Here is a 107,500-nt window from a genome sequence, read left to right on the forward strand (position 1 = left end):
ATAGATAGATAGATAGATAGATAGATAGATAGATAGATAGATAGGTAGATAGATAGATAGATAGATAGATAGATAGATAGATAGATAGATAGATAGATAGATAGATAGATAGATAGATAGATAGATAGATAGATAGATAAGATAGATAGATAGATAGATAGATAGATAGATAGATAGATAGATAGATAGATAGATAGATAGATATAGATAGATAGATAGATAGATAGATAGATAGATATAGATAGATAGATAGATAGATAGATAGATAGATAGATAGATAAGATAGATAGATAGATAGATAGATAGATAGATAGATAGATAGATAGATAGATAGATAGATAGATAGATATAGATAGATAGATAGATAGATAGATAGATAGATAGATAGATAGATAGATAGATAGATAGATAGATAGATAGATAGATAGATAGATAGATAGATAGATAGATAGATAGATAGATAGATAGATAGATAGAAGTAGATAGATAGATAAGATAGATATGAGATAGATAGATATGAGATAGATAGATATGAGATAGATAGATAGATAGATATGAGATAGATAGATAGATAGATAGATAGATAGATAGATAGATAGATAGATAGATAGATAGATAGATAGATAGATAGATAGATAGATAGATAGATAGATAGATAGATAGATAGATAGATAGATAGATAGATATGAGATAGATAGATAGATATGAGATAGATAGATAGATATGAGATAGATAGATAGATATGAGATAGATAGATAGATAGATAGATAGATAGATAGATAGATAGATAGATAGATAGATAGATAGATAGATATAGATAGATAGATAGATAGATAGATAGATAGATAGATAGATAGATAGATTTTAATCTACAAAAGTATCTACAGTCATTAAATACAAAACAATTGTCTACATTCACCCCATCACTACTTCACACAATTTTTACCATGGTGTCCATCTACACACTCTTGTCTTGCAGAATACCAAAGTTTGGCGCTCAAACACGTTCTGAGAAATCAATCGTTGCCTTGATTAAGGTATTTTATAAATATGCAGGTAAAGGTGGTGACCCGTCTGCCTGGAAACGCAGGAGCTCAGACAACTTTTAAGAAAAGAGATGCCAACGCTGCACCCTGTAAGTTTATTCATGGATCTCATATACATAACTAACCTTCCTCGGAGCTTGTAACAATCATGAGCATTTCAAGGTCCGTAGGACTCAATTCAATTTAATCTGTTATGACCTCACCAGAATATTATTACAAAAACTGATCTATAATATAAGTCTACATTGCTTGTAATAATTGTGTGGTTAGTTCTACTATACTTTGCTTTAGCATAGGACATTTTTTTGTCCAAATTAGTTATCAACATTTGCGTAAAAACATTTGATATATTGCTCCAAATTGTCTTCGTGGCCCTATCCTTGAGACCCTTGGTACTAAACCAATCACAGGTTGGCAATGTAATTTGTTCAGTTACTGTTGAAGAGTATTAAAGAGGCCGCCATATTGGACAATGCTGTAAAATTGTCTCTTGGGTTATGGCAATAGAGGGAGGTCCCAAGTGGGCTATCTCCTTCTATTGACTAAAAAAGCTCTAAAGGGCCAATAGGAGGGTGTTTTCTGAAATCAGATGACCCTAGGAAATAGGCAACTAATTGTCATAGAGCCTGAGGTATAGGACGGAGGGGTTGACGCTGAGCTTGGGAATATATAGTTTTCCATGGTTTGATTGGGTAGTTTTCCGTAAAAAAAACTTGCTGCCAGGACTCATAGAAAAAGCCTGTGAGTCCTGCTTCCCCCGCCCACACACAGTGATTGACAGCTGTGATAGTATACAAGCTCATACAGGAAGTGCTGTCAATCACAGTGAGTGGGGCGGGGGAAGCAGGACTCACAGGCTTTTTCTATGAGTCCTGGCAGTATTCAAACAAGTTTTACATTGAAATACTGAATCAAATCACAGAAAACTATATATCCCGGAGCTCAGCGTCTCCCTCTCTATCCTATGCCTGTCCCCACACATTTACTTTAAGACATTGCAAATATTTGATCTGTTTCACATTCCAGAAATTGTCTAGTGTCCAGTATTTAGATAAAAAATGCTCACATCTATCTAGTTAATAGCGCAATCATTTATCTATAGTATTATTAATCTTTTGCTCCCTTGTATTATTTATTACAGACATACAGAGGCTGTTGTATTAATCTGCTCCAGAATAAACCTAATTTATTTTTTTTATAAAATAAATGACCAGTAGCTGGGAAACACGTGAATTTAATCAATTATTGACAAATTCTATAATCCTGAAAATTCCTGATGATTATTCTATAAGGTTGCCAAACAATAATAATGCAACCAATATTATCTCATCTGGATCATTTGTAAACAATTCAAATTTTATAATAAATTGTATTCAGAAATGTTTACGGTCTGAATGTGATTATATGCTGTAAAAAATAATAAATAAATTAAAAAAACACAAAACAAAATAAATAAAATATCTAAAGAATTTACTGAAAACAATAAACTTATATATATAAAAGTAATCACACCAAAACACAATAGATATAACTATAGTGATATTTTTATACATGGTATATATTATTGGTAGTTATAGTAGTGGCATATAGGTATATAAAATTATACAGCTATATACAATGCCCTGCAAAAGTATTCAGCCCCCTCAAAAAGTTTAAGAACTTGTCTGGATTACCAAAGACTTTTAAACAGATTTTTTTAGTCTGTGTTTTATTCCAATATAGTTTGCTTTTAAGTAAGTTTTGGAACAGTTTTTTTTTCCTAATAGAATTACAATTTTAAAAATGACTAAATTTACTTTCAGAGCATACTCGTTTGCAATTGAATATACTAGCTGGAACAATCTGTGGAATTTCTAATCCAAACTAATCTTTTTATGGAGTTGAATACTTTGAAAGGGACTATATATATTAACACTTTATCACAACAGGGGTTGTCAGGGGATCCTCCAGGTGGACCCAGGTTCTGACACAATAATTGCCCCCAAAGGTTCAGCAGTGACGTTGTAGTCAATCACTTGCCACTAGGGTCTATTTCTTATAGGATTATTCACAATTAACCTATGAGACCTTTTTGATGACGTGTCCTGTGTGTGCCAAGATAAGAATAAGGGCTTGTCCACACGTAGCGGAATTGCTGCGTTTTTTCCGAAATTTTCTGCAGCAATTCCGTTACGTGTGGGCGAGCCCTAAAGATTCTGTATGGATGGAGGGGTGGGCACTAAGAGTCATTTCCTCTGGTGGGCACAAGGAACCCCCAGCCTGACACTGTATAATATACACTGATATTATAATTCCTCTTTATTATGACTTTTTGTTTTATCACATTTGACTCCTCATTCCTTGCAGTGTTTAGAAGGTAACAACAACTTCAAAGAAATCCTCAACAACTTGGAAGGCAAAGGCAAAGGTACGGTCGACTTCAAGGAGTTCATGGCGTTTGTGGCAAACTTTGCTGTAGCGGTTGAGTTTTCCGTCTTAAACGAGCCGGAGATGGATGACGATTGACGAAGATGCGTCCATAATTTGCTTTTTCTTCATTGTATTTAATACAACAATGTTCATTGACTGACTCCATTAAACGTCCTTATAATCTTATGGTTATCGAGACCTTCTTGTCCATATTTTTGAGATTTTTTTTTTTTTTGTGGCAGGAGTTCATTTACCAGTATTAACCCTGTTAGGTCTCAACAGCTATGTGTTCCAATACAACATGTACTATGTGCAAATAGAGCCCCCCATATATAAGGCAGCCGTGTATACAGGTCTCTCTCCTTCCACTAAGTAAAGCAGACTCTTCCAAAAAGGAAGGCTATGTTTACATTTGCGTTTCGGAATTCCATCCGGGTTCCATCAGGTTCTGTCTCTTTTGACGGCAAGAATGGCGCTTTTTGCAGCACTTTATTTGCTGTCAAAATAACCGAACACACCAGACCCGATTAAAAGTCATTGAGGGCAATCAGGCGCCGTTCAGATCCATTGTACAATGGATAACGGCACACAGCTATTATGAACCAAAACCACAGCACAAATGTGAATAGAGCCCTAGCATATTTTATCAGTATTGCATCCAGACAATCATTCACTTGTATGATTCCCCCAGTTATCACCTCCCATACCACAACACGAGGTAGGATTTTATTATTTTTCTACTTATGATTTATAACCCCTTACAAGCTGATCATACACATGACATCGTTTTTGGCCAACAGTTTCTCCCCCACTTCCAGGGGTATAGCTATAGGGGGGTCAGAGGTAGCATTTGGACCCGGCCCTGGTGCCTGAGTGGGCTCAAAGGCCCCTCTGATACATAAGAAGAGACCAGTCTTATAAATGGCACATGGCAGGCGTGGGTGCCCTGTTAAAGTTTTGCATTGGATTGCATCCCAGTAGCTTCTAGTTTTGTTTTTTTTCAATTAGAAAAATAGAATAAAGCCATTGCTAGCATTTCTGAAACTCAACATGCCCAATTCTTCCTTCTTCCAACGTCTGCCATCATTGGCAGTCGGAACACATGAAAGTGTTGGACGATCCGGCCTGAAATTGATGGGATCTCTATCAAATGTGTACGGCCAGTTTTAGTCTGCCAGGCGACCAGCTTTGTTTCTTAAAATGTTTGTAGGTTGCAATCACACTACAACCCCCATTCCTCTCTAGTATGGTTACATGGGCTACCAGCAGTACCAGTATAAGGTACTGGTTCCAGCTGGTGGTCGTCATGTTCCTAACCTTTGGAAACTCCCTAAAACATATAATTCATACAAATTAGGAGCAGATCTCACTCTGAAGGACTCACCCTGCCCGTGCATTATATGGACGTCACAGTGTAGAGCTTTACTTATCCTGCAGTCTTGCTGCAAAGGAAATAAACCATTCCCCAGGTGCTAAACGCTGATCATTAGGGGTCCAAACAGAGGGCTCCCACAGAGATCCACACATTGTAATAGGACCAGTCATATCAAAGAGGTTTGATCAAATCAGACAACTCAGCATTGGCTAAGTTTGGAGCCACTGTGTCTAAGAAAAGAATTTTAACACAACTTTCTCCTCTTTGGCACTGGAAGTGGATATGCGGGTATTAAGTTGCATCCCAAGCCCTTCTCCAATCTAAGGAACAAACTCTTTCAAAGATAACTAACTACAATAGGTTTGATCCAGTGTCCCTTGAACCCAGTGGTCTCCAACCTGCGGCTCTCTAGCTGTCATAAAACTATAACTCCCAGTCTGTGTGTGGAAGAGCATTCTGGGAGTTGTATTTTTGGAACAGCTGGAGAGCCAAAGGTTGGAGACAACTTTTTTTAACCAATTCTTTGGAAAAACAAGCCCTAACTTGCAATCTCCGGCCCTGCAATAATTGACCCTTGTTCAGTTGAAATCAAGACACGATTGCTGGACTGCAGATATAAACAGTGCTATGCCTGATACTACAAAACTGCAAAAATATTCTCCTCTGAAGCAAAATGGATCTTATGGGTCTTCTATAAAGCTGACGCTGAGTGAAAATCTTGTTCTTCATCTGAAATATGCATCAATAACCATGCAAATCCACTTTAAGGTTGACACCATGGGCCCTCGGCACAATATAATTTCTGTATTCATACTATTATGTGATATTATGCTTAATCTGATTTGCGTCATCTGACAAGTCTGCCTTATAATGGTGTCTGCATATTTGGGAGAGACAGAGATTTAGGTTTGGATTTTAATTAGAAAAGACCCCAAGCATGATCTTAGCAGAAGCATGCACTGTTTATGTAGGACAAGAGTGGTAATCCCAGAAATCTGCACACACACTCCGTACATCTATATTGCAAAGCTAAAAACCCTTTAGAACTTGTACCATCAGCAATTATCAGTCGGCTGACCACAAAATAAACGAAAATGTTGTAATATACATATTTTACCAATTCAATTCCCAAGCCAAGATCTCGGTGTATATCTATGGACACTTAGGTTAAATGTGTCCACCCTTACCTTTGCTTGAATTTGATTAAGGACTCCAATTTATCATGAAACAAATTCAATACAACATCGTGACTTGCTATCAAAACTCTTGACAGGCAGCAATATACACCACAACCACTGGGTGGCCACACACAGACACATATAGCATAGACATCTCGTAAAAGAGTATCAAAAAATCATGTTAAGTTTTTTTTTAAAGATGGTCATCTCACGGCACACAGGATATGTTAAGATAAGAGGAAAGGTAAGGAAGGACACATGGTTGAATCCATGTTTGATGTATAGACTTCACCCTAGCTACTAAGGCCATATATAACAGTTTCCTACTAAAAGTTCATGAGGTAACATCAATCTATGTCAGGTTTCATTTTTATTTTACTATCTTTCCACAGTGTGTAGCCTCTGCAGTCTCCAGGTGCGTAGTTCTGTATCCAGACTGTAAATGAAGCAGCTCTCTCTCCCCTCTGACAGCTGGAAGTCCCAGCACAATCTTCAGAACAAAATATCTGCTGCATTAAATCCAGCCAATCAGCTTTACGTAACAAATCCCTTGACGTTCTGTTTGTAAAGATGAGGAAACTGTGTTCCTAATCATCACCTTTCACTTGGACAATAGTTTTCAACTGGCAAACACCTCTATGATAAAAGGGGAGTTGAGGTTTGGAGTGATAGAGGTCACAAAAAGTTAATGTATTCTTATTGGCTGATTCATCATAATCCACATAATTTGATGATTATTTTTCCATTTGCTGTTTGCAATTTTTTGGCGGCTAGGTTAGCGCAAACTGTGTACAAAAAAAGAATGTCCCCTTTAACAAAACAGCGTTCTCATAAATTAGGATGTAGAGAGACATTCAGCTTTGTGCTGTGAGCAGATGAATTACGAGGAATCTAATTTTTTCCAGAATTATGGGGCCTTCAGATTCATACGGAGCATTGTATTTGTAAATTTGATGTCACAGAAAAATGTTCCCAGGAAACGATTACATTCATTGTATTATTTAATGGCATAATAAAAGGCGAGCAGATGATTTGCAAAGTAATTACTATGACTTGACTTATGTGGCCTTAGAAATAACTCATGATGTTTCGAGCAAAAGTTAAATGGTGCTCCATTTATACCAGAATTAGCGCTGCTGAGAAGAGACAAAGACAATGAATCAAGTGATCAAGAATATATTAAAGAGCTATTTCAAGAGGCCCCATAGACTATAGCCATGGGTGCAGCATTATTTTCTGAAGATAATCACATTTTATTTATAACATAAATATCTATACCTAAGGGTAACATGCCTCCTCTGTTTCTTATAGAGGAAAAAGGGACGCCAATTGTCAGTGCAATACTCGCATAACGCCATATCATGCCCACATATTGCCGAACTATACCCAGATAGCAACAATTTAAAAATAGGGCCTTACTTTGCCCACAAAGTGCCAAATAGTGCCAGCATAGTGACAAACAGCACACACATAATACATAAAAATCGAGCTGCAGTATAGTGGCCACATAGGGGCATATTTACTATTGGTGTTGTGCCAGAATTCTGACCTAAGTTGCACTTTTTTTTTGGCACAAATCATTTTAGACAAATTCATCAATGAAATGCACCACGAAGAACAGATGTTTGCGACTCGTCTGACAAGTGGGCATGGCTTGGCGGAAAGGGGCATGGCTTAAATGGGTTTTCCCATAATCATTATTTATCACCGATCCTGCGATCATTCCTTTATCTCACCTACCTCTAGTGCTGGGAACCTCCAGCAATAGTTATACATACATATGTGTGAATAACATGCTCTTTTTATAGGCTGCACTTTTAGGGTATGTTCACACGGCTTATTTACGGACGTAATTCGCGCGTTTTCCGCCTCGATTAACGTCCGAAAATGCGGCTCGATAGCGTCGGCAAACATCTGCCCATTCATTTGAATGGGTCCTACGATGTTCTGTTCCGACGGTCATTTTTTTACGCCCCGCTGTCAAAAGGCGGGGCGTAAATAGACGCCCGCATCAAAGAAGTGCCTGTCACTTCTTCAGACGTTAAATGGAGCCGTTTTCCATTGACTCCATGGAAAAACAGCTCCATTTACATCCGTAATTGACGCAGCGAAAAAGCGCCTCAACATGCCGTGACGGCTGAAATTACGGAGCTGTTTTCTCCTGAAAACAGCCCCGTAATTTCAGCCGTAACGGACGCTGCCGTGTGAACATACCCTTACAAGCCCCCAATAATAGAATTAGAGTTTTTTTGAACATGAACTTTAGTCCTATTCTATAAAAATGCAAAACCAGAAATAAATGAATACTGTGATAATGGAAAGTTACCCTTTAAGTAATTGCCGTTTCATAAAACCTTTGATATTTCATAGGGACACCTCAGAAGTTTTGATCAGTGGAGTCCAGTTCTTGAAACCCCCACCGATCGCTGAAACAAAGGGGCAGAAGCGCACAGCCGAGAACTGTGCCCCTTCAGCTGTGTTTGGATCACTTCAGATTTTCTTGGAGAGTCTGAGTTAACTAAATAGGGCCTGATAGACTTCTATGAGCCCGTCTTCAGCTAACCTCACCTATCCGAGGAGAGTCGAAGTGATCCCATCAGAACTCAAAGGTCACACTGCTCGACTGAGTGCTTCTGCCCCTTTGTTTCAGTGATCAGTGGGGTCTCAGCAAAACTTCTGACATGACACTATAACTTGTGAAAAGTTATAGGCAATTACTCTTTATTACACTGAGTATCTATAGCAAACTGGCTGCATATCAAGAAAATGTCTTAAAATTATTAAAGGGATTGTACAGGATTATAAAAACATTGCTGCTTTTTTCCAAAAACAGCTCCTCACCTGTCCATGGGCTCTGTCTGCTACTGCAGATCCGCTCCATTAAAGTGGATTGAGCCGAGGTGCAATACCATACGCAACCTATGGACAGGTGTGGCGCTGTTTTGGAAAATAGCAGCCATGTTCTTCTAATTTTGTACAATTACCCTTTAATAAAAGCTTCTTGGAGCTGCTTAGAAGAGTCATAAGAACTGTACAGAAATGGTCATCAATTTGCATCATTTTTATGGACTGTACTCTGGAGATGAGATCTCTACGACTGCTCGGTGTAATAGCGACACTTGTATTTTATGTCTATACAGGCCGTCTGGAGTGTTTTACAGCGCACGACAGAAGCATTTGGAAACAAACGATTACTTTGTATTATAAAGCCATTTGAAGAAGAAGACTTCAATAGTTTAAAATTAATGAAGCTTGGAGGACTCCAGCAATGTCGGAAATATTCATTGCTTCTCCAATATAATGGCCCCTGCGGATAATGTTGTTGATGTAAAATATGAGTGTGAAAGATATAGTGTGAAATGTATAATTGTTCCTGTTGCTTATATAGCACCAACGTATTTTGCAGCGCTGTACAGAAATTATAATTACTCACATCAGTCCCTGTCCACAATGGGACTTACAGTCTAATTTCTTCAATCCCCTAAAGGAAGCAAATTAAACTATCTGTATGTACTTGGGTTGTCGGAGGAATCCGGAGAACCCAGAGGACACCCACACAAATACGGGGAGAACATACAAACTCCATGCAGATGTTGTTCTTGGTTGGATTCTGTAGTGATCGCCAGGTGCCATTGACTTCTAGTGGGGTCCATCTGGGCTGACTGACTGAATATATCCAACCCCCCAATAATCAGTAGCACTGTAGGGGCAGACAATTTTGTCAGGATCAGACGATAACCTAATGTTTATGGGGCCTCCTGACTATTCTTGGCAGCAGTTGTAGAAGGAAGCAAGAATCGGGCATGTTGGATTTTAACATGCCGATCCTTTGTTCTGATGAGAGTCTTGTCTGATTATTGTCCAGAATAGTGCCACTCTTTTCTATGGGTTGTGTCTGGTATTGCAGCTTAGTCCCATTCAAGTGAATGGAGCTGAGCTGCAATACCAGACATAGCCTATAAATAAGAGTGGCGCTGTTTCTGAAAAAAAAACTGACATTTCCCCTACATTAAATTCCAAAGATGGTTAGCGGTTATTTATCAAAGAAAAAGTATTGTGAAGAAGGTGGATAGATTATTGGCTTCTTCTAGAGTTTGTGAATTATTTACTTCAGTACATCCATGTCCCTGGTGTAAGGAGAGTGGAGGGATCTTATCTCAAACACAAATATATCTTATGACACAAAAAAAAAATGAAAAGGCAGCCCGGAAGTGTAAAGTATTTCCTAAAGTGAAAAAAACACTACAATATTAGGGCGGGTTCACACATAGCGGAATTTCACTTAAATTCCGCTGCGGACACTCCGCAGCGTTAATCCGCAGCGGAGCCGTTTCTCCATTGACTTTCACTTTAATTTAGCAGTGTTCGTTTACACGATGCGTACAATTCCGCTGCGGAGCATAGGCTGCGGAGCGGAATTTGGTGTCCGCAGCATGCTCTGTCTGTTGCGGAGCAGTGGCGGACTGGTTGCGGACTCATGGCGGAATTTCTCCATTGACTTCAATGGAGAGTCAAAATTCCGCAATGAAGTCCGCAGATCTTATGTGTGCTGCGGAGCGTATTGTTTTTACTACCATGACATTTCTTCATTCTGGCTGGACCTATGTATTTCTAGGTCTACAGCCAGACTGAGGAAGTCAATGGGGCTCCCGTAATGACGGGAGCGTTGCTAGGAGACGTCTGTAAATAGTCACTGTCCAGGGTGCTGAAAGAGTTACGCGATCGGCAGTAACTGTTTCTGCACCCGGGACAGTGACTACCGATCACAATATACATGTATCTGTAAAAAAACATATAAGTTCATACTTACCGAGAACTCCCTGCGTCTGTCTCCAGTCCGGCCTCCCAGGATGACGTTTCAGTGTAAGTGACGGCTGCAGCCAATCACAGGCCAAGCACAGGCTGCAGCGGTCACATGGACTGGAGCGTCATCCAGGGAGGTCGGGCCGGATGCCGAAAGAGGGACGCGTCACCAAGACAACGGGCGGTAAGTATGAATTTCTTTGACTTTCACTAGGGAAAGTGCTGTCCCTTCTCTCTATCCTGCACTGAATAGGGAGAAGAGAAGCACTTTTCCTGCAGTCCGCAGCGGCCAGTCCGCATCAATTTTCTGCACATTTTGTGCAGATCCGCTGCAGAATCTGCAACGCAGATTCTGTGCGGCATTGATGCGGACAGTTGCGGAGGAATTCCGCCATGTGTGGTCATGCCCTTAAAGAAGTAAAAATCTGATGGAGTGATAGTAAACGCTCTGCAATCCCATGCTGATTGTAATGCCAAAATAAATATATGAAATATTCTACAAATTTATAGATTGGGTTCACTTGGATTATGTGGCTGTAGAGGTCAGGGACAATGCTAGACTTTCGCCCTGGGCAAGGATTCAGTTTGTTGGCGCTGCCCCAAGATGTTATACATACAAATCCCTGTATGCTGACAAGTATGCATGAATTTGTAGTGGCATAATAATCAGCCTGTCCTGGCATAACTAAACTTTTAAACAACTTTTGACATCTCATAGTGATATGTCAGAAGTTTTGATCATTGGAAATCAGAGCACTGAGACCCCCACGATCACTAAAACAAAGCTGCAGAAGAATTCGGATAAGCGCTGTGCCGCTTAGTTTCTGATCAGCTTTCCTCGGAAAGCCGAGCGAACGGTGTACGGGCTCAATAGAAAGTCTATGGATCACAAACAAACTGGCACAGCACTCATCCAAGCTCTTCTGCCACATCGTTTTAGCAATCGGTGGGGGTCTCAGTGTTCGGATCCCCACAGATCAAAACTTAAAGTTACCCTTTAAATCTTGCTTCTGGTGCCAGTGACGTGGCCCTCAAATTCACACCTAGGGCACATGCCCTGCCAGCACTGCCTTGTACAAGTCTTAGTTGCAAACCCTTAAAGCCTTAAAGGGAACCTATCATCTTGAACATGCAGTGCAATCTGTGGTCAGCTTGTTATAGAGCAGGGGGAGCTCAGCAGGTTTATAAATAATAGTTTCTGAAGAAATTCAGTATAACTTGTAATTTATTCATTTAAACCTCTGCTCATTCTGGGCTTAGGAGTCATGTGGGCGGTGCTACTCAGTGATTGGCAGCCTTGCCTGTATAAGTGTCAATACAGAGAGAGCTGTCAATCAGTGATTAAGACCGCCCACTGGACTCCTAAGCTCAGAATGAGCAGAGGTTTAAATTAATATATTACAAGTTATACTGAATCTTTAGGCACACAATTATATATGAAACAGCTCCCCTGCTTATTTATTAATGATATAGAGGATGGGATTAATAGCACTATTTCTATTTTTGCAGATGACACCAAGCTATGCAATATAGTTCAGACTATGGAAGATGTTTGTGAATTGCAGGCAGATTTAAACAAACTAAGTGTTTGGGCGTCCACTTGGCAGATGAAGTTTAATGTAGATAAATGTAAAGTTATGCATCTGGGTACGAAAAACCTGCATGCATCATATGTCCTAGGGGGAGCTACACTGGGGGAGTCACTTGATGAGAAGGATCTGGGTGTACTTGTAAATCATAAACTCAATAACAGCATGCAGTGTCAATCAGCTGCTTCAAAGGCCAGCAAAATATTGTCGTGTATCAAAAGAGGCATGGACTCGCGGGACAGGGATGTAATATTACCACTTTACAAAGCATTAGTGAGGCCTCATCTAGAATATGCAGTCCAGTTCTGGGCTCCAGTTCATAGAAAGGATGCCCTGGAGTTGGAAAAAATACAAAGAAGAGCAACGAAGCTAATAAGGGGCATGGAGAATCTAAGTTATGAGGAAAGATTAAAAGAACTAAACCTATTTAGCCTTGAAAAGAGACGACTAAGGGGGGACATGATTAATTTATATAAATATATGAATGGCACATACAAAAAATATGGTGAAATCCTGTTCCATGTAAAACCCCCTCAAAAAAGAAGGGGGCACTCCCTCCGTCTGGAGAAAAAAAGGTTCAACCTGCAGAGGCGACAAGCCTTCTTTACTGTGAGAACTGTGAATCTATGGAATAGTCACCGCAGGAGCCGTCACAGCAGGCACAGGAGATGGCTTTAAAAAAGGCTTAGATAATTTCCTAGAACAAAATAATATTAACTGCTATGTGTAGAAATTTTTTACTTCCCCTTTCCCATCCCTTGGTTGAACTTGATGGACATGTGTCTTTTTTCAACCGTACAAACTATGTAACTATATATCATGCTGCCCGCAGATTGCACTGCATGTTCAACATGACAAGTTTCATTTAATACTTTAGGTCATTCATAGAACAATATAGATGGTCAACACAAGATGGGTGCAAGTTCACCTAGTCCAAGGCATTGTGATTGATCTACACCGCGGTATAGTTCTTTGTATGACTAGGCATGCAATCTGTCCACAAAAAGACCAAAGACAAGATGTGTCGGGCCAAACTGCTACTACAAGAGATCAAAATCATTCTTCTCGACAAGATAAGATTAATGTTGTCACTGGGCAATAGCAAGATGTGGTTGGACCTGATTGCTAGTTCAGTAGATCCAGTTACATTTCTCAATGAATGGAATCACCAGTAGGGTCCGTGGCCAAGATCAAAATGTAGTTGAACCACATCACTTTAGAGGTCTAACACAATCTTCTTGACTGACGGCACGACCGTAGTGGTCAATAGAAAGCCAAGATGCAGAGTTCAACGTGATTATGATCATGTCAGAAAACTGTAAAACTACCAAGAGTCATTGTTGGCCCAATTAGTTGCGATCTATCTGAAAAGAAGCATTTGTATTCTTAGAAATTGAACTTGGGTACCATCTATCATGAGAGTGGCGCAATTATTTCTGGTTTCCCAGGCAGTAATGTGGACAGGAGTGGAGTGAATAGGAGATAATGAATGTTGAAGGTTTATTTCATATTTATTAGACTTTGGCTTTCCTAGGATAAGTGTCAGGATGCCGTACCAATGAGCATGAGCAGAGCCGTAGCTAGGCTTTCCTTTAAAGATCCAGTTCATTGCCCTAGTCCTGTCTCTAAATACCCTGGCCAATGCCCTAGCCCTGTTTCTAAATACCCTGGCCAAGGCAGAGTGGCTTGTTGGCACCACCCGTGGCACCCAAGGATATGGACTCACACCCCACCCTCCACCCCTTGGTGATGCCCCTGTAGATAAGGGCTATACTATATTCACAATGTACCGATTGAAGTGAATGGGTAGATTTCAATCCTATGAATATTATTTTAGATAACAAAACAGCTGCCAAGTTACAATCTTTTCTTTCATACGACAAGTCCGTCTTATTACTTTTCTGTTTATTTAATTTCACAATTACTTTGTACAATGAAATTATATAAAGAACATTGCAGAAAATCACATAACAGAGTGGAATCATTTTTCATTAGTCGTTAAGTACAACACATAATCTTCACACTGAAGTTTACTATTCAGGACATGTTCTCCCTCATGTATTCTTGATAGCAGGAGCAATGGGAGGATTAGGAGTTAGGGTTTCAGATACAGTGGAGATATCGGAAAGTTTTATGTTCTCCTCGTTGGTTTGCATGGACTTCCATCTTCTAGCCCCTGACTTGCTGTTATATTCATACGTGTTCCCTGTCACTGACAACAGAGAATAGATTGTCATAGAACTAAGGCAACGATGAAAAGGAACTTTTTAAAGGACACTACTAGGGACTTATCTCCACTCCTACGCTGAACCAAAGATGGGAATTTACCCTTAGTTGACAGTGAAATGTCAGGAAAACATCAGTGGTCCTTGAGCTGGCCTTTTCTACGAAGTAGTGAGCCCCAGGAACAGAAATCTCAGAGCAGTTTTAGGGATCCATCAAGCACTACAGATGTTGGAAGTCCAAGCCCAAGGACTCACCGCTGATGTTATCTTCTGAACTTTCAATACCACTACAATGCATGTCCTCAAAAAGACTTATCGACCACCAGCGGTGTTATAGTCTGATGTATCCATGTTGTATGTCAAAATATTAAAAAAATTGACAATCTTTCATTAAATTAAAGGGGTTGTCCAGAATCAGAAAATATGGCTCCTATCTTCCAAAAACTGCACCACACCTGTCTACAGGTTGTGTGTGGTATTGCAGCTCAGCACCAGATACAACTCATGGACATGTGAGGCCTCAGTGGTCGCGTGCTATAGTCCTGGCATCATGGCTCCCATTGCTGACTGGTGCCAGGAATACAACATTTAACAGCTAAAGCTTTTGATTGGTTGCAGCGGTCACATGCTGGCCAGTTGTAAACAAAGACCGGAAGACCCGCCATCGGTGATAAATCACCGGGGGAAAGGAGAGTTTTGTACGGATTCTTTCTTTGTTTTATAATATTTGCAGCTGTTTATAAGAAATGTTTACAAGTTGGAAACCCCTTTTAACTACCATGATGCTATATATCAAATTACATGTAACAGTAAGAGCACAATTCACCTGGATCCACAGCCTCCCCATCAAAGACTGTTTCAAAGGTAGTTGTTTCCTAAAAGTAACAAGAAAAAGAAAGAAGACACAAGTTAATAAATACAATGATGAGTACACAATATGAGAATATAAGGTTCTGAGGATAGGAAGTGTCAAAGCCCCCATGTACCAATTTGGTCCCCCACTAGTAATAGCGCAGTCTGCAGAGAAATGTTAATCTGTTGAGTAAGAACAATATTTAAAGTGCCACTGCCAATGAGATAGTGACATACGAAAGATGTCCATGAAGGGTTAAAACAGTGGTTGCAGACCAGGTAAATGTTAAGCAGGACTGGTCTTCATCTTGGTCTTATGTAATACAAACTCTGTTATCTATTGTTGCCTTCTTATAAGAGTAAAGGCCCTATTACACCGGGAGACACCGTTGATCTGCGCTCGTTTGCTCCTATCACAAGGAGCTATGGATGGGGACGGGCGGTCGTTATTATCATGTCGGCAGCGTGTCTCCATGTTTACACAGGGAGATGTGCTGCCGACAACGATAATACTTTACTTTTTCAAAACGATACGACCAGCAGATCAACGAGCGTTTGCTTGTTCATCTGCTGATCGCTGCCCTGTTTACACAGGCTAATTATCGGCAACGAGCGTTCTTTGAACGATCGTTTGCCCGATATTTGCCCAGCGTAAAACCCCCTTAAGGGTCCTCTAACACGGCTCAACATGGGCCGTGTTAACGAGCGCTTATCAGCAAGACAACTTGTTGATCGGCGCACAATTGCTCCTATCACAAGGAGCTATGATCAGTAATGTATTGGGTCAAGCGATCATTACTATGATCGCTCGTCCCCATACATTTCTATTATGTCGGCAGCACGTCTCCCTGTTTACACCGGGAGATGTGCTGCCAACAACTATAATGGTTCTTGCAAAATTAACAATAAAATTAGCTGATGAACGAGCATTTGCTCGTTCATCGGCTGATCGTTGCCCTGTTTACACAGGGCATTGATCAGAAACGAGCATTCATATGAACACTTGTTTGCCCGATAATTGGCCTGAGTAAAAGGGCCTTAAATGAGTAGATGACAACAACAACCATACCAAGTAATTAAAGCCACCTATAACAATGTCACCTTTAGGGTATGTTCACACGGCAGCCTCCGTTACGCCTGAAATTACGGAGCTGTTTTCAGGAGAAAACAGCTCCGGAATTTCAGCCGTAATAGCATGTGCAGGCGCTTTTCGCTGCGTCCATTACGGACGTAATTGGAGCTGTTTTTCCATGGAGTCAATGGAAAACGGCTCCAATTACATCTCAAGAAGTGACAGGTACTTCTTTGACGCGGGCGTCTTTTTTACGCGCCATCTTTTGACAGCGTCGGCACAGTACATCGTAAAGCCCATTCAAATGAATGGGCAGATGTTTGCTGCCGCTTTGGAGCCATATTTTCGGACGTAATTCGGGGCTAAAACGCCCGAATTACGTCCGTAAATAGGGTGTATGAACCCAGCCTTAAAGTATTTCACCTCCTGTATTACTAATGCTATTCAAGCCAATCCTCCAATCGTAAAAACAAAAAAAGATATACACTCACAAGTCTATAGGAGCTTGGAAGAGCTCACGCACTGCCTAAGAACATACGTGCCTCTATGTCAACAGTTTGTAATGTGTGATGAAATAGCTGTGTTACCTTTACATGTGTGACTGTGCCAAATATATATATATGCCGAATAATAAAACCACAAAGGTATAAAATATGACAACTTACTGTTATAACTTCCACCTTCTCTTTTTTCGTTCCTAATTATTGTAAGAAAGAGAGAGAAAAGAAATCTTAAAATAGACTAGAAGATGTTCAATACATAAAACTGAATCATAGAGGGACAGCCACTTACCTTCTCTGTAAGTCTTGACTCTGTCAGGGTTAAACATAGAAAAGTTGCTTGTTACTCCAGTTACTGATTCACGCAGAACGCACATGAATAATCCTCTTACCTCTTTTTGTAAACTTTGTTTCTTGCCTTTTGGCACAGGTTCTTTATGTTGCCATATTTCCATATGAGATGACATGCCCATGCCAGAAGAGCAGCTAGGAACAAAGCCATGAGGGTCAAAATAAAGGGCACATACCAGGCAGAGGGGTCATATGTATTGACATCCTTGTTTACTATTGTTAGCCCTTTTCTTTTCTGTACATAAAAAAAGGCAAAGATCTAAGTAGTGTCCCATATCTGTCCAAACAATAAAACTTACACATGCTCATGAATGTTCCTTTTCTATTAGTCTACACAGTATTTAAATTTTTAGAGCAGCAGTTTGTGCTTCAGAGCTGATCTTCCTACTTCTTGGATACAGGAAGTTACAGAAATAGTCAGCATTTAGGGCACTGAGTCGTCTAGTCACCCAGTAACCCACCTGCATACAAACATCGAGATAGATTCTACCCTGATTTTACAGCCCCCTATCCCCCTTTGCTTTCTATTTCGGTCAATTGTTACTCCCACTGAAACACTTCCATTAGCCAACTCCAACTCCCCCATAGACATGCACGCTCGGGTCAGCCAATGCGAAGAGGGGGATAAACTACTGCCAGACATCTGTGGCAGCGCTTATCTCCGGAGGGAACAAAGGACAGGTATGTGGAAATCCAACTTAAGGATTCTTCTTTCCCCAATGACAGTCGTGACAGTAGAGGTCCCCCATACACATTAGATTGTCTTTTATCCAAGGTATATGGCCAGCGTTAAATTAAACAAGTAACTAGGGGTCTCCTATGACACTTACATAGAAGTCAGTGGTGGGTGGAGCTGGCGTATTTGTTCGGACCACACTTAACGTTATCATTGTAGTCCCCGTTCTTGGCTGTTGAACACGACCAGTCTTTACATTGTCATCAATTATGTGGACCACTAGGTTGTATCTCTGCTGCCTGTCTGCGCCATTGTCAAAATCAAAAGGCGTTTTCACAATAAGTTTAGGATTGTGAGAGCCGTGGGTGGGATCAAAAGAAAAGTGATTATTAATGTTTCCTGGGGAAAAAAACGGAATAAGTAATATTAAGATATTGCCCATTCTTGCTGAATAATTTGTTTTATTTTCCAGAATAACAGATCTATACAGGCTTTTCAGTGGTAAATAAATCCCAGTTATTAGGTATTTACAGAAAGTGTCATTAATTTTACAAAAGGCATTTATACAAGATGTGGATTTCAGAGGTCAGAAAGGTTGTAATTAAATATTAGCATGAAAAAATCTGTCATAGCCCGGATTTCCTTCATCAGGGCAAAGTTCCTGCTTACTGCCCCAGCCTTCAATATTGCGATGTTCTTACATGCACATAAAAAAGTTTTTTCTCCTTTAATTTTTATTTTTTTTAAATTGAAAGGGAGTCTGGACTTGCAGATCTTGGGGCACCGCTGATTTCCAGAATTGAAGGATTCTATAGAGAGCTGAAACCCCTTTGGTACTTCTCAGAGATTTCTGTTACTGGTTTTCCGACAACCTGCTAAGCAAAAATCATTGATATGAATGCTCCTTTGCTTAGAGTGTTTTGTCAGATTTCTAGTAACAGAAATATCTTATCAATACCAAAGTGGTTTAAGATCCATTTTGTTCTGAAAATCATTAGTGTCTTGTGATCAAATACTTCACATCTATGACATATCAGGTTTTCCCCATCAAGTGTTCTTTGAAGGGATTAGAAAAAACATGATGGCTTTGTTTTGAAAAAACAGCACCACACCTGTCCATGATTAGTATCTAGTATTGTAGTTCCGTTCTATTAAAGTAAATAGGGCTGAACTGCAATACCACATATAACCTGTGGTCAAGTGTGGCGCTATTTTTTAAAAAGAGAAGCTATGTTTTTTCAATTCTGTACAACCATTTAAGTTAGCAGATTTTAAGACGGTATAAGTACCAGGGTAGTAGGCATAATAGCTGTTATGGGGCCAAACAGCGGAGGCCTTTTTGTACTATTCAAGAACTTTATAGGTGAGGACTGTGATCACTGAGAATCTGGAAAAGGGAAGGAATCTTGATAATATAGCATGGGAAGAAGTAATACAAAACTAATGGGAACAAATGCAGCATCTGTAACAGGCCCCCCCCCCCCCCACCTTCTAAGCGCCCTTTATAATACTGGTGACTTGTTATGTGGCCATAATAGTCATAGCTTGGACCTCACTTGCTGCGGATGTTGGTTATAAAAAGCGAGGGGCCCATTCCAAGTCTAGCTATGGGGCCCTATGTTATTGTGCATTAAATCAGAGCAGTTTTCTTTTAGCACCATAGACTATACTAGACTAGATTATTGCGATGACCATGATGTTTAGTGTGTTGTGGTTGTGTACGAACAGCTTTACATATATGTGGGCGTTTCTTGACTTTTGAGGCAGCCATGGATGACAGTGAAATTACAATCACATGTAGGGAATTGTGCACTTTGTTTTCACCTGAAGCAATTTCAAATCGCATGTCTGTGTTTTCGGAGTCTCTGTCTTTGCAGTTGAGCCTGAAGTTGTTGATGTTGATCCCTGCGGTGATGTTGTCATAGATGATGGCGGTGTACCGGGATGGTCTACACACAGGGGCCTCGTCATTCTCTTCTATTATATTAATGGTGACCTTGCAGAAACAGCAAATGGATAAAACAATGAAAATATTCATAAGAACATCAGTTACACACGGGGTTTCTGCCTTAAATCACTGCAGCTGTTTCTTATTTATTTTTGTTTCTGGGAAAGCTCGGTGACAACCAAAATAGCTACCATTTTTGTTTCCGCAGGACTTGTTACCAAGTTTTCGCACGTTCCTGCATGACAAATTGCCTAGCTACTCATTAACACATCCTTACCTTACAAATCACTGCATAATTAGGGGGATTGGCCAATCAGGAGTCTGGAAAGCTTAGTGTCAGCTGGGAGCTGTAAAGGTAGCCATATTGGTTATTACCCGATCACCCAGGAGGTGGTAACCCAAGAACTGAAATTTACTAATTAATATTACTATTTAAATAATGTATTAAATTGAATTGCCACCATCGAACATCATTCATTCCGATGCCCATTAGTAACCTAAAGGGTAACTACACTTTCACAAACTTTTGATACGTCATAGAGAAATATGTTGGCGCTATATAAATAAAGATTATTATTAAATATGAAAAGTATTGATCAATCAGGGTCCGGGTGTTGAGATACCGTAATTACTGAAACAAAAAGGCAGAAGTGCTCAGCCGAGCTCTCTCGGGTGTGATGATCTCTCCTCCTTAGCTAAAAACTGGCTCATAGATGTTCTATGTGAACCCGTCATCAGCCTAAGGCCCTGTTCACATCACGTTTGTGATGCCTATTCAGCATCTAGAGTTCCCGACGTACATGCAAAACATTATATTTCATTAGTCCAACGGAGGTCCAAAGAGTGTCCTTTTGGCCTCCGTTCGTTCACCACTTTATTTTCAAGAGTGGAATAGCATAGTAGACTATGCTATACCATCCTGCCGGACTCCGCAGAAATACATATCTTGCACTGTATAGGTTTTTTTTTAACACGGTTGTCCTATGGGTGACATATGCCACTGTATAGCATACTTCACAGAATCTGTTTAACAAATACGTCCTGTGGCTTTTCTAATAGCCTTTTTTGGCGTATCCGTTAAAGGGATACTGTTATAGTCTATGGGTGACAGATCCGTTAAATGGATGCCTTATAGTGGTATCTGTCACCCATACCCATAGACTATGATGAAATCGACATGAACTCTTATGACCCCAGTTCACAACGTATCCGTTTAACAAACACCATTATAGTCTTTGGGGATGTCACTGTTAAGCATCCGTCACAGCCTATGTTTAATGTATACGTCAGGAGCTTTTTCTCAATGTATACACTAAATGTAGGCATAAGATGTAATGTGAACAACAAGGAGAGCCGATCACAGCCCAAGGTGCAGAGAGCTGGCTGAGCATGATGGTGGGGGTCTCAGCACCAGGAGCTCCACAGATCAAAACTTTTGATATGTCTCCATGACACTTTTTGCCAACTGGGCGTTGTGAAGAGAAGTGTATGTCGCTGACTAATCAGTGACTAATCAGCGTCATATACTTCTCATTGTTCCAGCCCAGCTTCTTTCACTGCACAATCACACTGGGCTGAAACAATGAGAAGTGTATGACGCTGATTGGTCACTGTTTGGTCAGCGACATACACTTCTCTTCACAACGCCCAGTTGGTAAAAAGTAAAAACACGCCCAGTTGTCTATTAAGAAACTAATTAGCATAAAGCTAAAATTGTTCATAACTTTGTCAAAAATGATCATTTTTCAAAATAAAAATCACTGTTATCTACATTACAGCGCCGATCAGATTATGTACGAGATAGGGCACTTATAATTTGGTGACAGAGCCTCTTTAATGCATACATTTCATACATTTAACTCAATGATAAAGGAGTATGCAGTAAACTCCTAAGCTCCCCCTAGTGGTGGCTGCAGGCCGACAGAATTTTATCATTTAAATCTAAGTCTATGCAGGAGACTATGAGTTCTTTATTCGAAAAACAGAGATCTGATCGCTATTAAGATGTATCAAGAAATTAATCAGCACAATATTTTGGACCTAATAATTACGTGTTAAAAAGTGGACATTTACATTAAACTTTTTGTAAAATTTTTCTACCGAAGGACACATGTTATTTACTATTCAGCCAAATGGAAAAAAAGGAGACTATGTGCACAGTTTGCTCTGTTTGGGCTTTTCGTCCAGTGGATATCCTGAGTGACAAGTAATCACATTTGCAGCTCTGCACCATTAAATATGGCTCCTACACATGCAACATCCTCCGTGCCTACAGAATGATTCATGAGGCAGCGCTCGGTGCTGAACTAACAGATGAAAAATAACTTACTGCCAAGACGGGAGATCTATAAATCGAAATTCAAACTGCAATTACTACCCGGGAGCCATCGTCATAGCAACAGCAGGAAAATATCGCATTAGTGGTGAGAGTAACGTATAATAACAAATGCTGGTAGTAGCGATGTATTATGTAACATGGGGTTACTGAGAAATTCTAAACCTCTATATAATGAAGTCTCTGGCCGTGTATCTGATTTGCCTAATGTGTAGGACATATAACTATGGTCTCCAACTATTGACCCTCTGCTATGAAAATGCTGAACATGGTGCTCTGATTTAAATGTAATTTTATATTTATATTATTGAACTGCATAAATAGCAATAATGTATAATTAAAATGTAGAGTAAACTGACACTTAAGCATTAATAGCAAACCGTAATGTTGATTTCCTTTTCAAAATTAAAGCGCCTGCCCACCTGGGATAATCCCTTCTTGTGAGAAGACTCTTCCATAGATAAAGTGATCACATGATGTCTCAATACTGGAACCCCAGCGATCAGCTGTAATCTGTAGGGGGCCCTGGTAACAAGTGGTCAATATCTCTGCAGCACCACCGCAGGGGAAAGTAAGAATTACAATGTGTCCATTGAAATCAATGGGCTGTGCACAAACATATTGGGTCCTCCAGACCAAGAGACCCTCTTTGTAGCCTCTCTCTACTTTGGCTAATAGATGAGGGTCCTTAAAGTGAACCCTCCCCTCTATTAACTCTAAATTCTCTTTTAAGGTATTTGAAAATGTTTTTTCTAAACCAGACAACCCCTTTAGGAGAACTATGTCTGAAATATATGTCATTAGGCATTAGTGCAGCATTTCTTCTGTACAAAGCACCAGTACTAATCATAACTGCAGTATATTTCTCAAAATTTGTGTGCCACTTTTTCCCTCTAGTCGCTAGCCCCTTTATGTTCTTATATGGTTCCTATTGACCTGAATAAGAAATGTTGTGAATTAAACTATAGCTCAGACTCGACCAATAAAATAAATGGTTAACCATTACCTATTGAATTTACATGCAGCATTACTGAGCAGGGTAAATGTTGCTTCATTTTAGATTTTAACGAAAAGAGCAAGTAAACTTCAAAGGGGTTATCTGGAACTTTTCACAATCAGGAGCAGGGCAGGGGATGGCATAACATAATAAAGTAGCAAATACTCACCCCTTGAAGTGACCGCCGCTACAGCGATGAGGTCCAATTCTCTGCTGGTCACATGCCATTCATCGGTCACGTGGCGCTGAAGCCAATCTCTGGAATCAGCTGTCACGTATGGCACCAGTGGCACATGACCGATAAACAGTACGCAATGAAGATTCCAGGAATGGAATGTCGGAGAACGGGACTTCATCGCTGGAGAAGGGGGTGCACTTAAGGAGGTTAGTAATCCCCTGCTCTGTTTCTTATTGTGAAGACTCCCGGATAAGACGCTTTTCAACCATTTGATTGTCAGTGTTGCGTTCGTGTGTAGTTAGGTGTAGTTTTGGCAATTTTGTCACAATTTTGTCCCAACCAACTTAAATCACCCACAGGAAGGTTACATGATCGTTCAAACGCCATTTTTTATTGATTTTACAGCCAAGAGATTATTTTTTTTAGCATTTCTTTAGCGATCGATCACTGAAAAACGGACTGCACATAAATGTCATCCGTGTGCTGTCTGTTTTTTTCACGCACCCCTAGCCTTCAATAGGCAAGTCTGGTCCGCAAAAACGGACCAAAATAGGGCGTTTTGTGAGTTTCTCACAATGGACACTGTTTAAATAAGGCTTTATCACTGGTTACAGATTGTAACAACAGCCATATTGTAGCAACTATGCACTTAACATTCTGTCAAATAGTCACCCAGGACTCACAGAAAACAACAGCCCCTGCTCTTTCCCACTATTTCTGTCTTCTCTCTATTGCTCATCTTGTTAGGTTTGCCATCTGACTCAATACAAAGCCAGGTGAGTGCCATCTTGTGAATGCGGATATCGGTTCACAAGTTCATATATCAACCACACAAACACATTACTTACTGTTACAAGAGCAATTCGAGGAGTGACAGGGTCACAGTCCGTGGCCTCAATAACCAGCGTGTATGTCTCTTTAACTTCAAAATCCAGCTGAGTCACAAGTTGTATGATTCCGGATGTCGGGCTTATCCAAAATCTATTAATAACGTCAGTGTTGCCTTCTCGTATATTATAAGTTATGCAGTTTGGGAGATCTTTGTCTGTAGCGGTCACCTGACCCACTATGGTGCCGGCTGTGAAAAGCAGAATAGCATTGACTTAGTTTATAAGATATCTCAATCATGTACAGCAACACTATGACAATATATTTTCAGTTTACTAATTTATGCAACATTCTGATGCGCCAGGGGCCACACTAAAACTTGCAATGCCCACCCACGAGGGTCACACTAAAAAAAGTTAATGGAATGATATGTGCACACAGCGTTTTTTGCCAAGCAGAAAAAATCTGCCTCAAAATTCTTTCCAGATACTTGAGACTTATTTAGAAATGCAAGCGTATCTTTACTCTCTTTTTACACTTTTTTTAAGCAATTTTTTTTTTATTTAGCAAATGCAAAAATTGCGTTTTGGTCAAAAGCCATGTAAAAAAAAAACGCTCCAAATGGATAGCGCCTTTTCTTTAAGCCTCCAATTGATTTAAATGGAGGTTCAGAGGTGGTAACCACTCCGAGATAGGGCATGATCCTTTTTTTTCCGCGAGTGGTCAAAATCCAATCTAGAAAAAAAACGCCTCTACCTCCCATTGAAATCAATGTAGGGAGATTTGGGGTGTTTTTTGCCTCTGATTCCGACATGCCATGGAAACAGGGCCTAAATGTTATAGGAGCAATGAAGTTGTGTATGATTAAGATTTTTATTGAAATGTGACTATTTGTGTGTTGTTGTTTTGCTGCACAAAGTTGTTTTTCGATGACATATTGAGTCGCAAATAATGTATTACTATGACCAGGACCATCATATGACTTATTATATATACATCAGGAGCCTTATTTAACAGAAAAACTGGCAATGCCCATGGCAACCAATCACAGAGCAGCTTTCATTTTTCCACAGAGGTTTAAGGAATAAAAGCTGAGCTCTGATTGGCCCAATAGGAATCACAGTCAATGGGGCAGATTTACTATTCAAGTTGAGCCAGAATTCTGCCGCACATTTATTAACTGCTTTAAACACTTTTTTTCAAACACTGGACAAGCGGACATGGCTTAGCAAAAATGGGGCAAGATCTATCACAAAAGGGCGTGGCTTAAAATGCAGCTCTGTGGGCCAAAAATGCGACAAAATTTTGGTGCAAAAAAAAGGCGCAATCTATGTCAACCAATAGGTGGTATAAGGAAAATAAAAAAGTATCATGTCTAGCAAATTTATCATACACCGTGCACCACTTCAATAAATTTGACGCATGTTCTGACTGCCTGGTCTAAGTTTACGCTGTCTAAAACTTAAACGCTATTACTAAATCTGCCCCGCTGTATAAAATTTAATTAAATGCAGATTTACTACTTACCTTCAGATGTTTCCCGCACAGTAAAGGTGTAAGTCGTAGAATCAAATTGTGGATCGAAATTGTTGACTGGAGTCACAGACACGATTATAGTTGCAGTCACTGAAAGAAAGAAGAATTATTTTATATATTGAGAAGGATACACAACATGTCAACTCACCAGGTACTGAGAGCCACCCATTTATTATCCTCCTATACCTGGTCACCCAATCAAGTATAGCTTCAACTGACCGTGGCCAGGCCAGAAGTAGAGAGGAGGAAGTGCGGCTCAGCGCCACAGTTGATTGGTGCGGATTGCTGAGTTGGCAGGGGAAGTGACCAAGAGGCATCCAGAGGGAAGTCGGCTTGTCATGGCATAGGATAGATAGATAGATAGATAGATAGACAGGGCGTAGCTAAAGGCTCATGGGCCCCGACGCAAGGATTCTTCTTGGGCCACCCCCTCCCCAAACTTCTCAGTTGCATCGCTGGGTCTCCTAAGTGACCCAAAGATACAGCACTAGCAGACAGGGGCGTCGCTAAGGTCTTCAAACGTCAGGGTAAATAGCCCCCAACACATATATGTCGTGTCCCCCCCCCCCCCCCCCGCCGAAAAAATGTGTGTGCGTGTATGTATATGTGGGTGTTTATATATTATATATATGTATATATATATATATATATGTATATATATATATATATATATATATAGGAGTGGCTCAGCAGACAGTATCACACATGATAGGATTAGATACAGTGGCTTAGCAGACAGTATCACACATGATAGGATTAGATACAGTGGCTTAGCAGACAGTATCACACATGATAGGATTAGATATAGGGCCCAGCTCGCTGACATTGCAGCTCCAGTGCTGGACCCAAGAAAGGTAAGTATAATAATTGTTTTGCTTTTTTATGTGTTAATAATTATTTTTGTGTGTTTGTGTTTTTTTACAGGTTCGGTTGTTGGACAACTTTGGATTTGAGGACTACTTCGATGACGGTTGTGTGTGGCATTTTTATTTCAATAAAATATTTTTCCTATGTCTTTGTATTTATCTAAACTCTATTACTACCTCCTTAGTAATGGCCGCTGGCTGATTGGCAACGTCCATTACTAAGGTGAGGCTTAATGTTAGACACGAAGAGGCTAACACTAACCCCCATTATTACCCACCACCACCTGGGGTGCCGGAAAGAGCCGGGTACGATCCAGTACCCCACCATCTGTAGTGATTGATGGGCACTGGGGCGGCCGCAGGCTGGTATAACTAGGTTGGGAAAGGCCAAAAACAGTGGCCCTTCCCATCCTGGTAATGCTAGGCTGCTGCTGCTGCTATGTTGTATCTGGCTGGTCTGGTTATAAAAATGGGGGAACCCCACATCGTTCTTTCCAATTATTATTATTATTATTTTTTTAAATGACGTGGGGTCCCCCCATTTTTCATAACCAACCAGAAACAGCACCGCAGCAGCAGCCTGGTATTACCAGGATGTGAAGGCCACTGTGTTTGGCCTTTCCCAGCCTAATAATACCAGCCTGTGCCCGTCCCAGTGCCCGACCATCACTACAGATGGTCGGGTACTGGATCGTACCCGGCTCTTCCCGACACCCCTAGTAATGGACGCTGTCAATCAGCCAGCAGCTATTAATAAGGCAGAAGTAATAAAGTTTAAAAAAGATACAAGGACATAGAATTTTAAATGAATTAGACCTAAAAAAAAGATTAGCAGACTTTCTGGTCTATTGGATGCCAGGTTAAAGGAATTTCATATATATATATATATATATATCCAAAAAGAAAGTTCAGCAGCACTCCAAAGATCAAGGTAAAAAAGTGAAATTTATTGAGCCAACATGGCAATGCAACGTTTCCGTCCCACCTTGGGACCTTTCTCAAGCATAGTGATACATACAGGTTCAGTGATTTATATAGTGTGTATACAATCAGTGTCATCAATCTCATTAGAATAATGAGGTTGATATATACATCTCAAAATAACGTGATACAACAAAGAAAGAGTATCGAAACAACATCAATCGATACAAATAGTGAAAACAATACGTTGATGTTAAAAACAACATAAAACATACATTTCTCATGCAAGAAAATATAACATTCTTTAAATCGCAATATTCACCAGCTGGGTGAGATTCAGAGACTGCACGACCACTTGACCAATCAGAACGCAGGTATTGTTGTAAGGCGTATAACACTTGTCATTCACAGCCAGTATCTGTCCAGCTCCACTACGCATGCGTCGGATCAGTCCGGACCGGATATGACGTCTCGCTATAGTAACTAGGATACCGATCGTTGGTAAACAAAAGTACTCATAATATTCAATAATATGTGGTCGATCCGTATAACCCAGAAATGACACATTGCTTCAAGAATTTAAACATATCGATCCTCCGAAAAGGCCATTACATACAGTACAGATAGAAAATATGAATTAACTAAAAAAATCCATTGCTCATCTTGTCTTTACACAGCACCAACAGGGTAAATATACCCAAATATTAAACCTGCATGGGAATAGGCTATTTACCGCACATCATGATTACGGTGACAGAAACTCATTCATAGTGATATATAAATCAACAGGTAGAATCCACACGAGGAAGACGGGATCCCGACCACATTCCGTGGGCGGCGGTCTCCGTCAATCAGGTTCGTGGAAAGAAACGCACACAACTTCGTGTACGCGGTCCCAACCATATCTCCTATAACCCGTGTAACGGACTCACTATATTTAAAATAATAAACATAAATATAAAAAGGAGGGAAAAGATGTGCCGTAAATATCACCCAGCCATGGGAAAGAAAGAAACTAATGAAAAATCAAATATGCTGAGAAACAGACACATTGAGCAAGAGAACATTTCAACCACCTTTCCATCGCAGGTATCGCTAATATTGGTTATCGTAATATCAATAAAGTTGATCTGAAGTGGTCCTGCAGTCCCATATTTATCTATAATAGAAAAATAATTATTAAAAATATGTCAAAAATTTTTTTTTATGTATCACACATTTTTAAGGAGGAGAACATCACCAGAAGTCAAGACACAACAGGAGGTAACGGTCTCAGGAAGCAACTCTGGCTACATTAAATTCAACGTTAAGACCATTAGGTCGCAAGGTATTCAATTGGAAAATCCATTGAAGTTCACATTTATGAAGTGCCCTATGTCGATCACCACCCTTATAGGATACAGGGATATGGTCAAGGATCATAAATTTAAGATCTTTTTCAGTATGGCCATGATCAGTAAAATGTTTTGCAACAGGTAAGTCACATTTCTTTTTTCTTATTGAGTACCGATGGTTATTCAACCTTGTTTTAAAATCACATGTAGTTTCCCCTACATACAATAAATGGCAGGGGCACCAAAGTACATAAATGACCCAGTCTGTATCACAAGTTACATGATGTTTAATCTTAAATAACTTATGTGTCACAGGATGATCAAAAGTATTACCCCTCTGCATAAGATTGCAATTGATGCATCTATGGCATGGGAAATTACCTGGTCTTAAAGCCTTTAATAACGCTTGTGTCCCTTTTAACTGTTGTTCACCAACTCTGGTTCTAACAAGATTGTCCCGTAGATTCTTAGATCTACGGTAAGACATTAAAGGTGGATTGTTTAGCTCACAAATATGGTTATAGCTATTTTTGATAATAGGCCAATGTCTATTCAAAATGCTGGATATACTGCCACTCAACACATTATATGTAGATATAAATGGTAATCTTTTGCTTTTAATGTGTTTATACGGTTTAGTCAATGTTTCCCTCGGAATACTCTTAATCTTCATTTTATGAGTATGTAATAAATGTTTAGGGTATCCCCTTTGTACAAAATTAGCGATCATGAGGTCTAGGGACGTATCTAAATCATTCGGATCATCTACAATCCGTTTTGCTCTCATCATCTGACTCAATGGCAGAGACCGTATCATGTTCTTAGGGTGACAGCTCTCAAACTGTAAAAGGGTATTACGATCTGTATTTTTCGTATATAGCCTAGTAGTTAGGACATTATCCCTCAGGATTACATTGACATCCAAAAACTGTACCATTTCATTAGAATAGGTCATAGTGAATTGGATATTTTGATCAATCTGATTCAGAAACTGGTGAAAAGACTCCAAGTTTGCTACAGTATCCGTCCAGATGAGGAAGACATCGTCTATGTATCTCCACCACCCCAGTACATGAGTGAAGTGGTGGGACACATAGACGCATGTCTCCTCCATCATGTCCATGAAAATATTAGCGTAGGTAGGGGCCATATTGGACCCCATCGCCGTCCCCTTCAATTGGATGTAAAATTTGTCATTGAACATGAAGTAATTATTAGTCAAAATAATTCCACGAACCTGATTGACGGAGACCGCCGCCCACGGAATGTGGTCGGGATCCCGTCTTCCTCGTGTGGATTCTACCTGTTGATTTATATATCACTATGAATGAGTTTCTGTCACCGTAATCATGATGTGCGGTAAATAGCCTATTCCCATGCAGGTTTAATATTTGGGTATATTTACCCTGTTGGTGCTGTGTAAAGACAAGATGAGCAATGGATTTTTTTAGTTAATTCATATTTTCTATCTGTACTGTATGTAATGGCCTTTTCGGAGGATCGATATGTTTAAATTCTTGAAGCAATGTGTCATTTCTGGGTTATACGGATCGACCACATATTATTGAATATTATGAGTACTTTTGTTTACCAACGATCGGTATCCTAGTTACTATAGCGAGACGTCATATCCGGTCCGGACTGATCCGACGCATGCGTAGTGGAGCTGGACAGATACTGGCTGTGAATGACAAGTGTTATACGCCTTACAACAATACCTGCGTTCTGATTGGTCAAGTGGTCGTGCAGTCTCTGAATCTCACCCAGCTGGTGAATATTGCGATTTAAAGAATGTTATATTTTCTTGCATGAGAAATGTATGTTTTATGTTGTTTTTAACATCAACGTATTGTTTTCACTATTTGTATCGATTGATGTTGTTTCGATACTCTTTCTTTGTTGTATCACGTTATTTTGAGATGTATATATCAACCTCATTATTCTAATGAGATTGATGACACTGATTGTATACACACTATATAAATCACTGAACCTGTATGTATCACTATGCTTGAGAAAGGTCCCAAGGTGGGACGGAAACGTTGCATTGCCATGTTGGCTCAATAAATTTCACTTTTTTACCTTGATCTTTGGAGTGCTGCTGAACTTTCTTTTTGGATATACGTATGGTCTTTGGATCGGGACTATCAGCTGGCACCCTGCATTACTGGAACCTATATACTGAATTAGAGTGCTGCCGTTTTTTCTACTGGTGTATATATATATATATATATATATATATATATATATATATATGTATTTATATCATATTTACCAGTGTGTGATGTGTCTGGCGAGTCAGATACTGATATCATCATCTCATAGGTGGTGACTGGATCTGTGTCATACACCAGATTATTGTTTACCTAGTAATACAATGAAAAATAAAGAGTAACTCAAAGCCTTATATAGAGGGAGGGCAATTATATACAAGACATAAAAATAGATTGTTACAGTCCAGGGCGTGTTTACACATCCACATCTGCGTTCCGTCTTTCATCCGCTAGGATCCAATATTGTTTTTAGGGTTAAAAAATATACATATTGAACAAAGACTGTAAGAGCATGGGCAAATCAGTGATCATATAAACAGGGCAACGATCAGCCGATGAACGAGCAAAACTTAGTTCATCGGCTGATTGTATCGTTTACGCAGCATTAAAAATTATCGTTGTCGGCAGCACATCTCTCTGTGTAAACAGGGAAATGCGCTGCCAAATGATGGAAATGTATGGGGACGAGCGATTGTAGTAGCGAGCGCTCGTCCCCATACAAAGCTCCTTGTGAAAGGAGCAAACGAGCGCCGATTAACGAGCCGTCTCGTTGATTGTCGCTCGTTTTCACGGCCCATATCGTGCCAAGTAATTGGACCTTTAGAGTCTTGTTTTTACTTTTAGACATTTCCATTTTTACTTTAGTGCTAATGATTCCTGACAAATAAAACATCTATACCCAACATTTTAAAAGGGACAGTATCGTCAGAAAGGGACATATCTTTTAAATATTGTCTTGGAAAAAACTATATATTGTTTAAATTTTTTCCATTGTTTCTTTTTTTTATTTTTGTCATGTCTTTCTATGTAAAAATAACTTATGAAATGTTGTGTTGTTTTTCACATGTGTTGACATCTAGTGGCCAAAAAAAAGGTAGTGTGCATGTTAGTTTAAGCTAGTGGCTTATATCCTGCAGAAACAAAGCATAGGGCATATTGAGATACCTGTGGAGTGGAAGAGTCAGTTAACCCCATACACATTATATCATTGTCCGATCCAGCCAGAATCAGCGGGTTCGGACGAGTTTCATCTAATGTGTATATGTTAAGGGGCAGGGATATCTGAGGAAGAATAGTGATATCACTGCTCATGTCCACTTCCAGAGACTTTATTAACTTTAATGTAAAGCATTCCTCTCCTGCAGTATATGATATGATATGATTGAATTGAAGAAAAAAACTTAATTAACTATGCAAAAATAATTCTTGCAGATAGAGTCGCTTTAAAGGGGTTCTGCGCTATGGACAATCCCTACTTGTTAGAAGGGTACCTTGACAATAAACTGATTTCAAAGTGTGTCCCCTGTCGGAGAACCTCCAGCGATCAGTTGTAATCTGTAGGCAAACCTGGTAGTAAGTGTTCACTTTCCCTGCAGCACCACCACAGGAGAAATTAAGCATTACACCATCTCCATTAATATCAATGGGTTGTCAGTGTAATGTAGGACAGGATGTTCTTTATATCCACTCTCTACCATGGCAAAGAGGATCCTGGACAGGGACCCCCTCCATTCACTCGGAATAGGTATATAAAAATGAATTTTCTAAAGTGGACAACCCCTTTAAGGTAAATTAAGATTCCACGTTGCAGTTACATTTATCTCATGCTTATATATAGAGTACAAGACCGAACATCAACTTGGTAGACTCTTTGGTACAAAGTGGCAAATGTTGCACCTTAAATTAACTTGTTTTTACAATATGAAGGAATTACTGTGAGATGGAAACTTAAAAGTACACTGTTATTTTATACAAATCAACCATAGGTTATGAAAGAGGCAGGGGCATTGCTATAGAGCGTGCAGTTGTACCCAAAGACCCCTTTACCACAAACGACACCGGTATTATAAATGGCACATGGTAGGTGGAGGGCCTGTTATCCACCATAGATTATAAAACAGGTCGAAGACTAAAAAAAAGACTCACTTGTATAACAGGTGAATTGGTTCCCGTCTGCTGGAATAATTTACCCACACCCAGTGGACCAGTATGTGGTTTATATATCAGAGGATTTGGAGGGATATCTGGATCATGACAGTTCAGGGTTGCGACGATGGTGTCCTTTATAATGGGCTCTGGTTCTACAAACCTAAATGAAAAAAATAGTCCAATGATAAACCCTGGAATTTCCTGCAGGCATCATGTAAAAGTATACAAGGACGGTGTTATAAAGCGGCAGAAAGCCCAACAGATATAATAGGTGACAACACCCGGTGTATCATACTCTGACTCTGGAATGAGATAGATAAGATAGATAAGATAAACATGAGATAGATTCAAAATTCACTGCATACATTACCAAAGCAGAACATAGTGGTTTATTACATGGGTCGTTACCATATACCAGTCCAGAATGAATTAGAATATCATCAAAAAGTTAATTTATTTCAGTAATTCAATTCAAAAAGTGTCTCTCATATATTCTATAGATTCATCACACACAGAGTGATCTATTTCCAGCATTTTTTTATTTTAATGTTGATGATTATGGTAACAGTTAATGAAAACCCAAAGTTTAGTCTCTCAGAAAATTAGAATATTATACAAGCCCAATTTCAAAAATGATTTTTAATACCGAAATCTTGGCCTACTGAAAAACATGTACAGTATATGCCCTCAATACTTGGTCGGGGCTCCTTTTGCATGAATTACTGCAATGCGGCGCGGCATGGGGGCGATCAGCCTGTGGCACTGATGAGGTGTTATCAATGCGGCGTGGCATGGGGGCGACCAGCCTGTGGCACTGCTGAGGTGTTATCAATGCGGCGTGGCATGGAGGTGATCAGCCTGTGGCACTGCTAAGGTGTTATCAATGCGGCGTGGCATGGAGGCGATCAGCCTGTGGCACTGCTGAGGTGTTATCAATGCGGCGTGGCATGGAGGCGATCAGCCTGTGGCACTGCTAAGGTGTTATCAATGCGGCGTGGCATGGAGGCGATCAGCCTGTGGCACTGCTGAGGTGTTATCAATGCGGCGTTGCATGGAGGCGATCAGCCTGTGGCACTGCTGAGGTGTTATTAATGCGGCGCGGCAGGGGGGGCGATCAGCCTGTGGCATTGCTGAGGTGTTATGGAAGCCCAGGTTGCTTTGATATCGGCCTTCAGCTCTTCTGCATTGTTGGGTCTGGTGTCTCTCATCTTCCTCTTGACAATACCCTATAGATTCTCTATGGGATTTATGTCAGGCAAGTTTGCTGGCCAATCAGGCGCAGTGATACTGTGGTTATTAAACCAGGTATTGGTACTTTTGGCAGTGTGGGCAGGTGCCAAGTCCTGCTGGAAAATGAAATCCGCATCTCCATAAAGCTGTCAGCAGAGGGAAGCATGAAGTGCTGGGAAATGTCCTGGAAGACGCTGCGCTGACTCTGGACTTGATATAACACAGTGGACCAACACCAGCAGATGACACGGCCCCAAACCATCACTGACTGTGGAAACTTCCCACTGGACCGCAAGAAACTTGGATTGATGCCTCTCCACTCTTCCTCCAGACTCTGGGACTTTCATTTCCAAATGAAATGCAAAATTTACTTTTATCTGAAAACAGGAGTTTGGACCACTGAGCAACAGACCAGTCCTTTTAACCCCTTGGTGCACCAGGATGCACCGGTACGTCCTGGTGCGGGGGGGGGGGGTGATGTCCATATGCTGCGAGTGTTGCCTGTGTTTTACAACTGACACCCAGGACTAACAGCCAGGAGCAGCGATCGCACTGTTCTTGGCTGTTTAACCCCTCAAATGATGCAGTCATTCGCGACCGCAGCATCTGAGGCTTTGAAAAGAGGGGTGTGGCCCCCTCTGACAGCTCATCGCCTACCCCCCCCCCACATTGAGATCGGGGGTGACGATGGTTGTTATGGCAACCCAGGGGCCTAATGAATGTAGGGCTTAATAGATGCCTGTAAAAATGTTTATAAAGTTTATAAAGTTTTTAGTAGTGCAAAAAAAAAGTTAAAATAAAAAGTAAAAAAAAACAAACCCTTTCCCATTTTTCCTCTAAAGTAATGTAAAAAATAAAAAAAGTAAACAAAATTGGTATTGCTGCGTCCATAAAAGTCTGAACTATTACAATATAGTGTTATTTAATGCGCACGGTGAATGCAGTAAAAAATAAAAATTGTAAACTGCCAAAATCTCAGTTTTTTTGGTCACATTAGCTATAAAAAAAAAATATTTCAAAGTGATCAAAAAGTCATATGTACCAACAAATGGTGCCAATAAAAACTACAGCTCGCCCTGCAAAAAATAAGCCCTCACACCGCTCAATGCACTGAAAAATGTAAAATGTATGACTCTCAGAATGTGGTGAAACAAAACAATTTTTTTTTAACAAAAATTTTTTTGCTTTTTTTAAAGTAGTAAAATATAAAAAAATCTATATAAATTTGATATCACCGTAATTGTATTGAGCCACAGAATAAAGTTAAGTTGTTGTTTTTACCAGACGGTGAAAGACGTAAAAACGGAACCCAAACAACAATAATGGAGGAATCAAAGTTTTTCCCAATTTCAGCCCGCAAATTTAAAAAAATCAGCTTCCGAGCACATTATATGGTACTTCAAATGATACAATAGAAACTACAACTCCTCCCGCAAAATTTAAGGCCTCACACCACTCTATTGACGGAAAAATAAAGACGTTATGGCTCTTGGAAGGCGGGAAGTGAAAAACGAAAAAAAATAAAAAAAAAATGGCTGTCTCCTTAAGGGGTTAAAGGCTTAGGAAACCTTTGCAGGTGTTTTGCGTTTATCAGCTGTGATTAGAGTGTCACACCATGAGTCTACAATATTCAAATTTTACCTAATATTCAAATTTTCTGAGAGCCGAAATTTTGGGTTTTCATGAACCATGACCATAATCTTCAACATTAAAAGAAAACAATGCTGGAGATAGATCACTCTGTGTGTAATGAATCTATAGAATATATGAGTTTCACTTTTTGAATTAAATTAATGAAATAAATTTACTTTTTGATGATATTCTAATTCATTGAGAAGGACTAGTATATATGTTTATCTTTACATGACAGAACACTTACCTGTACATATAGGAATTACAGAATGGGGGGTTGTCATTAATTGGAAGAATATTTGCAGTCACTAAGATTGAGGCGCACTTATTGTCTCTGTCACACACTTTCACAGTGTAGGACTGCGCACCAACAAACCCAGCCGCCTCGCTGTCCATCCTGGACATGATGACCACCGTTCCTGTTTCTATCAAAGAGAAAGAATTATAAATGTCATATATTGCCCTCAGTGACGGAAAAAGTGTACCGTGGGCCCTGGGCTGTTGACACAACTCGGGCCCCCTCCTTCCCTCTTACAATGCAATCCCGCCAACCCCCTTTCCCAGTGCAAGACGCCTAAACAACGCTTTTCTTCTTTGAACTTTTGTTAAATCTTTAAAACAACAATGCTGGTAATAATTTTTTTTAAATGTAAAACTTGTAGTATATGAACTTAGATGTCATCGATTACAGGTGGATTCTACGTGTCAGAGCCACGCAGGACCCGCTGTCACTGAACCCGTCAGTGCCGCTGACATGACGGATACAGGTTTCAGCGCTAGATACCGCTGCTCTGTATACAGAATACAAAGCAGCTGTATCTCAAATCATTTTTTATAAAATGTAATTAAAAATTTGCACTAATCACCCTGATACGCTGTTTTATTTAAAAAAAAACACGTTTTCAAAGGTGCATGTAGCCTTTAAATGTATGTTCACACGGCCTATTTTCAGACGTAATTCGGGCGTTTTACGCCTCGAATTACACCTGAAAAAACGCCCCTAAACGCCTACAAACATCTGCCTATTGCTTTCAATGAGAATTACGATGTTCTGTTCCCACAGCTTTTATTTTACGCGTCGCTGTTAAAATGTCGGCTTGTCAAAAGAAGTGCAGGACACTTCTTTGGACGTTTTTGGAGGCGTTTTTCATTGACTCCATTGAAAAACAGCTCCAAAAACAGCCATAAAAAACGTTGCGAAAAACGCGAGTTGTTTAAAAAACGTCTGAAAATCAGGAGCTCCGTATTTTCAGACGTTTCTGGTCACTGCGTGTGAACATACCCTTACACATCAAATGAAAAAAACAAAAAATTGGGACACCTCCCTTTAAAGGGTAACTAAACTTTTAAAAAACTTTTAGCATGTCACAGTAAAACGTCAGAAGTTTTGATCAGTGGGGATCCAAGCACTGAGACCCCCACCAATCGCTAAAACAAAAAGCTGATAAGAAACAAAGCAGCACAGCAATTACCTGAGTGCTTCTACCACTTCATCTTAGCGATCGGTGGCGGTAAGACAGTGCTCGCGCCCCGACCAATCAAAACCTCTGACATTTCCCTATGACATGTCAAAAGTTTTTTAAAAGTTTAGTTACACTTTAAGCAGTCAGACACCAATCCCCTTACAATAAAATAACTACTGAGGGCTGTATGGGGTGTCTAAACATCTGACCAACAGCTCTGCGGGGGAAAATATCCCCCCATAGAGCCCTCATCAGTCAGTCAGACATTCTGACCTCCCCTTGCAGTATAAAAACTACTGACAGCTCTATGGCAGGGATTATACTTCAAGGGGGGTCTAACCAGCTAAGGCCCTGTTCACACGGCGTATTGTGCGTGGTGGGTCCTGCAATAAAATCCGCCGCGGGACTATTCCTGCCTTTGGCAGGAAGATTACTCCTCCCATTGACTTCAATGGGAGTTCAGGCGGAATCCGCCCGAAGATCGAGTAGGACGCTTCTTTTTCCCGCTAGCTGAAAAAATCATCTAGCGGGATAAAGAAGTGTCCCATTGAAATTAATTAGAGGCTGAATTTTGCAGCGTAATCCGCTGCAGATTCTTCTGCAAATTTCCTCAGTGTGAACATACCCTTACCGACTGCAGAGGGCTCTATGAAGGGGGGAATAATCCACCCTATGGAGCCCTCAGTAGTTATTATACTGCAAGGGGGGGGGGGGAGTTTGAGCATCTTGACTGCCGAGGGCTCTATCAGGAGAATTTATTATCCCCACCATAGTGCCCCCTGCAGTCAGTTGGATGGTTAGACTCCCCCCCCCTCTTGCTGTATAATCCTCCCCTAGCGTCGGCCGATCATTTTAATGTTGGTTGGGGCAGGAGGATGAAAGAGCAGTACCACGGCTCACTAACCTCAACGCCCTGCTCTTCGCATTAGACCTCGGTTTCTGAAGGGAGAGCACTCCTGTTCCCCTCTGGTGGCGCGTGCAGCTTCAGAGAGGAGTGTTCTACCACTATCAGACGTGCCTATCGTGCCGCACATCTACTAGTCTATCTATGTAGCACAATCCTGGCCCAGCCCACCCCTGCAATGGCTTACCCTGCCCCACCCCCATCTCCTCATCATTAGCGGCCGCCAGCAGCGCTAGAGCGATGTATATTTCTTTCCGTAGTTTTTAAAATTATGTGCAGTTCGGGTGGCCAAAAATCCCCTGGGAGCCTTGGACCCCGGGCAGCCGCCTAAACCGCCCATATGATGATCCGCCACTGATTACCCTGTGTTATCAGCTACTGTGGGTATAAAATGCACCTCATATTCATAGCATTATAAAATATCTCCCACTAACAATATGGGGCAGATTTCCCCAAAATTAAGCATTTTAGGCTTTTGTTGTAGGTTTTGTTCCTGTGTATAAACTGCCATTATATAAATGATGATCCATTTCTCCTGCAGACATGTGGTATTACATGGCGCCCATTCAAATGAATGGCCGATCATGTAGGCCGTGTCAGCCAGAGCGGGAGACACTCTTTGCAGCAGTTCTTCACTCTGGTCAATAGAGGGTGCCTTGAGTAGGGGACCCCCTCATCTCTACTATAGTATCTATATGCCTTACTAGGCCATATGAACAGGGATTATCTTAATGTGACAACCCTTTAAACTCTTTTAACCCTCTGCTTTTGTAAGGTGAAGTTCTGTCCAATATAACTGCATAATTTAAGTGTCTTAAATTAAATGTTTTAAAAAAAAAACATTTGTTAAAGTTAAAGGGGTTGTCCAGGATTAGAAAAAAAAAGAATCAGGTTTTTTTTTCCAGGAACAGCGCTACTCATGTTCATGGACTGTGTCTGGTATTGCAGCTCAGCATCAGTCACTTAAATTGTGCTGAGCTGCAATACCAGACATAGACTATTGATAAGAGTGGCGCTGTTTGTAGTGGGGGAAAAAAGTAGAATCTTTTTTACTAATGTCCTACAACCTCTTGTCATTTTGCAACCACTCTAAAAGTTATCTTAGATCTTTTTTAAAAATTATTCACGTTTTCATGAGCTTGAACACATTAATTAATCAGATATCACCTTTGCTAATAGAAAAATAAGGATTTCCAGGGTCCAGAAGAAAAGTGAGGTCATTCATCTGGTCGGCGTCAGTGCCTGTGCAGGTATTGACCGTCTCTCCAATAGGAAGCTCCTCATTTAGTTTGGTCGTCACTGTGTTCCCAGAGGTCTGTGTCTTTGTGGTTGTCCCATTCGTTGTGATACTATAGAAGCTATTCAAGGACAATATTCACAATTTTATTCTTCATCACTGATCTACTGGTGATTTTAGCGATAATGTCTATAAAGAACATACACATTTAAAGAGGTCCTGCCTCTAGGTCATATAAATTGAACTGGTTTACTGACCTGAACATCACTGTCTCCCTGATTCCAGGACATTTTTCTTCTTTTTCCTGAACACCCCCCCCCCCCCCTGTTCCAGAGATATGGGCCACTGTTGTGTTGGCTCCCTATAGGTTAATTTGCCGTAGTTAGCCAACAGGGCGTGAACTACCCTCAAGCTGCCTCGCACTGATTGGTCAGCAGCAGAGGGGCAGGGAAGTTAGCTCCACCCTGTTGGCTAACTACAGCAAATTAGCATGGGGGAGCCAACACAACAGTGGCCATATCACTGGAATTGGGATGTCCAGGAAAAAAAATAGACAGTGCTGGAATCAGGGAGACAGCGCTATTTAGGTCAGTTAACCAGTTCAACTTATATGTCCTAGTGACAGGTCACCTTTAAACACTACAATAAATACTTACACACATGTCAAAGAAGGGTCGTTGTCATTCACATTTGTGATGTGGACTATTATTTTTGCAGACTTTGAAAGAGAACCGTCAGTTATGGTAACCGTTATAGTATAGCTGCATTGGAATATAATAATACAAAGAATTACACACACGACAGAATAAACTACAAAGACTCACAATGTGGTCAAATCAAGGCACATCTAGCAGTATTTTACCTGTACAATCAGGACTAGTTCACAAAGGGGTTGTTGTCAGGCAGAAAAAAAATCTGCCTCAAAATTCAGTCAAGATTTTTTTGGGGTCAGTTCACACAGAGTTTTTAGGCGCTGATTTTGATGCGGAAACCGCATTGGAATCAGCACCAAAAAAACTTTCAAAATCGCCCCTCATTGATTTCAATGGGGGGCAGAGGTGTTATTCTTTCCTGGGTGACTTTTGGCCGCTCACGGGAAAAAAAAGTGCCATATTCTTTCTTTTCATGTTTTCCGCCTCTGACCTCCCATTGAAATCAAAGCAAAGCAGAAAAAAGCCACGGCACTCTTTACTGAGTGTTTTTTGCAGCGTTTCAAATGGCGTTTGCATTAGATTCAATGGCCATGGGCAAAGAACGCAGAAAAAAAAAACCGTTAAAACAACATTGGCAGTTCACAATCTGCCTCAAAATTCCTTCAGATTTTTTCTGCTTACAAAACCATTTGTGTGAACTGACTCTTAGGCAGATATTTAAATGCAAGCGGTTTTTGACGCTTTTTCTAAAATGTTTTTGATGCATTTTTTTAAGCGTTTTTTTTTTATTAACCAAATGCAAAAACCTTGTCAAAAACACCTCTCATTGACTTCAAAGGAGGTTTGAGGGCGGGAACTGGTCTAAGATAGGGCATGATACTTTTATTTTCCACATAGCGGTCAAAGGCCACCCAGGAAAAGGAATGCCTCTGCCTCCCATTGAAATCAGTAGAGTGAGACTTGGTGCATTTGTTGGCGCTGATTCTGACATAGTTTCTACGCCAAACTCAGCACCAAAAACCTATGTATTAATTAGGCCTTACAGACATGTCTAGAAGCATGCCCCATTGACAGAAGCATAGCTATAGGGCGTGCAGAGGTAGCAGTTGCACCGGTCCCTGGTGCCATAGGGGACCCAAATGCCCCGGTCCCACACAAGAAGATATATGTATTATAAATGGCACATTGTAGATGAGAGGCCCTGGTACAGATTTGTCATTGGGCTCCAGAAGCATCAATTTACACTTCTGTGTAACTATTCCACTGAAATTTTACTGAGATAATATTATTATATGGGTTGCTCCCTTTGTAATTCCAGAAAGAAATGGCATTTACGGCAGCCTGTAATTTGTACATGGACCATATGCAGAGGCTGTCTCAATATTAGAGACATCCTAATACAGCAACTCCCGAATAAAATAATAAAATAATATAATAGTATGTAATGTGGCTCCAAACTTAAAAGGGTTATCTCATCCAGATAACCCCTTTGTACAATGAAGCCAGATGAGCCGATTGTTGCGGGTCCAGCTTCTGAAGCTCCCGGCGATCCGTTGTGGTTGGCCATATATTCTCCCTGCAGCAGCCACTACAGGGGAAACATAATATTACATTCAAATTAATAGCTGACCTTGTAATAGGTGGCCAGGTCGAATCCGCGAAGACAGGAGATGCTCTTTGTTATTCGCTCTCTACTCTGGCTAATAAAGTGGGTTCAGAGTAGCGTGACCCCCCTTTATAATGACCATATGCTCTAATATTCCATGTGGAAATGAGTTGTCTAATTGAGACAACCCCATTACGCGTGGCTTTAACAATCCTCCTGGCATTATACAATTTTTACGTTAGGGTTAGAGAAACTGGTCTTCCTATGACATGCCTGACCACCAAAGGCCCGGCTCCATAGGGCTCATATATTGGGGATCTTATATGACAATAAATACTGACGAAAACAATGGTGTTGCCAACATCAACAATAATATCTTTATCCTGTGTAACATTGGAAACCAGTGATACAAAGTGGTTTGTATAGTAACTCATTGGTCATTGATTATCTTATTGAATGGCTAGCCTGGTTTAGAAAATAAGAGTCACACTTAACCAGAGTGGCAACAAAGACTGTCTCTGTCTCTGGAGGACCCAACTCATCCATGTACTACACAGATAGCCCATTGATTTAAATAAGTACAGTGTAATGCTACAGTTTCCCTGCGGTGGCGCTGCAGAGAAATTCAATAATTGCTGACAGGTTCTTCCAGAGATTACAAACGATCTCTGGAGGTTCCTTTACAACCGATCACTGGAGGATCAACCTGTGATCAATCGATCATCGGGGCACCCTTCTAACAAAAAAGGATTGTCAATAGTAGGAAAACCCTTTTTCAGTTCACCACAATGATTTAGAGTATGTGTAGATTGGCAAAAGAAATGTTACACAACACTTACCTTTTTGTATTGCTTTCATAATCAAACAATTCAGTGGTTATGATGGTCCCTGTGTTGTCAATCTGAAATCCTGAATTACCAGGAGTTATTATGACAGAGTACTGGGAACAGAGTAATAAGAAAAATTAAAACTTTATACTCTGTGTATAAAATAGTCTAAATAGTAAATAGTAATAGTAAAATAGCGGTCCAGGCATTTTATAATCTACTGTATAATCCATATTATAAGGCGGTTTTTCATATTGCTTGGACCCCCCACCAATCTTCAAAATGAAGGAGCAACATCGTTAGTGAAGCACTTGGCTCCCTCACAGTTTTTCCCTGCACAGCGGAGCTCCCATCCCCCCACTCTGCAGGGATAAAAAAAAATTCAGTACCTTCTTCCAGGGATCACAGGGGTCCCAGCATTCAGACCCCAATCAGTCATAACGTTATGGCATAATATGATATGCCAAAATATTATACGATGGTAATACCCATGGGCGTAACTATATAGACTGCAGAAATAGTGGTCGCAACCAGGTCTTGGAGCATGAGGGAGGCCAAAAGGTCCCTCTGCCCTATATGCGGAGACCAATACTATAAATAATACATCATGGTTGGGTGGGCCAGGAGCTTCAAATTATCTTTCTTGAATTATCCCTTTAAATAAACATTTTATTTTAAGTGAATACATAACATTGTTACACAGATATAGGTTAGAGATAATACCCTGACCAATATCTGGTTGGCTAAAAAGGGTTGTCCACTTTGGACAATATTTTTTTAGTAGAAGGGCCTTCTGATGACAAGTTGATTACAGGGACACCCAGCGATCAGCTGCAATCTGCATGGAAACTGGGCGGCAAGTGTTCAATTTCCCTGCAGTGCCACAACAGGACAAATGAAGCATTACATGTTGCCTATTAAAGTCAATACAGTGCATGTGATGCACCGACGTGTTGGGTCCTCCAGAGAGAGAGATCCTCTTTGTATCCACTCCCTGCTCGGTCTAATTGATGGGGCCCCTAAATGACAGACCACCCTCAATAAACTCAGAAATCCCTAAAAGTGTGTTTGAAATTGATTTGTCCAAACCAGACAACCCCTTTAAATAAATATTTTTGAATCCCATTGTCTGCATCAAACCGATTCAATACAACTGAGCCTAGAACTGCCTGCAGTTTGGTGGACATAAATAATTACTGTTATTGCTCATGATATATCACAATATGAACAATGAATTACTCACAATAAGAATTATGTTTACCTAATGGCTTTGCATTAATACGCAATTAAGTCACAAAGTGCCCGTGGATGGGTGACGTAGCCGCGGGTCCCTTAGTAACACACTAACACATGCTAAACCAAGATGTCCTAAGGATAACAAAGGGAATGAATAGGAAAGTCGCTAAGAGAGTGGACTGTGCCAACTACTGCCCTGTACAATGGCTCTTCAAAGAGATTAGTATTCAGTATGACAACACACGAGTGGTCACATTGTGCAGTATCCAGGCATCCAGGGACCACAACACATGCTACCAGTCTTTTCAGACCATGTGTATATATCTTAGTGCCTCCGGTGTGCTAAGATATATTAAAAATCTGTTCTTATGTATTGTATACTTTCCTACTCTCTTGGTTTGTCCAGAGTCCCCCAAAACAGGAGAGATCCCCCGCACTCCCAGCAGGGCAGGCAAGTCTCCCTGACAGCCGCCGCAAGTAGGAGCCTAGTGCATAAGTATTCATATTATTCTCATTTACTTTAACCCTTTAGTGGCCAGCCTATTTTGGGCCTATGTGGGGACCGAAAATTATTAGCAGTGTACTCACGGCAGTATGTAAGTAGACTCGCTAATATACATTCCGGTCCCCCGTCGCGCTGATTAGCCTTTAAAAAGAATCTATTATCTTTTCTGATATATCTGTTTTATTAAATACCTGCATTCCTCAAAAGGTAACACCTTTTCTTAGCAGTCTGCATTGCGCAGTTCCTATGATCCTCCTCCTGGAAATGTGTAAATAAATTGACCATCGGGTGTTTCAATAGGGAGTGTCCCTACAAATTCTGATACTGTCTAATCAATGCTGAAATTGTCAGACTGTGTATGGACTCGCCCTATTGACAAGGGGAATGATAACACCCAGTTGTCAATATATTTATACATTTCTAGGAGGAATAACAGAGGAAATATCATAAGAATTCCTTCTTCATCAAGGTTTGATTAAAAAAAAATTATCAACAAATGGTCAAAATCAAGTATTATAAGCTTTACAATTATCACCTGCAGAACATCTTTATCTGGGTCCTTGGCCGCCACTTTGTAAATGATTGTGGAAACAGGAGTATTTTCAGGTATATAAACCTCTGCCTCTGTTGGGGTGAAATTGCTGTATTAAATAATATCAGTTGGATTAAAAGTTAAAAGGATTTTCCATAGACCATTAATATGTGATTGGTGGGGGTCCGACACCCGCCAGTCAGCCCAACTAATTGTTTACACAGGCACAATGGCTCATCTGCTCATCTGTATGGCTGGTACTGCAGCTTAGTGTAAATCCCTCTAAACCCCTTTAAATCTAAAAAAAAAACCTATGGACAACTATGTTATCTATTGAAAAGAAAGAGGCGGCAATGCATAGGATACATATTATGTGTATACGGAGAATTAAAGGGAACCCGGCAGCAGATTTATTCTGCCCTAAACGGGGGAAGCATGATATAGCACTGCGACTTATAATAATGGCCGGGCTTAGGAAAAAATGTCTGCTGGGCGGCTCCCCTCAGGGTTCCCCCCGCCCTTGAGTATAGATTGACAGGTCTGTCTCTATATACAGAATAAAACATAGTTTTATGTAATCAGGGCACCTTTCGCTATATCATGCTGCTCGCCGTTAGGGCGGCATGGATCTGCTGACAGGTTCCATTTAGCATTCATTAAAGCCACACCCCAGAGACGCCTACCCAACCCCAAAGTTTACCTTCCCTCTTCCTTACCAATCCAGAGAGATCCATGGGGTTCTCTCGTATGCCGGTCCTGTAGCGGCACTCAGGTCCTGTGCAGTGGTTGACATGCCCAGGAATCTATACAGGAAATATCTCCCTGCAATGGGCGCCTCCATTTTGGGCAAAAGTAGGCGTATCAATTTAAAGTTTAGATTCGTTTTAACACAATTTTTTATTTTAAATATATTTCAAAAAGCTCACCCAGAGCTGTATTTATAATTCTGCAAGATTCTGATCTCATTTAATCACTGCGTCTTCATTTTCTGCATAAGGGTATGTTCACACGAGGGCGTCCGTTACGGCTGAAATTACGGGGATGTTTCAGCCTGAAAACATCCCCGTAATTTCAGCCGTAACGGCATGTGCAGGCGTTTGAACGCCGCGTCCATTACGGACGTAATTGGCGCTGCTATTCATTGGAGTCAATGAATAACGGCTCCAATTACGGCCAAAGAAGTGACAGGTCACTTCTTTGACGCGGGCGTCTATTTACGCGCCGTCATTTGACAGCGGCGCGTAAATATACGCCTCGTGTGAACAGACAAACGTCAGCCCATTGCTTTCAATGGGCAGATGTTTGTCAGCGCTATTGAGGCGCTATTTTCGGACGTAATTCGGGGCAAAAACGCCCGAATTACGTCCGTAAATAGGCCGTGTGAACATACCCTAAAGCTTACTCCTGAATGGCATTCTGGTAGTTTAGTCTTAACACTAGTCATTGCACTAAAGCAGCTGAACTAAGATGTTCAAGGATTCCTATTGGAAAACCTGTCAGTTGAATCCAATAGAAGTCTTTTAGCACTTTTTGTCTGAGAGGAGAGGAAACACAGCAAGAATCTTCATTAATAGAGCTGCGCAGTCCCCTATTATCCCAGTTCCAACTGTTCATTTATTGTGAGCTCTGTTTAAATGGGTTGTCCAGGATAAGAAAAAAAAGGGGTCTGCTTTTTTCCAGAAACAGCGCCACTCTTGTCCATTGGCTGCGTCTGGTATTGCAGTTCATCCCCATTTAGGTAAATGGGGTTGAGCCCTTAGACACATCCCTTGAAAAAAAGTTGTGCTGTTTCTAGGGAAACGGCAAACCCCTTTATCTAATACTGAAAAAACACTTTAACTGCTTAACCTTAACTTCTTAACTTTTTTATATATTTTAGCTGCTTAACCTCTGTTAACCTCTGAACACCATTTTGTTTAATCTAAATAGCTCCAAAATATTGTGTTCATATTGTAATATAGTTGTGAAGCTCCATTGGAGTTGATACAGAGTTCCAAAACCTCTGCATAGACATAGACTTAAATAATGAAATTCTTGCTGTCTGCATTCACCACTAGGGGGAGATTAGAAGCTTACTGCATATTGTTTATATATTAAAGGGGTTGTCCACAACTGGACAACTGATGACCTTTCCACTGGATAAGTCATCAGTATACGAGCGGTGGGGGTCCGACACCAGGACCCTGCACCGATCAGCTGCTCCGGCTGCCTCCGGGCACCGGACGTTCATGTCAGAAGCATATGGCACCGGTCAAGTGAATAGGAGCAGGGCTGCAGTTCGGCATCACGGCCGCTATGCAATTTACGGAACCGACTGCTTTCGGCTCCGTACATTACATACAGTGCAATGACATCCGGTGCCCGCAGGCAGCCGGAACAGCTGATCGGTGCGGGGTCCGGGTGTTGGACCCCACAGATCATATACTGATGACCCATCCGGTGGATAGGTCATCAGTTGTCCGGTAGTGGAAACCCCCTTTAAACTCTATAATAAAACAGTACGAAGTAAGCTGCTAAGCTCCCTCTAGTGGTGGACGCAGGCAGCATGAATTTTATCATTGTACTTTGTGTCTACATTGGGGATTTGGAGCTCTGTATCAGAAATTGAGCTCCCACCGGTTTAAAGATATATTAAGAAATTAATGAGCACAGAGTTTAGGTCTTTTCTGTTAATAGATGGACATTTACTATAAGACAGTTTGGTTGCCAGTTACCAGCCTTGATCCTATTTTACCAGGCATTTGACGGGTTTGCACAACTATATCTCATCCCATGTATTAGGCATGACGTACCTTTTTCTGCCAGAGTTCCAGTAAATACTGGGGGTTTGTTGACTTTGGAAATCTCAATGACAATAGATTGAGTGGCTGTTGTCCCTTTGCTGTCTTCAACAAGGATTTGAAGGGTGTACAGAGGGACGGCTTCAAAGTCCAACTTGGGTGTGTTGGTTGTTATTAACTAGACAGAAGAAATAACTATAAATAGAAATAATGAAATAATGTACTATAAGAAGCTTCACAGGCGTCAGTCATCATTTAGAATTACAGTGGAGACAATGGAAGACAGAGAAAGAAGGTCTTTTCCCAGTCATGTCTTCTTCCAGCCTTGCAATTGACAAGATCTATCTATCTATCTATCTATCTATCTATCTATCTATCTATCTATCTATCTATCTATCTATCTATCTATCTATCTATCTATCTATCTATCTATCTATCTATCTCTCTCAGGATTGAAGCTAAAGGGATGCAGAAGTAGCTGTCAATACCCGGGCCCTGGTGCCTAAGGCAATCCGAAGGCCCCTCTGCTATATAAGAAGACACCAGTATTGTAAATGGTACATGGTCGGTGGCAGACCTATTACATCTTTCGTATCTATCTATCTATCTATCTATCTATCTATCTATCTATCTATCTATCTATCTATCTATCTATCTATCTATCTATCTATCTATCTATCTATCTATCTATCTATCTATCTATCTATCTATCTATCCATCTATCTATCTATCTATATATTATATCTATTAATTATCTATCTATCTATCTATCTATCTATCTATCTATCTATCTATCTATCTATCTATCTATCTATCTATCTATCTATCTATCTATCTATCTATCTATCTATCTATCTATCCATCTATCCATCTATCCATCTATCTATCTATGTTAGGGATCTGCCAGGTACTACGTCTAGGTATACTCCTGGGATTAATCAATCCACACCTGAGGCCAGACCTGTTCGACTGACACCATCTCCCACCAACCAGGGTGGCAGGCTCAGGAGTGGGAGAGCCTATCGCGGCCTGGTCTTTCGGAGTTAGCTCCGCCCCCTGTCCTTTATTACCTGCCCTGTTCTCTCCCTCAGTGCTTGTAATTCTTTTGGATTCCTGGCCCCACTGCTGCTTGCTCCAGCCTGCTTCTGCCGTGCTTCTGCCTTGCTGCAGTTCTGCTTGACCTGCCTTGCTTTGCCCCTGGCTTGCTTCTGTCTCCTTGCCCGCTTGGGTGTACTCACTTCGTCCTGGTCCTGACTGTCCGTTCGCCGCTCCGTTTCCTCGTGGCGTTCCGTGGCTACTGCCCCTTCCCTTGCATGTTCCCTGTTTGTTTTCCTGTGCACTTAGATAGCGTAGGGACCGCCGCCCAGTTGTACCTCGTCGCCTAGGGCGGGTCGTTGCAAGTAGGCAGGGACAGGGCGGTGGGTAGATTAGGGCTCACTTTCCCTTCACCTCCTTCCGGCCATTACATAATTACAAGCCCTTACCTAGTCTACCATTTCTCCTACGCTGACGCTATCATGGACCCCCTTGAGACCCTGGCCCAGCAGATGCAGGGCCTCTCCCTACAGGTCCAGGCCCTGGCCCAAAGGGTCAATCAGGGTGACGCTGCTTTAGTAGTACCCCTCACCTCACCTCTAGAACCCGACCTCAAGTTACCTGACCGGTTCTCAGGGGACCGTAAGACGTTTCTCTCCTTCCGGGAGAGTTGCAGACTGTATTTCCGCCTAAAGCCCCACTCCTCAGGTTCCGAGAACCAGCGGGTGGGTATCATCATATCCCGACTCCAGGAAGGGCCCCAAGAGTGGGCCTTCTCCTTGGCTCCTGACGCCCCTGAACTTTCCTCTGTTGATCGTTTTTTCTCTGCCCTCGGACTCATTTATGACGAGACTGACAGGACTGCCTTAGCCGAGAGTCAGCTGGTGACCTTACGTCAGGGTAGGAGACCGGTTGAGGAATACTGTTCTGATTTTAGGAAGTGGTGCGTAGCTTCTCAGTGGAACGATCCGGCCCTAAGGTGCCAGTTTAGGTTAGGATTATCTGATGCCCTGAAGGATCTGCTGGTTAGCTACCCCTCGTCTGACTCCCTTGACCAGGTTATGGCCCTAGCAGTACGACTTGACCGACGTCTCAGGGAACGTCAGCTAGAACGCTTCAGTGTGCTCCCCTCTGACTTTTCTGCGATCCCCCCCGAGGTCCCGTCTCCTCGCCCCTCCACGGAGGACTCGGAGGTACCTATGCAACTCGGGGCCTCCATGTCCCCTCGACAACGTAGGGAGTTTCGCAGAATGAATGGTCTCTGCTTCTACTGTGGGGACGACAAGCATCTACTGAACACCTGTCCCAGGCGCAAGAATAAGAAGCCGGAAAACTTCCGCGCCTAAGTGATCATCGGGGAGGTCACTTGGGCGCACAGGTATTTCCCGTTAATGTGAAACGCAATAAAATTTTGCTTCCCTTTCAGGTCTCGTTTGCTGGCCGGGCTGCCACGGGCAGTGCTTTCGTGGATTCTGGCTCATCTGCTAATATCATGTCTGTGGAATTTGCTATGTCTCTAAAGATGCCTTGTATTGATTTACCTTATCCTATCCCTGTAGTAGGAATCGACTCAACTCCCCTTGCTAATGGTTATTTTACTCAGCATACCCCTGTTTTTGAACTCCTTGTTGGCTCCATGCATTTGGAGCAGTGCTCTGTACTGGTGATGCAGGGATTATCGTCTGATCTGGTTTTAGGCCTTCCCTGGTTGCAGTTGCATAATCCCACGTTTGATTGGAATACTGGGGATCTTACCAAATGGGGTAATGAATGTCTTATGTCATGTCTTTCTGTTAACTCTATTTCTCCCCGGGAGGAGGTAAACACGCTTCCTGAGTTTGTTCAGGACTTCGCCGATGTGTTTTCTAAGGAGGCCTCCGAGGTGTTGCCCCCCCATAGAGATTACGATTGCGCTATCGATTTGGTGCCTGGTGCCAAGCTTCCTAAGGGTAGGATATTTAATCTTTCATGTCCTGAACGTGAAGCTATGAGGGTGTATATCCAAGAATGCCTGGCCAAGGGTTTCATTCGCCCCTCGACTTCTCCTGTAGGTGCTGGCTTCTTCTTCGTGGGGAAGAAGGATGGTGGTCTTAGGCCGTGCATTGATTATCGTAACCTGAATAAGGTCACCGTAAGGAACCAGTACCCACTTCCTTTGATTCCGGATCTTTTTAATCAGGTTCAGGGAGCCCAATGGTTTTCTAAGTTCGATCTACGGGGGGCATATAACCTTATCCGCATCAAAGAGGGGGATGAGTGGAAAACTGCGTTCAACACACCCGAGGGTCATTTCGAATACCTGGTCATGCCCTTTGGGTTGTGTAATGCTCCTGCTGTCTTCCAGAATTTTATTAATGAAATCCTGAGAGAGTACCTGAGGGTATTTCTTGTAGTGTACCTTGATGACATACTGGTGTTTTCCAGGGACTGGTCCTCCCACGTGGAGCATGTCAGGAAGGTGCTCCAGGTCCTTCGGGAGAATAATCTGTTTGCTAAGACTGAAAAATGTGTCTTTGGGGTACAGGAGATACCATTTTTAGGGCAAATCCTCACTCCTCATGAATTCCGCATGGACCCTGCCAAGGTTCAGGCTGTGGCGGAATGGGTCCAACCTGCCTCCCTTAAAGCGTTACAGTGTTTTTTAGGGTTCGCCAACTATTACAGGAGATTTATTGCCAACTTCTCGGTCGTCGCTAAGCCTCTTACGGACCTTACCCGCAAGGGTGCTGATGTCCTCCATTGGCCCCCTGAGGCCGTCCAGGCCTTTGAGACCCTCAAGAAGTGCTTTATCTCGGCCCCCGTGCTGATTCAGCCCAACCAAGAGGAGCCATTTATTGTGGAGGTTGACGCTTCCGAGGTGGGAGTGGGGGCCGTCTTGTCCCAGGGTACCAGCTCACTCACCCATCTCCGCCCCTGTGCTTACTTCTCTAGGAAGTTTTCGCCCACGGAGAGTAACTATGATATTGGCAACCGCGAACTTCTAGCCATTAAATGGGCTTTTGAGGAGTGGCGGCACTTCCTGGAGGGGGCCAGACACCAGGTAACGGTCCTTACGGATCACAAGAATCTGGTTTTCCTAGAATCGGCCCGGAGGCTTAATCCTAGACAAGCTCGGTGGGCACTATTCTTTACCAGATTTAATTTCTTGGTTACCTATAGGGCTGGGTCCAAGAATATTAAGGCTGATGCTCTGTCACGTAGTTTCATGGCCAATCCTCCTTCTGAGAAGGATCCTGCTTGTATTTTACCCCCTGGTATAATCGTCTCTGCCACGGATTCTGATTTAGCTTCTGATATCGCGGCTGATCAGGGTGCAGCTCCCGGGAACGTCCCTGGGGACAAACTGTTTGTTCCCCTGCAATACCGGCTGAGGGTACTCAGGGAAAACCATGACTCCGCTCTATCTGGTCATCCTGGCATCTTGGGCACCAAACACCTCATTACCAGAAACTATTGGTGGCCTGGGTTGCCTAAAGACGTTAGGGCTTACGTCGCCGCTTGTGAGGTTTGCGCTAGGTCCAAAACCCCTAGGTCCCGACCTGCGGGCCTACTACGTTCCTTGCCCATTCCCCAGAGACCTTGGACCCATATCTCCATGGATTTTATCACCGATTTGCCTCCATCTCAGGGCAAGTCGGTGGTGTGGGTGGTAGTCGACCGCTTCAGCAAGATGTGCCACTTTGTGCCCCTTAAGAAGCTACCTAACGCCAAGACGTTAGCTTCTTTGTTTGTGAAACACATCCTGCGTCTCCATGGGGCCCCAGTCAATATCGTTTCTGACAGAGGGGTACAATTTGTTTCCTTATTTTGGAGAGCTTTTTGTAAAAAGTTGGAGATTGATCTGTCCTTCTCCTCCGCCTTCCATCCCGAAACTAATGGCCAAACGGAAAGGACCAACCAATCCCTGGAACAATATCTAAGGTGTTTCATCTCTGACTGTCAATTCGATTGGGTCTCATTCCTTCCCCTTGCTGAATTTTCCTTGAATAACCGGGTCAGTAACTCGTCAGGGGTCTCCCCGTTTTTCTGTAATTTCGGGTTTAACCCAAGATTCTCCTCCGTCTCCCCTGGTTGTTCCAATAATCCTGAGGTAGAGGATGTTCATCGGGAACTGTGCACTGTCTGGGCCCAGGTTCAGAAGAACCTAGAGGCGTCCCAGAGCGCACAAAAGATTCAGGCGGATAGTAGACGTTCTGCTAACCCCCTGGTTTGTCGTCGGGGATTTGGTCTGGTTGTCGTCCAGGAACTTGCGCCTTAAGGTCCCGTCCAGGAAGTTTGCTCCCCGATTTATTGGACCTTATAAGATCATTGAAGTCCTCAACCCTGTATCCTTCCGCCTGGAGCTGCCCCCATCCTTTCGCATACATGACGTCTTCCATGCCTCCCTCCTTAAACGCTGCTCCCCGTCCTGGTCCCCCTCGAGGATACCTCCTGTTCCCGTTCTCACCCCTGAGGGGGTGGAATTCGAGGTGGCCAAGATTATGGACAGTAGGATGGTCCAGGGCTCCCTCCAGTACCTGGTCCATTGGAGAGGATACGGGCCGGAGGAGAGGACTTGGGTACCTGCCCGTGATGTTCACGCTGGGGTATTGATCAGGAGGTTCCACCTTCTCTTCCCCACTAAACCGGGTCCCCTTAGTAAGGGTCCGGTGGCCCCTCATAAAAGGGGGAGTACTGTTAGGGATCTGCCAGGTACTTCATCTAGGTATACTCCTGGGATTAATCAATCCACACCTGAGGCCAGACCTGTTCGACTGACACCATCTCCCACCAACCAGGGTGGCAGGCTCAGGAGTGGGAGAGCCTATCGCGGCCTGGTCTGTCGGAGTTAGCTCCGCCCCCTGTCCTTTATTACCTGCCCTGTTCTCTCCCTCAGTGCTTGTAATTCTTTTGGATTCCTGGCCCCACTGCTGCTTTCTCCAGCCTGCTTCTGCCGTGCTTCTGCCTTGCTGCAGTTCTGCTTGACCTGCCTTGCTTTGCCCCTGGCTTGCTTCTGTCTCCTTGCCCGCTTGGGTGTACTCACTTCGTCCTGGTCCTGACTGTCCGTTCGCCGCTCCGTTTCCTCGTGGCGTTCCGTGGCTACTGCCCCTTCCCTTGCATGTTCCCTGTTTGTTTTCCTGTGCACTTAGATAGCGTAGGGACCGCCGCCCAGTTGTACCTCGTCGCCTAGGGCGGGTCGTTGCAAGTAGGCAGGGACAGGGCGGTGGGTAGATTAGGGCTCACTTTCCCTTCACCTCCTTCCGGCCATTACAATCTATCTATCTATCTATCTATCTATCTATCTCATATCTATTTATTTATCTATCTATCTATCTATCTATCTATCTATCTAATATCTATCTATCTATCTATCTATCTATCTATCTATCTATCTATCTATCTATCTATCTATCTAATATCTATCTATCTATCTATCTATCTATCTATCTATCTATCATCTATCTATCTATCTATCTATCTATCTATCTATCTATAGCAATCAATCTAATAATACTAATTATTTATTTATTTTATTATTATTTTTGTATTATTATTATTATTATTATTGTTATTATTATAGTTTTCAAATCCATTAAATTTTTAATCACAAACATGAAATATTTCCTGAAATGTAATTTTGTTTAGCAAGAATTTATTACACTCTCAGTATAAATACTGTTTACACAAAGTCTCAGTAATGTGATATTTGTGCCATTTACAAAGGAACAGATTGCCCCCAAATCCCTTAGATCTGCAACCTGTTCATCATCTTTTCCTGAATTATGGTAATTGTTAGCATAGCAAAATCAACGTGGGAAATAAACTCAAGTTAAGCGGAATCTAGATAGAAAAATGATCCGATGCCTCTGTACAAACTGCGATGGTAAAAAACGAAACTTCATAAAGTAATTCAGTGTTCAGTGTTCAGCGGCAATAACAATTCTGATTCTTAAAGGAATTTCTCACCAAATATTCACCTTTAAATTAAGTCATCTATAAAATGCTGCAATAAGGCTAAACTAACATGTTAGATTGCACCCAGAATAAAGTGGGAGAATAGGAATAGGTACGGAAAGTAAGTGAGTCCTCCCAATATCGGTGACTGGCTGGCGGCATCACCAATTATCAACCATTATTACAGCTGCCACAGGGTCCTAAAGTGCAAATTGGTGTAGTTATGTATTAATATGGAAGCAGGGAATTTATTTCTGCATAAATATTCAGAATTTAGCTTTACACAGTGTGGGAAAACCAGGTGACAAGCCTACCGTAGAGACAGGGAACTGCTATGCACCCATTGTCGGAGGAGCCTCACACTGATTTGCTTCCCCTGCTTGCTCTAAAACTGTCATAGGAGATAACTGCAGCCGCCACTAGGGGGAGCTCACGGCAAGCAGATTTAGGCTGTGTTCACACATGCTTAAAAGCACACAGCGTATCTGCCCTGGTCGCTATAGGGAAGTCCGGCCGAAAAATTGCACCAAATTGTGGTGCAGTTTTTCGGCTGGAATATCCGCTACGAAAATCCCGCAGTGAAAAAAAATAAAATAGATATACTTACCATGGCAACGCATCCCTCCAACGTCCTGACGTTCACCAGACCTGGGATGACGTTTCATCTCATGTGACCACTGCATCCTGTGATTGGCTGCAGTGGTCACATGGGATGAAACGTCATCCCAGGAGTCCGGCCTAGACAAAGAAGCACAGACTTCTGGGTAAGCTTTTTTTTTTTTCCTGAGCTGCGATTTTTGCAGCGGAATCGCAGCTTTTCCACCATAAAAATCGCAACATGCGGGTTTGAAAAATGCACCACAGGTCAATTTCTGAGAGGTCCTTCCGCTTATCATTTACGCAGCGTGCGGATGAGATTTGTTCAAAATCCACTCTGCTGCTACTGTATTATGTTGCGGATTTTCCGCAACAAAATCCATTGAAGAAAATCTGCAGCATTTACGCTACGTGTGAACTTACCCTTATTGTTCTATACTAGGTTTTAATTCGTTAACAGTTATCTCCACCTAGTGGTGGCCAAAATTAACTCATTTATCAAGTCCGAAAAACAGGGCTCCTTTACACAGCTATATAACAAAAATAATTAGTGCAGAATTTTGGTCCTAAAAATGTAATTGTGGATAATAACGTTAATACAGGGGTTGTACATTTGGTAGAACTCTCAGTGAGTGGGGCCCATTCTCAGATTTCAATTATGATTTTTCTCTTTAAAAATTTGGGGAAAATACTCTTTAAAGCGATTCCATAGAATAATTTTTTTTTATACTGTATTAATTCTACATTCTTGCACAGACCAACATAAAAAAAACAATCTTGAATTATAATATGATGGACAACTACTACATATAATGCTAATTTCTTTGTGTTATGTACAATATTTGTATCTTGTGTATTCTTATATTTTTCGTACCTCCCAGTAATCGGCGGCTTTTGGAATAATCGTGAATGGATGTATCACTGGATTCGAGTTCACTATAAAAGGTGATCCGACTATTGAATCAAATTTTGCAGCAGTTGCAATTATCCTTGCCACCAGCGTGCTTCGAGGGGCATTTTCAGGGAGGGTCACATTGTTAGGCAGAGATAAAATTGGAGCAGAAGAGATCGCTGGTGAGGAGAAGAACCAAAGACAACAGTGACAAAAAGAAAATTGGTGATTATAGTAATATTCCTCAGTAGGTTTACCTTGTATTGAGTATGGATCATAACTGGGATCAAATATAATACAAAATAACTCTAAGAAGAACATTGATATAGTAATATTAAAGGGATGTCTGGTTTAGAAAACCTATTTTCAAATACCCTATTAGGAAATTAGAGCGGAATTCCCAGTTCAGAAACCTCATAAGCCAGAGTAGAGGGTGGCTGACTTTGGAGGACCTAACATGTCCATGCTTAATGTCCTCTGCGGGGGCGCTGTAGAGAAACGAAACACTTGCTGCCCGATTCTCTCACAGATTAAAGCTAATTGCTGGTGGTGCCAGCAGCAGGACACCCTGTGGTAAATGTATTGTCACGGGACTCTTCTAACAAAAAGGGATCCAAAGCGGGCAAGTGCTTTAACCTTAAAAAATGTCATACCACTATAGAAGTTGGGACAAATGTCAATGAAGAGCCATTCCTACAATACATTCCAACAGCTGGTAGGCTATGCTACAAAAGGGTTACCCAATGGACTTCTGATAATACTTATCAGGTGTCTCCAGAATTTTCGGTCATTATCTCTTATGGTATCAGGACAAATTTAGGCCCTGTTCACACTGAGTTTTTTGACGTGGAAACCACATCGGAAAGCACGCCAAAAAATTTCAGAAAATGCCTCCCATTGATTTCAATGAGAGGCAAAGGCGTTTTTTTCCCCGCGAGCAGTAAAACCGTCTTGCGGGAAAAAGAAGCGACGTGCCCTATCTTCGGGCGTTTACATCTCTGACCTTCCATTGACATCAATGGGAGGCAGAGAAAGCATTTTTCTCAGCATTTTTGCCCGCATCGCTCAATGTCCGCGGGCGAAAAATGCCACGAAAAACACCACGAATAACGTGGCAAACGGCGTGCAGGCAGATCAAAATCTGCCTCAAAATTCCAGATAGAATTTTGAGGCACAATTTTCTGCCTGCAATAAACTCTGTGTGAACAGGGCCTCAGGGTAAAAGAAACATGTTTATTCTTGGGTCCACAAAGCAGAAGATATGTATAAGGTGAACATTGCCTCTCCGATAATTGAGGTACAAGAGTGACTGAACAAGGGGGTTTTACACTGGACGATTATCAGGCAGACGAGCGTTCATAGAACGCTAGTTGCCGATAATTACCCTGTGTAAACAGGGGACGATCAGCAGATGAACGTCAGCAGCTCAATCATCTGCTGGTCGTATCATTTTAAAAAAGTGAAATATTATCATTGTCGGCAGCACATCTCCCTGTGTAAACCGACGCGCTGCCGACATGATAATAACGTATGTGGACGAGCGATCGGAGTAACGACCGCTCGTCCCCATCCATAGCTCCATGTGACAGGAGCAAACGAGCCCCGATCATCGATGTCTTGTTGATCGACGCTCGCTGCACCGGCCGCTTATCAATTTATACTCAAAGGACAATGACCATCTAGCTGGGAACAAACACTTGATGTCCATGAATAATGACAAAGAGTCTCCTATTGGACAGACATACTAGAATGAAAGGACACACTGACACTTGTGGTTCCAGAAAATGGTAACTTTACACTTGAGATTTTATACAGTGGTTCAATGACACTTGAGGCTCCAGAACAATCAGACAGATACTTAGTGTCCTAAATTTATGGCACAATGACTGTTACCATCCAAGATTTGAGAGTCCAATAAAGAGTCCAATAAAATGCTAAAATTGACACTTCAGATTCTATGGAACGGTACAAAACTACTTGAGGCTCCAGAACAATGTCATACTGACGTAATATCATCCCTAAAGACAGAATGACCACCCTCTTCACCTCACACTTCATTCTGTGCCATCCCAGAACATTTGAAAATAATGGAAGCTCATCCTATATCAATGGGGAAGTCAACTTTTAACACTTCGTAACTGTTAGACTGGACACCAAGGAAAAAACGATTTTGCATAAATGGAGACAGTGTAAAGAAATATGGTCACCGTCCCCGAGATCTGCTTTCCTGGACCTAGTTCAGAAGTCCAATCCAAAGAGACCGGGTTGTTAAAAACAAACTTCCCCTTTAATACTATCTACTACCATTACAAGCGGGCAGAGGGTTTCCTGTACAAATATTAGTACGGTATTATTACCACTCACATTAGCCAGTGATTCTTAACAACCATGGGGGAGCCCATAAAATGCTTCCACTCCCAGGAAAACCCCTATTTATATTCCTAAGTAGGAGGGGTGAAGCATTTTATTATCTATTGGCCGAGTTTTGTTGCCAGCCCCCATGCCAAGAATGTATGGGCAGGTTGAATGAGTTTTCCATCCCTTCTGCAAAAGTGACGGGTCTTCTGGGGAGCCGTGACTTGAATATACCGGGACCTAAAGCAAAATCTGTAACAGGCACCCCCTCAGGCACCAGGCGGGACTGCTACCTCTGCCCCCGATAGCTATGCCTTTCCTCCTGACCAGGCTTTGAGTAACCCCAGGATACCAAGGAACTAAGGTTGGGAATCAGTGATTTACATATAACATAAATCAAAGCTTAACCTATATATACTAACCTTGAAAAATGCTGAACAATAAGGACAACAGTCGCACGCTCATCCTGCTTGTTCCGCAGAGCAGACCTGTGTGACTTTACACAACTTGCACTCTTAATGGTACACGGCAATTAAATGCCTGGTGATACCAAGTATGGCACTCCTTCCGGAGAAATATTATACCTCACAAGCTTTGTTTTGGACGCAGACACAAGCAATGACCGGCAGAGCACTTAATATTACCAAATGTGTTTACTTAGATACAGCTTTATTATGTCATCTCAGAATGGATTCAGAGCAGATCAACCCTAAGACTATAAATATTTCCGTCTGTGTTACAATCGAAGAGTTACAAAACATGACACCACATTATTCCTGTAGGACTATACCAGGCTAGTCCATGCTTGCTAGTATTGGCCTCTCGAGTAGCACCTACTTCATACAAACCGGAGGAAGATGTTACCGGCCAAGATGAAATGTTCAAGTAATCCCACTCTGGTCAAATCCCAAAAAGGATGTCTCTTTAAAACAATGAACTACAGGGCTGTGTTCACACGTAGCGTAAATATTGCGGATTTTACACAACGGATTTTGTTGCGGAAAATCCGCAGCATAATACAGTAGCAGCAGTAGGGATGAGTTTTGACCAAATATCATCCACACGCTGCGCAAATGATAAACTGAAAGAACGCTCCGATATTCACCTGTGGTGCGATTTTTTAATCCGCAGCATGTCAATTGTATTTGCGTAATCGCTGCTTTTTTGTTGCGGGTTTCCCCCATTGAATTCAATGGGGAGGTAAAACCTGCAACAAATAGCAGATGTTGCGATTTTGTGGCGGAAAAGCTGCAATTATGCCACAAAAATCGCAAAAAAAATAAAAATCTTATACTTATCCAGAATTCTGTGCTTCTTCGTTCAGACCGGCCTCCCGGGATGACATTTCGTCCCATGTGACATGGGATAAAATGTCAGCCCAGGAGGCCGGGCTGCAGGACGGCAGAGGGACGCGTCGCCATGGCTACGGGTAAGTATGAAACTGAAAAGTGGACATTCCGGCCAAAAACCTAAACCACAATTAGGTGTGGTTTTTCGGCCAGAATTCCCTGCAGTGACCAGGGCTGATATGCTGCGTACTTTTACGCAACGTATACACCCTGTGTGAACATACCCTAAAGAGATTTTCCACTCTTAGGGCTTATGCATACAGCAATATCATGTGCATGGACCCTGTACGGCAGCATATGGAGCCCCTACAGGCCCATAGGCACTCTGTGTGCTGCCCATAGTGACAGCGAGAGGGACAGTTTTCACCGCAAGTACCAATACGTGATATGGCATACAGGGACAGGCTCTCTAACTCCCAGCTGTTATTATCGTGGGAAGCCATGTCTGACTAGCATTACATGGTGGCCATTAACAGGAATGACCGTCCATGTAACGCATCTAGTGGCCGGGTCCGCCGGAGCCGCTCTTACAGAGTGGCTCTCGGTTCTGGCTCATAGAGGGAGGTTCCAAGCAGGTATATTGTATATCCTTCAGATTTATATTAGGGGGAGCTTTTCCACATGGGTTTGTGTTATAATTTATAAACTGATTTACAATAAGGTTACTGCACAGCTCATTCCATAGATATATTACACTCTGCTATTAGATTCTTGGCAATGAAAATGGACGTATTAATCTGACGTTGTTACTTTTATTTACATGTGTAGAGCCTGAAGGTGCGGAAACAGGGGATAGTAGAGGGAAATTCAGGCAAAATAATCTACTGATATGCGTGTGGAGATCTCATTGGTGAAGTCTGTGAACTCGGATCACCATTAATTTCCTGAATTAAAAAGTCTTCATAGAGCACTCCATTGGCACTGATCAGAGACTTCTGGTCAGCAATATTTGTTTGTGGCATTTGATAGGGGCGTAGCTAGGGGGGGGGTACAATTAAATACTCCTCCTGGAGCGGAATTCCCCTTGACATCACTATCCATATATGGTCAGTTACCTCAGGGGCTCCTCTAGGATAGGAATCATACCTCCCAACCGTCCCAGACATCCTGGGGTATGTCAGGACGCAGATACAGTTGAACCTAATGCTGAAGCAAGGAACAGTCAGCTCCCTGCTTCAGCATTAGTTCAGAGCGGAGGAGCAGAGGGAGCTCTGCCGCTCGCCGAGAACTCCCCGGGCACAGCGCCACTTTAAGCGCTGTGCCCGGGAAAGCGCTTGACGTCACTGTCCATATATGGCCATGTACACTTTTGAAATACGTTGGATTTTTTTTGTTTGTTTTTTAAATAAAACAGCGTATCACTGTGTTTGGTACAACTTTATTATTACTTTTTATTAAAAAATATTTTTACTTATTTTACACTGATAGACATTTTTATTTAAAAAAAAACTTTTTCAAATGTGTACATGGACTTTAAAATATCTTTAATAGCCATTTTTTTTATATACAGAGCTCCAAATAGTCTGCATAGACGTTGGGGGGGGGGGGGGGGAGAAAGAATATGACAACGTTTCAACGCCAGTTTTCTGGCGTAGAAATGTCGTAAATGGCCTAAAAGTCTAAAAAATTTTGACTTTTACATCACTTTCCCTGCTCTCGACACTTTAAAAAAAAAAAAAAAAATAGGTGGTGTTTAGCTTAAATGAGTGTAGCCACCCAAAACCAATGCATTTACTATCGTTGACGCCAGAAGTTATAGCGAAAATCTATGCCAGCTCCTGGCTTGCGTACATTTCCTTTATTGGCGTACGGACAGTCGAAGATGCAACAAATTTATTAGGGGTGTGTGCCTCTTAATAAATTTATTGAATCTTGCTCAAGCTTGATTTTTATTAAGACTGGCACAGACTTAATAAATCTCCCCCATAGATTTAAAAGATAACATCCTGTAGTCACCACTAGGGGGAGCTTAGGATCTTACTGCATACTGTCCATACATTGAGCTCAATAATAACACTGTATGCAGAAAGACAAAATGCACTAAAATGCAGCCGTATTATAGCCATGTAAAACCAGCCTTGATATGCCCTATCCCTGGTATTTGGGAGGCATTTTTTCCCTAGAAATACTTCCATCTATATTCATTTTAAAATGCATGTAGTTTGCATGTTCTCCCAGGGTTTGCATTTTACTCTGGGTTTTTCCGTTTTCCTCCCACACTCCAAAAATATAGTGATAGGTTATTGGTTTCCTATGAAATAAGGGGACATGGACTGATGTGAGTGATGACCATTTCTGTACAATGCTGCAGAATATGTTGGCGCTACATAAGCAATAATAAATAGGTATCAGATCTTGTTGTGGTCAGGGTATAAGTCATACGTAAATTCTAAATGAACTTTCTAAGCATTACTCTATGTATACAATAACATATTCATTTCACTCTTTCCATGGATTTATAACTTGCTCTCTGGATATTTCACACTACATGTCGAACTACAGAGCCTGGTGATATGTGACTATGTGATATGTAATCTGTGACTATGTATGATCTCTCTAGAAGGGTTTTGCTGCCCTCTGCTGTTTCAAAATGGTTATTCACGTGTCAACACAAAATATTGATTCCCTCGGCCCTATGCACACGACCGTAAAAATCGTCAAGGGACGTAGTTACTTCTATTGTTCATTGACACCTTCCCATTTATTTACGGCGGTAGAAGCGTACCGCCAAAGATAGGACATGTCCTATCTTTTGCTTTTTACGGTCTGTGCTCCCATACTTTGTATGGGAGCATGGGATGAAAATGCGGGCGGCTGTCGGTGGCCGGCCGTGCCCGTAATTGGGGCCCGTGAGTACGGGCACGGCCGTGTGCATGGGGCTTACTCAAGTCCCAGGTTGCAGAACCTATAGTGTTCGGAAAAACATGAATGCTAGATAGGTATAAAAAGGTTCTCTACCTTGTCAAATCCACTTTTAGGGTTAGTTCGCACAGAGTTTTTTGACACGGTTTTTGATGCGGAAACCGCGTCGGAAAACACGCCAATAAACGGCCGAAAATGCCTCCCTATCCCTATCTTCGGGCGTTTACGTCTCTGACCTCCCATTGACATCAACGGGAGGCAGAGAAAGCGTATTTCACAGTGTTTTTTGCCTGCGGCGCTCATTGGCCGCTGGCGAAAAATCTGGCAAGATCTGCCTCAAAATTCCAAACGGAATTTTGAGGCAGATTTTCTGCCTGCAAAAAACTCTGTGTGAACCCAGCCTTAGAACATGCTTACCTAATAGGGGTGCAGGTCTCCCACTTTGCACCCCAATTAGCCAAGAGATAGAGTTGACTGTCATTGTCAAGTTTTGTGTGCCCTGCACAGATCATTGCCCCTGATCAGCTTGTTGAGTGATTCGTGTCCTGATGGTCAATGCAATTGAACTTTTAGAGGGGTCACCATTATGAAAGTTTGCCCCAATTTTATAACCCCTTTAAATAGTTATGTGGGAACTGAAAATAATAAGCAGTGTACTCATTGAAGTATGTGAGTACACCGGTAATATACATTCTGGTCCCCCCCCCATCGCGCTGATTCTGAGATTTTAATAGATTTTTATGGCACTGCCGGGTACCGGAAGTCTAGTTCACTTGTTGAGTCCTGAATCAAAGGGAGAAGATCCAGAATTTTGTCAAGTGTCAAAAACACAGTCCTATCTGACACTTCACCACTAATATGATGACTAAACACATAATCAGATGTGCCCATCAAACATCTTATGTTGCCTAACATCATATAGACTATGATCAGATTCTGAAGCAGAACTGAAGAGGATCTCTAACAGATTTTCCATCGCTTTTGATGAGTGGGGGGCAATTTGCAATCACTTTTTTGGGATGAAAAAACACCTGTAGAGGGGTAGTCCAGTTTTATATACCCTGTTAGGTAATTCCTAATAATTAGGGGGGTCCTCTGTTCAGGATTCTCTCTTGGCTAGAGTGGAGAGCGGCTACAAAGAGCATCTCTGGAGGACCTGTCCTGTCCTGCATTACACAGACAAACCATTCATACGAATGGGCTCTGTGTAATGCGTAATGTCCCCTGTGGTGGCGCTGCAGGGAAATTAAACACTTACTGCCAAGTTTCCCCAACAGATTACAGCTGATCGCGATCAGCCTATTGTCTACTGACCCTTTTAACAAGTAGAGATTGTCCAAAGCGGAGAAACCCTTTAAGTGCAATAAGATGAATGATTGAACGATCAAATTAATAATTGTCCATCTGGCAGCTATGGTACTAAACTTCAGAGACTGAGGGTGGGGGGGGGGCATTCTGAAACCCTGCATTGGGCACCAAAATTGCTTGTCGTGCCCATAACCCAGGACAATGGCAAATTATACATTCTCACATTTATACTTGGAATTATAGTAACTTTACTATAAGACAGATAAGATCGTCCAAGATGGAACAAACTCTGTTCACTGTGGTTATAAATATTTGTTCTTCAAGTTCTTCAACATTCACTTCTCAATAACGGAGGAGCGATGGAAGTGGAATTTCACAAGACCCTGATGAATGTTTCATGCTGTAATAAAGCTTAAGAAAGTCTGGGGAAAGTTCTCACTCCTTCTCCCTCTTCCAGAGATACATCTGGCTTATATACAGATATGACTTAAAGGAATCCTCATTGTAATAAGAAGTAAGAACATTAATCATATCACAGTTGACCTTGGATAACATTCAGATCTATAGAACATGACCGGACCACCAGCCGGGGAGTTCAGGTTAAAATAGTCATGGAACGACATCCGGAGACATCAGAGTCTCAGAACCTGATCAAGAAATGCAAAGGACCCCAGCAGAACAAGTGTAACTCTACCCAGGCGAAAAGAAAAGGCATTATCAGGTAATGACAGCTGCTAACGCCAGGAAAAATTATCTGAAAAGGTCCAACTAAGTTAAGGTTTGCTAGAAAGCTAGAAAGCTAGAAAGCTAACATAGCCACACAAATCCCTTAAAGGGTTTCTCCACTTATCACATGGTGTTGTGCTGACGTAATCCTCAGCGATCCGGGAGAAATCAGCAAGTGTTCAATTTCCCTACAGCGCCACCACAGGGGAAATTACATATTACATCGTTCCCTTTGAAATCAGTGGGCTGTCCATGTAATGTCTGGACATGCCGGGTCCTCCAGATCGAGAGACACTCTTGGTAGCTGCCCTCACTCTGGCTAATAGATAATAGAGGAATGTCTATGAGTTTGTTGTCAATGTAAGGGTATGTGCACACGTAGTGACCAAAAACGTCTGAAAATACAGAGCTGTTTTCAAGGGAAAACAGCCCCTGCTTTTCAGACGTTTTTTGAGCAACTCGCGTTTTTTGCTGCATTTTTCGCTACGTTTTCGCGGCGTTTTTTACGTCCGTTTTTGGAGCTGTTTTCATTGGAGTCTATGAGAAAACAGCTCCAAAAACGTCCAAAGAAGTGTCCTGCATTTCTTTTTACGCGGCGTAATTTTACGCGTCGTAATTGCCGTACGACACGTAAAATTACGCGTCGTGGGAACAATACAGCGTTATACCCATAGAAAGTAATGGGCAGATGTTTGACAACGTATTTGAGACGTATTTTCAGACGTAAAACGAGGCAAAAAACGCCTCGTATACGACTGAAAATAGGTCGTGTGAACCCAGCCTAAAACGACGATTAGCCATGTGGGATTTTTCCTGACAATCTTATATTGTTTTTACATGAGATGCATGGCAATTGAAGTGTCAGCAGCCAGTACAATTAATATACTAGATGCTTTATTTTAATTTCAAGACTCTTGCAACAGATAAATGGTTACGAATAATTTGACACATTGTCCTACTGCCTATAACCCAGTTATATGTCTATGTGTTTGTAAAATGGATGTCACTGGACCCCACATTATGTACCTGCAATGGACCAGCAATGCCACATTTTTAGGATGGAAAAAAAGAAAAGTGGGAGTGGGATATGTGGGTGCTTTACTAATTTAGTTATTCTTGCCTAGGTGGCGCTGTAGAGCTGTGGGCTATTAATTTGGCTTCCTCCTGTACTAAGCTTTCATAGAATAATGTATACATGTATTATGTAGCAGTGACTGCAAAGCAGAACATGGAAATATTTTATTATTTTACCAAAGTAGAAAAATTCCTCCATTGGGGGCCAGAATTCTGGTGGAAATTGTGTCAAATTCCTGGTATATATGGCGTGCACAAATTTATCTTGTTTTTTAGATGCTTTTAGCTCCTTCCTTGACAGTTTTGGAAAGTGTCTAGAAAAAGGGTCATGGCTAAGAGTTGTAAAATGCGTCAAATCTATTAACTGCATGCGCCATGAGGTAGCGTAAGGAAGTGGAAACAGCATATTGTGCAAATGTATTATTTGGCGTGCACCATTTTAATAAATCTGCCGCAGTTTGCAACATTTTTGCTGTATCTCACAATCATGCATTTTATGACACTATTGATAAATTGAATTTTTGTATTGAATTTCATGAGAAATTATTGGCTGATCCTCGTTAATCGAGGTGTAATGTAGTGATAGTGTCTAGCAAGCGAATAAAAAACCTAAGTATCTCTGATCAGACAGATGGAAAAGATTTGCATTGGTTTGAAACCATCGGATTGGCCGCTAAATCCTCGGTGACGATTTCTCCAGTTTCCGCAGGTGGCATGGCGCCGTCTCAACCAACCTACTGAACCAAAATTTCCTTGTCCCTAATGAAGAAATATCCAGTGACAGCGACTCAGGATCCTTCATGACCCCAGGGCACAAAAAGAAAAGCTTGGGGCAGAAGATGAAGGTTTTCTTGGGTAAAGTGATAACCACCAGAATAAAGGAAGCCAAGCCTGTAAGTGTCCTCTATGCTGCGTCTTCTAGGAATGAGTCACCAGCGCTGACCCCCAAACAGCATCACCTTCCGAAAATCATTCAACACCTCGCACTCCCACGGGAAACAGTCAAGAGGTCAGGAAGGAGGATCTCACAAGCTGGTAAGAAGGTCAATTATTTGTATACATCTAAATTAGGTTGTGTTAGCGACATCCGTCTAGCTGGTATATACGTGTTACTGTGAACAGAGAACATATTGTCCGCCAAATACCGGCCATTTCCGAGAAAAACTCTACCTTATAATATCCAGGAAGCGGGAAAATCTACCTTATAATATCCAGGAAGCGAGAAAATTCTACCTTCTAATATCCAGGAAGCGTCAATGGATTCTGATAGGGCCCTACTATAAATAAAGGGACAATAAACCTGCTATTACCCAGGTAATTGATGTTTTTTTTATAGTGTATAGGGCAGATTTATCAAAGCTAGCGCCGATTCCAGCTCTTCTTTTTTTTTATATCCCTAAAACTAGAAGCCTGATTGGCTGCTATGGTAAACTGCTTTACTTTCCTAATCCGCTAGTTTTGATAAATCTCTTCCTATAGGCTCTTATTGTAAAGAGTAACGATCACCTCCCCTGACATGTTTGTGTGCGACTAAATGCACGTGACAGTTTGTATTTTGCGGCCCGTAGATAACGGATCCGTTTTTTGCGGTCCGTATGTCGTCAGTGTGTCCTCCACAGCTGCACTGTACGTTCCATAGGTTTGACTTGAATGGACGAGACCGATTCGTAAACACGGACAGGAATAAGACCTGCTCTAAGTTTTGCGGCTCTGTGCCACGCCCGCACACGGATCTGTGGAGACCACGGTCATGTGGATGGAGCCATTAGAAATGAATGGGCCCGTGTGCTATCTGTCCAACAACGCAAAGCACACAGATATAAAACAACGGTCAGGTGCTTGGGGCCTTAGTAAAAGCTTCCATTCCCCATGAAGTAACGATTCTTGTTTTAGAACCATGCGTTCCTCTGTTATTCCTACTGGAAATGTAGGAATAAATTGACTACTGGGCGTTATCATCCCCCTTGTCAATAGGGTGTGTAGGGTGACACAGTCAACACTTATTGGACACACTTTATGAACAATGTACCCCAAAGTGGATTAAAATTTAAATGGCAAAATACATATTGATATAGATATACTATATATATACAAAATATAGATTATTTACGTGGGGAATTTATCATAATAAACTATAGGGTCTGAAAGCTAATCACTTCATATAGGAGCCTTTTGGTTTTATGTCCCTTTAAATGGTTATTGTCTGCCCTTCACTCATTACGATGCGGAGCTGACAGCTCATCCGGAGAGGAGAATACTACAGATTCAGATTCACTTATTGTTTTTCTTTGAAAGCAATTCTCCAACTGGATGTTAATGTTGTAGAGGCTGAGACGGAGCGGATCGCCACGGATAAACTCATCGTGCGCTCCAAGAAAACCACAAGGCGTGTGTCCGTCACCTCGCTGCCTGCGGGACTACAGAAGGTACAGCTCTGTATTCATTCTTGTCATCTGTCCATCCCCAGGATATGGTCGTGATAAGTCATCCATATTCCCCCATGTAAGCTGCTCCCTATAGAAAAGGACATATGTCATTCCTGGTGGAAAAGTATTTTTTCCTTCAGTGATCACCCCCTGAAACGACTGTGATATATAGCAAAACTAGTCCTGAAAGTCCCGTTATGGAAATGTACACCATAAGGCCTTATTCACACGAACGTGTCCGTTTTGCATCTGAAAAAAACTGACACGTTTGTCATGTGTTGCAGTTCCGTGTGGCATCCGTGCGTGTTCTGTGTGGCATCAGTTGTTAATGTCTTTATGTGCACATTTCTGTGCATCCGTGTGCTGTCCGTGATTTTCATGCACCTATTGACTTCAATGGGTGCGTGATGCGCTAAAAACGCACAAGAATAGGACATGCAGTTAGTTTCACGCAACGAAAACACGCTGCGTGAAAAACACTGCATGTGTGAATGGCCCGCTTGGATTGCATAGGTCCGTGTGACGGCCGTTGATTTTAACGGCCGTCACACGGACATGTTCAACGTTCGTGTGAATAAGGCCTTTAGGCTTCATTCACACTGCGCTAGGGCTCCGTTCCGACGGAGCTTTCCATAGGTCGACTACGCTATTGATCCCGTCAAAACAACGGAAACCCTTGCACAACGGAGACAAACGGAAACCATTGGCACCGGATCCGTCACTATTGAAATCAATGGTGATGGAAACGGAAACCTATGGTTTCCGTTTGTGTATGTCAGGGCTCCGTTCCGACAGAAAGCTCAGACGTAACGTAGGAACGAAGCCCCAGCGCAGATGTGAACAAAGATTTTATAATTGTCATCTGTTTATCAATTGTTCTAGCTCAGTAAGGCCAGGATCACACACGCAGTTTTGATGCGGGTTTCAGTGCAGATTTTAGCTCCGTTTTTGGAGACAAAGCCAGAAGTGGATCCAAAAGGAAGGAATGTTATAAAGAAAAGACTGATACGTCTCATTTCTTTTGTGTCCACTCCTGTGATTGCCTTCTAAAAACTAAGCCAAAAACTGCACCAAAAACTGCATGTTATCCTGGCCTAACAAAGCAAAAAAAAATGTGAACCCAGCCTAAATGACAGCACTAATATGTAAAAGTGATGTATCGCCATCTGTAGGGCACAAGTGGTAGTGTTTGCTATCATAAGCCAACGAGCACTGCAACCCCTTCAAAACAGCTGATTGGCAGGGGGTCCCGGGAGTGGGCCCCCGACCCATCAGCTATTGATAGCCTATCCTGAGGATAGACCATCAATTTTTATTGGCTGGAAAACCCCTTTAAGGGCATGGCCCCACGTGACGGATTTCTTCCGCAACTGTCCGCATCAATGCCGCACAGAATCTGCGTTGCAGATTCTGTTGCGGATCTGCCCAAAATGTGCAGTAAATTGATGCGGACTGGCCGTTGCGTATTGAGGTGAAAGTACTTCCCTTCTCTCTATCAGTGCAGGATAGAGAGAAGGGACAGCACTTTCCCTAGTGAAAGTAAAAGAATTTCATACTTACCGGCCGTTGTCTTGGTGACGCGTCCCTCTTTCGGCATCCAGCCCGACCTCCCTGGATGACGCGGCAGTCCATGTGACCGCTGCAGCCTGGGATTGGCCTGTGATTGGCTGCAGCCGTCACTTAGACTGAAACGTCATCCTGGGAAGCTGGACTGGAGACAGAAGCAGGGAGTTCTCGGTAAGTAGGAACTTCTATTTTTTTTACAGGTTGATGTATATTGTGATCGGTAGTCACTGTCCAGGGTGCAGAAACAGTTACTGCTGATCGCTTAACTCTTTCAGCACCCTGGACAGTGACTATTTACTGATGTCGCCTAGCAACGCTCCCGTAATTACGGGTGCACACACGTAGTCACCCGTAATTATGGGAGCCCCATTGACTTCCTCAGTCTGGCTGTAGACCTAGAAATACATAGGTCCAGCCAGAATGAAGAAATGTCATGTCCAAAAAGCAAGACGCATCCGCAGCACACATAACATGTGCATGACAGCTGCGGACTTCATTGCGGAATTTACAATCTCCATTGAAGTCAATGGAGAACTTCCGCAATGAGTCCGCAACCAGTCCACCACTGCTCCGCAACATCCATTGTATGCTGCGGACACCAAATTCTGCACCGCAGCCTATGCTCCGCAGCGGAATTTTCCGCATCGTCTAAACGAACCCTACTAAAAAGCCGCGGAAGGCAATGGAGAAACGGCTCCGCAGCGGAATTCCAGAGAAATTCCGCCACGTGGGGCTTTGCCCTAACTCAACAAATTTTTTGTTCTCCGCATGTTTTATACTCTACTGTGTTTTATATATGTAAATTTCCGTCCTGATTTCTGTGTAGGGTTCATATTCGTCTAAAAAAAGGCAGTTTGCCCTGGTGAGAAGGAAGAAAAAAGCAGTGGAGAAGGTGAAACACCAGTCAGAATACACTGTCGGCAGTCTGCAAATGCAGGTACTACCCGCGAGGAGCATATAGGGTCCCCCCTATTATTATGAGCCATCTAAAATAATGATGTCTTCTTATATAGCAGAGGGGCCCCCTCAGACACGGCTGCACCCCCTGTAGCTAAGTCTCTGTATAACGGTGCACATAGGTGCCAAGCTGCCGCTGTGGAAATTTACACCATATATTCCTATAGGTGACAACAAAATCTGCAACACATGGTTTATTTTTCTGTGCAGAATTTTTCCTTAACGGAAATAGTTTACTAAGCGTTTTCTGGATGTGTTGCGTATTTTGGATGCAGAATTTCATCATAGACTTCAATGCGATGTGAAATTCTGCACTGAAATACGCAACACAGGAGCTGAGCTGAGCTATGCTATTAGGGGTGTGTCTGCCCACAAGCTTGCTGACGCTTTCCACTGACAACCAGCAGAATTGTGAATGCAGCTCTGGGCTATATTACAACACAACAAGGGTGGACGACAGCACGTCTCAATGGTCTATTGGTGCACATCACAAGGACCCTCTATTAAGTGTCAGGTAAATGACGTCAGAAGGCAGAGACAGATAATACTCTGTGTAGGTCGCTGTATAGTTCTAGAGCGTGTACCCGCCGCTGGGGTAAAATACAGACTATAACTCAGGATCAGTAGAAGATAAGTCGTTGATGTCGATGTAGAAACTTTAAAATTATGTTCATAGGTGGGCAGACCATTTAAGGACCAAACTGTCCCTATCTGATGGACACTGTATCTGATCCTTGATTCCTTCTTCTAGGTTGATGACCTTATTGAAACAATTGCTGACAAGTCCAGCAAACTCCTGGCTCAGAGACACGAGGAGCTTCGTCAGTGCGAGTCTCTGGGAGATGAAATACTTCAATGTTCAAAGCAGTTCCAGAGGGTCTCCAAGAAGAACACAAGAAAGTACAAGTTTAAGAATGTTTGTTTCCCTTGTATCTGCTGCTGTTACTAGCGGCTCGTTCACGCCTTCTCTTACAGACTTTTTTATATTCACCGTCTTCTTTTAATACTGACGCACCGTGTGAGTCTCGCTCTCCTGTGCAGTGGGTAACAGATTATTAACAGGGTGAACTCCATGTTGATGAATCTGGCTTAAGCTAAAAAAGTGGAGTCGGACCTTTTCCAACACTTCTCTAAGTAGAAAAGTGGAGGACGACTCTGAAGCCTCGCCATCTTTATCCGACTTTCGTTCGAAAAAGGTGTTTATAAACATGGCGCCCAGTCTGAACGCTATATTTTTCAATGTGTTAACACCAGACAACTGGCATAAATACATTGATAAATCTCCCCCATAAAGTTTTAAATCCCCTGCGTCCCTTTACTCCATACATGATGAAACTGCCTGCAGCCACCACTAGGGGGAGCTCAGTGCATATGAGTTTATACAGTTAAGGCCTCATTCACATCTGCGTTAGAGACTCCGTTAGGGGCCTCCATCGCATATCCAGCCGAGATTACCGGAGACAATAGCGCAGTATGCTGCACTATTGTCTCTGGTAAAATCACAGACACCTCAACAGAAAGCCAACGGAACCTATTAAAGTCAATGGGTTCCGTAGGATGCCGGCGCTGTCCATTGTGCAACGGAACCATTGCTCTCGTTATTCCCTTGTTCTGCTCCTCTGACAGAGCAGAACAACGGAACACACTGACGCAGGCGTGAACATAGCCCAACATTGAAAGCTATAAAAATGTATATGCACTAAGCTCCCTCTAGTGGTAGCTGCAGGAAAGTGCTAAGGCTCAATGTCAAGAAACATGGGTTCAGAGCCAAGTCCCCTTCTCACCACAGCCACATAGCAGGTGTAATCTGCTACTGTCTTCTGTGGCACTGATAAAGCATCTGGTCTCTGGTCACTGCAGTGGGAACAATTATACAGTCAAATAAAGTGAAGCTCAAAAAATACATTTAATATTCTCCATGTGCCTGAGCCACTGCATAGCAACAATCCAGGGATGTACAGGGTGACAACCATAAATCTGTGTACTTTGCTTTTGAATCCCCCCCAGGCTGCTTCCTGTAGCTCACGTGAGGCTATTGCCAATCAGATATCTCTGCCCCTCTCTGCAGTGGGCTGAGGGTTTGCACAGTGCCTGTGACATGCATGCTGCTGCACAGAACAGTCTCCAGCCTCTCCTGTGCCTTAGGCCTGTATCTGTGGTTCTCCAGCAACCTGCTCACAATTTGGAACTATCTATATAGCTTCAAACTGGTCACATGTAATGCCCGATACCAGAGGTACTGTCTACATACAGAAACTGGATTATTCTCTTCTAAGAGGCAAATTAGGGGGGACATGAGGGAAATAGAACAAAAACGGTTATAATATAATGTGAGCTAATTTAGGAGGTGGTGGAAATGATGTGTCGGCAGAAGTTTCTCTTTAATGAATAATGCACAATTACAAGTCATTCAGGGTCTATGGAAGGCTGCGGACCTGCCCTGAGGTCAACTCAAATTCACCTCATAAAGGGAGCGATAGCAATATAAAACAGTAGTATAAAAGGCAACTGCAGTAAATACATTTCCCTGATGTACAGGTGAGGATTCAGTACAGGTGATTGAACAGTTTACAAACTTTCACTCCTGCCAGCAGTATGTCTGAAGATGTTAACGTGTTCTGCGCTTTGGACAATACCCCTACTTAGCAGGGTCCATTGATAATAAGCTAATCACAAAGTGACCCGCTGCTTGGACCCCTGCGATCAGATGTAATAGGTTATTTTTTTATTTAGATGACTGTCTGGAATCTAATGAGTACAATAAATTACCTTGCGCTTTATGAGCTGGTGTATTGCAATACTTCACCAGAGGAGCAGTTTTGCTCATATAGGAATCCTGGAGTCAAGTATCGGCACATTGGTGATGTATCTATAATCTGGGGATATAAATGGTTACGTGCTCTCTTACCTACACATGCTGGTGTGGTTAGAAGATCCGCGGTCTACCCTGGATTGATCGTTTGGGATCTTCAAGTGAAGTGCTCAGACTTGCGCCAATCACTTTTATTTATCAACATGTTTTAGAAGTTTGACCTACTGCTTGTGGTTGTGCTGCATTTGAGACTTTTCTGATTTACGAGGTGTGCGGTGGTGCCATTTATAGACTGTGGGGAAACCTGGCAGTAAGTGTTCAATTTCCCTGCAGCGCCACAACAGGGGAAATTAAGCATTACACAGTGCCCATTCATCTCAACAGGTTGTCTGTGTAATGCAGGACAGGACAGGTCCTCCAAAGCAAGAGACGCTCATTGTAATCGTTCTCCACTCTGGCCAAGAGATGAGGATCCTGAACAGGGGACCCTTTTATTAAACCCAGAATTCCCGAATACGTTATATGAAAATGGATCTTCTAAACCGGACAACCCCTTTAACAAACGTAACATCAGAATAAAAGTTTGTGGGAAAAGATCGGAACAAAATATCCACAAATTGTGGATAGCAACACCGGCTCCATATTCGGTGCCTACTACTTACTGATAGACTACAGAGCCAACACATTTAGGGAATATAAGGTTCAACTTAAAAAGAACAATAGAAAATAAATGTACAAAAAAAATAAAATCTGACAATCCTCATCATAAACTACAGAACAATGTAGAATATATTAAAAAGTCTTTTATTGTAAAGTATACAAAACACGTCCAAAATCCAAAACCTTTTATTACCAATGAAAACAAATACTCCTGTGTCTAGACGGTGCAAAGTGGTATTTTTGAACTATATATATATATTGCTGCCTCTACATAACAGTAACTTCTATTTCAGCACGCCAATTATTCCGTTTCATTGTAAGATATACTTGCAGGAACACTCCAGCGGATACATTGTGTTATGCTTAGTACAGGGCCTGAGGGGCGGGGCATGACACAGGGATTCGGAGAACACTGCCCCTTCACTAGACATTACACTGTGAATCAGTTTATTGCTGAAGTGTTCCTTTAAGAAAACGAGTGAAGTTCTCTTTTGTAGTTAAGCCGGTAACTACTAAGTATTTGTTTCCATTTGGGAATCCTGAGATTCTTCAGCCAGTTTCTCATCATCTGGGAACAGACAAAAAAGAAAACCAAGATAAGTTACCATCTAAAGAACATCCACTATATAACCAAAGTGTTGATAATTCAAAGCCATGTCCACCTTTGCAGCCATTATTTTAATCGATCCTTTCCAAAAATGAAGCAATTTTCCTATCATTTTGTGTCTACAGCTCCTATACAGACCTATGTATCGCCATGGTTACAGACTACAAAAAAATCCCTGCGTAGTCCGATTATGCAGTCATACTCCCATCTGCTCATTACTTACCTATCAAATGTTAAATAGCAAGAAATAGGGGACAGATGGAAGGGAGAATTGCAAAATCTGACTACATAGAGCTTATTTGTAGTCTGTAACCATGGAGACACATAGCTTTGCATAGGAGCTGCAGACAGAACAGTATGACAAGACTATTTTCCAAGTTGCTACATTATTTTAGAGGAGTTGGAGCAATAAATAACGGCTGCAAAAGGTGGACATTTACTTTAAAAAATATATATTTGTTAGACAACAGATCATATAAATTTTCCAATACACTGTGATATAAAGAAGTCTCACTTTCAAGCCCCTCTTTCCAGATTAGGCTTCGGTACCTTTCAGGTGAGATCGTATAGATCAGTGCGCAAATGCAGACTTTCGTAAAAACCTTTTAATGGTTTGCTATGAGCGGCTGAATCCTTTGGATATGGACCAAAATCTCTCAAATTACGGTCAGATCTACAATGGATCAGTTCACCCTCCTCGGAGGTGCTCTGGTGGACTGCAGATCTGTCTAGTGGTGATGCCATCCATACCGGCTACAGTCAATCAAGTACACGAGAATCAACAGAGCTCATTCCAACCAGCAGCTTTCTGGTTAATTTCTGCTCCCGCCGCCATCGAACAGAAGAATTCACATTCTTCTCCTCTTCTGTTCCGTGGTGGTGGCGGAGCATAGCGTGCGCGCACGCGCACACACACTCTCCAGCTCTTGCCGTGACACTGTCCGTAGCCGATTGGACAGTGTCACAGCGATGTTACACGCCCCTTTGCCAATTACACGCCCCATTAAAAGTTCAGAGGGTTATTTAAATATCAGGCGGCACCGATATCTAAATAACTGAGAAAGATAGGAAAAAAATGTATAGTGAGACACGGTTTGTACAGCCCTCCCCATTACATGCTGCACTCAGCTGCACATGTATGGGCAGGTGAAAGGTTCTCTTTAAATCCCCCGCCGATGCTCTCCGTCGGTCTTTGTATATTTTCCTGGAGCGATGACATGCCATACATCCATGTGACTGCTGCAGCCAATCGCTGGCCTCAGCGGTGATGCTAACATGTCTGGCACGTGAGCACTGAGGCCTGTGATTGGCTGCAACAGTCACATGGATGTATGGCATGTCATCGCTCCAGGAAAATAAACAAAAGACTGGCAGGGACCATCGGTGCTGGAGCAGCGGGAGAATTAACAGGCGAGTAATAATTAATCTAGAATGAATCTGTTATAAACTCTCCGGACAACCCGTTTAAAAAAATAAACCACCACTAGTGGTCAGCATTGTGATAGTGATGCCATTTTGTACCCAAATCAAAGCCAATATCAGACAATTAAAGGTTAACTCTATCTGAACGTTTCCAAGTTATAATACAAAACACTTTCCTTTACTCAGCATGTACAGAATAAGGCTATGTTCACACACGAACTCAAAAACGGCTGAAAATACGGAGCTGTTTTCAAGCGAAAACAGCTCCTGATTTTCAGACGTTTTTGTAGCAACTCACGTTTTTCGCGGTGTATTTTACGGCCGCTTTTGGAGCTGTTTTTCAATGGAGTCAATGAAAAACGGCTCCAAAAACGTCCCAAGAAATGACCTGCACTTCTTTTTACGCGGCGTTTTTTTACGCGCCGTATTTTGAAAACTACGCGTAAAATTACTCCTCGTGGGAACAGAACACCGTAAATCCCACTGCAAGCAGATGTTTAGAGGCGTAATGGTGCCGTTTTTTCAGGCGTGATTCGAGGCGTAAACGGCCCGAATTACGTCTGAAACCACTGCGTGTGAACATACCCTTAGACTCAGGGCTTGTCCACACGTAACGGAAGAGCTGCAGAAAATGGTGCGAATTTTGCTGCGTTTTCCACAATGCTGTGAATCCTCTGAAAAACGCAGCAATTCAGTCCACTTTCCGCAGCAGGAATTGACATGCTGCGGTGAGAAAAATACGCACCGCATGTAAATTTCTGCTCGGTAATATTACGCGGCGTGTGGATGAGATTTGTGATCACCCACTTTGCTGCTACTGTATTCTGCTGGGTATTTTCTGTCCGCAATTCCGGACGGATAATATGCAGCAATTCCGCTACGTGTGGACGAGCCCTTATATTCTTCTCCATTGACAGCCAAAGAGAAAGTCAAAATACAGCTGGTTCCTTTTTGGAATCTATATGCAGTTTATTTGCAGTCCTGCTCAGCTCTGTGTAAGTATCATGGGAACTGCCCCAAAGAACTGCTCTCAGACCGCAGGAAACCAACAGGATTTTTGATTTCTCTCTCTGTCTGAACGGAAAAAAAACAATCATATAATAAAAAAAACAAGCAGTAAAAAAAAAAAGGTGACGCAAATTATTTCCAACATGTAGAGTTTCTGCAGAGGAGTGTTATGCGGTGATACAGCTACTTACTTTCCAGCGTCTGCTGAAGCTCATGGATAGTGCTGAGAAGTACATGGAACTGTTTCCTCCTTAATTCCAGCTAGAGAAGGAAAAGGCCAGTTACTTGTTTCTATAACATTTCTATCTGATTAGCCCCAGGTAACAGGCAGTATAAGAGTTATTCATAGGATTTACACTTAAAGCATACCTAACTTTTCAGAAAAACCTGCCATAAGCGTGCACATGAGGAATAACATGATTTCTGACCATTATTTGACTTGTATTCTGTAGCAGTTTTCCCCTCTGCAGGCTCTCTCTCTGATTCTCAGTTGTCTCTGAGCTAGTGGGTGAAGCCTTACTGCTATCATGTCTCCTATACACAGCACACAGAGAAGTGGAGAATCCTGCTCCCCTGTCTCTATCTATCATATAGCTTTATAGGAGCAGCATCATGGAGGAGAAATATACAGCAGTAATGTGCAGTGTAGCTGGGAATCCAGCACTGGAGTGACATAGAATTCTTACTTGCAGCCTGTGTCTCTCTCTCTCTCTGCTGCAGCTCCCCCCTCAATAGACTTCTATGGGCAGCGTGTCTGTGTGTTTCCCTCCCTGCTCCCCCCTTCCCATCTCCATAGACTTCTATGGGCAGTGTCTGTCTTTCTCCCTTCTCCCCCATCCCCTCTCCAGATTTGTATTGGCATTCTGTGTATAGACACACACACACACACACACACACTTCCTGTAGTCCGTCTCCTCTGCTCTGTAACTACAGATGGATTCTGCTTGACATCAGGGGGTGGACAGCAGATTACAGGAAGGGAGACACCTAGTGGCAGTAACTTCACACAGTGTTTGTATGGATAAAGCAATACAATTTTAACAGTAAGTAAACAAACTTGATCTAGATCAGGTATACTGTTGGATTAGCATAATTTATTTAGAAAGTTAGTGTCCATTAAAGGGCTCCAGACTATAACCAGATTGGTCACGATCAATGGTGAGGGAAAGTGACAGGTGTATGTACCAGAATATATAATGTCCAATTTATGCATAACAAGACATTCTATAGCTTGAACTGCCTAAATAGGGGATCATGGAAAATAGTAGTCCAAGGCAAACTTTTTCTTGAACACAAAAGATCCAAAATCTTACCTTATCCTCTACATTCTCCTTGGTGTGAGACAGTTGCTTCAGTTCCTTGTCCAACGCTTCCAGCTGCCTGAAATGTAACACACTTATTAGATGTAAGGTAGACTCTCCCCCTTCAAAACAGCTGATCAGCGGGGGTCCCGGGATTCAGACTCCCATCGATCAGATGTTGATGGCCTATCCACAGAATAGACAATCAATTTCTTAGGACTGGACAACCCCTTTAAAAAACAAGTTGTCTCAAGAAGAAAACGCCTGTCCACATGCCCAACTAGTAACACAAGGGCAATGTCTAGCCGGTCGCGGCTTCCCCTGACAAGATCAGTCTGATGAGACAAGACCTTTAAATTTTTAGACTTAGGAAGGAGAGAGGAGTTCTGTCAATCTATTGCTGGATGCGGCAAGAGCTGAATACGTACTTCAATGTCTCATGACGATCCGGGTGATGTTGAATGACTTTGGCCAATGCATCATACTCTGAAAAACAATAATATATAAATGTAACCTAATTACATATCATTAAGAACTAGATCTAATGTAAAAAAATAAAATAAAATTAAATCTGATTAACAAAAAAAAAAAAAAAATTATTATTGTATCTTCATTTCGAGTAGCACTACAGAAAGAAAGCACACAAATCTCAAGCCGGCCATACATATGTCAGCCAAACAGGCCCATAAACACACACGCTTGGATTGCTTAGTTTGTGCTGGTCATATTGTTTTAAAAAAGTTAAAATATTATCGTTGTCGTTCGCACATCTCCCTGTGTAAACAGCGCTGCCGACATGATAATAATGGATGGGGGCGAGCGATCGGAGTAACGAGCGCTGGTCCCCATCTATCCTGTGACAGGAGCAAACGAGCGCCGATCAACGATGTCTCGTTGATCGGCGCTCGCTGCACCGCCCGATTATCGGCCGGCGTAATCTGGGCTTTACCCTTAAAGGCCCTCTTAAACGGGTCGATGATCAGATGAACGAGTGCCCTTTGAATCGGCCGCGTAGGTAGTCATTCACACGAGCGAAACAACGCACAGCACACGGACCCATTGATTTCAATGGGGCCATTCACTCATGCGTGATTTTTTATGCAGCGAGAGTCCATTGCGTTAAACTCAGAGCATGTCCTATATTGGTGCGTTATCACGCACCTATGCGCCCACTGAAGTCAATATGTGCGTTAAAACCACGGACCGCACGCGGATGCACATGCGTGTGCGGTGCGTGATTTGCACATCAATTCAATTGAAAATAATTTAAAAAAAAAGATGTGCTTTGCGAATGCGTGAATAACGCATGCCACTCATCCATAACGCAACACACACGGACCAGATTCACGCGCGTTTTTCACACGCGTGAAACTGATACGCTCGTGTGAATGAGGCCAAAGATGCTCAGCTGACAAACGAACAAACTTTCGTTGGTTGGCTGGTCACATATTTTATGCAGCCAAAAAAAATATAGGATGTGCTGCAAACAATAATTACACTGTATGTGCCCAAAAAGTAGCAATGGTCGGTCCATGTAAATGGAGCTAAACGAGCGGCTATTGACTAGCTATAACGGCGCTCGTTACGGCAGGAAATCCCAGCATGTAAAAGGAGATAAGCTGCTGCCAGGCACCAGTGGCTGCACTTTTCTTTCGGGGGCCACAATGCACTGGGCATGTTAAACACTGGGGTGGCCTGGCTGCTCCCATACACATTAGATTGTCAGCATATCCTACCAAAAATGAAGGGATCTGATGACCATTATCTAATATGTATGCTCAGCTCTACAGTGAAGAAATGCTGGACCACTACACAGAGACCATACAGTAAAGCCCTGCTGGACCACATCATACGCGCTCTTACCTTGACGATTTTTACGGATGCGTTTGGCTTGCAAAATTTGCTTCTTACACTCCGTGATCTTTTCATGTGCGGCTGCGATGCTGCTCTCTGCATGTGGAGCGTAAGCAGAATGTTAACAGGAGACGTCACGTTAAGAAAGTAAATAGAAAAATTTGCAGGTGGAGGTCAAAGTCCTAGATTACACGTTCTATGTAGAACAAGCGAATAAAAGCACAACTGATATAATTCACACATATAGGAAAGGGTTTATAAAGGTTCTCAAAAGTGGAGTAATGTGGGATAAAAGAGCGATCAGGAGGGCAGATATTTCTCTGGATATCCTGTCTGTCATCTTATTTAGGGACACTAGTGTCAGCCTCTCCCCATCCCACAATGGCTGCTCCCAGGCACCAATAGTTATCATTTACTGCACAGTTTTTGATGATTTTTTTGCCTCTTTTTCAAAGGGCAAAGAAAAAATACGCACGCATTTTATGCCAAAAAAGACGTCAAAAACTGCCGCGGACGTTCACTGCGTTTTTTTCCATCTCCCATAGATTGCAATGGGGTTTTTGAGGTGTAAAATGCCTCAAGATAGGTCATGTTGCTTCTTTTTCCCCCCAAGAGCTTTTTTTTACGCTTGCGGGAAAAAAACGCCTTTGCCTCCCATTGAAATCAATGGGAGGCGTTTTCGGACGTTTTTTGGCGTGGTTTCCGGCGTTTTTTCCCTCTAAGATTATCCCTAATGGCAATGCACAGTATAGTAGACCATGCATACACAAAAAAATACACTAAAAACTTGCAGACTGTCTAAACGTCATGGCCCTTGGCTTTAACGAATGGGGATACATGGTGAGCAGCAAATCTCCCAATCACCACCTGCTATTGTTGTTAGCATTGATGCTCTGATAGAAACACATTGAGTTTCTATCACAAATCCTTTTGAACCGGAAAATAAAGATTAACAGCAAAAATACAGTGAAGGCCTATTTACACCAAGTAACTTTAGCTCAGATCTTACCAATTATAAACTTACATACCGTTAACAACATTGTGTGAACGATCCACGATAAAAAAAATACATTATTTATTGTTTAGTTGCTCATTGAATCTACTAGCCGACAAGATTTTGTTTCTTTGGCCAGAGTTCTAAAGCGGAGTGCAAACTCTAATGCAGTTAGCAGCGTTCACCACAAGGTGGAGTCTGTGAGCACACCTCTCAATAGAAATCATTGATCTCGCTGGTGAACATGACCTCAGTATTCACAACTATAATACTTTCATTTCAGTCAGAGAATGAAACAAAACCCAATTACAGGAGTCAGGATTGGATGCGTCACTGCTCAGCAATGAAGGTAAATGAAGGTAAATGGGAGAGGCATTTTTTAGCCCCGGATGGTTTCCGATAACAGACTTCACGACTAAGGAATTTGACATTTCCTGTGGCAGCCTGGCAGAGCCTTCAGCAGAATGCAGGTGGTGACAAGAGGCAGCCTGCAGTCTGTTCAGAGGCGGAGCTTCTCGCGATGACTCCATTTACAGTATAATCACAAATGAAAAGCCGCCTGTCTGAAATAATCTGACATTACTACACCAATATAATCTTTACCAATATCGCTGTATATCTTCTCATAGTTCTCCATTTCTCGGAGGTTCATGTCATGTACCAGGAGAGTTTTCCCCATGGAGAAGGAGCACTGAGACAGGCTGCTGAGCATGCGTTGGTACTGGGAGTATCTGTGGAAGAAGAGGAAACAATATGAGGAAGACACTAAAGCCGTCATTTCATCTGACCTAGATTCAGCCCCACATATAGGTTTCGAGAATCCCAAACTTCTCGTGCCGGTGGCAGCGTCTCCGCATTGCTGCTATACTAGGGAATCCGCCAGAAAGAACAAATCCTGGTGTGCTCCATGGCATGTCATATTACCGAACTATTCTCCCCTAATGCACCTCCATAAAGTCTTCCGCGCGTGGCTCTGCAGTGTGCACGAGGCTCATCTCCTGCGTCAGTGGCAGCTGCGGTGGGCTAATTTTCCACGAATCCGCCGCTTCCAATACCGTTTGCTCCTACTTGTATCCTCAAACCACTGGTAACCTCATCCCCTTAATGACGAGTAACTGATATATCACTCACGAGCAGGCGCTAGTTCCTGCATCGCAACGGATATATCAATCACTCGGATCTTGTGGGTACTACCACCGTACCTATTAGATCAGTAGCCGGGGCACAACTGTTATACCCAGCCCGGCTCCTGCTACCAAAATAACTCTGATCTAGGCAGTCTAACCCCTTAGATGCCCCGGTCAACAGTGACCGTGGCATCTAAGGTGTTTGACAGAGGGAAAGGGTTCCCTCCATCTCCCCATTTGTACCCCACGACGAAATCGCAGGGCGCCGTTGGGTTACCATGGCAGTCAGGAACCTATCAAGGGCCCCAGGTCGGCCATCAGTAACTGTCTATTAGGCCATGCCAGAGACGCTCACACGGCCACATCGATAGAAAAATAAAAGTATGGATTTCAGAATGTGGCGACCCAAAAATGACTTTTTCTCCATAAAACATGAAAGTACGAAAACGTAAAAAAAAAAAAAGACTATACATATTTGGTATCGCCGCATGTTGCTTCAAGCCGGAGTGAGATTTCTACCCCGCTAAAAGCATTGGGTCTACCACTGACTCCTATGTGGGAGAAACCTAGTGACAACTACTGCAGGTTTCCAAGATGGCGGTACATATGGCTTGTCTCTTCGGGGGGCAAGGGTTACCCCAGAGGTCCAGAATACAAGGACTGCAATCTGCACCTGTGCAATGTTTAAAGAGTCTCTGTCACCACATTATAAGTGCCCTGTCTCCTACATAAGGAGATGGGCGCTGTAATGTAGGTGACAGCAGTGCTTTTTATTTAAAAAAACGATCTTTTTTCACAACGTTAGGAGCGATTTTGGTTTATGCTAATGAGCTTTCTTAATGCCCAAGTGGGCGTACTTTTACTTTCGACCAAGTGGGCGTTGTACAGAGGAGTGCATGACGCTGACCAATCAGCATCATGCACTCCTCTCCATTCATTTACACTGCACTAGCGATATAGATATATCAGTATGTGCAGCCTCATACACAAGCCCTAACATTACTACAGTGTCCTGATAATGAATACACATGACCATCCAGCCTGGACGTCATGTGTACTCAGAATCCTGACACTTCTGAATCTTTTTTTTGTGAGATTCCAGCAACGGATACGAAATCTCGCGAGATCTCGGAGCTAAACGAGATTTGGTTTCACTTGCCGGAATCTCACAAAAAAAGAGTCAGAAGTGTCAGGATTCTGAGTACACATGACGTCCAGGCTGGATGGTCATGTGTATTCATTATCAGGACACTAGTAATGTTAGGGTTTGTGTATGAGGCTGCACATAGTGATATATCTATATCGCTAGTGCAGTGTAAATGAATGGAGAGGAGTGCATGATGCTGATTGGTCAGCGTCATGCACTCCTCTGTACAACGCCCACTTGGTCGAAAGTAAAAGTACGCCCACTTGGGCATTAAGAAAGCTCATTAGCATAAACCAAAATCGCTCCTAACGTTGTGAAAAAAGATCGTTTTTTTTAATAAAAAGCATTACTGTCACCTACATTACAGCGCCCATCTCCTTATATAGGAGACAGGGCACTTATAATGTGGTGACAGAGTCTCTTTAAGTTCAAGTTCTGAAATTGCTCTTTAATAAAAATGTCCAATGATAGCATACCGGGAGCATTACACTATCCTGACCGTGCCATAGCCGTAGCTGCTAGGCCTCTTACCCATCCTCCTGCGATCCAGAGTTGCACCACTTTATAAAACTTTTAACCAGAAGGTTGATTCTTCTGTCATCGCCAGCACCATCGCCGTCGATCAAAAGGCGTTTACGGATAACTTCATCTGTCAAAGAGAAGCACAGAAATAAGGCTTATAGGTCATTCTAGGAGGACGCCAAACGAGGTGCTTGTGACGGTGCCAAAGCTTTTCTGAGCTCTAAGGCCCCATACAGACGACCGTGCCTGCAATCACGGCCCGCGATTGTGGGCAAGGCCGGCCGCCGACTGACAGCGGCATTTTCGGGCCGTGCTCCCATACAAAAGGGAGCACGGCCCGCAAAATGCAAAAGAACGGACATGTTCCATAATTCCCGGAACATTTCCACGGCACGGACACCTTTCCATAGTGCTACGGAAAGGAGTCCGCGTTCAATGAAAGTGAATGGGTCAGTTTTTTCGTGTGCATGGGGCCTAAGGATGTGCACTATATGGACAAGTGTAGTAATTTATATATGGACTTCCATACAGCACAGTCTATAGATAAAATATGGACATTGCACCAACCACAGAAATCTGCGCAGTCTCCAGTGTCCGGACTATAAGTGATCAGGCAGTTTTGGCGTCTCGGAGTGCCCCTTTAGTTATATAATCTTCTGAATATTACATAGTGAATTGGCATCACTCATCTCGGATGACCCCTGTGACTACCCACTGATCTGTCATCTATATTCGGACAGCAGCATGACGTGTGACATCCCGAGTACAGATGCCACTAATCTTATATATCGGGCACCTGCTCGAGATGTCAGGGTGTGTTTATTTTGACAAATGACGTGCTCGGCTTCTGAAGGCAAAACGTAATCGTGCGAGTTCTAATGTGTTCCCCGTCTGTTCAGCACATCCAGGGGCAGAGTTATCAACGTGTCACCACTTATAAAGTGACCGGGACGACACAGCGATATATAGTCCAGGCTAAACAGTCTCTCATTTTGCGATATTGTGATAACGGCTGTGACCGGCGACAGTCACCTGCACTTGCGGGCCGTGCTCCCGTATAAAGTATAGGACCACGGTCCGTAAAAAGCAAAAAAACAGGACATGTCCTATCTTTTGTGGAGCCTTTCGACGGCCCGGACACCTTCCCGTAAATATATACGGGAAGGTGTCCGTGGGCAATAGAAATTAATGGGTCCGTAATTATGGATGAATTCTATGGTCGTGTGCATGGGGCCTAACCGTGATGTGTGAATGAAGCCTTAAGGGTAAAGCCCTATGTTGTGCCGTGGACGCAGTCGTGATGTCCTAGAGCCGCACCAGCACCCTGTTGGGAGCAGCTGCCAAGTTGCTAGTTAATGGCCAGGCATAGTTGTGGGGTAAACGGGTGTTTACCTGCAAATTTGTGCCGCCTTAAGGCTCGTGGGCACCATCGATTTTTCCTTCAGTGTCCCATCCATTAAATTTTTTTGCGGATAACACACTGAGCTATTCATTTCTATGAAGCCATGCACACATCCACTTTTCTTGCGAATCCGTGTGCCTGTTCCCGCAAATTATAGAACAGGTCCTATTCTTGTCCTTATTTGCAATCCGTCTCAAAGAGGGTGCTGGCGCCCGCGTCAATGCTGCCCCATTGGGGCCTTATCCTTAGACTGTCTTAACGCACACTTTGTGTGTGAGATTTTTTTGCCCAGAAAAAAACGCAAAAAAATCCTTTTAGTAAAATGGTTCATGCATTTTTTTATGGCATTTTTGGTGAGATTTTCTTTCGAATAGGGTGTATTAGTACCTCCTTTTTTTTAACATTGCGAATCATGTGATGCATTTTTTTTGAAGAAGAAGCAGCAGCAAACAAAACCTACGGAGGTATATGGGAGAAAAATACCACTAAACGCTGGGGGAATACATCAAAACCAGGCTTAATGCAGTTTTGGAGAAAAAAAAAAACGCAAAATTAAAAAAAACACTTGTAGCGCGTTTCACATTTCTGTATAGACTTCAAGCGAACATCTGGCGGCCGCGTTTCTTTCCTGCACAAAATCTGGTGTTCTTCCTAAAAACAGTGTGTGTGAAGCCACCGTAGAGGGGTTGTCTAAAAGTAAAGCTGGCCATACACATTAGATACAATATTAGAACAGAAAATGCGGGATCATTTTCTGATCGCTAGGGGCCCCACCGATCCTGATAACAGGAGTCCCGAACCCCCGGATCCTCGAGCGCAGTGAGGAGGACATTGAATGGAGCCGCGGTCCAGCATGATCGATGCCGCTCCATTTTAAAGTCTATGGGAATGACAGAAACAGCCGAGTACAGCTCCGTTCAAGCTCCTCCTTAGGCCTCACGCACACGACCATAGCCATGTGCGCAGCCGTCATTTTTGGGTCGGCCGGCCACAGAGTGACAGCCACGAGCCACCCGCAAATTGTGGGCCATGCACATGGACGCGGCCATTATTTTCAATGAGCCCGGACCGCAGAACGCGGCCGTAATAAGACACGTTTTTTCTGCGGTCCAGGCTCCCGGGCCATGCACGGACCGTAAAAACTACGGTCGTGTGCATGGCCCCATAGAAATGAATGGGGCCTCCAATTCTCCGGTGGATTTTCGAGGGCATTGCGGCCGCAAAAGCACGTTCGTGTGCATGGGGCCTTAGGCCTCATGCACACGACCGTAAAAACTCCCGTTATTACGGGTCGTAATCACGACCTGTAATAACGGGCTCATAGACTTCTATTGGCGACGGGTGCCTTCCCGTTTTCTCACGGGAAGGTGCCCGTGCCGTTGAAAAAGATAGAACATGTCCTATTTCAGGCCGTAATAACGGCACGGACAGTCCATAGAAGTCTATGGAGCTCTCGTAATGACGGGTGGCTACATGTGTGCACCCGTCATTACGGCAGCGTTGCTAAGCGACGTCAGTAAATAGTCACTGTCCAGGGAGCTGAAAGAGTTAACTGATCGGCAGTAACTCTTTCAGCACCCTGGACAGTGACTACCGATCAGTATAAACCTGTAAAAAATAAAAATAAAAGACGTTCATACTTACCGACAACTTCCTGCTTCCTCCAGTCCGGTCTCCCGCCCGTTGCCTTGGTGACGCGTCCCTCTCGACATCCGGCCCGACGTCCTGGATGACGTTTCAGGCCATGTGACCGCTGCAGCCAATCACAGGTCAATCACAGGCTGCAGCGGTCACATGGACTGCCGCGTCATCCAGGGATGTCGGGCTGGATGTGAAGAGAGGGACGCGTCACCAAGACAACGGCCGGGTAAGTATGAATTTCTTTAACTTTTATTACAGAAAAGGCTGTCCCTTCTCTCTATCCTGCACTGATAGAGAGAAGGGGCTGCCGATTAGTGCAGTGCTATTTTGCCGCCAAAAACGTGCCCGTAAATACGGGTTGAATACGGGTGACACCGGACCCATATTTACGGGCACGGGTTCGTAAATACTGGTGCAAAACGGGTGGAATACGTGTGACACCGGACCTGTATTTACGCCAGTATTTACGGGTGGGAAAAAATACGGTCGTGTGCATGAGGCCTTACTGCGGGGGATGCAGCGAGGAGGATCTGGGAATTCAGGACCACCTTTCACACAATAAGTGTGGTCCCCAGCAATCAGAAAATGATCATCTATCCTATGGATAGGTGATAATTTATGATTTTGGGAATTCCACTAGAACGTTACTCTCCAAAAGATTGTGGCCGTACTGCGCCCTTCGCTAAAATGCTGCAGAATGACACTTTAAAAAAAAAAAACTGCGGCAAAAACCACGTGTGAAAAAAAGGAATATCAACGTATACCAGAAGCGAAAAGGAAACGCTAAAACTTTGTTCCCATTTGAATTCTACATTTGCCGCCTTGGCCGAAAGTTTCCATAGGTCACCATTCACCCGACGGATGTCAAAAGCTTTTCATTTTCGCTTCTTTTGAGCCGGTTCACGTTGATATGGCTTTTTTTAATTAAGTGCGTAGTCGACTATGCATTTTTTTCTTTATAGAGGCATCCTGCAAAAAACATATACTGTGCCGTATTAAGCGTCATACGTCGTAGCCTTCAGTCTGAGGTAGACGTCAATCAAATCCTCCTCATGTATACCTCCAGCAGAAGGCTAAAATTTAATGGGAACAGAGCGAAGTTTACGTGTACGATCCCGGGTAGCCACGTCTGAATGCTCACTAGCGGTGGCTAACGGCCGCACGATTTTGCAGAGTGTTACCAGCCAAATTGTGCGGCCATTGGTCATCACAAGCGAGTTTGGCTGCCGCTACGTGGGGCCGTACCCTATAAGCGCGCTCCCTGGTAACGAACCCTGCACAGCAGCATGTGATCAGGACAAGTTATCATCCTCTAAAATGTAAATAATGAATATTCCCATTCACTGACAGCAATCAAGGATCTTGTTTAAGTTAATGGATGGAAAATGCTACAGAATTTGTGATAATGAACTTGATAAATTAACAAATCCGCCGCTAAGACGCCATGTTGAGAACGCGTCAAAATCACGTACGTTATACTTTTAGGGTATGTTCACACGGCGGGGGTCCGTAACGGCTGAAATTACGGGGATGTTTCAGCCTGAAAACATCCCCGTAATTTCAGCCGTACCGGCATGTGCAGGCGCTTGAACGCCGCGTCAATTACGGCCGTAATTAGCGCTGCTATTCATTGGAGTCAATGAATAGCGGCTCCAATTACGGCCAAAGAAGTGACAGGTCACTTCTTTGACGCGGGCGTCTATTTGCGCGCCGTCATTTGACAGCGGCGCGTAAATATACGCCTCGTGTGAACAGACAAACGTCTGCCCATTGCTTTCAATGGGCAGATGTTTGTCAGCGCTATTGAGGCGCTATTTTCGGGCGTAATTCGGGGCAAAAACGCCCGATTTACGTCCGTAAATAGGCCGTGTGAACATACCCTTATACTAAATTTACTTTTTTAAATGAAAACATTTTTGAGTACATGGAGTCACATTAAAAAATAACCATAAAGTCTTACATTGTAATGGAGTATATAAATATATATTACACGATTTTACAGATACAATGATACTACATAGATATACATTATATTGTATTTATAATTATTATAATATAGAATTTATATTCTTTACATGGTAAGAGTGATTATAGGCCCGGACTATCTATGCAGCCCCGTCCACTCTGTATCAAATGGCCGGAAACCGAGGCCGCTTCCTGGCCGACTAGAGTGCATGCATCCCGGCCAGGCCGTAACTCGACCCCGGTGCTTTTCCGGCCTAGCTTCTGGCGACCGGTATACAGCCATCACCTGAGGCGGCCGGGCCGTGTATCAGGGGATGGGGCTGGGAGGAGCAGGGCCGCTACTTACCGTCAGTGACGGCTCCCATGTCGGCGAGCAGTGAGGTCAGACTCCCACAATGCAGCAGCCGGGGACAAGCATGGAGGCCGCACTCACCGCCCCGCCGCCCCGCTCTCTATAGACTCCCCCGCCCCCAACCTCCCGAGCACAGGCGGCCCCGACCCCCAGGTGAGTGCCGGACAACCGGGAGACGGGAGCTGAGGGGCCCGGGGGCCACACTGACACCTCTAAGATTACTATATAATAGTGTCCTCCATACACCGGGCACAGGGGACCGGCAGGAGCCATAGTGTATACACTGATATATATGTATATATACTGCAGTATATATCTATACTGTGTAATACGTCTGCCTGGCTATCATCTATACATCCTGCTGTGTATATGCTGTATTATCTGTATACTCTGCTCTATATAGCACTGTGTACTGTATATACTCTATACTGTGTATATTCTACTCATGTCTACTATATCACTATCATATATACCCACACTTATACTGTATATAATCTATAATGTGTACATTATACCCATACCTACTATATCACTATCATATATACCCACACTTATACTGTATATAATCTATAATGTGTACATTATACCCATACCTACTATATCACTATCATATATACCTACACTTATACTGTATATAAGCTATGCTGTGTACATTATACCCATACCTACTATATCACTATCATATATACCCACACTTATACTGTATATACTCTATATTGTACATTATATACTCATATCTACTGTATCACTATCATATATACCTACACTTATACTGTATATAAGCTATGCTGTGTACATTATACCCATACCTACTATATCACTATCATATATACCCACACTTATACTGTATATACTCTATATTGTACATTATATACTCATATCTACTATATCACTATCATATATACCCACACTTATACTGTATATAAGCTATGCTGTGTACATTATACCCATACCTACTATATCACTATCATATATACCCACACTTATACTGTATATACTCTATATTGTGTATATTATATACTTATATCTGTATCACTATCATATATGTATCCAAACGTATACTGTATATACACCTGTATATGCATACTTTATATGACTGTCATATATAAATATGAACAATCTATACTGCAGTTTACTTTATACAAACATATATAACTGTTATAATATAGACTATATAGACTGTACACAAGATCTAGACATTAAAATGACTGTCATATATAAATATTTACACCCGCGGCCTGCCTTAGGTTGGTGGGTGCCCTGTGCCATACCTTCCATTGACGCAACCCCACTCCTTATTGTGCCCTAAGCCGACCTTATGCACACCCCCATACTGTGTGTTCTCTGTACCCTATACGGTATAGTCTATACTGTGTACAATATCTACATGTTCATATTGTGGTCATATATAAATGTGTATACTGTACTACATTCAGGTACATGTATGCTTGTATGTCGCTGCAAATGAATGTAATGTAGAGGAAGGGGCATTATTAGTGGGCACTGGCACACATGGATGACTGGCCTCAGCTGTGAGTGCCACAAAAGCCAGTGTGTTTTCCTACCATAAGCATTGATGACATATTGACTTTTGGGGCCCCTAAGAACTATGGGGCTGCAACTCCTTCAATCTTTCCAAATCTGCGTAGATCCCAACCGTTGTTTTACTGAGTGTCACAACTTCTTCCCTCTTGAGGGTCTCAGCGGACAGACCCCACTGATCACATATTGATGGCATATCTGATCAAAGTGAATTACAAGATGCAGATTTTCGGTCGCTTCAAATCAGACCACTGCACCATCTGAACACAGCCCAAAGGGGAAACATTGTGGCTGTCATACATCAGACGGGTTCAGTCGACGATCAAACGCGTATGGGAGAAGCATGACATTCCCCCTATGACACCTCTGTAATGTATAAGATGTATTGCCTTCTCCCTATTAAAATAACATGCATTTATGGGGGAGCCAACACCTGTCTAATGTGTATGGCCGGCCTTAGTGGGAGCATTGGAACTGGAGCTGCCCTTTTTTTTTTTTTTTTTTTTTATCAATCTGTAATGTTTTCTGCAGTCAGCAATAGTCACTCGCAGTAAAATCGCAGGATTGCCGCAATGCCTCTTCACGGTTTCCCTATGAGAAGCAAGGTCGTGGACGACCTTGTGACCATTGCAAAAAAATCTGACTGTGACTTTTTTTTTTTGCGTTGTCAGCCTGTATCCCATAAGTAAACATTGAGGTTGCGGTTTTCCTGCGATGTTATTGCAATTCACGCACAGGTAAATGTCACCATTGCTTCATAATCAAATATTTGGGATTATTGGACAATTGTAGGAAAGCATGTAAAACTTCCAAATAAATCCCAATCTCCTTAGGCAGAAGTAGATGTGTATTAGATGTAGTGCAGCCAGAAATGTGTCTAAGGCTATGTTCACACCTGCGACACTGCTTTTCGTTGTTCTGCCCTGTTAGAGGAGCAGAAGAAGGGAAAACTGAAAGCGCCGCTTCCGTTGCATCACGGACACCACCAGCGACCAACGGAACCCATTGACTTTAATGGGTTTCGTTGGGGGTGTCCGTGGTTTTACCGGAAACCATAGCGTAGTATGCTGCTCTATTGTTTCCAGGAAATCTCTGCCGGATCTGCGACGGAGGCCCCTAACGTAGCCTCCAACGCAGATGTGAACAAGGCCTATTCTGTGTTTTTTAAATCTTTTTCTATCCCTGTCCATGTCTTACATATTTTCTCCCCATGCTACTGAGTGGGCAAGCTCTTCCTGGTGTGATGCTAGTGCTGTGCTCAACAATCCGATATTTCCTCCATGCTGCTCCCTTTCCCCTCTCACAGCATGCACAGTAGGAGGTAGAGAAACTGCAGGTGCGTCCCCCTCCTCCCGATACTCCAATTACTCTATTACTGCAGACACATTCCTGGGTACCTGAAGAGGTTTTTGAATATTTACAGAGAGCCTGCAGACCGGGAACGAGGGGGCTACAGGCTACTGGAAGAAAAAGTAGCAATGTTTACACAATTTTTTCACTATGCACAGGAGCGTATAAACGGCCGTAATTACGGGCCAATAGACTTCTACTGGCCACGCGTACCTTCTCGTTTGCATACGGGAAGGTGCCGGGCCGTTGAAAAATATATAACATGTCCTATTTCAGGCCATAATTACGGCACGGGCAGGCCCATAGAAGTCTATGGGGTACCCGTAATTACGGGTGGCTACGTGTGTGCACCCGTAATTATGGGAGCGTTGCTAGGCGACGTCAGGAGATAGTCACTGTCCAGGGTGCTGAAAGAGTTAAACGATCAGTGCGGGACAGAGAGAAGGGGCTGCACTGATCGGCAGTAACACTTTCAGCACCCTGGACAGTGAGAACCATGCGCGGCGCTCACAATATAGATGTCTAAAGTTACTTCAAAAACCTGTAACAAAAAAATGTTAATTCTTACCCAGAACTCCCTTCTTCTTCCTTCAGTCCGGCCTCCTGGGATAAAGTTTCAGCCCATGTGACCGCTGCAGCCAATCACAGGCTGCAGTGGTCACATGGACTGCCGCGTCATCCAGGGAGGTTGGACTGGATGTCAAAAGAGGGACGCGTCACCAAGACAACGGCCGGGGTACGTATGAACTTCTTTTACTTACAATCGCTGCGTTCCGCTGAGGAAACTGCCCCTTCTCTCTATCCAGCACTGATAGAGGGAAGGGGCTGCCGATTTAGTGCAGAGAAAACGGGTCCATAAATACAAGTGGAATACTGGTGACAATGGACCCCTATTTACGGGCACGGGGCCGTAAATACTGGTGGAATACGGGTCGAATACGTGTGACAAGGGACCCGTATTTAAGCCAGTATTTACAGGAGGAAAAAAATACGTTCGTGTGCATGGGGAAAATGCCAAAAATATGCCAGTGAGATGACAAGAAATGATGCAACATCTGGTACCCGCAGTGAAACAACATAACAAGCAGAATGCAGAAATAATGCCACACGTGAACCTGGCCTAATAGTAGCGGGTAGTGGGCGACCACTTGTCTTTGCAGTGACAATATCTTTACATATAGGATTGTGTGGATTACCCAGATCATTGTGGAGCTTTCTTCCTAGTAATTTGTTTTCCGGAACTGAGGCATCGGCACGACATGATTATCTTCCCAGTAGAACAGACATTCATCGCTAAGAAATGACTTGGGGAATTCTGTTTCCTTGTGGAATGCTGCTCATTGCACAATTGAGGCTCCTGTACTTGTCGGGACTCTCTCAGGAAGGATTAGACCGACATGGTGAATACATAATCAAAACCTAAGTGTATATTTATAAAAACACAGTGGAATTCCTTTAATCTGGCATCTGACGATCCAAAAAGGGTGATAATTCAGCATTTTTCAGCACAGAACTGTAATCTAATGAAGAATTTCAGAAGACTCCTCAGAGAAACAAGAAATTCCCCTGATGTGACAGTAATAAATTGTGTTTATGTTATTATTTGTGCACTTTTCTATGGCTGTTCGATAATCCAGAATTTGATAATCCGGCACCTATAAACTCCTGTTAAATAAGGCCTCATTCAAACAAACTTATTTCTAGTCCGCGTGCTGTTAGTTTTAACAACGTACGTCACACTGACCCATGAAAGTCAATGGGGCAATTCACACATCGTTTTTTTTTCGTGTGTCTGTTGCAAGAGACTCACTGCATGCCCTATTCTGGTCTGCTTTTACGGATCAGACTCAGCCCATTGAAGTGTATGGGTGCGTGAACTAAACGGACAGCACACGGACGACGTCCGTGGGCGGTGCGTTTTTTCGGGATCAGTTACTAAATAAATGTTGCAGGCCGTGTAAACACTTATTTTTTTTTTTTTAAATAAAACCATGTATCTGTGTGATTGGGGCAATTCTCTAATTACTTTTTATTCAAAATTATTTTTACTTTTTGAGATACAGCTTCTTTGTATCGTGTATATGGAGCAGCTGTATCGCGTGCTGAGACCTGTATGTCAGGTCGCAGCACTGACGGGTTCAGTGACAGCGGGTCTTGCCTGTCAGAGACACGTAGGATGGAGCTGTTATCGATCACATCTAAGTGTGTGAGACACTCAGGACCCGCTGTCACTGAACCCGTCAGTCTGACCTGACGGATACAAATTTCAGCACAAGATACAGCTGCTCTATATACAGGATACAAAGCAGCTGTATCGCAAATAGTAAAAATAATTTTGAATAACAAGTCATTAGAAAGTTGCACCAATCACACGGATACTGTTTTACTTAACATTAAAAAAAAAAAAACATTTTTAAAGGTGTGCATAGCCTTTAATAAAATGGTACAATGTAGAAAAATCATGTAGCCCGATGTGTCACTTCTGTACTGCAACATAGTAATAGTTCAGTGCATTGCCTATGACCTTCTCTAAAATTATCCACATTAAGAATTCTGGAGAACGTGTTTTATTCTTAAAAAAAAAAGTATAAAATTGTCCAGGGGTAGATTGAGAGTGCTCTGGGTCCCTGAAATGCTTCCAACTCACCGGGCATGCTCAATCTAAGGCTCTATGCACATGTTGCAGAATTTGATTGGGAAAATCCGCATCAAAACCGCAGGTAATTCTACAGGTAAAATCAGCACTTAAAGGGGTTTGTCCGGGCACGGGGCGGTTTTTTATATTGATGACCTATCCACAGGATCCGGCGCCCGGAGGTAACCAGAACAGCTGATCAGGGTGGGGTCTAGGTGTTCGACCCCCACCGATCATATACTGATGACCTATCCGGTGGACAGGTCATCAGTATGAACAACTTCTCCGTGACGGGACAACTTTTAATGTTTGTTTTTTTTATGCATTTTTAGGTGCAACTTTACATTTTGATGCGGAAATAGTTGTGGATTTATGCTGTGCATTTTGGTGCATTTTTTCTAAACTTGTCGGATACAAACGCAAGAGAACTTTCCGCAGGAAAATCCACGCTGCAAACCTGCATGTAATATGCATTGTGTGCAGGGGGCCTAAGAGTCTCGACCATCTGAGCAGCAAAGAAGGTGATCTGCTCCACTTGCTTGGCCCCTTAAGTTTTTTGGGATGAAAGGAAGGCCTGTGTGGCCCCCTCAGCTGTTGGGCCATTGGGCTTTGCCTGGACCCCTGAATGCCTGTCTGCCCCTGAATGTGTCTGTATGATCACTGTAATTGTCAGCTTTTCTATGTATTATCAGACTCTTCTTTCTGTTCCACTCCGCAGGGTCAGACTACAGAAACGAGAACTGGAGGAATTATCTGGAATTTTTAACCGAACGCTGACCACAACAACTTGCCATAGGAATGCATCCTTGAAAGGTACATGGAAACAAGATTTCAGTGCAAATTATAAAAACTGGGCCCCCTCCCCTCTCCTATTGCTCATCCTGTCTCATAATTTCTTGCCCAGCTTGTCAGTACCAGTGTCAGCATAGCCTTCCTTCCCTTTGTGCTGCAGAGGCTACACACTTTTATACCTTGCTTGCGCCTGCCAACGGCATTTTTGGGGGTCCTGTTGCATGAAACTTCACACCGGTCACCCCTGAAGACTGTTCAAATCTGTGTTCGGGTTTTCTGTTGTTCTGCTCCATCATAGGAACAGAGCTATGAAAAACCGGAGCCGCCGACAGATCCATCGCATGATGAAAACTCACGGCTCCTGAAGGAAGCCATTGACTTTAATCGGTTCCGTCGGGTTTCCGGCATGGTGTCCGTCTAAAGATGTGTACAGAGCCTTAGATGGTGTAATCCATGTGCTCTGTTTGGCTCATGGCGTTGTTGTTGCAGTGGTGGCTCGTGAGGGATATTATTCCTCTCCTTATATTAGTACTCTGCTGTATTTCCATTGTCGTGATGCCACCGACCCACATGCACAAACGCTAAAAGTAAAAGACCGTAAATGGTTTCTGCGATTTTAGAAAAAAAAACTTTCCGGTTGTACTAGTTAATTGGGGAGTCTCTCAAACTCACCAACACCATTTCCAGTTCTGTCTCCCCATTGCAGGAAGTTGCCAATCGGGACCCAGCTCTGGAGCTTAGATTTTGTTGGTATTTCTTAAAGGGGTTGACCCAACTGGACGACCGATGTCCTATATGGACATCATAGCGGAGAGCCACGGCTACCTTGTATTACATGGTCAGGCATTCATTAGAATGTGCACCGTGTAATATTACTTTATGAGGAACTGCACAGGGCTTCCAGTTGCCAGGGATTACAAACAGTGATCAGCGGATCGCCAGGGTGGCTTCTTTCTAATAGTCTTTTGCTGTCCATCCGAAATCTTTCGCACTTGGTCAGATAGAAACCCAGGACCCAAGTGCTGCAACACATCAGAGCTGCTGACTACAGAGTCACTGATTTCTGCAACCGTAACCTATAATGCCAGGGGCACAGACCATATATGATGGCACATTGAGTCCCTACAGGTCCGCATTATGGCATGTTGCCGCTGTTTGCTTTTACCGGAGAGTACTTCTGTGAAATGACATTCAATGGAGAATCCTATATATTAAAAAAAAAATTAGTGCAATCTTTGTGAAAGAAACCCCAGTGTGCGCCCATAATAGAGCTGCGGTGAAGACAAAACATAAATGGCATTTAATATGTGTGTATTACCCATAATCCTTGTTGGTTTCCTTTGGAAAAGAACATTTGAATGTGCACCGTGTATTATTAGTTTATGAGCGGCAGGGCTTAGACCAGAGGCTGAAAGTAGAAAATTGTCGGCGTCAAAGTGGATCCTGTCAGCAAGCTCTGTGGTTCTTACTGAGGGGTTACCAGTCAGCAGGGATAACACTGACATGTACTACAGGGCTGGGTCCGGCAGAGTGAGAGCGGATCTTTTCGAGTGGCACTCCGCTCTGGTTCATAGAGGGGGATCCCTTTATGGGTTATTGGACCGCACATAGAATAAAATGTGAAGTTGACGGGCCGCATTACTTTCAAATTTGATACAATACAAAATTATTGTTAATCAATTAGTTATTTGAACTACTAGAATAATACTACATTACTATAACACTACATTACTATAACAATACTCCATTACCATAATAATACTACATTACTATAAACTACATTACTATAAACTACATTACTATAACAATACTCCATTACCATAATAATACTACATTACTATAAACTACATTACTATAAACTACATTACTATAATAATAATACTACATTACTATAATAATACTACATTACTATAAACTACATTACTATAAACTACATTACTATAATAATAATACTACATTACTATAATAACAATACTACATTACTATAACAATACTACATTACTATAACAATACTACATTACTATAATACTACATTACTATAATAACAATACTACACAACTAAAATAAGTAATACATTACTATACCAATACTACATTACTATAATAATACTACATTACTATAATAATACTACATTACTATAATAATAATACTACATTACTATAAACTACATTACTATAAACTACATTACTATAATAATAATACTACATTACTATAATAACAATACTACATTACTATAACAATACTACATTACTATAACAATACTACATTACTATAATACTACATTACTATAATAACAATACTCCATTACCATAATAATACTACATTACTATAACACTACATTACTATAATACTACATTACTATAACAATACTCCATTACCATAATAATACTACATTACTATAATACTACATTACTATAACAATACCACATTACTATAACAATACCACATTACTATAATAATACTACATTACTATAACAATACCACATTACTATAACACTACATTACTATAATAACAATACTACACAACTATAATAATACTACATTACTATAATACTACACTACTATAACAATACTACATTACTATAATAACAATACTACACAACTATAATAATACTACTTTACTATACCAATACTACATTACTATAATAATACTATATTACTATAATACTCCATTACTATAATACTCCATTACTATAACAATACTACTTTACTATACCAATACTACATTACTATAATACTACATTACTATAATAACAATACTACACAACTAAAATAAGTAATACATTACTATACCAATACTACATTACTATAACACTACATTACTATAATAACAATACTCCATTACCATAATAATACTACATTACTATAACACTACATTACTATAATACTACATTACTATAACAATACTCCATTACCATAATAATACTACATTACTATAATACTACATTACTATAACAATACCACATTACTATAATAATACTACATTACTATAACAATACCACATTACTATAATACTACATTACTATAACACTACATTACTATAATAACAATACTACACTACTATAACAATACTACATTACTATAATAACAATACTACACAACTATAATAATACTACTTTACTATACCAATACTACATTACTATAATAATACTATATTACTATAACACTACATTACTATAATACTACATTACATTACTATAATACTCCATTACTATAACAATACTACTTTACTATACCAATACTACATTACTATAATACTACATTACTATAACAATACTCCATTACCATAATAATACTATATTACTATAATACTCCATTACTATAATAATAATACTACATTACTATAATACTACATTACTATAATAACAATACTACACAACTATAATAATACTACTTTACTATACCAATACTACATTACTATAATACTACATTACTATAACAATACTCCATTACCATAATAATACTATATTACTATAATACTCCATTACTATAATAATAATACTACATTACTATAATAATACATTACTATAACAATACTACATTACTATAATAACAATACTACACAACTATAATAAGTAATACATTACTATACCAATACTACATTACTATAATACTACATTACTATAATACTTACATTACTATAATAACAATACTACATTACTATAATAATAGCACATTACTATAACACTACATTACTATAACAATACTCCATTACCATAATAATACTACATTACTATAACAATACTACATTACTATAACACTACATTACTATAATAACACTACATTACTATAATACTACATTACTATAACAATACTACATTACTATAATAACAATACTACATTACTATAACACTACATTACTATAATACTACATTACATTACTATAATACTACATTACTATAACAATACTCCATTACTATAATACTACATTACTATAATACTACATTACTATAATACTATGACATTACTATAACACTACATTACTATAATACTTACATTACTATAATAATAGCGCTAGGTTTAAACTGTAACCGGAAATTTGCGAGTTTACTCCACGTGCTTATTTTAACAATCCAGTTTTCTAGTTTAAGTATCCCTAATGCAGTCTGGAGGCTCAGTTGGCAGCGTTTGGCAGACACAAGAATGTCAAGATTGGGCAGCCCCTTTTTAGATACTGCCACAGCGCCCTCTGTAGATAATGCCACCGTGCCCCCTGTAGATAATGCCACCGTGCCCCCTGTAGATAATGCCACCGTGCCCCCTGTAGATAATGCCACAGTGCCCCCTGTAGATAATGCCACAGTGCCCCCTGTAGATAATGCCACAGTGCCCCCTGTAGATAATGCCACAGTGCCCCCTGTAGATAATGCCACAGTGCCCCCTGTAGATAATGCCACAGTGCCCCCTGTAGATAATGCCACCGTGCCCCCTGTAGATAATGCCACCGTGCCCCCTGTAGATAATGCCACCGTGCCCCCTGTAGATAATGCCACCGTGCCCCCTGTAGATAATGCCACCGTGCCCCCTGTAGATAATGCCACCGTGCCCCCTGTAGATAATGCCACCGTGCCCCCTGTAGATAATGCCACCGTGCCCCCTGTAGATAATGCCACAGTGCCCCCTGTAGATAATGCCACAGTGCCCCCTGTAGATAATGCCACAGTGCCCCCTGTAGATAATGCCACAGTGCCCCCTGTAGATAATGCCACAGTGCCCCCTGTAGATAATGCCACAGTGCCCCCTGTAGATAATGCCACAGTGCCCCCTGTAGATAATGCCACAGTGCCCCCTGTAGATAATGCCACAGTGCCCTCTGTAGATAATGCCACAGTGCCCCCTGTAGATAATGCCACAGTGCCCCCTGTAGATAATGCCACAGTGCCCCCTGTAGATAATGCCACAGTGCCCCCTGTAGATAATGCCACAGTGCCCCCTGTAGATAATGCCACAGTGCCCCCTGTAGATAATGCCACAGTGCCCCCTGTAGATAATGCCACAGTGCCCCCTGTAGATAATGCCACAGTGCCCCCTGTAGATAATGCCACAGTGCCCCCTGTAGATAATGCCACAGTGCCCCCTGTAGATAATGCCACAGTGCCCCCTGTAGATAATGCCACAGTGCCCCCTGTAGATAATGCCACAGTGCCCCCTGTAGATAATGCCACCGTGCCCCCTGTAGATAATGCCACCGTGCCCCCTGTAGATAATGCCACCGTGCCCCCTGTAGATAATGCCACCGTGCCCCCTGTAGATAATGCCACAGTGCCCCCTGTAGATAATGCCACAGTGCCCCCTGTAGATAATGCCACAGTGCCCCCTGTAGATAATGCCACAGTGCCCCCTGTAGATAATGCCACAGTGCCCCCTGTAGATAATGCCACAGTGCCCCCTGTAGATAATGCCACAGTGCCCTCTGTAGATAATGCCACAGTGCCCTCTGTAGATAATGCCACAGTGCCCTCTGTAGATAATGCCACCGTGCCCCCTGTAGATAATGCCACCGTGCCCTCTGTAGATAATGCCACCGTGCCCTCTGTAGATAATGCCACCGTGCCCTCTGTAGATAATACCACAGTGCCCCCTGTAAATGCCACAGTGCCCCCTGTAAATGCCACAGTGCGCTCTGTAGATAATGGCACCATCCCCTCTGTAGATAATGCCACAGTGCCCTATGTAGATAATGCCACAGTGCACTATGTAGATAATGCCACCGTGCCCACTGTAGATAATACCGCAGTGCCCCCTGTAGATGGTGCCGCAGTCCCCTCTGTAGATGGTGCCGCAGTCCCCTCTGTAGATGGTGCCGCAGTCCCCTCTGTAGATGGTGCCGCAGTCCCCTCTGTAGATGGTGCCGCAGTCCCCTGTGTAGATGGTGCCGCAGTCCCCTGTGTAGATGGTGCCGCAGTCCCCTGTGTCGATGGTGCCGCAGTCCCCTGTGTCGATGGTGCCGCAGTCCCGTGTCGATGGTGCCGCAGTCCCCTGTGTCGATGGTGCCGCAGTCCCCTGTGTCGATGGTGCCGCAGTCCCCTGTGTCGATGGTGCCGCAGTCCCCTGTGTCGATGGTGCCGCAGTCCCCTGTGTCGATGGTGCCGCAGTCCCCTCTGTCGATGGTGCCGCAGTCCCCTCTGTCGATGGTGCCGCAGTCCCCTCTGTCGATGGTGCCGCAGTCCCCTCTGTCGATGGTGCCGCAGTCCCCTCTGTCGATGGTGCCGCAGTCCCCTCTGTCGATGGTGCCGCAGTCCCCTCTGTCGATGGTGCCGCAGTCCCCTCTGTCGATGGTGCCGCAGTCCCCTCTGTCGATGGTGCCGCAGTCCCCTCTGTCGATGGTGCCGCAGTCCCCTCAGTCGATGGTGCCGCAGTGCCCTCTGTCGATGGTGCCACACCCCCTAGATAATGCGACAGTGTCCCTTGTAGATAGTGCCACAGACCCCTTGTAGATAGTACCACACATACAACCCCCCCTGTAGATAGCGCTACACCCCTCTACCTGTAGATGGCTTTTTTGGGGCTCCTTCTATGAGTGGACCCCCCAGCTAGAGTGCTGCCAGGGATTCCTCTCCAGGGGGAGCCCCTGACGTCACTGTCCATATATGGACTGTGTCGTCAGGGGCCACCTCTAGGAGCGGATTTCCCAGCCAGAGTCTCGGCAACGTTCTGGCTGGGGATGCCACTCCTAGAGGGAGCCCCATTGACGCTATCTCCAGGGGGCTGTGTGGGGCGCTATCTACAGGGGGTGGCACTTTCTACAGGGGGGTTGTGTTATGGTCCTCCTTTGATCTGCTCTTTGCTGTCCTGAGGATTTCTCGGGAGCTCTGGTACCCCGCGGTGTCGCAGATAACAGCCTCAGGGGACACATGTTTGAAACCCCTGCTCTATGACATCCATATGTAAAAAGACAACCCCTTTAAATGGAAAAGAATGGATCGACCACCTTAATTTACCATGCTGGTAAAATACATGGTATATGTACTGGGTGTAGTGGTTGGCCATCCAACATCACATGTGACACTTTCCACAACTGTTATCCTGTAATGTTCTTTGTGTGTATGTGATTTACATAGTTGTACTCTGTAATGTGTATGCAGCGCAGTCCTTGTATTCATGCTGCCCAGATGACACCCGCAGCTTTTCAGGGAGAGCCATGACAAAACACCTTTGTGATCGAGTTATTCAGCAGAGCTGTGTGAGCTGCTATTGAGAGAACTGAGTATCTCCTATTCATACAGGTATGTCATCAGCATCCATAGAGAAAGATTCACACAGGCGTTCTACACCTGCCCATAGACGTAGCAATTATCATTATTAATCCAACCAATTTCCCGATTGTTAATGTTCATTGTTAGGTCTGCGGTCCAAAAAACTATTGAAATCTGATCTGGCCGTCAGAACACTTAGCGTTCATGATTCAACTTTTTTCTCAATCGTTTACTATAGTCTGAGAAAAATACATGCGGACAATGCCAATGTATGTTGTGAGAAATATCTTTAAAAGTCCTATAACTTGGCCCGATACGGGCTGTGAAAACGAGTGCCGATCAATGAGGCAGCTTGCTGATCGGTGCTCGTTTGCTCCTTTCACAAGGAGCAATGATTGGTTATATTTTGGGATGAGTGATCGTCACTTTGATAGTTTCTCTGATATATTTCTATCATGTCGGCAGCACATCTCCTGTTTACACAGGGAGATGAGCTTCCGACAACGATAATATTTTGTGCTGCATAAACTATATGATCAGTCGATGAATGAGCGATTGCTCGTTCATCGGCTGATCGTTGCCCTGTTTACATATGAACGCTCGTTTGCCCAATCATTGGCCCGTGTAAAAGGGTCTTAAAGCTACGCCCTACTTTTTGACCAAGCTTGAAAAAAAAAATCTCTGGGGGAATCTATTATATAATAGGAAACAAGCTGGAGAAAGATGCAACATATTTCTTAAAGGGGTTTTCGCAAAATTATCCACAAGATTAAAGAGTAAACCATTGTGTTGAAATTATGTTACCTGGCAACCAAGGCTTTGAATAAAAAAATAGATTAATTCAGTTTAAATACGTCCTATCATGTGCAACATTGTAGTTCCCGGAGACCCGCTGTAACCCCGCTCACTAATAGACACTCGGCAATTCTGTTATCACAAAGAGAGCCGGGAAGGACTGCTGCGAATCTGTCACCAGATAATAATACGTGGGATTTAAGTAAATGCTTGCTCGTTAGTCGCTGTAGTTCAGGCGAAATATTATTACCCAGGAAGATCAATTTGCATGCGCAGAGCAACGCAGAACTTTATTTGCAACAGTGACGAAGCCATCTGGAGAGCAGGAGAAACGGATTAGCGAGAATAGTGTTGTGTCGTTATTTTAATAAGTGGTCGTTATGTTTTCCGGCTGTGAGTTTTGTGATTGCGGGAAGTTAAAGAAACACTCCAGCAGGGAGACTATGGCCGGGTTCCCGCGTAGCTTAAATACTTCCGAATGTCTTCACTGGAATTGTGTACAGAAATTCCGCAGCATTTAGGCTGGATTCACACGAGGTCATTACGTCCGTAATTGACGGACGTATTTCGGCCGCAAGTCCTGGACCGAACACAGTGCAGGGAGCCGGGCTCCTAGCATCATAGTTATGTACGACGCTAGGAATCCCTGCCTCTGCCGGACAACTGTCCCGTACTGTAATCATGTTCTCAGTACGGGACAGTTGTCCCGCAGCGAGGCAGGGACTCCTAGCATCGTACATAACTATGATGCTAGGAGCCCAGCTCCCTGCAGTGTGTTCGGTCCGGGACTTGCGGCCGAAATACGTCCGTCAATTACGGACGTAATGACCTCGTGTGAATCCAGCCTTAGGGTATGTTCACACGGCAGCGTCCGTTACGGCTGAAATGACGGGGCTGTTTTCAGGAGAAAACAGCTCCGTAATTTCTGGCGTAATGACATGTTGAGGCGCTTTTTCGCTGCGTCAATTACGGACGTAAATGGAACTATTTTTCCATGAAGTCAATGGAAAACGGCTCCATTTACATCTGAAAAAGTGACAGGTACTTCTTTGACGCGGGCGTCTTTTTTACGCCCCGCCTTTTGACAGCGGGGCGTAAAAAAATGACCGTCGAAACAGAACTTCGTAAGACCCATTCAAATGAATGGGCAGATGTTTGCCGACGCTATCGAGCCGCATTTTCGGACGTAAATCGAGGCGGAAAACGCCCGAATTACGTCCGTAAATAAGCCGTGTGAACATACCCTTACAGTAGCAGCAAAGTGAATGATATTTAGCAAATCTCAGCAACGCGCTGCGGAAAAAAGTCCACTGCAAAAATGTTCCTAAATTAACCTGCGGTGCATTTTTTTTATATAAAGAATTTGCGGCATGTCAATATATGCTGTGGATTCGTTGCTCTTTTATTGCGGGTTTTCTGCATTAAATTCAATTGGGAAGTAAAACCCGCAAAAAATAGCAAGTGTTGTGACTTTTGTGGCGGAAACACTGAAATTCCACGGCAACAGTCACAAATAAAAAAATCTTTTTGGCTTAAAATTAAAAGTAAATGCTTATCCCCGCCATTGTCATAGCGACGCGTTCCTCTGTTTTGAGTGCAGCCCGGCCTTGCAGCGGAGATTCTGCCCCGAAAAGGGCTTTTCCCACTACTACAAGTGATGGCATTTCCTAGTAAGATGCCATCACTTGATGATTGTCGTGGATCTGACTGTTGAGACCCCCATCAATCCTGAAATATAAAGGCCCACAGCGCTAGTTTGGTTTTTCCTAGCACAGCAACACTCGTGTTTGGGTCCCAGAGGTTGGGACCCCCGGATCCTAATTTTATGTTATGTCCTAGCACTATGCCATTCATAACGTGATGGGTATAATCCTTTAATAGCATTATCTTAAAGAAGCAATTAAAGGAGACAACCCTTGTCCAAAATGCAGTTCCTGGGCCGGCGATCGCGGATCGCACAAGATCCTGCTCCCGGCACTCCAGCATAACAGCTGATTTTGACAGAGGAAGCCGCGGCCAGCCAGGCATTTCCCCTGCATTCCGTCATTGTAATACAAGGACGGCTTGAGTCCGCCAGAATAGGAGCCGCATGTTCAGAGTTCTGGCTTTTAGAGGGGGTCCTGGGTGGAGGACCGCCTTCTATGATGTCTAAATACCCTAATAGGGCATATGGATGGGGCTTTTCTTCATGAGAATTTCTTGTCAGCCCCTGAGGGTAATCTGAACATATAGCGAGATGATAGGGGCCCACAAATTTCCTGTGGTTGTCAATTATTTCCGTGTGTATTCTGCAGATAGGATACAGACCATAGATGATCATATAACTGTCTGTAGTCTGCTGACAGATATAAACAACACAAAAGTTTGAACAGCACATTCCAATAATACGTGTATACAGGTGCAAGAACACCTGTGACTGCAAATATACAGCAGACAAAAAATGGTGACCGCACCCTGCGAACACCAATGTAACCTAAACCACTAAAACATAAATAAATATACATTACTGCTAAATCTACTTACAATAGGGAGGTTCTTAGTGCACATTTTGATCAATTAGTTTAATGCTGGATCCTACCATCCCCAGATATATATGTAGGCTTAGTCCCAGTTCTGGGTGTATGTGCAGAGTAGGTCCCCACCTTACAGAGGTGGCCTTGTCGTGGCAGGTGGGCAAATACTTTTTGATCAAAACGTGCACTAAGAACCTCCCTATTATAAGTAGATTCAGCAGTAATGCATATTTATTTATATTTAGTGGTTTAGGTTACATTGGTGTTCGCAGTGTGCTGTCACCATTTTTTGTCTGCTGCTGACAGATATAGAGAGAGGCGTTAGGCTGTGTTCAAATCACCGTTGCCCTTCCGTTGAGGGGTTCCATTGGAGGTTTCCGTCGGTTTAACCCCTCAACGGAAAGGCAAACGTAAAACTAAGCTCCCGTTTGAAACACCATTGATATCAATGGTGACGGAAACGTTGCTAAAGGTTTCCGTTTGTCACCGTTGTGACGGTTCCGTAGTTTTTGACAGAATCAGTAGCGCAGTCGATGGCCGCGGACATTATAAAGTATAGGAGCACGGTCCGTAAAATAAAAAAATAGGACATGTCCCATTTTTTTCGCCAGGTTTGTACGGCACGGACACCCTCCCTTAGACATCTGGGAAGGTGTCAGTCGGCTATAGAAATGAATGGGCCCGTAATTACCGGCATGGGGCCTAACTAAACTTTTTAAAGGCTTCTGACATGTCATAGTGACATAAAGATCAGAATCTGTGGCACTCTGCAGGATGTCCGGGTGCTATGGGTAGGGTTCCCACCCCATCAATATTTAAGAGGTAAACTCAAGTACTCCTTAGGTCAATATCCAAAAAATAGATTTATTTGGATAAGGCAATATAGAGAGATAACTGTAACGTTTCAGCCACAATCCGGCCTTTGTCAAACTCTATTGCCGCTGGTCAATAGAAAA

At 42.5% G+C, this 107,500-nt stretch overlaps 4 protein-coding genes across 7 annotated transcripts in view; 2 read left to right on the plus strand and 2 right to left on the minus strand.

The window, feature by feature from the left end:
- Nucleotides 1–14,293: 14,293 nt before the first annotated feature.
- On the minus strand, nucleotides 14,294–59,104 carry LOC142657373 (cadherin-related family member 3-like). The gene is made up of 19 exons (XM_075832396.1): nucleotides 59,062–59,104; nucleotides 56,267–56,463; nucleotides 47,839–48,004; nucleotides 45,050–45,138; nucleotides 42,786–42,886; nucleotides 40,344–40,448; nucleotides 39,618–39,808; nucleotides 36,331–36,508; nucleotides 33,219–33,381; nucleotides 31,295–31,385; nucleotides 25,890–25,988; nucleotides 24,383–24,612; nucleotides 19,901–20,072; nucleotides 18,231–18,475; nucleotides 17,442–17,635; nucleotides 17,342–17,361; nucleotides 17,215–17,246; nucleotides 15,452–15,500; nucleotides 14,294–14,612 (listed from the first exon to the last, which is right to left on the minus strand). Exons 1-19 carry the CDS (start codon nucleotides 59,102–59,104, stop codon nucleotides 14,455–14,457), a joined length of 2,523 nt encoding a protein of 840 aa, XP_075688511.1. The 3' UTR covers nucleotides 14,294–14,454.
- Nucleotides 23,588–73,685, plus strand: C7H3orf49 (chromosome 7 C3orf49 homolog). 2 transcript variants are annotated; one of them, XM_075832397.1, is made up of 7 exons: nucleotides 23,588–23,740; nucleotides 26,823–26,871; nucleotides 64,616–64,879; nucleotides 66,659–66,993; nucleotides 68,254–68,384; nucleotides 70,777–70,887; nucleotides 71,659–73,685. In XM_075832397.1, exons 3-7 carry the CDS (start codon nucleotides 64,770–64,772, stop codon nucleotides 71,854–71,856), a joined length of 885 nt encoding a protein of 294 aa, XP_075688512.1. In that variant the 5' UTR covers nucleotides 23,588–23,740; nucleotides 26,823–26,871; nucleotides 64,616–64,769; the 3' UTR covers nucleotides 71,857–73,685. The 2 variants fall into 2 exon arrangements, with proteins under 2 accessions (XP_075688512.1, XP_075688513.1); XM_075832398.1 differs by having other exon boundaries at nucleotides 68,284–68,384.
- Nucleotides 73,686–74,507: 822 nt separating this feature from the next.
- On the minus strand, nucleotides 74,508–89,830 carry THOC7 (THO complex subunit 7). The gene is made up of 8 exons (XM_075833988.1): nucleotides 89,716–89,830; nucleotides 84,371–84,488; nucleotides 82,169–82,296; nucleotides 80,581–80,667; nucleotides 79,146–79,203; nucleotides 78,730–78,796; nucleotides 77,608–77,677; nucleotides 74,508–74,947 (listed from the first exon to the last, which is right to left on the minus strand). The coding sequence occupies exons 1-8, from the start codon at nucleotides 89,732–89,734 to the stop codon at nucleotides 74,892–74,894; spliced, it is 603 nt and encodes a 200-aa protein (XP_075690103.1). The 5' UTR covers nucleotides 89,735–89,830; the 3' UTR covers nucleotides 74,508–74,891.
- The window catches only part of ATXN7 (ataxin 7), a 95,900-nt gene continuing 78,045 nt past the window's right edge, over nucleotides 89,646–107,500 (plus strand). The window contains exons 1-2 of one of the 3 annotated variants that reach the window (XM_075833979.1): nucleotides 89,646–89,874; nucleotides 95,967–96,061. The gene's annotated coding sequence lies outside the window, so the exon portion shown is untranslated. Of the gene's footprint in view, nucleotides 89,875–95,610; nucleotides 95,770–95,966; nucleotides 96,062–107,500 lie in introns of those variants that run through there. The other 2 variants (XM_075833984.1, XM_075833980.1) reach the window with 2 other exon arrangements.

This window comes from Rhinoderma darwinii, chromosome 7 (assembly GCF_050947455.1).
Source record: "Rhinoderma darwinii isolate aRhiDar2 chromosome 7, aRhiDar2.hap1, whole genome shotgun sequence".
Lineage (NCBI taxonomy): Eukaryota > Metazoa > Chordata > Amphibia > Anura > Rhinodermatidae > Rhinoderma > Rhinoderma darwinii.

Excerpts from the sequence above, each read along its gene's own strand:
- THOC7 (XM_075833988.1), bottom strand. Across the intron at positions 78,797-79,145 it reads GATCGTCATGAGACATTGAA|GCAGCTGGAAGCGTTGGACA; the intron begins GTACGTATTCAG and ends GTTACATTTCAG. Across the intron at positions 74,948-77,607 it reads GCTTCAGCAGACGCTGGAAA|ATGATGAGAAACTGGCTGAA; the intron begins GTAAGTAGCTGT and ends GTCTGTTCCCAG.
- C7H3orf49 (XM_075832397.1), top strand. The coding sequence starts at position 64,770 with ATGGAACGACATCCGGAGACATCAGAGTCTCAGAACCTGATCAAGAAA. Across the intron at positions 66,994-68,253 it reads AAGGAGGATCTCACAAGCTG|CAATTCTCCAACTGGATGTT; the intron begins GTAAGAAGGTCA and ends TTTCTTTGAAAG. Across the intron at positions 70,888-71,658 it reads TCGGCAGTCTGCAAATGCAG|GTTGATGACCTTATTGAAAC; the intron begins GTACTACCCGCG and ends TCCTTCTTCTAG.
- LOC142657373 (XM_075832396.1), bottom strand. The coding sequence starts at position 59,104 with ATGAGCGTGCGACTGTTGTCCTTATTGTTCAGCATTTTTCAAG. Across the intron at positions 39,809-40,343 it reads GACCCTTCTTTGACATGTGT|CTTCTATAGTATCACAACGA; the intron begins GTAAGTATTTAT and ends GTCCTTGAATAG. Across the intron at positions 14,613-15,451 it reads TGGGGAGGCTGTGGATCCAG|TGACAGGGAACACGTATGAA; the intron begins GTGAATTGTGCT and ends CTCTGTTGTCAG.